Source organism: Centropristis striata, chromosome 7 (assembly GCF_030273125.1).
Source record: "Centropristis striata isolate RG_2023a ecotype Rhode Island chromosome 7, C.striata_1.0, whole genome shotgun sequence".
Lineage (NCBI taxonomy): Eukaryota > Metazoa > Chordata > Actinopteri > Perciformes > Serranidae > Centropristis > Centropristis striata.
Window position 1 is genome coordinate 27,025,307 of NC_081523.1, and position 144,179 is coordinate 27,169,485.

At 40.5% G+C, this 144,179-nt stretch overlaps 2 protein-coding genes and 1 long non-coding RNA gene across 10 annotated transcripts; 2 read left to right on the forward strand and 1 right to left on the reverse strand.

Moving 5' to 3' along the window:
- Positions 1-3,745: 3,745 nt before the first annotated feature.
- ncor2 (nuclear receptor corepressor 2) lies at positions 3,746-105,330 on the forward strand. Of its 7 annotated transcripts, none has more exons than XM_059336321.1 (46): positions 3,746-3,986; positions 23,989-24,184; positions 24,987-25,102; positions 31,215-31,392; positions 41,614-41,796; positions 46,443-46,556; positions 54,644-54,700; positions 55,440-55,492; positions 59,456-59,522; positions 60,658-60,830; positions 61,032-61,125; positions 63,824-64,002; positions 64,700-64,754; positions 64,848-64,946; positions 67,419-67,555; positions 70,660-70,820; positions 72,381-72,443; positions 78,079-78,221; positions 78,663-78,819; positions 79,496-79,925; positions 81,374-81,494; positions 82,009-82,273; positions 83,178-83,225; positions 84,333-84,497; positions 84,659-84,795; positions 85,024-85,123; positions 85,258-85,368; positions 86,332-86,435; positions 89,066-89,216; positions 89,714-89,863; positions 90,000-90,092; positions 90,944-91,501; positions 91,616-91,819; positions 92,158-92,409; positions 93,001-93,153; positions 93,251-93,535; positions 93,638-93,812; positions 93,930-94,312; positions 97,037-97,167; positions 97,304-97,482; positions 98,354-98,479; positions 98,838-98,980; positions 99,086-99,139; positions 100,597-100,794; positions 101,936-102,115; positions 102,242-105,330. In XM_059336321.1, the coding sequence occupies exons 2-46, from the start codon at positions 24,080-24,082 to the stop codon at positions 102,439-102,441; spliced, it is 7,230 nt and encodes a 2,409-aa protein (XP_059192304.1). In that variant the 5' UTR covers positions 3,746-3,986; positions 23,989-24,079; the 3' UTR covers positions 102,442-105,330. The 7 variants fall into 7 exon arrangements, with proteins under 7 accessions (XP_059192304.1, XP_059192305.1, XP_059192306.1 ...); XM_059336322.1 differs by having other exon boundaries at positions 92,161-92,409; XM_059336323.1 differs by having other exon boundaries at positions 78,684-78,819.
- A 2,186-nt stretch (positions 105,331-107,516) lies between these two features.
- On the reverse strand, positions 107,517-117,354 carry rflna (refilin A). Its single transcript, XM_059338133.1, has 4 exons — positions 117,144-117,354; positions 116,676-117,018; positions 111,039-111,148; positions 107,517-110,896 (listed from the first exon to the last, which is right to left on the reverse strand). The coding sequence occupies exons 2-4, from the start codon at positions 116,892-116,894 to the stop codon at positions 110,563-110,565; spliced, it is 663 nt and encodes a 220-aa protein (XP_059194116.1). The 5' UTR covers positions 116,895-117,018; positions 117,144-117,354; the 3' UTR covers positions 107,517-110,562.
- Positions 117,355-126,440: 9,086 nt separating this feature from the next.
- On the forward strand, positions 126,441-136,115 carry LOC131975372 (uncharacterized). 2 transcript variants are annotated; one of them, XR_009394719.1, is made up of 3 exons: positions 126,441-126,496; positions 126,937-127,039; positions 136,008-136,115. It is a non-coding gene; the product is annotated as an uncharacterized LOC131975372 (long non-coding RNA). The 2 variants fall into 2 exon arrangements; XR_009394718.1 differs by lacking the exon at positions 136,008-136,115 and adding an exon at positions 127,475-127,574.
- The last annotated feature ends 8,064 nt before the right edge of the window (positions 136,116-144,179 follow it).

The window sequence follows — 144,179 nt, forward strand, 5'->3', positions numbered from 1 at the left end:
TACTCATTAAGCAAAACATGCTGTACAAAATAAAGTTATTGTTGTTCTTCTTCCTTTTTTATTATAATGATCTGTCTCTTTATCTGTATTCAGATAGAAGACCAGAGGTAGGCGTGGCTTATACAGTAGTCACTGTAAATGGGAAAATGTTGTATTTTCTACACTAATGTTCATTAGCAATGCAATTATTGTGTTTAAAGCAAGAAATTGATTTGATATTGACCAGTGATAATTTTTTCAATGATGTGTAGTACAACTCCACAATGAAAAAACAGACTGCAATAATTTGGTAATTCTTTGTGACATTTATTCTATGGAAAACTGTACAAAGACAATATATTGTATGTTCAAATATAAACTTGATTTTTTTCTAAGTATGGACATTACATACATTTGCACAGTACCTCAGTTTCTTTGGAATCAGGGTTATAAATTTAGTGAATTCAAACTATGTTGCAAAAAAACCTGACATTTTTATCTTGTGGAATTTCACAATGATATGAATTTGTTAACATAATGGATTACACACAGACTTGTTAATTATGCTATTTTGTTTGTTTTTGTCTTCCCTAAACATATTGCTGGTGTTACTAATGTCACTGACAAAATTACTGCTAAAATATATAAAGATATAAGAAGTAACAAAAACACAGAACATAATTCAACTTTGTATAACATGTGGGTGAGGTTGGAAAATACTCATATTATGTCTCAACAGTCAAACCGAGTCTACATATGATCTTGATAAAGGGAAGGAAAGGAAAAAATGAGAGAAAAGCGTGTGCTGGCGGTCGGCCAGGTGTGGACAGACTCAGGAAGTTAAGCCGGAATTCCAACAATGCAGGCAGTCGTTAGACTCTTCAGTGAGATGCTGCCATTTCTGCTCTCAGTGCTGTCTTTGTTGTGGCGAGGAGGAGGCAGTTAGGTGAAGTCTTGCGGCTGTGAATAAATTTCAGCCCTGACTTTTGTATTGTAAAGCCGTTCTGTGAATGAAACAAGGAAAATAGTGTCACAGTTAAGGCGATAAATAAACAAGCTCCTCCCTTGCTCTCTGTCTCTCCCTCTACCCCTGATATCTACAGAGAAAAATAATTTTCCCAGGCTGTTTGACTCAAGCCCAGTCGTGACAATAATGAATGCCAGCGATGGCAGGATGAATTATGCCTCAGCTAAAAATGTACATCATAGCCAAAGGAAGAACTTGGCATGTAATTATACCAGCGTTATAAATAGCAACACGTGCCAAACGGCATCCATCACTTTCATCTAAAAAATCACATTGTAAATGGAACACATGAGTTAATTTAGAGATAATTCACATTATGATTGTATGTTTCTGATTTGATTGTGCTTGAATCTAATTAGAAAAAGTCGAACTGAGCACGCCTTAACTACTACCCCTGAAGACAATAGAAAGCTAAAAATGGCAGGGTTTAATAATGTGTTTCCAATCAGCCGCAGTTTGGGAAGATGGCACCAGCAGAAGAGTATTTGAATTTGTAATCAAAGCTGATCATCCACAAAGGGGGAGCTCCATTAATCTGGTAGACTGCGAATGGCAGCTCGTCTTTTTAGGAGTGCTGTTTTGATGAGGATTTTCCCTCCAGCCTCCTCTGTGTTTCTAAAGGATTTTCTGTTGTTCATCTTTTATTTCAGAGCCGTAATGACTGTCTGCAGCGCATCTATCAACTGACAGCCTTTGAAATCTCTGAAGTCTGCAGTCACTCTCAGTGGTGCCTTTCATGTGGGCTCTAGATCTATCGAACAATCCTCTCCAGATTAAAAATAAATAAATAACTTGTACAGGTGTGTCCCTCCAAAATTTATTTTTTTCAATCATGTAAAATGTCCCTTGTTCAGATACAATGTATTTGAGGATCTCGAGAAAATTTTACCTGGCCATTTGGGCTTTGTCTGATGCTCCATTCAACTCTACAGGGGCTCTGGCTGCAGATGAAACACAGCTGTTGACATCAAAACTGGCAAGTGAAAAACATTTGTGCTTTATCAGTGAGCTGACAAATTGGGCATTGCAGAGAGATGGGGGATAGATTATTCCGACATGCGCCTGGGTTGAGAGAGCCCAGCTGAAATAAACAGCTCTCTTTCCTGCTCTGTGATGGCTGGATGAAGAGATGGTGGTTATACTGATGGTTAGAGGGGGTCTCCCAAACCACAGAGCAGAAAGAAAAACACGGGGAAGAAAAACAATCCCATCTGACATCATCGGGAAGGCTGCCGCTGAAATTTAGGTCAAGATATAGCCTGCCTGAAGTGTGCCAGATAGTTATATAGCAAAGTGAGGTTGCCAACACCTCGTCCAAATGGAATGACATAATACAAAATCAAAAGTATACGACATAAAATAAAGTGAAACTAATACCCTTAGCCTGTCAAAACCAGGATTAAATAGCAGCAGGTTTCCACTGACTGAATTAAATATTTTTGAACAGCATCTTTTTGCTGCAGTATGGGTGGCGGTTTTAGAAGCCAGTGTAGCTGTGAAGAGGTTTCAGACCATTTAGAGGGCTTCAGCAGAGTCATCAACTATGTACACAGCATGGGATGTTGTGATCTCCCAAATACTATCCTTCAATGTTGAGTCACTGTATTCACAGCTTGTACTTCTCCACGGGCATCAAGCAGCACAGATGTAGACTCCTGGAGTGTCAACGCTTGAACTGACCCATCTTGAAACCTCTGAGTTCAGATTGGAGCGGGGAGGGAGAGGATAGAGAGGGGTTTGTCCCCCTAAATGTGGTGTGAGAGGGACAATAAAAGTTGTTGATAATAGAACAATATTGTGTGGCAAGACCAGTAAGGATGTAGTGATTGAGATAGATAGATAGATAGATAGATAGACAGATAGATAGATAGATAGATAGATAGATAGATAGATAGATAGATAGATAGATAGATAGATAGATAGATAGAGCAATGGAGAGAGATAATGGTTGCATTTCTTACATTTATCTTTTTTATTTTTAATTATTTTGCTTGATTGTGATGCAACATTGGACATAAATACAGTGATGGTAATGAAAGCAACATATTGCATATGTATCTATATCAATATATCTATGTGCCTCTATCTATCTATACACACACACACACACACACACAAACAAACATGAGCCTAAGAGAAAAAGGCAAGGTGCAAACACTTGTAGTTCTTTATGCTTTGTTGTTTTACAAGGTTCATACACTTTTTCAGTGGTCAAATTCAAGGACTTTTCAAGGACTTTCAAGGTCCATTTTCAAGCTTTTCCAGGACCTTACAACGATTGTAAGTTGCATGTTTTAGATGAGTACTTACATGCTAAAAGGGGTAATTTCACTCAATCATACCAACAGCGATAGTATTATGCTTTTAACAACCAAAAGTACGGTTTGCTAATCTCAATATTCAATTTAGTATTTTTTTTCATTGAACATGTGATTATCTATAGTCAGAATGCAAGAGAAATACAGTAAGAATTTCCAGCATTTTCAAGCACTTTATCCAAAATCCAAGCACTTTTCAAACCTTGAAAATACAACATTAAAATTTAAGCATTTTCAAGGATTTCAAGCATCCGTATGAACCCTGTGTTTTAGTGCCGTAGGATGATCACTGACTGTAACACTAGTGGATTTGTTGTGGGCATGGGAAAAGTGCAGCCCTTGAGTAAAGAGGAGGGGCGAGAGAGCATGCGGACCTATGGAGAGAGAGAGAGGCGGTTCAGCCCCGCTGTGGTCTCAGCAGCAGCGGCTTACAGACTAGTGATAGACCACTGTGTTGTGCAGGAACAGGCACGACATAGCTGAAAACCGCCAGCGGAACAAATGAAAACGAAAACTGCTCTTTCATGTGGATTAATTCAGGAACGAGACACTCAATCGAAGCGAGAAGCTTTTTAAGCGATTTTGGAGCGACTGACGAGGATTTGGATATTAGCTCCTGTACGAGGACACCGCCGAATGGTTTCTCTTGCCCCGCCGCTAAGGTTAGTTAGCCTCCATAGCTGGCTGTCCGTTGGTTTGGGGGGGTCTGTCTCTTCTGTTGTTGGTCGACGGGGTCCGGCTATTCTTTGGAGGAGAAACATACATAGCCGTATTGACCTTTTCGAGGCTATACGTTACGTTATAGCTACACGATTAGTCGGACATTTGGGAAGTGTAGTCAGATTGTAAGAACAGTTAGAGTAGCCGGTTGCTCGCCCCATCACAGTGCTCCTAGTTGACTGGCTATCGTCAGCTAGTTAATTATTTTATAAATCATGAACACGTGCTACATGGCTAAGCTAAGCTAGCTAATTGCTAACGGTGCTAGCTACCTTAGCTAGCTGTCAGAACTGCGGACTAGCTAACGTCAAATGTATTGAACTGAATTATTCCTACATTTGTGTCCCCTGTGTAACGTTAAACACATAATTCCCGCACACCACACACTATAAATTATTAGTGAATGATGGCATTTCCTTTTAGGTGTCAATAACGTTTGTTATTTTGTGGTATCAGGCTAAGTGAGTTAGCCCGCTAACTTAGCTATATACAGCAGCGCCCGGTTTACGTTTGTAAACAGTGATTTTTACACTCTAAGAAATGATTCAAGGAGCCTGTAAATGTAACACTAATATAAAGGTATGCATACTAAATAAAAATGCTGAATATCGTCATGATGAGTATTTGAGTTGACTACATAAAAATTCATTAGTAGAACCCCAACAGGAATCGTTGTGTAAAATATCCATATATAAATTAAGTTTACTTCTTCAAAATAAATTAATATTTGACTCAAAGATTACATGGTTTAAATATTTGTAATAATAAGTGTAAATTGTCAGTACATCACATTTAAATCATAAGCAAATTTGCAGTTATAACCTACAAATGTTTTCAATTATATTTACTCAGTTTGTTTAGTGATTTCTACTCATGTTTTCCATATGGTTGACAATTTCCAATGGTAATTGAGCCAAGTCAATTTATTTAGACGTACTTGAAAATATGAATTAAAGCAAGTATGCAGTATTATTTTTTTTGAGTGTACATGAAGTTGACCTAGTGCGCTCTAGCGATCTCTAATCTAATGCTGGTTGGTCATGCATTGCTTTGTTGTCAGATAACTTGGGTGATGAACTATGATGTCAAGTCATTGACAAATCAAAAGGAACGTAAAGTGAGTTAGTGTAAATGGTTGTCTCAGATAGATAAGTTTGTTTTCTGACAGTAACGGTTGCCTTGCTATTGAGTTGGACTATGATTTTGTTTATTTTTAAATTTTAAACAATTTTTTTAGGTGGGCTTCTTTTAAGAATCATTCATACTAGCTTATCGTCACCCTATTAAAATAATCGCCTAACTAATTTTTTAAAGTTTTGCAGGAAACACAAAAAACTTCACCAAAAGTGTAACATATGACATTTGTTGATCATTTCACTCAAAAAGGATGTAACAATGGATGGCTATTGGCATAGTAATAACACTGTGTGTAAATTATGTAACTTAAGAGAAATAAATGACAATTTTTTTAACATGCCTTTGTGACTAAAGCAAGATATGGTAACACTTTATTTTGAAGGTGTCTACATAAGTCACACAAGCCTGTCAGAAACATGACATGACAAATATCATGAACATTAATGTTACTTCAGAGCGTCATTAATGTTCATGACAGATCCCATGTCATGTTTATGACACGCTTATGTCGCTCTTATGTAGACACCTTCAAAATAAAGTGTCACCATATCTTACTTAAGTCACAAAGGCATGTTAAAAAAAATGCCCAAGTCACATTTTATTTAAATAATAGATCTGCTGTCACACACTTGACATAGGCCATTATCTTAAAGTGGTAAAATCACATGATCTGATCAACTGAAGATGTAGGCGATTTTACCATAGGTGGCCGGCGTCGTGAGGAGATGATTTAGGCAAAAAAAAGAATTTTGACAAAAAATGACTTGGCGATTATTTTAACAGTGTGACGTAATGATAGTTATCCACCTGTAAACAAGCTGTTAGAGGCTGACTCATTTGCAAAATGAGCATTATGTTGTCAAATGTTGTTGATGTATTTAAAGAACAATCAAACCTTGTTGTGAAATACCAAGGGATGTCACACTAAGTGAGGTGATCATTAACATAAACAAAGTCACCATGTGTTGTTGAAGAAGCGGATGTCTGTTTTTGTCAGCTGTCAGATCTCTTCAACCACATCCATGACAAACAATCAGATACATTCTACTTTTTTAGCTGTCACTTAGCAGTTTGACTACATTTCATTGGTGCCTCTGGAAATGAAGGTGAATGTATTTAATTTGTGATACAGTCAAATGTGGTTTTAAGTGCCTTTAACTAAACATAGCATTGCACCAACATCTACAGTTTTGTGAGTTACAAGTATCAATCAAGCAATGTGTTAATATTATATGATACTTAGGTGGTGTGTAGTTTGTTCAGTGCCCTGCTTGTTTGGTGTTAAAGGGTTTTTTTTGGTCTGTAAAGCAATTCTTTTGTGGAGATATTGTAAATATTTGTATGACTAGCAAACTCGGTGTGACATCCCCTGTGGGCTAAAGCTTATTTTCCTCCTCATTTTGCTCTTCGTCAGCAATCAAACAAAACATGGCATTCTCGTGAGCTTTCTTGGGACTGCTGTCAAATTTGTGTTTTATGGATTTGTTTTAACACAAAAAGCACATTTTGTCACTACTGGTCCTATCTAGGCATGCAAATAGTTTTAAGGCTTTGATTCTTCTCTGAAACTACTCTTGCCACCCCAAAACATTGAAGATGAAAATATCTTTGTTGGGTGGCGGCAACACAAGTCAAAATTGTGTTTGCATAGCTAGTTAGTTACCATTAGTGGTAAGTGATATGTTTTTTGTACCTTTGGTCAACTGTTCTCTTTGATTTTGTGACCCTGGGTTACCGCAGGAAAAAGTTTAGCTGAAGTGGTATGTCATGATCTTGATTTATCTCCCCATCTGATCCACTTACTAGCTGATGACCTATAAACGATAACCACACTCAATAAATGCATTGCATTTGGCATTTTAAATGACACCTGTGCTAATTTCTGAAAACTTAGATCCAAATTTCACAAAACCGTATCAATTTTTTTTATGTAGTGGAGTTGGTTTTTCTTTAGACCCACTCATGCTATAAGATAAAGCACTGGGAAACCTTGCAACCATAACGTTTCCTGTTGCTGCTACACAATTAAAGTCTTCCTCTGGCAGACTATAATAAGGGTTCTTATTGTGAAACGATTTCACACACATTCCTGAAGTCTTAGTCAATTACATTACCAACTGCCACTCCCTTGGTGTGTGAGATGCACAAATATGGACATTGTGTTTTTTTTCGTCAGCTGATAAATTTTACATATTGCAAGAAGGAATTTGCAGAAGAACAAGCCACAAGCAATTGTTTTGTTCCTGCATCACAGGGTCAAATCGCCATTACATATAGTTGGCTACTGCACAAATATTATTGCTTTGTGGAAATTTGGTATAAGGCGTGGGCTTGATATGAATTAAATTATTTCTCTTCCTGATAAGCTAGCTTTTACAGTTGCACTGTGCAAAGTAAATCATTGTTAAATGTGAAATAACTAACATATTTGGGCACTGCAGACCCTTTAAGTTGATATGGTGCTGGTTAATCTGGTAATCTGGTTGTTAGCAACCAGACACATCTAGCAGTTAATGATGCAACATTATCATTCATTTGGAGTAGTGTTTGGCCACAAGGTGACTACAAGTCCAATATTCACTTGTTTTTTGTTCCCACCAACTCTGGAGGAAAATATCTGGCTTTTGGCTGCTAAAATGCTTGACTATATTCCCTAGCTAGTTTCTTGCTGCCTGCTTCAGCTGAAAACCACATTATTAAAACGGTGAGAGTGAAGCAAAACAGCAAAGTTACTTGCCGGACAGTGGAACAATGAACTGAAATTTGCTATAAAGGTCTGTAAAGCCGAGGGGAGCTTCTGATTCGAGTTAAAATTCTCTGTAGATGTATTGCTATGAGCAACCCCTTTGACATTGCCATTTCATACATTGTTATGATAAAAATATCAATTATAGCTATTAATTGCCTGATGGAAGTATCTGGTAGCTCACAGAGTAGAGTGTGTACCATTAGGGTTGATTATGGCAGTGTGTTCTTAGCTACATGTCATCTCCTCTATCTTTCCTCTCTGTCTTTCTTAATATCAAATAAAGCAGAAATGCCCCCAAAAAATAATTGTTAAAAATAAAAACGATTTTACACTTGTGTTTTTTTAATGGCCAATATTTCCATTAAAATCCCAAAGTGCTGGTCATGTAGAACTACTACCGGACATATGTGTTGTATAGCCACCCTATAGTCTTAATCTAAATGACAGTATCAGACATCCAAGAGCGTGACAAATCGGCGACATGTGATGACCTGCTATACACCCTGTGTAAGGGCGTCTGTGACACAGAGTAGCTGTGTTGTGTTGTTATATCACTTTTTTATATGCCTCATTGTTTTCCCTGCTGTGCATGGCATGCTGCTGTGTTGGTGTGTCCATTTGACCTCACACAGGAAGTGACAGGATGAAGCTCTGATTCACAAAAAACCCGGCAATGCAAATTGTGGGTGTGTTTATTTGTGCCTTAGCATGCAACTGCTGTGAAACAATCGGAAAATAAAATTAGATTCCTTTGATTCATTGCTTTGTTCTCACTGACACTACTTCCTCTCTTAATTTACCATCTACCTCTCTACCAATGATGCTCTCGATCACTGGCTGTGCAGCTAAGGGGGAGGGAGCAACTTTAAATGCTGTGTGTTTGCTGACAATTGCTATACATTTATTGAATTTATTTATTTATTTAGTTGCCATATGTTGCAACTGACATTTTGGCAGTTGATCATTTTATCTGCTTGACAACTAGATGTGATACCAGTAAAAAAAAAACTGCATCAATAGCTAATATATGAAATCTGACATAGGAGGAAGTTGGAAGTTTGGGGCTCCACTGAACTGGCAATGGTTGTTCACATCAGAACACACTTTGGGGGAAAGTACAAGCATACATTTAGATGTTTTGATACCATATTCTTCTGAATGGAAACATTTTTCTGAGCATTCTTTTTCATTTATTACTGTTCCATTTGTACTGATATGGGTTCTTTTTGTCTGTGTTGGGTACACACCTTGATGCTTTTATTCAATCTGTAAAGTGCACAATCTATGGGGTGATGTTAAAACTGAAGTTAGTTTGATGAAAGCCAAACGTCTCAAATGCATCAGTATTTACTTTTGTCTTGATAGAGACAGCATACAAGAACTTGCCTTAAATACGTGACAAAAAACATATAAATGAAATAATAATGCAGATATGACATATACATAGGACCCAAGAATAAGGAAAACACAAGCAATTTGACCAAACTGTTTGCTCAAAGATTGGGCATTTGAGGGTAATTTGTGGTTTGTACACAGTTTAGTTGGCACTTCAACATAAAGTATGCAGGTGTTGTGCTCAGTCATAGTGCCGGGAGACAGTTGGTGTGTCTGACAAGGCAGCCTAGAAAGCACAAAGTCTGCCAATAATTCATAATGGTGTGACATTGCTGACTTCAGTTCAATCCACTCATAGTACAGTGTCCGCTTGGATTGTAAAGAGTTAAAAGAGAGTGAGGAGATATCTCTCCCTTATCCAAAAGGGTAATGGGGGCAAAGATAATCCCGTGCTCAGTGTGGTGCCTCAGGGAGACCGTTTCAGTGCTAGTCCAATTTCTGCTCGTATTATGAAACACAACACAGTTACGAAACTAGAAAGGGGAGAGTTCTCGCTCATTTTATTGTCTGTGAAAGATGAATCCTCACAGTGATTTCTTGTGGGAAGAAAAAGCATGTTGCATCATTAGAAATCACAAGTTATTTCCATTTCAATTCACAAAAGCGTAAATGTTATACATTTTCCCTTCCTTAGTAGGTCTGCAACAATCAATTATTATAACATTTACCTATTTCCCCAGAAATGGTTCAACTTAAATTGAGGCCCGATTTTAACTTGAGCTAGGTGAGCGAATGACCAGTTGACCACTAATGTGTCTCCATCCATTTACTACGAATTGGCACAAATACTGAAGTACTCGATTTGGACGCCAGTATTCATTTAACATATAGACAACTCAATTTCTTCTATTTCTTTTTGCTTTGTAAACGTCAACATTTTTGTATCTGATATAGCCTTTGTTTAAATCTCAACCAGAATTTTGGTTGCTGATTTGCAGGTTGGATTTAAATCAACATCCTGCTTAACTTTGTAATTTGCACAGACTAATCTGCATCTCAGTGTTGAAAGCATCTTTAATTTAGGCAGATCCATTCATGGATCTATTCAGGTGTAACTGTTGCTCCAATGAGCATTTCACACTGCATAATAAACTAAATTAGTGAAAGCACATGAAACAATGATAATACAGAAATGACACAACTTTGGTATGCGGTGGACTTTATGAACCCTTAAGTTAACACGCAGAAACCAAAGAGGGAAATATGAGGCAGTCACCATGAAACTGCCTCCCAGGCGCATTCCCTCCTCCCACCCAGCTTCCCTCTCTCTGAATGAGTAACAGCAGCTGTCTAGGACTTTTTGCTCACTAGTGCACTGCACCTGGTAGGTTTTGCGTGTGGAGAATGTTTTGCTTGACTTGGTGTGGTAGAATATTATGATCAGGCACAGCTGGTCTGTTACAGTGCCTCAAATTACTCATAATCAAAGTACCATTGAACTGGACACAGTGCCACCCCAGTTCCATTGGCCACACTGGGGCTGAGGTTGAGCAGTTGTGCTATTTTCTGGGATTGCCAAATGGAAAACTGTGGTTATGAGATGTTATTTCATTTGAGGACAGTGCCTTTCTCATATGGGCCAGTATAGATTTTGCAAGTAACAATTAGTCTTGTTTTCCCCTCACCTTTAAGCCTTCCTACTTTCTTATTAACGTTGCAGCCATAAAAGGGTGGGTGTTGGGTCTGTTGGGGAAGCTAGCCTAAGGGTTAATGGGGTCTGAAGGTCAGACGGATTCTCCGTCTGTGACTCTGTCGAGCTTAAAAGGGCCAAGATTTATCTGCCCCAATAGGAATGTATGATGCTGCTCACAATAATCAATGCCGCAATATTTTTAAGAGCTAGAAATTTTTGGCTCTGCAGTTTTTCTGCCAAACAAAGTCAAATCAGAAACAGGCTTCTTATTTTTTTTGCTAATTGCAACACGTTCCTGCTTAAGATTGTATTCAAAACCACTGCTACTAATTTACTTATAAACAGTCCTTGACCTCAACAAGCCAACATTTTTTTTTAACTGTTGTTACTATTTCAACTTTATTTCTTCATGTAGTTGCTTTTTTGCACCTGCACTCCTGGCGTTCAAAACGTTTGCATCACAAATATGTATGTGCAGCATGTTGCTGACTCCCACAACGCAACATTCACAACAATATGTTTTTCTCTTTAACTCTTTAATGATATGATGAGTTGGATAAATCCAACAAAGGAAGTAGTATGTAAAGTTAGGGGCAAGATTAGTTTCTTATTTGGGCTTTGTTTTTGGACATGTCGGGTAGTCTAGTCCAGTGACTAGGTAATTTTAAAAAGTTTGTTAAAAGAAATTGGACTGTAAATCAAACTTTAGAAAGTTTTTTTTGGCATATATTAACTTGAAAATAATGACTCTCTGACCCACTACTTGCAGAGAGCACTGGCAAAGTTTGCAGCCCACCTGAGAGCAAACTTTGTGTTGTTGCTGTTACACAGAATAGATCAAGCAGTGTTACGTAAGTACGTGGGTCTCTAACTTTAGGTGTTGATGTGACCTAACTGGAAGCTGATCTCTTAAGTCTGAAATTAATATGGGTTGATCAGAAGTTGCTATATTTATTATTATTTTAAGAAAACTGTGGCTCAGAATTGAGCTGGATGGATTTTAATTTGCACCAAAACTAACACCTGTGAAATCTATTGCCTGTATGTCTAAACAAAGCAAAAATGTGTCAAAACAAAATGTTCTGTAGTCATATTGTGGTAATGTTAGATGTTTCTTATAATCTGAATATGTGCAACAACATGTTCTTGAATCCTTTGTCATCACTTAGACTTTCATTCATGTGCTTCAGTGGAATCCAAACTACTGTCAGTTAGGTAACTTCCTTTAATCACTTGTGTTATAATTGCATAACACTGTGCCAACTAACAAGTGAGATTTATGACCCCACAGAGGTGATATACCTGGGACTCTCCAATAATCAGTTTGAACTGAAGAACACTTTTGGATGAGGGGAGAAATGTTTTCATGAATGTTCTACCATGTCCAGTTGCTCTTGAACCAACCCCATCTTGGTCTTTCTTCCTGTTGTCTTTTGAAGTGTATGAAGGAGTTTCTCAGTCAGTCAGGGTATTTGGAGATCATTTTTGACAGCACCTTTTATAAATGCAATCAAGACTTTTAAGCTGCTTTTGTTACTTTTCTTTTGGTTTTAATTAAAAACACCATCAAAATAATGGATTAATGTGATATTCTCTATTCTTAGAACACTCCACTAGACAAATGGACAACCAAAATAGTTACTTGCATCCCTTATTGTGTTGACTTGGAAGTCCAACATCATTATTTAAAAGCCTTATATAACATCACTTTGATGGTATGTTGTTGTTCTGTGAAATATTAGAAATTAATTAAAAGTTAAAGCCATGTATTATTCATAAGGCGTTTTGTTTTGATTTCCGTTGCTCTGAAATGGAGTTGCTATTAAAACCAGTCACCCATATTTAAACATACTAAAAGAGAGGCAGACAGCGGATTAGCAGAGATTAGAAATGGCTCTGCGGTAAGTGATTCACTTGACTCTGTTACGCAACGCAGATGACAGCATGTTACACGACATGACTTTTGTTTGTGTGTAGGCTACAGCTGTGGGTAGCGTTGAATTTATCTCTTTGATTAGCCTAACCTCTCTACTAGGAATGTGTGTTACAGCATAGTTTGTTTTTCACATGCTGGAGAGCATGTTAGTAAGGCCAGCCAAGGGCACACACCTCAGGGTTGATGATCTTTCCGTGAAAATACGCGTGACATGTAGCAGTGAAAGGTATGAAGGCTCAAGTTGAGTGTAATTACAGGTTCTGGTGTGCTTGTGCGGGGAAATTGACTTGACATGTCAAGACTCCTGTCTTGACATGTCAAGTCGCTGGATCCATGACAGTGCAGTTTGGAACAAATTAGTCCCCTGAGTGCATCAGAACATCAGCTGCTGGGTTTGGGTATTTTCCCAATAAATCTTTCTCTGTTCATAATTAAAAACCTTGTGTATCAAATCTAGCTGCAATGTTTTGTTTGCTATGTTGTCTTTGTAAATAACACCAGCATGTATGGTCATTAGTGTACACACATGCACACTCTTACAGTGTACACACACACTTGAACCCTCTCATGCATAAATAGAAGCTCTGTGAGGCTGCTGTCATGATGGGCAAACAGAGGCACTCGGGTTGCATGCTGCCATACAGAAGAACATTTCAAAGCTCTTGAATAATTAAGTAGCAGTGAGGGGGAAGTAGGTCAGCCCAGCAGACAAGTGCACTCCTCAGTTTTATTTCCTGCTCCTCAGCATGGAGAGCTGAATATCAGGTGGGGTTTAAGAACAGAGCCAACAGAGAATAAAGAGGGATTTGTGAGTGGAGAGACCTCATACATCACAGCGATGCTGTCACATTGTGTCCTGCTGAGCTGATGAGGAGTGTTTGGTGTATTGCCATCCAAGAGGGTGTGGAGAGAGTAATTTTGGGCATCGATGATTAACAAATAATCCGTCACAACAATTACTCAACATCAATCAATGTTTGATTGTTTATCATTCATGCCATTTCTTATAATTCTGTCATGTATCATGTGTAATTGGGGGGTGGTGTTAATAAATTGCCTTTAATTGTAAATCAATATGGGCAATGTCATATCAATCCATCAGCAAAAGATGGTATGATTCAAGTTGTCAATCAGGCGGGGCTATCAACATGCTGGTGTTGCACCAAACATGATTTGAAAAGTTTTGAAGAGTTTCCCTGACTCATTAGGAGATCATTAACTGATATTGTTATTGATATTTAATTTGATTGAATTTGATTGAATATATACACTGTGTTCCAAATTATTATCCAACTGAGTTTTTTCTCCGATTTTCCTAAATAGTCAATGCAAATGACAGTCAGCATAATTTAAGTCATCAACCATTAGTTTAATGAATTGTAATGTGATTGGACAAACCTCTTAATGATAACAGTATTTTTTTAAAAATAAAAAACTTAAAATGCACTGTTCCACATTATTACGCACGACAGAGTTTTATAACATTTTATAGGTTTTTTAAGAACTGAAAATGCTCATTTTTGGATTTTCCAGCATTCGGAGGTCATATTTACTGAAATCAAAAGCTATTTCAATCAAAATCATCTTAACAAGTCAAGTTACATTTTAACATAGGACCCCTTATTTGATAGCAGCTTCACAATTCTTGCATCCATTGACCTTGTGAGTGTTTGGAGAGTTTGTGCTTGAATTTCTTTGCAGGATGTCAGAATAGCCTCCCAGAGCTGCTGTTTGGATGTGAACTGCCTCCCACCTTCATAGATCTTTCGCTTGAGGATGCTCCAAAGGTTCTCAATAGGGTTGAGATCAGGGGAGGATGGGGGCCACACCATGAGTTTCTCTCATTTTATGCCCATAGCAGCCAATGATGCAGAGGTATTCCTTGCAGCATGAGATGGTGCATTGTCATGCAGGAAGATGATTTTGTTACGGAAAACACGGTTCTTCTTTTTGTACCATGGGAGAAAGTGGTCAGTCAGAAACTCCACATACTTTACAGAGGTCATTTTCACACCTTCAGGGACCCTAAAGGGGCCGACCTGCTCTCTCCCCATGATTCGGCCCAAAACATGCCTCGCCACCTCCTTGCTGACGTTGCAGCCTTGTTGGGACATGGTGGCCGTCCACCAACCATCCACTACTCCATCCATCTGGACCATCCAGGGTTGCACGGCACTCATCAGTGAACAAGACTGTTTGACAATTAGTCTTCATGTATTTCTGGGGCCACTGCAGCCGTTTCTGCTTGTGAGCATTGGTTAGGGGTAGCCGAATAGAATAACTGATAGAATAACGCATAACTGCAAGCCTCTGGAGGATCCTACACCTTGATGTTCGTGGGACTCCAGAGGCACCAGCAGCTTCAAATATCTGTTTGCTACTTTGTAATGGCATTTTAGCAGCTGTTCTCTTAATACGATGTTTTTGTCTGGCAGAAACCTTCCTCATTGTGCCTTTATCTGCACAAACCCGTGTGTACTCTGAATCAGCCACAAATCTCTTAACAGTACGATGATCACAATTAAGTTTTCGCGAAATATCTAAAGTTTTCATACCTTGTCCAAGGCATTGAACTATTTCACGCTTTTCGGCAGCAGAGAGATCCTTATTCTTTCTCATATTGCTTGGAAATGGTCATCTGCTTAATAATGTGGAACGCCCTTCTTAAGTAGTTTTTCCTTAATTGGGCTCACCTCGCAAACTAATTATCACAGGTGTCTGTACTTTGATTTCAGTGATCCAAAGAGCCCTGAGACACAATACCATCCATGAGTTTAATTGAAAAACAAAAAATGTAATCTTTATGGCACTTAAATACAATTTGCGTAATAATTTGGAACGCGGTGTATATATATATATTTTTTAACTGTTTAATCAGTTGCTGATAATTTATTTTTTTCCCTACACATTGACAACTTTTATCAGATATGTACTCTATCTAATCAAAAACACAACTACTCTGCTGTTCTGTGCTTTCTCATAGTGGTCTAATGTGTTTTGTATGTGGGAGAAGGAATTATTTGTTTTTAGAAATCTGTTTTTGAATTCAGGAATCAAGAACAAGTACTATGTGATGTGCAGTGTTTGAAGGCCTCATTTCTACAGTGACCAGCAGGGAGGGGGAGGGGGAGCCTTATGTAATTTCACACAGTGTCGCTGAGGCGGCTGGCAGCAGGGGAACAGGCAGGAAATCCAATAGCTGCTCTGCTGTCCAGCCTGGATACAGCTGGATGATCTACATCTGGAGGTACAGGCCAGCCAATCATTGGCCCAGTCCATCTCTCAGCCCCTCTGTCTGCGGTCTTCCCTGTCAGACACAAACGTTTACCAGACAACATTTATAATTAATACTTCATTTTATAGTGCTCATTTTGTATATATTTGCTGCTGTGGGAAAAATGCACAAATTAATTTGGTGTCACATTGTTTGTTTTTTATTCAGTGCACCTGACCTATGATTATAAGAATTTATAAGAATTACACTACAGTCCAGCGAAACTGCAGAGCAGCTGCCTGAAACTAAACTCAAAACGCCTTTGGCCATCATCTATGATGTGAAAAAAAAAATCACATTTCCACACAAAGAAATAAAGTCTTTTGTCCTGGTCACAGCTCAGTTATTAAATCCTCGTTATAAAAACACTAGCAGTCAGCAGCAGAGCTGAGAGCATCAGAGCAGCAAACGGAAACTAGTCACACATGCTCTGTGTTGTGCTGCTCTTTGTTTCACTCACCTTCTGTATTTCAATTTAAGTTAGATTTGTAAAAATGCATAGCAAGTGAGAGTGATTTGAATGCTCAAAGTTTTGGTGGGCAGCACTAAAGTAGTAGCAGTTCTGCTCTAGCAAAGGCAGCCTACTTATTGCCTTCATCTTTAATGCTGGTCCCATACAAGAGGATAATTTGGTTAATTTAGGGTCAGAATCGTCCCTTCCAACTGGGGCTGGGCAATATATCCATGTATGCCAAATATATCCTAATATTGCTAATAGTAACTATAGTGAATATAGCATGTGTTCTGATAATTCAATAAATAAATAATATAGTGTCATAATAAATAATTGTGTCTTTGAAGGCACATTTGGTCATGCAAATTCCCATGGTAGTGGCCAACCCCCATTCCAACAAACTTGGGATGTTGTGTAAAACATGAATAAAAACAAAATGCAAATATTAAATTGAATATTGGTCGAAAATAATTTTGCAAATCACTGCATTCTGGCTTTATTGCGCTTTTTTAGTGTCAAAACCTTGTTGGCATTGGGGTTGCTTACAGTTAAAATATTAATAATCTGTTAAGCCTGTTATTATGTTAGCGGTCTCCCACATTTTTAAATTCAGTTAAGATTTGAAAATCCTTTGTCCACAAAGCATAAGCTACAAGCTTAAATTGATATCTCTGCAACATAGTGTGTTGAATATATACTGTACATCTGTCACATTTGGGACAAATTAAGTGACCTACTTTTGACACTTTCCAGTTATTTGAATTTTATAGCATGAAATCTTTCTCTTAGTGTAATAGAAATCATATGGTAGGTATTATACCAAAGCTTAAATTATGTTTTTATACTCTTATACTGAATTTAATAATTTAATTATCTTTCACAGCAATGTTTCATTTATGTTTCCGAACCAGATTGTGCCAGATTGATGAAGCCAGAGCTTATATTTTATTTAACCGGTTTGGCCCACTTTTGGTGACAGTTCTATACATTTGTTATATGTCCTCTACTGATAACAGCATAGATGTTATCCTTGTCCAAATTATGGTTTTGTGTTGCATTCGAAGATTGTTTACGTTTCCACTGCTTCCATTTTCAGTTTCACAATCACTTCTATTGTTTTTCACTCCTCACTCGTGGCTGCAGGTGTTCCTCTGGTGCTAATCATACTGTCGTTAACGTGATTGGAAGTGTGCAGTCAGATTCAAAATGAAAGGCGTGAAAGGCTGCGGTTTAGATGATTGTACCTCTTTCCGTCACACAAATTACAGCCGTGTCAGAGTTGACTGTGGGTGTTCACACTTTTCTCGCTGTGTCTCTTCACTTGCTGACTGTGTGTTGTGGCCGCTGACTTCCTGTCTGAAAGTTGAGCAGAGGTAAGGCAAGATCAGCTCTGGGTGTCGGGATGTTCTTTCTCTGTTTGTTACTAATAGCATTGTGCGAGCCACCTGCCTGCCAGGAGCTGCACTATATATCAAGCTGGCACGCAGGCAATAATTGTATCACCTGCTGCCTTTTTATAGCCTCTTTGTCAGCTAACATTTGATTTTACTTCCCTGTTAGTAACTCATTCTCTTGCTTGCCTGTTTCCCCAGTACGATTAAAGGACCTTATTAGTTTGGACTTAAAAATTTTTCAGATTCCTCTGACAACATTAAAGTATTTTTGACTGGCGAAGCTAAATAAGATCTGTTACTTTGTGTTGTTAGTGTACAAATATTAGCCTTTTGTTTATCTTGAATGCTATTTTTTAGGTTAACACAGGTACTGTCAGTGCATTTCTTATATTATGGCCTCTGCACTTTGTTGTCTTCCCCTCAGGGTTTACTAGTAAAGGGGGATTCTGCCTTGTCAGCATTGTCTTTGATGTTACTGCTTGGCAATGTACAGGGCGTTGTTACTATCTTTGATGGATCTTTGTGCTTTTTTCTGCTGTTGTCCAACCATTAAATTAAAGGTGTTTGCAATAACCTTCCCATTTTTCACTGGCTGTTGTACTGCGACTTCCTCCTCTTTACTTCACTGTGTTTCGATTAGTTTTTCTCATGCTGTGCTGTCGACACATGGGGCAAGAGGAATGGACCATTTAGTGTACAAATGTTTAAAGGTGGAGGTTTTATTGCACAGAAAGCAGTCAGAAAAATATATTAAAGAAAAGAGAGAAGAATACAAATCAGTAACAGGCCTTGCACGGTAACTTAATCATTGTGTTATAAAGAATTCCGTAGATAGTTAGATAAAACAAAAAATGGGTGAGGTCAGATGAAAAAAGGCTTAAGTGTTCAAGCTGTGTCTTTCTTGAGAAACTGTTCTTACCAAACAGATTGACCTTGTTTCTGCACCCTGACCTTAAAAACCCCTTGAGACCCCAATGCTGAAGCTCAGCGGATTAATTGCAAGAGCTTTGTTCTCCATGTTAAATTAGGGTGGAGGGAGGGGAAGGGTTGGAGTAGAGCTGGGTCTCCTCCCACCCTTCTGCAGATGAGTGTTGAAGTCAATGCAGAAGTTCAAGGTCTAGTTGTAATGACTGCACGGTGTAAACCTGGGTTTCGTTATCTGGTGAAAGATAACCCTGTTTTTACCAGGAAAATCTGAAGTCAGACCTCTTTGGTCATATGAAGCGGCTGCCACATTCTACTGTTTCCCACACAGCTTCATAATGAAGCGAAGCGAATATATATATATATATATATATATATATATATATATATATATATATATATATATATATATATATATATATATTTTTTTTTTTTTTTTTTCATTGCTTAACGGGTGGTGTTCTCGCAGTCTGCCCGGGTGATCAACCGGATAGGCCAGGGGCCGCATCTCAGTGTTGAAGGATTTCCTCCATGGGGCTGCGTCTAGGGCAGCTTGGATAGGCTATTATGAATCCACATGTATTGATGATTCTTTATTTAGCCTGCCTATCAATTATTTTTCAGCTCTGTAAACAAGATAATATTTCACTGGACCTAAATCGTCAGGGACAGAGAAATCTACAGATCAACACGAACCCTGGTTCTATCTAGCTGTATGTGTGATGATGGAAAAGACCACCTTTTTATCTCTAGAAATCCAAAGTTACAGTGTTATTTCCACAGGCTGTTGGGGTCCCATACCTCTGTCACTTTACCACAATAAGAAGTGGACCACCCATGCTTCAAGTATGGATAAGGGTCATTTGAAAAACTTTCAGAAAGCAAGTGTTTGCATGCATGTATAGTGTTGAAGTTCAGTATTGAGGGTGAGTGAGTGAAAGGGTAAGCGAGCGAGAGCCTCCTTGTCCAGGGCCTTTCGGTAATGAGGCTCCAGGGAGATAAATCCTTATGAGACCTGACAGGGTGCCACATTCCTAGGCTGAGAGTCCTAGCAGCCCCCCTCCCCTGAGCTCAGCTCTCTAGGGCACTGCTTTATAGACTTCTGATGTTGTTCCCAGACCAAGCCTTATGCCCATTACAGTTCAGTCATCTGCCTTTTCACAACAGCTTATACATTCGATTGGAGCCATCGTCTCTTTTGGCTGTCATAATAATTGCAGAAGCCCTTGCTGACACGGCAACCCTATTATTTGTTTTTTTCCATCTGAAAATGCCAGCATTATACTTTACGGGCTTATGATTAACAGTACATTACTGCTGTTGTGATGGGCACTTTTTGTTCTGTCACAGTCCAAGCCATGCTATCAAGGCTCTTATCAAAAATATGTTACAAGCTGTTGGATCCCTCGTACTCTCTTTTAGAGCTTGACTGTCAAGCTACCAAGTCAGACTAGACAGTGATTTGATTAACTGTTTATGTCAGTAGAATTAAACTGTTGTTTGAAGTCAGCCTCCTGCTTTCCTTGGCAGGCTGGAAGCCGTCTGTGTGCTCTGTGCTAGTATTTCCACAGCCATTCCTAAAATGGAGAGAGAGGGTGGGGGGTAAGAGGACGAAATATTGGCTTGCACCGCTGAAGGCTGAGGCCCACTCTACTCCATGCAGAAGACGAAAGCAAAAGAGAGGGGAGAAGGAAAGCACGCTAGAGTGAGAGGGTGAGGTGACTGAGTTCATTCGCAGTGTTGGCAGCGAGCCAGAGACTTGCCTGTGGGTGTCTGTAGCAGTGCCAGTGCATGTGTTTAGCCTCTCGTCTGGAAAGGCCCCATTCGCCTCAGAGTTTATGTCAAAGCTCTCTCATTGTATTGGCCCTCTCATCTTGATTGAGGTTTTTTGTCCTCTGCGGATCTTGTGACTGCCTTCAGACTTGTTTTCGTCCTTCTCAGGGGAATCTCTCAGGACTGGACTGTCATCAAAGAGAGGCTTCCAAGGAGGATGGCTTATCTCACACCCTCTTTGTATTACTGGCCTCTTTTTCTGCCCTTTGTTGAGCATATTTGCATGCTTTGTCAATATCATGAGTTTTCCTCATCTAGTATTTCACCGGCAGTGAGGGCTACTCAAGGACTTCAGCCATTCCCTTTGTGTGGTCTCTTTATCCAGGTCTCTCTCGCCAAAAGATGAGCAAGCAGCAGTTTTCTCAAAAAATATTTCAAACCACAGTTTAGACTACTTGACACAAAGGCAAAGTCTCTAGCTGGTGTGAGAATTTCAGTCATGTTTTCCTATGTTGTGGCCTTTCTGAGCCTGTTTACAGAGCTCCTCTGTTCCTTAAAGCCAGAGTCATGTTCAGCCTCTCGTAATAGAGCCCTTTGCGTGTCTGAAATCAAGTGACACTTTGTTTTTGTGACAGTGGGGCAGGAAGGAAGGAAGGGTAGATAGTGGCCTTCTTTGTACTGCAATAAAGAGTCAGACAACAGAGACTGGCACACTGGCACTCTACTATACATTATATTATGCCAACAATGTAGGTACCTTGTGGTGTTAATGTTCATAGTGCTATAAAAACTTCTTTACTATTGGTTGCAGAAGTTGTTACCTAAACCCTGCCCAGGTTGGGACTTTCAGGGAACCACTATGGCCACCAGCGGACATACCTGGCATTAGTACTGTGAGCTAGTATTACACAGTTTATAAACCACCATTGGCTATGAGTTCGACCAGGTGTTACCATTTCTAAGTTTCAATTAAAATTGTTACATTAAAGTGCAAAATTAAGTGTATTTTCCCACCAATAACATCGTCACCCTGAATATTTTTCGCCAGTCATAACTCATGTACTAGGTGCGTGTGCTTGTGACAGCACTGACATTTATGTTTATACAACCCCAGTTTGTAGAGATAATGCATTTTACTAAAAAGCCTGCAAAACAGTGGAGTTCATGGACATTAGGTAGTACTTTCTACTGTCAGTGAACTCCACAGTTGTGCAGTTACTAGCAGATATCTTCACTGTTATCAGGTCCAAGCTGTCAACAAATCATACAAATGTGGATTTAAAGATGCTACCATTAATCCAAGACCACTAAACAAGATCTATTAAATGCCACATATCCACTGTTTATGGTTATATGAGTGAAAAACAGCTGATTAATGTCAGATAATTTAAAGACACACATCTTGGTTTGAATCAGCTGCAAGGAAGGTGTATAACATTACTGATTATTATATCATTGGTAATAATCACTGAGGGTAGAAATGGTATCGAAAAATAAAAATTTAATTTAGTTTTGGTGATTTATAAATATCAGCACAACCCTATTTCGGAATCAACTGTTGATGTTTTTCTCACTTTTAATAATTTTAACAGGGACAACCGTATACTTCAGACACAAAATGTGTTGCTTTTGACAGAACTTTGTAAATAGTTCTGTCCCCCGTGTACAGTGTTTAGTTCTCCATGTACAAAACATGATTCAGATGAACAAAAATAATTTGTGTATCCGCCCAGTGATTCGGATCCACTCCAAAATGAAATGAGTTCCTCCTTGGACCATGCCACACCCTTTCACCTCAAACAATCCGAACCAAAAACAAGCAACAAGCTTTCAGTGGATATCCTATTAATGAAATGTAATGTTAATAATGTTAGAGATACAGATTGAACGTCTTATTACATTTCCAATTTTCTCAACATTTCTTGTTATGGTTATTAACTCAATTTGGTTATTATTTTCATCTATATAGTTTTCATTTAAATAACAGAAGTAAACAACTACATTGGTGTCAGATCTTACTCACTGCCATCTATGAAATAAAATGCATGTAGACTTTTTTCTGAGGTTGTCTCAATTGAGGTGGTTTTCCATTTCAGTTCACAAAATTGGAGTGCACGCGAAGCACTTTGCTATCTTGTCAAGATTTCCATCAGTGCCATGTTGAGAGCCTACCTTTCTTCCACCATGCCTCTTGTACGGCTCGCACAGCACAGAAAAATGAACTATGAAAGAGGCATCATTAGTCAGAGGTTCATAGATATGGCAGGAGTCACAGAGACACGTCACATGTACTAGTCCACCACCACCACTACCTACTACTATTATCACAGGCTTTTAAGTGTATAAGAGTGGTGCTGTTACAAGATGACCTGAGCTGAACAATGTCTTAACGTTAAATATGTTGAACTAGACCTTAAAAGTCTTCAAATTCGACCCCATTGAGGGGTTGAAGCTATTTCCCAGGTCCACCTTGTTCCTCCTCCGCATTTTCTCCAATTTTCAGTTATGTTTTGTCAGTATGTGTGCTCTAATCTGCATGCTCACTGTAATAGGATTATAGTCCTTTCTTCTGTCTCTCTTTATTTTCACGCCTACCTTCTTTCCTATTTCAATACCTATGTGGAGGATAAACATCTCTTCTCTTAATGTTTACAGAAAAAGTATGTGGGGGTGTATTGCAGCTTACTGCATGCTTGTTTTACTTAGATCTTCACTGTATATGACACACTTCTTGCTGATGAGGCCGATCAAGTTTGCATAACGTCATCTGCAGTTAAAATCTAGTGTCTGGCTCTCAAGGCCTACATCTCTGTCTGTCATTGAGTTATTTATGTTGCCTGTAAAGCCCCATTAAACTCAGAGTATTTTTGGTTTACGGGCTAGCTGCTTGACTTGGCTGGTCTCTGTCTGTGAGTCCACAGTGTGAGGACAGTGGGCCATTCAGTAAGCAGTGAACGAGGGGTTCAGTCTAGCAGGTGCAGGGACTCTCACTCCTTTACTAGAGGCATCGGAGGGGGGAGCAGCTGTGGTAGGGAGGTGATGACATTCTGATATCCGGAGCAGACCGAGACACACACTTTCATCTCTAGCTGCTTGGGAGGTGCAAGCCAGAATACCTCAAATTGTTTTAGAGCAACAGGCATGCATATTGCATAATGTTTTACTCATTGTTCCTTGCAGGTATGAAAGTGTGTGTCAAGGGCAAATCCGCCTTGTTGCTTAACTAGAAAAAATATCTCATGAACTATGTTTCTTTTTTTTTTCTCTCCCTGCAGGTTGCTGGCTAAGAGAAACTGCCAATAATGCAAGACACCTGCTCTGCAGCCACACCCACTTCCTGCCTGTAGAGGAAGCGGCTGTGCCAGCATGTCCTCTCATCCCCAGTCCGTGCCGCCGGGCCGGAGAACTGTGGACACACGGCACCTGCCAAACCCTGCCAGTCTACCACTGCAGCTGCAGCGGGCACACACGGTAAGGAGCCTGGAGAACAATGTGCTTAATGGCACCACCTGTTGTGCCTTTTTTATTTATTTTTTTTAGGTAAAAGCCCTTTGAGAGATTTTACTGGAGTTTTAGCTCTGGTTTTGAATATTTAGTAAACAAGGCATTATTCTGAACCACAGGAAAGGACCTGACCCCAGGGGCCCCCACTGGTGTTCCTCCAGCAGAAACATTCCTAGGTTGCAATGTTGTGCACACAGAGCTGTTCCCTCATTAGATGTTTGAGTTGACAGTTCACGTTGTCATCATGGAGTTACATTAAGGCCCTCCCCCATTATTTCCACCAAAATCTCCTAATTATCAAGATTATGTTCTTCTACATATCTGGGACAAAGCTGTCTGTGAGAGGCCTTTAGCTGATGTAGAGGTTCACTCAGTGACCTCCAGTCTTTGTAAGGCCTTTTTTGTTCTCGTATGGCGGGAGAATTCAAGGCTTACCCCCCAGGATCTCCACATCTGCACCTGTACTTAATCCTCCCACTCCCTCTTGTCATCACATGCAGGATGAGATGAAGGTTGACGGGCTGTGTCCCAAAGTCCCTGACTGGCAGAGGGACACGTTTACAGTAGCACTTGTATGAGAAACAAATGGAAGGAGAGGGAGAAATGAGAGCTGGAGAGAAAAGGACTAGACATTACAGAAGAAACAAGGCAGGGAATGGGAAGAATTGTTGAATATTTTTATAATTTTAGTGTTTTTTGTATTATTCTTAAGGAAAAAGGATAAATGCAGAATATCTGGTTTCATGCTGATAATTTGCTTGTGTTCCAGGAGGTGGGACTGGTTGACTACCACTCTCATCATGCCAGGGACTACAGCTCCCACCTGGCCCAGCCCCATCGCCGTCGGCCCTCCTTACTCTCAGAGTTTCAGCCTGGGAATGAGAGGTAGGTGCACCATGCTTATATTAAAGGCATATTCTCTTACAAGTGACATTGCTATGGTTTTACATGGTAGGGTGTCAGGATTCATTGTGTTTTTAATTAATTTGTAATTTTTCCAATAACTGCTGTACTAAGTGCTCATTTTCATATTGTGCAGTATTACTTTTAGTACAAATAAAGCATCAGGGCACATAATAGAAAATATTTATAGTTGGACAAAAATAACTACATGAAAATATTTTCCAAACTAATATAATAGTTTGAACTTTATATGAACAGTTTATAATAGAAAGAAAGTGTAAAAACAGTCTTTATCAATTTTCAGAGGGTGCTTGAACAGATAATGTGTGACTCAAGTAACCAAATAGAAGCTAAAATGTATGATATTTCATCAAAAGCACTTTATTCTGCAAATGTCATTTAAAAAATTGCCAAAAGTAAACCATTATAAAATAAAAATGATTAGACCTTTTAAATTCTGCGCTCTTCAGTGCAACTGGGAACCCATGAAACAATTTGCTTAGACAGACACATGACAAATATACAGTGAAAATTGGACTTCACTACAGGCTGTTTACACTGGGTAGAGAGGAGAAGAGGAGAGAGGTTGGAAATAGAGGCTGTTAAAAAAATATAGTTCAGTATATAAAGCACGTGCAGGCCCCATTTTGGCCTAGAAATTGGTAAGACTTGTGGCCACTTGGAAAAATGTTGTGTACACAGATAATTTATGGCAGTATAAGTGTGTTTATACTAAACAAAAGACATCTTTGAGTTCTAATTGTAGCCATGATTGTGCTGTAACTGTAGAGGTGCAGGATCTATATATTGCAGTGAAAAACAAGACCACAGAAGCAGAAACTGCCCTGAAACTGCTTAAGGTTCAGAGGGTTAACTGAATAGTTGCACCATGATATTATTATCAATCTCATTCAACAGCCTCCCCTGCTGAGGATTATAGATACCATGACATTTTAAGTTTCATACATTTCCTCATATCCAAGATGCATATTGTCAGTCAGTGTAAAAACAAGCTTCATGCCATTAACATGAAAGGTAGTGTATCCCTTTAATGTATTTGTCCTTGTTGAGTCTTGGTGACTGAGGGACAAAGCATGTTCAATGTAAGCGTCATGCAGGCTACATTTTTATGCAGTATTATTTTACTAAAGCCTCTGCCTGTTAACCCTCCCCCAGTGTAATCCTTGTGTAATTGGCATCCGCAAGCCGTTCCTCTGTAATGTTGTGTTAAACGGCTCTGCGGGGCAATGGAGCTTGCAGTTTTGCCATAACCAATATACCAACAGTAAGTCAGGCAAAGCATTGTAGGCATAGTACTTTCCCTCTGGAGACTCAGGTCTTGTACCTACCAAAGTTGTTTATTATTTATATTGCCATGCTTTTTTGAGGATGAGTACTTGTGAATAATTTATGTGCTTGCCATGAATTTTGCATGATGCACAGAGGATAAGTCACAAGAATTTCTTTTCTCCTCAGTTGATTGTCATGGCATATTTCTTTTTGTGCATATGTTAAAACATGCAAGAATTTTTAAGGGGGTTGATTTTTTTCCTAGAAATCCTTTGGCAGATATTTCTTACACATACAGTACATCGGGTGTGGAACAGGGCTAGTCTTTTTAAATATGTCAAATAATTTGTGTCCCCTTGCGTCTGCAATGAATCAGAGATATAGCAGCAGACAGCAGATGGTAGAACGACTCTGTCACCGCGTGTGGCTGTTGCGTGTTGTGTCGGCGTCTTTAATTATCAATCAGATGGGATTATGGTCTTCAATGTAAAGGCCAGAGCTGTGTGTTGGTCCTGTTTAACGATTAGCATAGCCTTGTCCTACAATTTGGGAACACTGGGTCATTGGTTGACATAGAAATAAACACCACCACACTGTTCAACTGCTACCCACCAGCTCATAATTTGCAGACACCCTTCATTTAATCACTGGTGTTTTGGCAGTCAGTCTCAGTGTACATGGTGCGTCTTTCTTCAAGAGGGATGCCTGATGCAACTTCTAAAGTGGAAAAGCGTGGCTGTTTTTCAGTAAATAAAAAATAACCATCGTATCAAAAAGAGGAGACTAGTACTTAGCCCACCTTACTTTGTGGAGACGGTAAAATAAACTGCTGGCCTTGCTGGCGGTGTGTGAGTGGTAAGGCTTTCAGTTGAATATATCAGGCCTTCAGCATTCCTTAGTGCTTAGGGCTTAGTATCCAGTCTGAAGCCCTCATTCTACATTCTCATTCAGAGTCTGAATAGTGTAATTCTAGCCTTGGCAATCTTTCAATCTATTCTCCAGTCAGATGTGTGCTTGTCTTTTTATAAGTCTCAGTAATTCTGCACACCATGTCTCCATTTGTAGCAAGCTGAAGGTTGTTCACATTCAGACAGAGAATTTAAGCACTAATGTGGCCTTGGAAGCTGCACTTTCTTTGAAGGATGGCATTAATCTTTCTCAGTATGACAGATCTATGTATCCTTCATGTCCTCCTTAATTGTCTTGGACTAAAGACAAGGTGCAAATGTGCTATTTAGTTAATGCTCCAAATGCACCCTAATTACAGGTCAGAAAACCACAACAGTATAATCATTGGTGAGCAACTGTGCTAGTTGTTTGTTTCATCCTGCTCTCTACTCCAGGCAATATCGCAGTCACTCCGCCTCTTCCCATCTGTCTGAGATCACTGAGACTACTTGAGAAAGGGAGTGAATACATTTTGTAGCAAGCATAACAAGACAGAGAAACCACTTAACAGGGTTTCTTTTCTGCCCAGATTACTGAGGAGAGTGCAAACAAATCTGGTGCAATAATGCAAAATGAGTTTTTCCCATAGCTGTGATTATTAACAAATATCTGTGAACTTTGATTAATGTAGTTAATGGATATTAAAGCAGTATTCTGAGGGCTTCCGTACAGAACTCATTACATGAATGTGTGCATAGTTACATCGTGTATTTTCCAATATTTGCACAAATGCTCCTAAATAGCTTTCTATATTATGTAATGTAGAGGCAGACTGATGAGGGATTTCTGAGACAGATGCCAATTTTAGAGGGGAACAATTCACAGATTACTCATTTGGTGGCCGATAGAATGAATTTTGTAGCTAGAATGAAAATAGACTTTTTCTGTGTGTTTGTACATTTATTTTACACCAGGATTATTACAGAAAGGGATAGAGGGAGAACAGGGCGAAAAGATTTTTCTGTGTTTTCTAAAACTACTACTTACTGGATAACCTGATGTGATTGCAAACTGAAAACCAAAAAATATATGAATAAACAAAATATTACAATGTAAAAGTACTTATAAGACTACTCTCTTTTAAGCAAACAACTTACTAAGGATTTTAATATCGTTATACATTATACATACAATGTCAACAAGTTCTAGAAATTAAAATTAGTTATAAATAAAAATAAAATAAAGCACTTACAGCTTTACTTAATTACTCCATGCATAAATGTATCCATTTTATGTTCTGTAAAAAAAAGTTTTTCATATCAGTGTATATCACACAACATATGTGTTGATACCTGACAATATCAGATGACAGATATATCAGTCGAGCTCTAATGTCATATTACTATGACTGCTTTGGATTTTAGTAACCCTTTTCTGTATTTACTGACATAGCCATGTATGTTTGGTTGTTTATATAATATTTACACCTGTTTTTTTCTTTTATTTGTAATGGACACTATTAGGAGTGTAGTGCCTCATTGCTGAATGCTCAAAATAAACTTATCCATCAAGGGAATTGATTGTTTTTTCCTACCCCTACCCGTTTTTGGAAAACAGCTTAGATTTATTCCACAATCCAGAATTTAGCGGTTGTAAATATCCCTGTCTTTCCCTGTTTGGGCCATTGAGTAATGTGGTTTTTGTTCAGCAATATGAGGAGAAAAGTTGAGGGCTTAAGGTTTTTGGACTCCACCCATTGTCCCTCCTCTTGTGTTCACTCACTCAGTTTCATTCATCCCAGCTGTGGTGCAGTTAGCCTGGCTTCTCTCTCTGTTAGCCATCTCTGCGCCGTGCACAGCTGTGGAGCCGCTCCTCTGGAGAGCAACGAAGAGATTGGCAGCAGCACAAACGCCATAGTGCTTTCACAATAACGGCCTACTATCAGCACACATGATCTCTTGTTCGTGTCGTAATGAGGCCCAAACCAGTAAGAAAGTAATGGAGCAGTTGCGGGGGTGCTGTGTTGTGTTGTTTTGTGTTGTGTTGCCTCTGTCCCACTCTGCCCACCACCCCCCTCACCTCTACACACATCTCTTTCTCTCATCCTCCAGACAAATCCTCCCCAGGGATCAGATTATTCTGCACGCTCACAAGAGGGAGAGGGAGAAAGAAAGAGAGGGAGGGAGGAAGGGGAAGAGAGTGGGGGTGGGCTAGAGCTTGATGATGTGATTATGTAAGTGCCAACCCTCTATGGAGATGAGGAAGTGTGCGACTGAATGAGCGAGAAAAACGTGTTCGGGGGGAGTATTCACACACCATCTGGGTATTAATTTTGTCCCCCTATTTTTTTCAGGTACTATTTAGGCAATCACTCATACATAAACATCCACAATCCATTTCCTTCCCTAGCACCACATGACATCTTTTTAACATGCAGATTTAGCCCCGCATATTACATAAGTGACATGACATATCTCTCTTATATAAATCTCCGGTATAGTCTGGGGATGGTCTCGGCCATTACACCAACCCACCAGCACCCCACTAGCAGGCAGAGACAGGCTCCATGCTCTTTGGCACATAAAGAAACCACACACTAGGCCATTGTGGGCCTGGACCAGCAATTATGGTTGTGTTTTCCCTCTTTTCTTCAGAAGCCACTTCCATTTTGACACTGGCAGCAAAGTCACTGACTTTCTGGCATCTGCCTCCAGGGCAGACTTGAGAAAACCGTTCCCTCAGAAAAGAACAGAGAGCCATTTACAAGTGGGCTAATAAAATTTCCTAAATCTAAGTAGCCAGTGCTGTTAACATGCAGAGGCTGTCATTTGACGACACACCAAGGGTCCATTTTACTGGTGCACTGTAGAATGTAGCTATCCACCCTCTCCAGTGATGAACACATGCAGAATGTGGTTTATACTAGCACCACACATGCAGCACATCATGACCAGATCACATTACAGTATAGTGCGTCCCCCTCCTCCGGTGGCTGTTAGTGTAATTGTTAGCATTCCATCCAGATCAGTTTTGGGGGTACAGTATAGTGAGTGCCATAGCTCCTGCTTCAAATCTAAACAAAGCACTTTCTTTGCTCTTACTGTGTAGCCATTGACTGCCTTGCAATGCGTGCAAAAACCCCACACAAGAGCCGCTCTAGCATATGATGCTAAATTTAAAACCATTAGATGGTAGTGTTACAGTGAGTCACCATTTCCAATTTCCTTGCTTCCCTTTCTTTCCACTTTCCACTACCGAGTGACCCATTGCATGTTCCCATTTTGCAGAAGAAAGGGTTTTCAGTGATTACTTTATGATGATTCTGTTTGAACCGAATCGAGCCAGCTGGCATTTGTGTGTGTGCTTTGAATACAACAGGAAAGATTTAGCCTGCTCTCTGGCTGTAACTGTCATCATTTGCTTTTGTACAAATGTGTCTTTGTGTGGTTAAATGGCACCTGTATTAATGGGGTTTGATTAGGCCATTGTGTTTAAACAAAACCTGTGCCAAGCCTTGTCTATTGCTCAGAATTTAAATATTGTCTTAATGTAATGGATGTCTTCACATATCAGATGAATTAACCTGAGATATCAATTTGATGTAACACTTGTAATTGTTTTTTTTGTTTTTTTTTTAAATGTGTGTTTGTTTTGTCTTTTTCCCATTGATTTTATTGTCCCAGTCCACTAGTATTTGACTTTACTTTAGAATTGTATTTTATAATAGTTCTTATAATTTTCTAATTCTGGTCTGTTATCAAATAGTTAAACTTCACACAAATCCCTCGCTCCTGCATGAGCAAATCTGGATCATCTTTCATCTGTTTAAGTTTTAACTCCATGCCTACACTGTTCATCTAATATTGTCAGTCGTTTTCTATACCTTTCTCTAATCTGCTACTTTTGCATTTTGCAGAGGACAGGAGCAGCATATCCGCTATGAGCACATGTACCTGCCAGAGCCCAGCGGCCAGTCAGAGGTGGAGTATGCGGAGATCAAAAGGCCTCGTTTAGAGATGGGACCAGAGTCTCTGATGAGGCCTTCATCCCACCGGCAACAACTGCCTCTGGGAGGGGGTGACGATATGGCAAAGGTCAGTAGTCATTGTAAAATTCAGTGCATAAAATATTGACTTGTTGGACAGCTGGATCAACAGGCAAATGACAAATAATCCGTACTTGACGAGGCTACGAATAACAACCAGTAGAATGTAAATTGTATACTTATGATGATAACAGAGGCTGGGTGTATCACAATATTTGTGATGCTTTTTTTGAGTTATGTTTCCATATAACATACAAAAACATACACTTCAAATTTTGCATAAAAGGCACACCTAAACAAAACACAAAAAAATTGAAGATTGAAGAGGAGAGGCACATTCTGCTGCCATGCTTGTTGTTGATGTACTAAAATCACATCTTGGTGGTTATAAAGATATAATCAGACACGTACAAATAAAAATAAATGGTAAAAAATCAGGGGTTCACCTAAGTAGGTGAAAAGATAAGTATCTTCATAAATCAGCTTATTGAAGGTGTTGTATTTCCCCTGTACTATATATGTAAGTTTCTCCATAGCCACACAATGCAATAATTAATCAACCCATCTTTGCTCGCTTGGTCTATTCTCTTATTCCCATACCAGCAATTATATGTTGAGTGTTAAGTAGGCACGATATGGAATTAATGCTTTAGTGTCGGTTATGTTTGAGTGTCTTGGGAAATCGGTGATGGTGCCTTCAGGAATTGGACATTTGTCAGGAGATTGTGAGAAATTATGATTCATAATGTATAGGTGTCGTCCTTTTTATTTCTTGAAAGTATTACGACCTTATTCTTTAAATCTTTTGTGTTGTGATTTATCCTGCCGGCTTCCTTCACAGCCACAAAGGATTTTATTAGACATATCACACCAGAAGTCATATAAGGGGATTCTGCATTGTAGGAGCTGGAGCTCTGTGAGCAGCAGTGGGAAGACTGAGGGAGTTGTGAAACAGCAATTAATAAATAATAGAGCTGACCTAGATTTCAAAAGACTGAGGATGAAACTGTGCGAATTGCACATCAAAACGACTTGGTTGCAGTGTAGAGGTACTGATGGGGAGGTGTTCCTGACATTACACAGAGAGCTTCAATCTGCCAGGGGAGGCAGACAGCCAAGGAATGGTAAATAGATACACCAATAACGGAGGGTACAGGAAAAAAAAACATTGACTCTTAAGCTAGCAGGGAAATATTCAGGAATGCCAGTAATTCCCCTCAGAGCACAGAAGGCCGTAAACCCATGATATAAGTTATGTCAGTAACAATCACTGCACGAAACAAGTGCACCAAATGGTAGTAAGGATGGAGGGAAAGATGCAACTGAAAATCAGGCAAAGGGCAAATGGAGAGAGGCAGAATAGAGATAGAAAGGGAAGGGAGGAGTAAGAGACAAAGACCAACAAGAGAAGAGGGAGTAGGCTAGTAGTATCATACAAAGCTGCTGCTTGTATCATGACTCACATGGACAGTGAGTCAGAGAAGGACAAAATCAATGTTTTGTTCCTGTACACTATTGTGCAGTTGACCCCAATATTGTATTCAAATAGGGGATAAGATCATATCAGAATGAGAGACTTGGAGTTAGGGGTGTGCTATATCCTATCATTCAAGATTATACCGGTATATATATAACATTCCTAGTTCCTGACGAATTGGCGTAAGGGTTTTCCATTAATTACCTAGACAACAATGCAGCTTTCAAAATAAGAGCACTGTGTATTAACAGAATCCACCACAGAATTTACAAGAAGACTGTCAAAATAAGATGCCTTAAAAAAACATACAAGAACCTTTATTCTCCTTTACACTATTTAATTAAAATATGCAATCATTAACATCAGTTAGATGATGGAATAGAATGTGTGAGAGGCACCAAATTTGGGCTTTTATGGAAAAAAAATCTCCAGGGGGGCATGCCCCCAGATCCCTCTAGCCAGCTATTTTTCAACAATGTCTGGCTACTCCATGTCCTTGTCCATGCCCTGTTGACTGTGAAAAATGTTATGTGAGGTGTTTGCTCACATTTAGCTCTCAAAGTGGATGAGATTGATGCATTTTACTTTAAAAAAAGTACAAAAGTTTCTCCCAGGGGGCATGCCCCCGGACCCCCTAGATGGTTATTTATATTATTTGCCAAGAGTCGAGAGTAAATTTTTTGTTTTTGAGATTTATTTTAGATCTATTTTTTAAAATAATTTTAGATGTATTATTGATTTTTATTTTGTTGTACTTTTTAAAAATGATTTATACAGACAAAAATAAAATCATATTTCTATATATTTTTCAGTATGTTGTAATATCGTAAGAATATTGTTGTCGCAAATATACCCTAAAATATCATGATATTCTTTTAGGGCCATATCGCCCACCCCTACTTGGAGTGTTCTTTTATAAATGAGTGCTCTCAATAGGGTTGTCACGATACTAAAATTTTCAACTCGATATCGATACTCCAGGAAATATTCGATACTCGATACCATTTTCGATACCACAAGGATAAAAACAAAGACCCCAAAATTTAACAGAAATATTTTTATTAACAAGAAAAATGCAACATGTAAAAATTAAGAGAACCACAGCTTAAATATTTATAATGAAAAACTGTTGTGCAAAAAGAAACTGCAACTATGATAACAAGCTTCAGATACTCGATACTTTTGAAAATGAGTATTGTATCCGGATACAACCTTTTTAGTATCGATACTTTTGACAACCCTAGCTCTCAAACATCTTCCATGCATGTCACACTTGATAGATGGCTCAGAGAGGAACAGCGCTATTGGTGATAGCTGGGGTTGAACAAGTCGGCCACCAGTGGAGGAAAAAAAATCAAATTTTGACACAAAGAAACAATGGCACCAGCTGCTCCAGCCATTACATTTATCTATATTTTGATGTAATAAAAATCATGCTGCGTTAATCACAGTATGCCCAACTTATTAGTACTATTGACCAGTGGTGCTGGCCTAACCTCTGTTGGCCACATATCTGAATGGAGCTATGCATGTTAGTTTGCTCTTCATTGTGATTAGAGCCAGACTAATACATAGGATGGGCAGACATAGTCAGTGTTAGCTTATCAGAGATTGGTATTGACGTATAGGGCTTCTAGCTAAAAGTGAGTGATTTGAGTCATTGCAAATTGACTCAAGGTTTTCTCAGACAATCATTATTTGAATCCCTGCACTTTTTTGTGTGGGTAATGCAGGAACAACAGCAGCAGGGAACAGGCTCTGGTCATTACAAAGTGTTGACCCAAAATGACCAAAGTTAACTGTGTTTGAAGTGGAGGAGGGTAATGAAAAATGCAGGGGAAGGCACAACTCTTGTATCTCAGCTTGGATGCTGACTGCCAATGAATTTACTTAAACTACTTATGAACCAGATGCAGATTCATCCTCCTCTACTGCCATCCAGTGTGACTTTCTGCTGAAAATGTTGTCAGCAGCCCAGCAGGACGGATGCTCTGTGGTGCAGGATTTTGTAAGTGATCTAGGACCTGGGTGCAGATTTTTACTTTGTCTGGCTGTCTGATATTTTCACTTCACAGATGATGAACAAAGGCATAAAAACATAGGTATGGGAAAGCATGGGAAAATAAATGAGCAATATCTCTTAACCCATTTAAGCCGGGAAAGCATTACCGCATTTCTACCATTAAAACCGGGAGCGCTGTTGCGTTATTCTACCATTAAGGCCGGGAAAGCAGATGCGTTGTTTTGTAGTATTTGTAGTTTTTTTCCCACCTATTTTCGGTTAGCTCAGAAGTAAGTGACGGAAGCGATCTTGATGAAAATAGCACCGACGATGTTATTGCTGATCTGGACTTTGAACCCTCGGAACCAATCGACCGGGATTTATGGATGAGGAATATGTTTTTAGACAACATATTTTCACCGAAGAACAGACAAATTTGTGGCCATCTGGAGATAATAACAATAATAATACTAATTGATTGTGATGATGATATAAGAAATCATGACTGTTTATGTCTTATATTACTTTATGCGTCGTTGAGGACCCTGAAAAGTGCAATATAGATAAAATGTATTATTATTATTTTTTATTACAGTAGGCTAATGAGAACTATGTCTATTTCTTCCAATGGTCATATCATGTTTGCATCTTGCTAATGGGCATGTATTAGTATTATGCATAGGATTTTTATTCAGTCAAATGTAACATTTGAGTTTGTTGATTTAAAAAAAAAAACTTTATTGAAGGTTTGGACAAATAAACTCAACTTCTCATGAAAGCCACGGGTATAAGCTCTCAAATACTTTTTGAATTTCATTTCTATTTGCTACAGAGGCTGACAAATCTTCTGTTGAATTTCCAGAAAAACTTCAGGTTTTAGGGGGTTATTTCAAAATCGCCCATAGGTTTTTCAAGGCATTTTATCCAGACGTTTTAGGCCTAAATGGGTTAAGGAACGACTCTGCAGACTAAAATATTTGCTCCCATTGACAACCAGAGATTAACCTGTGACAGCTGTCTTAAATGAACTGATTATTGTTTGTATTTTATAAATATTTTGACTGCTGTAGATAGTGTACCTTGCAGAATGTCACACGGCTCTACATGCCCATACACTCACAATCTCCTGAACGCCTCCCAACTTATGTTCTTTCAATACTTCTAGTCATAATAAAGGCAGCTCTGTATCTGGACTGACGACCTTATTGACACAAGATGTTCAGCGATCGGGGACAATGTATGCCAGCAGTCAATACACATCAGCTTCAAAGTGACTTTAAATCAGTGTTCATCAGAGAGTAGAAGAGAACAGCAGTGACATGTCATATGTCACCAAAACAACACTGTATTCTATACTGATACTGTGGATTACAGCAGTTTAAAAGCGTTTGAGCCACATATTTGTGTTTGTAACCTACTTGTTGCAAATATAAATAAACTGTTCATTTATTTTTTTAAATATACTTAAGTATAAGTTGTACATGGGAACCAATCATTATTTAAAAGACACTTTTAAAGTGTAATTTTCTTTTTTATCTGATTACTTGAATTTTTTTTATAATAATGGTTGCAAATTTATGAAAAATAATGAATAGTTAGAGCCCAGCTTTTAAAACAAAATCCACTGAACATTAATCCCCCTTTCGTAACTTGACACAGAATTTATTATTATTATTAATATTTTCATTGTTGATTATTTTCTTGATTAATCGACTAGTTGTTTGGTCTATAGATGTCAGAAAATGGTGAAAAATACGGAGTGTGTCCCACATTCTATTTACTGTCATAGAGGAGTAGAGGTACTAGAGAATATAAACATTTAAAAGCTGAAATCAGATAGTTTTGCCTTTTTTTCCCCCCTTTAAAACTACTCAGAACATTAAATCAATTATTAAAATAGTTAATTAAATTGACAACTAATCGATTAATTTTTGCTGCTTTGGATTTGATGTATGTGTTCACAATCAATTTTGGCTCAAGGAACTAAAGATAAGAAAGGCAGCAGCAACAAAAGTCTGCAAAAGTTGTTGATGACATTTCAAGTTCCCAGCAGGGCCACCCACACATCTTACACCATCTTCATGCATTTGAAAGTTTCATTTAGCTTAAAAACTCAAAACTTGTGGGAACCTTATTTACACCACAGAGCTCCATTGAGACCATTTTCACTTCAAATTGCAGTTCTATTTTCTTCAGTTGAAATGATTTCCCTTTTATGATGAGATTCGGCTTTGAAATGTTAGCAAATCGTCGCTCAGTTACTTGAGTTTCATCAACTTTGTGCACCTGCTGTTGTTTACTCTGCATAAGAGTGGGCCTGCTGTCTGGATGAGAGGGACTATTGTGCCCTTACACGCACATTGTAGCATGAAAACAGGATGTCGACAGCTTTATTCAACTGTTGCCTGGAATGCATACACTTAAGACTATGTGACTCAGTGGCCCAGGCTGGTGCTTACTAAACAGAACACATTTACACAGACACGCTACAACACCCAGAGGTAATTTAAAACAAAACCCTGATGCATGCACAGCCCGAGACCTCATGCAGTGGAATGTTCTAAAAGTGACCGGGGTCGTCGAGGGCATATAAGATGTAAGCTGCGCGGGGCCAAGGGCTTAGCTATCGGCCTGTGACCTTTCTACACTATGTCACAGGTGTAGTAGCTGCTGATGTGCTGCTGTACTGTTGACAGGAACAGAGGACGGTGTAGGGCACAGGACCGGAGGGCAGACTGCTCATAGTTTTGTCATACCATCAAATCCCTCATGGTTAAGTGCACACTCTCAACATTTGCACACACTTGACTGTCCTTGAGTTGTCAGCAGAACAAAGTGACGACAGTATAAAAAAAATAATCACAAATGCCATTACCAATAGACAACTGCAGCAACAAAGGCTAGAATGAAAGTAATTCAAGTTTCACATAAAGAAACGGCACACTATTCAATGATGGCATTTTTCTTTTTTCCAGATTATGTTCTGAATGTTTTAAATCCTTGGGATTGTGAAGCAAACAGATTGTGTAATGTTATCTGCTTTTTCATCACCATGATTCTGTCCCCTGACAGAAATCTCTGGCATACTGAGCTGGAACACATGTCAGGAGGCTGGTGGTGTTATTTGCATTCAGTGACCCTGTTCTAGACTGAAGTCGAGCCATCCTAGGAGCTTTTTTTTTCTTTTTTCATATTAATGTATGGTGACTTTTTGTGACTAACTGGCTTTGGCAAACTTTGGGCTTCTTGATCTAGCACAGCCCCTCAACATCCTCTGGCACTGACATTTTCAATCACAGTAGGTCTACGGGGCTATAATGCAGCCTGCCTAGTCCAGATTAGCTCACTTACATAACCTTTCATTTCAGACGTTTAAAAATAACGCAGAACAAAACCCAAGCTGGAACACACACGCCATCATTTATGGAGACTATAACTCGAGAATGCTCACATACATGCAGAACGTAGGAACAGGCATACACTCACTAATCAGCAAAAGGTAGATCCTGCCCCTCTTTTGTCATTTGCATGTGTTACGGCTGTTAGATAAACAGGTGCATGTAACAACAACTCCATTTACACTCTTGCTTTGCATGTGAACGGGTTCCTTATTGCCTTAAGCAGATCTGATCTTTTTTTGGTGTGCTGTTCTTTTTGAAGGCAGCAGAACTCAAAGTGTCAACAGTAAACCATTGAACATTTTCACTTCAGAAACAACTGGACTCTTCATTTTTGATTAATCTGACAAATATTTTCTCAATTTAATTATTTGGACTATAAGATTTCAGATAATGGTGAGAAACATCCATCCCACTTTCTCAAAGTCTAAGGTGATGCATTTAAATCTCTTTTTTTTGTCACTTCAAAGCCTGTAGTTCAATTTAATATGATATAAAACACAGAAAAGCAGAAAATCTCCCTATTTGAGAGGCTGAAAACGGCATTGTCTGACATTTTTACATGAAAATTTGCTTGAATGTATGATGTATTATCATATAGTTAGCGATTGTTTTTCTGTTGATCAACCTTTTTTACCCTCCACTGTGTCTGGTAGGTTGACGGTGCGCTTTAAATTGGAGAGCAATTATTGGCTGATATTGACCTATCAAAGGCCTATCGATAACGCTCTATATGCCGTCCAATATGAATTGTTTTACACAATATATAATGCGAAAACGTTGCTTGCCATGATTTAGAAATAGTGTTCACTATTAATTTTTTGAAATGTTTTTTTAAATAGTCAGAAATTGACTGAAACCGAACAATAATGATGTTTATTTCGTTATTTATTTTATTCCTACTCATTCTTTATTTAGTTAAAGTTGTCATTTATAAAATTGACTCTATAATAATGTTAAATATTATTTAAAGTTTTCATGGTTGAGAAAGTAGCTTGCTGGGTACGTTTGTAGAGTGGTGAAAAATCAATGCACAATCCACGTTAAAAAGGTTTGTTTTCATTCCAGCTCAAAAAATTTACTACATCAGCCATCATATCGGTTTTTCCATGAATTTCCTAAAATAAGTGTTGGCAATGGTCTAAAAAAACCCATATAGGTCAGGCTCTACTTTGAATTACAGCATCTAGTTGCCCTCTTATCCTCTGCAATGGCACATGACTGAATCTAGAGTTTGCCCATGAACATGGATTCATTCTCATTTTCTATTGGCTGGACGATACAGACAGTTTGAATGTCAACTTGGGCTTTGGAAAATTGTGCTTGACATTTTTACTGTTTTCAGACATTTTATTGACCAAATGAATAAGTGATTAGTGAAGGGAAGGTTTATCTGTAGATGAATTAATCGGTAATAAAAAACAATTGTTTGCAGGCCTTACCTCAATCCCCTGGTACCAATCAGCTTCCACTGAGCAGTTTTGAGATGAACTAAAGCACAGCATCCATTAAAAAGCTATTATGAATTATTCTGTTATTTAGATGAGGGATGATCCAGCACTGTACTGAAGAGGGCTTTATATCATAAGTGTGTACTCACAGAATGCATATTTTGACTTAGGAGCAGTGCACTATGCTTTGAAGATCAATGGTTTGATGTATTGCTTCTCTCTGTCATCAGGACAGCTGCTCAGTTGATGAACAGCAGTGTGTATAGTGTGACTGACAGACACACACCATTTCCATTTTTTGCCAGAAGACATCACTAATAAGTACCTCCTGAATTTGATCTGCACACAATGTACTACCCTTCAGATTTCCCCCCTACATCCTCAGTATTTCACATTTCAAACAAAGTCTTTTAAACCGAGCCAGCTGCCAGTGCTCTTGTGCATAATCCTGGCAAGGGAGGCTGTGACCTCATATTCATTAGTGTGGTCTAGTGACACTGAGCCACTACACTGGCTTTCATTACCCAGAAGACTTAATTACTGGCGTGTGTTACCTCCCCAAAGGATACACAGACTGTGTTTGGATGATTTCTTGTGGAGTAACCTTCAGGTCTTGCAATCAGTGGAAGGCAGGGATGTTTTTAGCAGGAGAAGTGCAGTGTGCAAGTTCATTACTTTGAGCTTGTCAAGGCATATCAAAATATGCTCCATTGTGTATTAGATACCGTCTATAATCAGTTGTATCCAAACATGGTGTAAACTTCTCTTACTACATTAAATAACTTTTTGAAATACCGGTATTCCTTTTTGTCCTCATTTGTCCAGCTCCCTTCAGATTATAGTAGATTTCATTTATTGTATTGCTGGTGTGTACAATTGATCAGAATCGCATACATTTCTTTTACATCAAACAGGGCCATACAGTATGAGTATTTCACTTGCATATGCCCCTTAAAATAGTTTTATGAGGACTGCTGGCCAAAATCTTCTATCCCTACATAGGTCATTTCATTGATAATAACCAAAGTCATTATTAAGAAAAACATGGAAAATGGCTAGATATCTATATATATTATATAATTTAAGAGCTATCTATATCTATATCTATATCTATATCTATATCTATATATATGTATATATATATATATATATATATATATATATATATATATATATATATATTATATAGATAGCTCTTAATTTAAACTCTTATGAGCTATTTTTGTTGTCATCATTATATTCGTCCAAACAAATTTATCTTTAGTTGTACCAGGCATTAGAACAAATGCAATGAAAAAAATCAAGGGTGGTCTAATAATTTTTCATTGACTGTATATATTTCAAAAGAGCATGATTTCTGGTAATTTCAATAAAGGAAAAGTAACCAATTCTCCATGTTAGCAAAAAAAACAGCTCTATGGTTTACTCCAACTTCGCTCCCATGTGCAATGTTCATTGCCCAAATGAAGTAAATATTGTTGTACAGCAATTTCGTCCACTGTTTTTTTTTTTTTTTTTGACACAACATTTGAAGGGATTTAAAAAAATATATTCCACAGACATGTTTTTATATTGTTTAAATGATTTGTTATATCATCCAGCCCTATGTGCTTGTAAAGATTACACCCTACCATAATCCTCCCAAGCGCCCCCAGTGGTCCCAGCCTCTAAATAAATACAATTTAAGAACCTAATGCGTCATTCACACACCTAGTTGTGGCTGTGGGCTCACCTGAAGTAGGTTGGGAAAACAATGGACGTAAGGAGGACACACAGCATTCATCTGTGCAGCATAAATATGAAATATGAAATTAGCCTATACTGTTTAATAAATTGTCACTTGAACAATAATCACTTTACTACTTTTTTCCGTGGAGAAAAGAAAAGTTATTTCAGAGCCCTGTCTAAGCATGTCACTTTTCTCTCTTTGATGCTTCTGTAGGATCGAGCAAGCTCCATGGGGAAGCTGGAGCCAATCTCCCCTGTGAGCCCAGTCCATATGGACCCTGACTTGGATCTGGTGCCGGCTCGCTTCTCCAAGGAGGAACTGATCCAGAACATGGACCGCGTGGACCGGGAGATCACCATGGTGGAGCAGCAGATCTGCAAGCTTCGCAAAAAACAGGTCTGCACACCTATGGATCCGGTCGTAACTTTGACAATTATGTTGGCACGCTCTGTGTTCAGAGATTGTGGATTGATGCTATCTCAAGTTTCCTGCTTAGCTCCCTGATTTTAAAGTGGATTAATGTTTCCCCAGTGGTTCTGCTGCAGGTGCCTCCGGCTTTGGAATTGATTTATATTTCTGCCTAAGATTAAATACTTTGATTGTTAAAGCACTAGATGGATGTGTTGGTGGGAGTGTATGTACCAGAAAGGACTTTGCAACCTAGATTATGCAATTAAAGTTAGTTTTTCAACAACTTTGGTGGTAATCTCAACAAGGATGATTGCAAAATGTACATTTATAGAGTGCAAATATATACATTTTGCAATCTAGGAAGACAAGTATGGCTTGGCATAGAGCTGTGAGCGCTAAACCACCAAACGATACGGATATGTTGCTCTTTCACCACGGCAAGAAAAAAATCCATACCATCACAGCCTTCACTTGGAATGAAGCATAATATGACACAGCCTTTTAGAAGTATTTGGTCTGGTGATGTAGGTACTTTAAGGCTCTTTTTTCATGAGGTGTTATTTTGAGATGATGTGTGACAGTTAGGAACGTTGAGTAGACGCCACTTTCTGGTGTCATTCAAGTGCATGCTGCACATATTTTGACCAGGCAGGCTTGAAAAGCTTCAAAGCACTATGAGGTACCTTTCATCCGTCATGCTTGTAGATGTCTTAAGTCTTTGCCAGAGCTGGCACCGTTATTGAATTTTCTTAGTGGCAGTCTTTGGCTTGTTTGAAATGTTCATGTGTGGTTTTCCAATGTGACTTTTCCTGCCAGGCTCCAGTTGGCATCAGTGCAATGAAGTCTTAAACAAGACTTTGCTGTGTTGTAATCGCTGCATTCAAGTTCTGTAGCTGTTTCTTGCTCAATATGCCATAAATTCTGTACACGCACTCCTCCAGGCAGCTGCATTCCCCTTTTTCTCTTTTTCTTCAGCTTTTTATTTAGGAGAAAAGTAGGTTAAAAATATATACGGCTATAAATAACAGCTTCCCCAGGGGAGGAGGAGGATTATGGCGGAGGTTTTGTGACTGCTAAACCACTCATATCCCTGCCGCACTGTCTCCCTTTTGGCCGCCTGCCATGTTTATTAGAGAAACTGTATGGTCTTCACTTTTTTTCACCCAAATCCCGCCCACACCATGCATGCTGTTATATTCGCATTCTATTCATGATACTCAATATTTAAAAAGTATCATAAGGTTAATGTATTGATGGCAGCTACACGTGTTGTTCTCAGTCCCATCTGACAGTATTTAAGTGAACGCTTGACCACAAAATTATACAATTGACATTTTGCCATATCTTTACAGCTTAGAATCTTGAGACTTCTTTTATAGAGATATTGTTTTTAAAGGCTTAAAATATTGATTATTATAAACTTAATCCTGTTGAACTTTAGAAAGACACCCTCAAGTGTGTATTTTTTACTTAAAGTACCCTGCAATTTGGTTACACAATGTGTGTTTCTTGGGCCTTTTTTTGCTCAAAGTTTAGATAAACTTGAACCACTTATTGAGGTAAATAAAAACATTCTGCTTAAAACTGGAAGCCAGCTCAATATTTTGTGCATTATCTTTGTTAATCAAAAAGACTTCTTGTATAATAAATCTGGGTACTTTACCAAAATAAAAGCGGGCTATGAGATTCCTACCTTAGGGTTTAAACTTGTGAATGATTGAGAGGCTAAGCTCTGCTGCTTACAAGCATAAATCAACCCTTTCCACTCACTCTCCCTCAATACACACACTGTGTTTTTATGGATATTTTTTTTTTACAGTCGGGCTCTCTTCAAGCATTAAAACATCTGGACTAATTAAGTGGCACGGTAAAACTTTATTTAAAGGGTTGTGGCAGAGTTAGTGGATGGGCGGGGGTTAGGGCTTAGGTTACCGTCAGCATGTGTCATGTCAGCCAGTCTCAGGATGGCTAGTTTATTTTATTTTACTCTGTGGTGGGTTTGGAAAGAGAAGGGGGGTCTCTATGAGAATGTCTGTGTTCCCCTCACCAGATTCTTATCCTGGCCTTTCATGGCACACGATGATCCATCTTGCTCCACTCTCATGTGGATCCTCTGGAGGCCGCCTTTCCCCCTCCTGAAGCCCCTGACAGGAGATGAGAAGGAAGGGGGTTGACTTAACTGTAGATCAGCTATATGCACGTCACTCGGCGACACTTGGCCTTGGCCTCCAGGCAGCTAGTTACAGCTGAATACACTCCTGTCTCTAGCACACACAACCACACACCCATATATATAGCCTGCACAACATAGAGACTGGATCCAAACATTTCCATCCAAATGTAAATGTCAGTTTCATTTTTTCCACATTACGTGGTTTATATGTTTACTTGAGCAGAAAATATATTTTTAAGCTTGTTTAGGGGATAATTGTTAAAGTTATGTAACACATAGTGTTAATATTGACAGATGTAGATGTAGAACATCTCTTTATTGTCTTTAAAGGAGGATATGAAATGTAAAGTTTGTGACAGTAACAACAACAAGTCAAGATGTAGAAAGTTTTCTGTTCTGGTACTAAAGGTAGAGTAAATTGTTAAAAATCAGGAAAAACTGCCTGCTGAATTATATTATTTTTGTCACATTTCTACTCAAACCTTCTGACCTTTGGACTTCTTACAACAATTGACTGCAGGCATGACAAAAAAACTAATTGTCTGGGGAATATGGCTGAAATCTTTTATCCTGATGTAGATAATATCATATCTTGACAATGATGCATATCATAATATAGCATGTTTTCTGGCTGTTCAATAAAAAGCTAGTCTATATTAGGGCTGGGCGATATGGACAAAAAGTCATATCCCGATATATTTAGGCTGAATATCAATATAAGATATATATCTTGATATTTTTTATCACAAAGTGAGAGCAAATGTTCAGTCAAAGCCAAATATGACATGTCACAAGTCGTTTTATTGAAACAGTTTATTTAAGTGAACATAAATACTGTATAACAGGAGTACCTTTTTCTTTTAAAAAAAATCAAAGCTCCATAAAGTGCACATTTAAATAAGAAATTATCTTAGATAAAACTAGTCTATGAAATAAAATATAATATTATTTCTGAAATAAATATATTTATATGAGAGTAAAATAACGAACATTACAAAATAACTAAATATGACAAACACTAGTAAGGACAGCATTTATATATAAAAGAAAAAAATTGAACTATATCGATAAATGCAATATGGTATAATTCCACATCACATTTAAAAATATACAGATCTATTTTTATATCGATATATCGCCCAGCCCTAGTCAATATGAAATAAGCCTATCTTCTTTTTTATGGCAATTATAAATTACTTACTTACAAAGCCCTATTTTCCATTTATATGTCTTACATCACAATTAAATCCAGATATGATTTAAAACATATTCGTATTCTTATTTTTGTACTAAAAGGCTGGGTAGGCCCTAACCTACTGTAGTTTGGAAGAATAAGAAGATTAACTGTAGAAATCAACTGAAGAATGCTAAAAACAAAGAAAAAAGGTTTTGCTTCGTGATAAATGCTACATGCAGCAGCACCTGTTCTTCCTTACTCGATGTGTTGAAACTGCTTTTTTCTGTGTCACATTAGAAAATTCATTGTCTAAATAATTTAATAGTTAAAATGCTTATCACAGGCAGAAGGAAGTGGCTACTTCCACATGCTGCATTTTGAAGTACAGGAGTATGGGAGGATTAATGACCCTGAACTGTCCATTAACACCTTTTCAACATCTGGATAGACTGCACAGTTGGATAGCAGCTCCTCTCGGATGCTGTTGGTTGTTTTTACACTTTTATTTCTAAAAGCTACCTAGTCTGCCAAAAATGCAAAAAGGGTCTAAATGTAAATGGGCCATGGAAGCCAAACACACTTTTCTATATGCTGAATATCAGAACAGGCTTCTCCTCTTTTATGTCTTTTCTCCTTCAAGGGAAGATTAATAGACAAAGAAGCCATGACTGAACTCTACATGACTGGCAGTGAAACATGAAGGTTGATGCACCTCGAACCTGCCAAATTCTTTCTTTTAGTTCCTCACTGTTTTCTCCACCGCCCCACAAATAATTTATTGCTGTCTGTCTCTCTTTTGTTGTTGTAGAACGTACTTTCTTTTTCTAATTAACTGTTTCTGGAGTAAAATATTCAAATAATGTTTGGTTACATGCCAGGGTGACTAGTAAATTAGAGGAACTGTGCTGTTTTCCAGTATTTGCCTGGTGATAATTTCCCACATATAGCTCTCTTACTTTTTCTTTTGTCTTCATCTCTCTCTCTCTTAATTTTCTCTCTCTCATTGGATGTTCCAGCCACACAGCAGGCATTGGCTTTGTTTACAGGCTGTTGTAGTAACTCTTTGATTAACTAGGCCCTGGGGAGTTAATAGCTATTACAGCTAATAGGACAGTTAGTCTCGTCCCTGCTGGAGTGCTGGGGGAGGGATGGGAGATCTAGCACACACTCTTTAACCTCGCAACAGGAACTGGTGAGCCACAGGTCTTCCTGGAAGATCAGGGCCCTTTCTGGATTTGTTAAGTGTTAACCGTCATCTTTGTTTGTGCATGTGTGTTACAGCAACAGCTGGAGGAGGAGGCTGCGAAGCCACACGAGCCAGAGCGGCCCATCTCACCGCCACCCAGCGAGGCCAAGCACCGCAGCCTGGTGCAGATCATCTACGATGAGAACAGGGTCAGTAGAATACACACACACCAGATACTCAATCTGCAGCCCACCGCTCAAGCCAGAATGAACTTTCATTTGAATGCGGTTTCACTTGATCACATATGCAGTGTATTACCACAAGAGAGCTGGATGTTTCCCCCATGGTTCAGTGTTTCACTGGGCTGGTGCAACATAATAAACTGTGTGGGTACTTCTTTCCCATTGCCATGGCTTCCTCTGGCGATGGACAATGCTTCAGGTACCACTCTAATATGTTGCTGTATTTTAGTGATTGGCCAATTCATGGTTTGGCTCGTTAATTGGGATGATTTGTCTTTTTGAGATAATTGGCTGATGCCTGTGCTGATGAGGCTGTTTAGATACATACATGGAGGCAGCCTTGTGGCTGCTGCAGAAAGAAGTTAGCCAGTACTAGGGAAGGACAGTACATTAGCATTGTTGATTTTATTTTATATTCATGTAAGAAAAACATTCTTTTTCAGAAACAAGGAAATGCTGCTATTTTTTTGAAAAATGCTCTTGTTAAGTACACTAAAACTCTTTAACTTTATTTTTTTACTTGTCAGTTGTAGTTTTTACCTGTGAAAATGTATGTAAAACTTTAAAACGTTAAAATAAATGCATTGCAGACAGTACAGCTCTACTGAAGCAAATAGATACAATGTAGACAATAGCAGTGTTAAAGAAACACTAATTTAAGTTCAGCAATTTTGTTAAATATATTATATCAGATGTTAAATTTCATTACATGCAATGAAAACTGAATGACTCCCAATCCATGTTTTTTTGCTGCCTTATAATAAAAGGTTCCACCTCGCCAAGTCCAAGCAGAGAAATCTCCGGTCTCTCTTTTCCTTGTTGTTGTTCTCCCTTCATAGTTTTTTTTATTACCGCAAGCCGGTAATGTTAGATAATGTGCTTTCTGTTGAACCGCCACATGTATGCCCAGTGTACATGAATGGTCATGTGATGCATGTTAATATGGATGGGGATTATTTCTGATGCAGTGCTAAAATGCCTGTATGGAGGGAGATCATTTTCATATAAAATGCCTTTGTGTGAATGTAGCTTAAGCCTGGCTGTTACATCTGCTGACTATTCTCTGTTGCTTGCTGTGTTAATGTGGTTCTGCTGTCAGGGATAGGGCAGGTAGTCTGTGTTGGAGATGGAGACAGTGCAGTTAAGGTGAACTAGATTACCCAGCAGGTGCAGCTTTGAGCGAACCACACAGACATTTTACTGTGAGCGAAGCCCCACAGTGTGTGCTACCGCCATTATGTTTTTCATTGAATTTCATCAACCAAACAGTGGATTACTCTTGTAGTGTTCATAATACTGAGTAAAATATGGAGGTTCTGAAGAGATTGATGTCTGTCTGCAGAGACCTTTTTTTTACTTGGAGAGCTGTCATTTTCATTTACCTTGTTTGATGTAATCCTCAGAAAACCCTTGTCAACAAAAGCAGAGAGTGCCACAAAGTATTCATCTCCTACCTGAGCCTCCCACTCTTTACTGTCAGGCGAGGCAGAACTCTTGCCTAACAGAATAAGCTACTAAAGGTCAACACAGCAGGCACGATGAATCACACGCATAGAGGCACACACGCACACATGCACCAGCACACCCTATAAGGTGACACAGACACACTGAAACAAATTGGTGTCTTTTGTTGCCTGCAAGGAAAACAACCTACTCATTCAAGAAAAGAAAAACAGAAGCAGGGAGGTCATATAAAGCTATTTTTAAGCATTAAGTTAGTCCAATTCACAGCAATCATTACATGCAACAGTGCTCTGTGCAGATTACCTTTTATAATGGAGTAATTCTCAGTGCTCTCAGTCCCCCTAGTGGTCAAATGCACAAGTCTCCTTTTTATTGGAGTTGGCATTTAAAGCAGGGAACTCCTCTCACCCCAGAGTCAGCTTCTTTGAATTAGCCTCCTATGGGAAACTAGGAGTAAGAAAAATAGCTCTTGAATATTTTTGAACAGTTTCTCTGACACATTTAAGGCATTCAGTTATTTTTCACAAAATGGCAAAGCAGTGTTGACGTGTGTAGAGAAAATATGCTGCAAATGACAAACATAGTTTAAAATCAATGTGTTGGAAAGCAAACCCAACAAGAAATCCTTAACAGCTGCACAGATCTCCTAGGCTGACCACCAAAATACCTGAGACCTTTTTTTTAAAGGGGATACCACAGTACAGGGAGAGTCCCTCGTGACTTTCAGGCTCACTGTCATCAAGCTCAGCTAAACCACAGCACTTCTATGTAACAGCAGGACGTTGTAGATTGCTCAAGACTCATCTGAAAGGCTGGAAGTTTAAGAATGACTCATGGCTAACTCCACAATGTAGCTTGACCTCTGTAACACTTTCCACTTCCCTCTGGCTTGCAGGATGTACTCTGGCCTACTGCCTGCCCTCCCTAACCTCGCTATCTCTTTGTCTCTAGATCTAACCAGCTTCTTCAGCTTTTTTCTTGTTTCACTCACGTAAAGCCCAATGCTGCAGTGACATTACATAGCTTTTACTCATCCAGTCTTATTCATATTCATTCTTCTATTCACTGCATTTGTTCTTATTCATTAATTCCTGATTAATTAACCTGGCTTTTTAAGTGCCTCATATCCTGATGAAATCCAAACGAGATTTAACACCTTTTTCTTACACTCAGCCACATACATGCATCTCCATTAGCCAGACCACAAATTTAATTGCATCCAATTTGTTTTTTCCATCTTCACACATGGTGGTACTTTGGCAGTCATTGATCTTATGAAAGCTTATGATGGTCTGTTACCTGTCTGTATGATTTTTTTTGTTGAGAAAATTGCTGTAGCAGTTTCTTTCTGATGCTCTAAATGAGACAGAACAATAGCTGAGGTTACTGTCTCTTTAACTGACATGATCAAAGGAGGCAACCCCTGTAAGTGACTGGTTTTATTGGTCACTGTTTTTTTTTACATAATTACACTTTGAAGCACTAAATATTGTGTATGCATTCTGGAGAGATAGATGCTTTTACACCTTTTAAATATCAGCATTTAACACTTCTTGACTTGATATCGGACTGTCCAAGGCACGTAAAGTGACTATGGGCCAACATGATGTCGACCATTGGTATGTGATCATTTTGAGTTTATCATTTTGGCCTGCATCATCTTGTTTCTTTTTTTTTAGTTGAAAGTGACCATATTTGGACAAAAAGGTGGAGCTGGGGAGGAGTGGGTGGGTGTTCTGATTGAGAACCCTCTAAGGCAGGGATGGGCAACTGGAGGCCCGGGGGCCGCATACGGCCCGCACCCTCACTTGAAGTGGTCCTCAGCACAACTGCATGCATTTGAGCATGAAATCTTAAAAGTGCAGTGTAAAAATGCACAAAATTACTTCTTGCAATGAATGTTGGTCTGCTGTTCCTGCACTGAAACAAAAAGAAATCACAATAAGTGGTTATTTTTTATTTGCTTCAAACCTTTTGTATTCCTATTTATACTGTTATACATGCATTTGAGCATGAAATATGATAAGTTACTTCACTGTAAACATATTTAAAATTGCAGTTTCATCATCTGGTTAAGTGCACGGTCCTATATGTGGCCCTGTGGTAGTGTCGATGAAAAATTGTGGCCCCCTCCAGCATTTAATTTGCCCATCCTGGCTCTAAGGTATCAGCTCATGATAGCGCTAGCTAGTTAGCCATTTTATGAAGGTGCATCCATAATTCACTTCAACTATGATATTAATTTGGATGCTAATTCTTGCTAGCAAAAACCAGGCTTACAAGAAATGTACTTAATGGACCGACAACCGACTCCTTAGATTGTTTTTTAGTACAATCAAACGCTGAACAAGCCATTTTTAGGCGACCAAAATGTTAAAATTAACTTTCATGAAGTTAGAAGAAGGGTAATTTTCTCATAGCCTTCTATATCACCACACTTCTTTTTGTAAATTGTGGAGTCTCCCCCTGCTGGCCAATTGACAGAATGCAGGTTTGAGGCACTTCCTCATTGGTTTCACTTTTGAATCCTTTCATACAGTTAAGTAAAAGCTTAATGAGTCAGCCCTGTTTTATTTGTGCACATATCGCTGTATGTGCATAAAGCACCTAGCTATAATTACTCCAACCCCAGCATGCCATTTTCAACTGGTGTCACAGTGGTGTCATCTGTCCCCTCTGGGCTCAGTGTCACCAGCTCTCCCAGACAGGGTTACAGCCGCATTTCTACTGACAGCCCATTGTCAAACCCCAGGGATGGCTCAACTAGAGTTCACTCTTCTCATATTCGGGACATAGCTGTCATGGACATAAGCTCAAGGGAAGACAGCCCCTCTGAGACTGCATCATCATAATTCTATTGAGCTATGTAAATCCTCATGTCCATGCAGAATTAAGATGGCCCTGTGGTGCTTTCTGTTTTTTTTTTTGTTGTTTTGTTTGCTTCTCTCCTGCATTCCCTTCATGGGAGGTATAAAGGATTTGTAATTCTGTGAGGTTAGTTTCATAAGTACCACAGTTTTTTGTTGTTGGTTTCAATGGTTTGTCCCGAGTTTCCTCATGGTCAATGTTTCATGGGTTCATGTGATCTGCTCAGGAGAATTTCTTGTTGACTGCAGGCAGCATGTACAACAGTACAGTTGCTAAGCTTCACAGTTTACAGTACTACTGCCAGAGTAGCAGTCCTCTGTGTTGCCACGGGGGGGCATAATTGTAATGAAGCCATCTTCTCTCTGCTTGGGTCTTGTGATGAGGTGTGTGTATGTGGGTGGTTGACGTGAAAAGTGAAAAACAGAATAATTTAAAAAAAATATCCCTTACATGTGAATAATTCAAAACTGAATGTGTCCATTTCTAATTCTTCATATATTTAGCATATTATTAACTTTTTGGTGTGGTAGTCCTAAAATGTGTCCACCGGTGCAACAAAATAAATAATGTCATCATTTAATTCAAAGAATGTTGGACAGATAAGATGGATAAACCCAAGGCATATTAGTTATGAATATTTTTATCAATTTACATTATTTTCAATGACCAATCAATGTAAATTGATAAAAATATTCGGATCAATACTTAAACTGCGTTGTACCAAAGGACTACCTTAAGACGACCAGTTCCAACACTGCACGGAAATAGTAATATTATGAAAATATTTGACACAGAACTGATCTTGTGTGCAGTCCACCTGCTCCAGAGATGTCTTCTGTCCTTCCTGATTCTGGAAGGACCCCTCTCAGTAATGGGGTGGTCACATTAATGCCTGTTTTATATCTACATAATGGCGTTGCTCCAGGAGGACACCAGTTTTGCGGACAAAATGTAATGTGTCACAATAACTCTACATAGGGACCTTAACACTTGTATCCTCTAGATTCATTAAGTAAACACTTGTATGACATGCATTCAAGTATTTTAATGTATTTAGATTAATTTTTCATTAAATTACAGTTGTTTTAAGATAAGTAAACATAAAAATTGAGTGTCACGTCAACCACCCACGTGTGTGTGTGTGTGTGGTGGAGATGGATCAAGAAGGCAGTTACAAGACCAGCAGCTCTTTTCTTGTAATAAATTACACTTTTAGAGAAAAGGAAATTCTCTGTACTTCCTCTGCATCTCATCCACCCCCTCTCTTTATTGCTTAATATGTCATTTCTAGTAAGTGAAGGGGACATATTCATATTATTTCCTGGTTCAATCATTTTTTGGGTTTCTGCTAGAACATGTTTACAAGCATTAATGTTCAAAAACACTTGCATTTTTCCCCCAAATTCTTGGTTTTCCGTTTATTTTTTATTTAGGATTTTAGCACATTTTTTCATCAGAAAAAAATTCTAATGTGCTAGATGAATAAAATTTCAACAATTCAATAAAAAATATTTAAAGTGTCATAATTATCAATTAACTTAATTCAACACACCATTCTCCCGACTCATGGTAGTGTTCTGCTCTAAATTAAGCTGTTGGTCTAAAAAATCTAAAATGACTTGACATTTGATGACTAACCCCACATCTCACTCTGTGTCCGCTATCTCGTTATCTTGGTCTGCTTGTGTGTTCATGTGTCTGTTAATCTGTTTAGCACTCTGTTTATGCTGTATTAGTGTGTCATTTTAAGAACCCTATAACAAACAACAGAAATATATGGTTATTTGCTCCGTTCATTTGACTTAGGCACTGCGAAAAACTAGTGAGGAAATCATTGATTCTTATAAATTAAATGTAACTTAAGATTTAGTTTTTTCTTTTTTAAATTTTACAATTTACAGATGATTCCATTTTTATTATCAAATTCTGTGATTCCACCTGTGCTCTCAGCGCCTCTGCACTGTCATTGCACCCAGTGAGTAACTGTAACGGCACTTTAGCTTCACTTTTACCTTCATGTCGTACAGTTGTGACATCATAACCATATGGAATTCTGACTTTATTTTACTTTTTATTTAAAGGCACAGTTTCTGAATTTGGGCTGTGTGAATTTCTCTGTGGGCTGAGTGTTTTGATACTTTCACAGTATTCATTTGACACCAGGACCTGCTGTATAATACAAAAATACAAGGACGTCTCCCTTTTCACAATATTGCGCCTTTATTGTGAAGCAGTATTCTTGAAATTTTAATGTTTTCAGATATGCTTTTAAAAAATCAGTGCTAGCAAATAAAGAGAAATCCTTGAGCCTGCGTACTCCCCAAGGATGAAAGGCTGGTTTTAATAATTGCTGTTCATTAAGTGCCTCTGTAGTGAGTAATCTCTCTGAGGCAATACTCTGCAGCCTGTTACACCTACTCACTAGTGAGGAAGCAACACGAATGAGGAAATCCATGCAAAACGAGTTCATGCAGAGTAATGGCATCATGTTACTGTATTTGCATTTGAATAATAAGTATAGTATTAGAAAATGTGAATCATCAGTGCTTCCGTATGAGTTAGAGGAAATGTAGAGGGCACTTTTACAACAGAAGCCATGTCATTTGGCTTCTCTCACAGGCGACCCAGTTGGAAGCCAGTGTTGAGTCCAAGTTAAGCTGTGTGCGTGAGCTCCTCTGGGGTCTTACATCCAAGTCTGTTAGCGTGAGTCTTGTATAAACTTCTGAGAAGATCCCAAACACCTCCTGTGCTACCTCTACAGTGAAGACAGAGTGAAAGGGACAAGGAAGCAGCATGACATGGTGGGTGGTGAAGTATAAAGGTTGACGTGCACATACACACCTGCAGGTTCTGTGTCTCTTCTCACCTCTGAACCCTCCATCCGAGCCTCCTTCCCTCGCTCACTGTACTTCCATCCTGTCTGTGAATGTGTCAGTCCTGTTAGTGTCACTGCGTGGTCACCGAAGGAAATGAAGCGAGATGGAAAAGCAACTGAGCATGTTGTGTGTCACCAAGGAGGGTCTGTCTGATCGATGAAGCGAAGAGAGTGGAATGAGGGGAAGAGTGGTAGCGAACGTCGAGAGGGGTAGTCTGGGACACTGCTCACACATTTGTCTGCTGGAGCTAAATATAAATGTATGGAGGAGCAGAGCTGCAGAGAGGTCATCCTGAGACACAGATGGAAGTTTTTTTCGTGCCCCGACACTTCTCCTCGTTTGCTTTATGGTCTCTGCCAGGAGTTTTTGTTTTAAGAGGCTGATTGTTGTAGGTAGTGAGCTGGAGGTGAGATCTTTCTCTGTCTTTCATCAGATGTCTCTTATGAGATAAGCACCAAAGCCCTTTAGCCCCCCCTCCTCTCCCTGTTTTTTTTTCTCTATCTCTCCCACTCACTTTCTCTTCCACTCCCACTTGCTTTCCTGCCTGCCTGCTCTTTCTTTCTCCCTTCCTCTCTCTGCTCAGGGGAGGTGAGTAATCTTTTTTTTTTTCTTTCTGGGAGAGGAAAGAGAGTAGAGGCAAGGAGCTGTGGCCCAGCTTGAGGTAAAAGCTCTAATAATAGCTGCTGCATCCATCTCCATCCATCCATACATCCAGCTCTCCGTCCATCCACTGAGCAGTGGTGTAGCCTCAGTGATCAAGTGAGCGTGCTCGCTGCGTTGCTGTGGTGATGGCAGAGGTGCAGGCGCCCCGCTAATGTGCTACTTCTGTTTGTTTTCCCTGACCAGAAAAAGGCAGAAGAGGCTCACAGGATACTGGAGGGACTGGGACCCAGGGTGGAACTGGTGAGTGGAAGCTTTGATTTTTATGCCATACGAATTTGACTCTTTCTCATGTTTTTGCATTATCGAAATATGGGAACACTTAATTGAAGGTCAGGTTAGAGGGTTAAAGGATGCTTTAGGGAGACCAGGAACAAGTTCTTGGTGCCAGGTTAATGAGATGTCAAAAATATTTGATTACTGTACTCAAAGCTCCATTAAGCTTTACTGAACACATTAAATATGATGACTCACATCAGGGTGTGGTGTTAAAGGTTCGCCTGTACCCAAACTCCCCGAGAACAGAAGTGGAACCCTGCAGATCACATTTTACTTAACTATATTTCCAAAATAGGAACTAAACGCAGATATATTTTCCAGACTACCAATGTTTAATGTTTGTTTTAATCATAAATTTACTTGCAGGCACTATATTTGCCCACGCATCTATTCATCTATCCTACTCTCAAACTCGACCCCAGTCAGTGGATTTGTTCACTTAGTACTGTTGAACAAATTACACATGCAAGATGCTACACAAAAAAACACATTCTCTTCTGTTTATTTTGAGTGAGTTCTTTTGATTGTGTTTGCCTGATGGATATTACTGCAAACATTGAATCTTACATTTATTTAGGGCAAGGTCAGAATCATATTGAGGAGATGTTGGAGTGATCTCTGTCATTTTGCAATCTTTATTTACAATCTGTTGCACAACTGAATACACAGCTGATTGTTTGATGTGTTTTTTCTTATGTTTCAGCCTCTGTACAATCAGCCTTCTGATACCAAGCAGTACCATGAGAACATCAAAATGTGAGTCTGTCACTAAATATGCCTGCACACTTCCACCTGAAGAATTGTTTTATATCTAGACAGTGAAATACAACTTGCAAACTGCTGAAGAGAGTTAAACCATGGATACAGAGCACAGGCAGGAGTGTTCAATGTGATGTGTGATATGATATGCACGAACCTCTAAGATGGATTTTTATTTATGATAGTTCAATTTAATTAAATATGATCATTGTAAACACTGCATTCCACAGTTAAAATAAACACTGTTAATAAACATTCATTACTGTAGATTTAGATTTGATGAAAGCATTTTTTTGGCATCTTGAAAGTGCTTGAAAAGTGCTTGAATTTCACTCTTGAAAAGTGAACAAACCCTGCTTTAATTGTAAGGTTGTTGAGAGTTAGAAGCCTTTTACTAAATCTTAACCTGTTATTGATTGTATTAACAGGGATTATTTCTTTGCTTACAATTCAATAACTCAGAAGTTCCATTAGATAATATGATGGTGCGTATGCTCACTTGCTCCTCAGGTCCTTGTATTTTTTAAATAATCTGTTAACGTGAAACTACCACCAGTAGAAACTAAAATTATTCATTCCTACAGTGGTTGTGTATTCCCTCCCACGAGAGAGGGACTCTGCACTTGTCTCCGCCCCCACACCGCAGCTCCCCTTCCCCCTTGGCAGACTGTAAGGAATGGCATTTCAGAGGGGGATGTGAAATTGTCATTATGTAAACTTAGTAATGAAACTTACTGGAATAAACACGTGTAACCAGGGCAGCTACAGAGGGTAAAAGGATCATGCAGGATCATGCACCTTTTGAAAAACCTGCACTGTTAGTAAAACAGTGCTCGGTTTGAGTGTGACACTGCAGTAATGATGGCAATGAAATCAGCTGGCAGATCAGTCTATAGTCCAAGACATTAATGACATAAATTATGTATAAAATAATCTAGCTTTGATTGCAGCTTTCAGAGACTCACTGTTATTTTGTTGTGAGGACCCTGAATGTGTCATTTAAGGCTCCACTGACCTAGAGATTGTTTTCTATGCTTGAGAATATAACTACCAGCTGCTGTCTGTTTTCTTCCACCACTGTCGATCTAACAAGATGGAAGAAGTTTTGTATTTCATATTTAGATTCTTACCACATCAAATAAGCAACCAGAATTCAAATATGACTTGTAGTTAAACCATTATGTTTTTGATGCTTCCAGAGCTTTGGATCATCTCTGCTCAAACATAGCTATTGCCTCTGATAATGTCCATCGATTCCGTGTTTTTGCCACTCATATTATTACATGAAATATTAACAAGAGGATGTCTTTCTTAGCATCCATGATTGTGTTGAATGAATGTTTAAGGGATCATGTCAGTTTCATATGTTAATGGATATGTGCAGTTAGTGGAGCAGAGAGTACACAACTTTGCGTGGTCCTGCTGTGTCCATCAATAAGGCTCTGTAATCTTTTAAGGACCGTAATTCACTGAGGCACATCAAAGAGTTCTAATAGCTCGTCTCCACCGCTGGCACTGCAGTTTGGGCACAGTGGCATACCACAAGATGTGTCTGACCTCTTAGCCACACACTGCTCTGTCTTCACTCCTTTTGATCCCTGCACCGTTTGATCAGTATTATTGCCTCAAAGCAATTAACTGAAAACTCTGCTCTTTCCTTTCGTGTGTGTGTGTGTGTTATTAAATACCACTGTGTCGCTTTGAGCCAGCACAATTGACCTCTTTGTTTTGCTAACCGGTTTGATAACCTTGGCACTGATCCCTGCTGGGATAGATGAGTACCAATATCTCTGTGGAGCTCTCAGCATCTGAGTCCCCATCTCAGTTGATCTCCTGCACAATGTGCCTCCACCACTCAGGTGAGGATACATTTGCAAATATCCTCTTTGCATATTCAGACTACTATGAAAACAAAATCCAATTTTGAAGTCTGAGAATATTTTGCTCAGTCGGCTGGTACCACTGGGGAACATCTGTCACAAGCGTGCGTATAACGAATCTCTCAGCCATCATGTTTTGGAGGTATTATGCCACATTACAGAGTTCTCTGATATCTCAGAAGTGGCACAGGCTTAGAGCAGGACAAAGGAGACCTTTGGTACGGGTTCAGGGTTACTAATCTTTCCCCTTGCCATCTGGTGTCCAGAGGACAATGCCACCCCTGTCTTTAAAGGCCTTAATCTGTCACTCCTGTTTTTACCAAGTTAGTTCTCACTACGGATGTTACCATACACTCAACTCACGATTCGATACAATTCACAATACTGGCTGCACAATATGATTTTCTCACTCTCAATAATATATATATATATATATATATATATATATATATATTTTAACAATGAAACTGAGGATAAATTGAGTGAAAAAGATTTCCTTTGTACTCCTACAGAAATTCTTCTTTTTTCTGAGATAGGATATAATCCTAGCAAAACAATGCATATTTCCTGGAGTGAAACTGAAAGTATCTTCTGTCTCAAAATTAATTGAAATGATAAAAAACCCAAATAAATTACAAATTGATATTACAAATACAGAGAATCTCCTCAAATAGACAAACTAAGGCGTTTATCGCAAATTAAAGCAGCTACAACAAACTTTCATTTTGCGTTGAGTTTGGCGGGGCTCTTGACAAAAGCGCGAGTGTTTTCAGAAGCACCACACTGCTGTTACTGCAGCAGGGTCTGACAGAAGGGCTAGAATCAGCTGTGCCGCCAGTGTAGATGTGCTACCCATCGATGTGTATCAAAATATGCTCCCCGTATTCTTAGTGAATAGGTATGTAATATTAAAAGATTATGTAGTGCAGAGCATTATTGGATAGGGGATATTATCAAGATATTAAAATATAGTATGAAAATAGGCTCCACAACTTCTTTAGTGTACTCACTCGTGTATGTAATCAAAAGCATATATAAAGATGTCATAATCCTGACAGAAGAGAGGCTAGAGAGGTTCTGAAGAACCTGTCTGATTTTGTTGGAAACATGGCCTGGTTGCTTATATAGGTCATATAGAGGCATCAGCATTACATTGAGACTGTTTAATAACCAGTTCAAAGTTATTTGTAGTTTCTTGTCTCGTGAAGTCCAGTTACATTCCTCGTTCTCACCCATTGTATGCCACAGTGAGTGTGGATATCAACGCTATCTAGCTGGATTTGGCAGTATTTCTCTTTCCTGCTGCAATGGCTTGGCTCAATATGTGTCTGTTTGTGTAGGAGTGTTTATGTGGGTTGGGGGTTAAGGCTGTTTAGATTTAACTTGGGTTTGTTATTGCAGATAACATGTTTGGGAAATGGAGAATGGGTCATCCTGTGTGTTTATCCCTCTAGACCCTAAATGTTATCATGCTGTCTTCCAATTTTCACAAAGCTCAAACAGCACCAGTAGCCCGACCTCCTCGTCTCCTGTCCTTGCCTGTGACCTGAAGGACCCCGCGGCTCAGCCAAAGTGACTAATGTAGAATAAGATTACATTAATCAGTGGGGAACGTGACCTTACAACTGACAGATTAAGTGTCAGGAATAAAATTCTGTCTTGCAGCAAAGAAAGAGACAAACTGAGTGGCTGCCTAAGGAGATTACTGGCCCTGACCTTTATTTGAAGCACTGTGGCTGGCTGTTCCCAGCCCAGACAAGTTTTATAAGTTTGGCTCACCTCGCTGTCCTTTCCACCCAGAAGCAAGTTTGAGTTTATCGAGCGGTGGCATACAAGGACAGGCATTGTTTGTGTTTGTGCGAGTGTGTGTGAGTGTGGTTTATTGGTTAAAGAAATGGAGTGCAGAGGGTAGAAATTGTGTGCTCGAGGATCTGGAGAACATCATATACTTTAGATTTATTATGTGACAAACGTGATGAAAGCCATAGCACTGTCTGAATTGTGTGTTTTTATGAATGTCCTCACCTTATCCCTCCTCCCCTCTCTTTTCTCCATGCCCCTCTTTCTTCAACTCTCTTAGAAACCAGGCGATGAGGAAGAAGCTCATCCTATACTTCAAGAGGAGAAATCATGCTCGTAAGCAGTGGGTAAGTAGAGGACTCAACATTTTTGACTCTCTGCTGGGACTCTGCCCATGACGGATGACTGGTGTGAAACTGGGCCAGCTGCTCCTTGAAATGAGTGGCCATTTTAGGCAGATACGACTTTGGGCATGATCCTGTTTTCAGGACTCCTGTGCCCCGGTGAAGCGAAACACAGAAAATAAAAAATTCTCTCACACACTTGTTTGGAATAAAAAAAATCTAGATTTGTTGAAAATTCATTGTCAGCCAAGCACTTATAATGAGCATTGTTCAGGGTTAGTCTGTGCTCTTGCCTGCCAGTGATTGAGGGAGACTGAGCCAAAGAGCATGACTATAAATAAAGCAGGGATCAATGGGGCGAGCTCTCATGCTAGAGAAAGGCGGACATCTTAAAATCAACTGGCTTGACAGAAAATCGTTACTGCAAATCAAGTTTTACTATAAAATTTGCATCTATTTACAAAGTTAGCTAATATGATGGGAGAATAGTTTTTCATTTAAACTGCTTCCAACCTGCCAGCAGCAACGCTTTCACAGTTCTCTTTATTATGAGTTTACGTGAGGCCAGAAAGAACCGCTGAGATGCAGCACCTGTATCAAAGCGAGTTGTGGGCGAGTGTCCAGTCTTCTCTCGCGTTGTGTCTAAGTGGGGGAGGTAGCTCCTCGTGGGCAGAGTGTGGGGAGACATCACCTTGTGCTTTATGAGCCCACTGAGGGTCGTGTCTCCACCAGGTTTAATGGTCTGCTTTACAGCCTGCCTGCGAGGAAGCTGGGAAAACGGCGGGCTGTCGTCTGCCAGAGGAGTCGTGGCTCAAGGCCAGACTCCCCATAGAATACCAGCATACCACTGTGCGCGCTCTGAACATGTAGAGGTGCATGGTGGGTCAGAAACGCAGAGAGCTTAGGAAGATTACTGAATATAATTATTGAAAGAAAAAAATCAATCTTAGGGAAAACTGAAATATCACTGCACTTTGGGGGTGTTTTGCTTTATCAGTAAGTGTTAAATATTGGGTAATTGTACGCAGTGGTCCATTCGTTTCAGGCTTGAGTTCAAAGAGGACACAGAAAAATATACTGTTGATATTGAAGTGTATCTGCAGTGGACTGACATCTTCATCTTTCTACGCTGCTTCAGGAACAGAAGTTTTGTCAGCGCTATGACCAGCTGATGGAGGCTTGGGAGAAGAAGGTGGAGCGCATCGAAAGTAACCCACGGCGCCGAGCCAAGGAGAGCAAGGTGCGGGAGTACTACGAGAAACAGTTCCCGGAGATCCGTAAGCAAAGAGAGCTGCAGGAGCGCATGCAGAGGTGAGGTCCCTTTCACAACATGCAGTCTTGTTTAACGGAGTCATTTCTGCAACTGGCCTAATCACCTTGATTTGTCGCCTAGTTACTGCTCTCATTGTGGAAAATCAAGGTGGATTTGTTTCATTGTTTGGTTTCGGTGGCTTAGTTGCAGTCATACGGGCAGTTTTGAGTGACAGGTCTTGTGTATTTTTCCTTTTGTAGCCGTGTTGGGCAGAGAGGAGGGGGGCTGACCTCGTCTGCAGCTCGCAGCGAACATGAGGTCTCCGAGATCATTGATGGAATATCAGAGCATGAGGTAAGCTTCTCTGTTAAATATGGCTTGCCCCTCCACTTCCTCTTCTGCACATTTAGGGTGTATTCACACCATCACACTCTTAAAGTTCAGGCTGTTATGGTGGCCAGACATCTGGTTGTCAGATTGTGTTGAGTGTCTTTCACACATGAAACCAGCTACCAGGAATGAACCCCAAAGCCTCTGAGGTGGTGGGTGAGAACTTTATATAGAAAAAAAATGCTCACTCAATTTGTGTGACATGCAAAGATAAATGTACTTTAGTAAATAGAGCAATAAAAGGGAATTTTTACTTAATTATTTAATGATTAATCAACTAATTATATTAAAGTGCTGTAAAGCGTGTACAAAAAAAGTTGAGAAGCTGTAAAATGTAAATAAAACAAATTATAAGGCATTAAATTAAGTATATATTTACAAAAAAACAGTTTGAGCCTTAAATATCTTTTCTTTGTACTGTATTCAATTGATTATAGGTCACAAAGGATTTCTAAGGGGTGCGTTGGAGCCGGGTTCGAATCCGGCCTGAGCTCCCTTTACCGCATGTCCTCCCCTCTGTCACCCCCTTTCTATCTGTCTCTCGCTTTCAATAAAGCATGTAAAATGCCCAAAAAAACCCCAAAGGATTTCTAAGTCATAGCCTTCTGTTTTTATGTTTTTCACAGTATCAACTTTTTTGCAATAAGTTTCTGTATCCAAGCAAAATTAAATAGACCAGGTCTCTATAAAATTAGCAATTTTTGGCTTTCTCATACAAAAACATGTGTATATATATATATACGATAATATTATCATGAATATTATTTAATTGCAGTACATAGTAATAAAGATAACAGGAACATAATAACAACACGATAAGCTTGTAGGAATGTGACTGAAGCCTCGTTAAATCACTGCGACATAGTTTTGTTTCGGAGGCATATGCCACTGGGTATTGGCATGTAATCCAGCTGTTGTACAGATGCTATGGTATGCCTCTGGAATATTTGTGGTAGCAAAGACAGCAGGGATAGCCAAAGCTAAATACTAGCCCTTTAAGGCTACCACAGCCCAGCAGCAAGCACAGCGGCACAGCTGCTTTCAATTGAAAGGCTCCCAGAACTTTGATAGTTTCTGGTGGTTTTTATGGCCTGTCTCTTTTTTTACAGTCTCAACTCATTTCTTTTTCCTCCATTTATAACATGCGCAGTCGACAAGTAGCGTCAGCTGTTGGAACAACAGTAATTGTTGTCTGTGTACTTGTTCACTGCTTAATAGTTCTATGTTGAAGCTAATCTTCAAGGCAGAGAATGGGAAACGTCAGCATGGGATGCAAAATCACAACCATGTAATAAGCTCTCAGATTTATCTACTTTTGGAAAAGTTACTGTATCAAACGTGTCAGTCTTGTTGGGGAAATCGTTTTTATCAATTGTTTTAGCCCACTGAAACAAATTAGATTACAAACAATATTGGCTTGACTTGACTTTAAACATACCAGCCACATTCATGCTGTTTGGGCTGACACAGTTGCAGGAGTTACATTCCAAAAATTCAAAAACTCATAGATCACACATTTTATGTCCAGGTGAAACCAAATATGGGTGCCTGACCCAGCTTACATGCTTAAAATATTTTCAATTAAAACAGTTTATCCAATTGTACTCTCAAAAGGATTACAAAGATGGATGTCTTGCAGATCATGGATATAAAAAGTCTATACAGTAGATTTGATAGGTGTCTCATAACCCTTTTCGACCAAAGCAGTTCCAGAGCTGGTTCGGAGCCGGTGCTGGTACCGGTTCGCAGATGGTTCAACTTGGTACCAGCTCAGAACCAGTTTGCTTTTCCACAGGCTCTAGAGCCTCGTTATTACGTCACTATTAACGTTTGTATACGGCAGAGTCCATCAGCGATTTACTAAGTTACTCCTGGCTTTGTAAGCCTACATTGGCAACCAAACACAACATGTACACCACATTTGATCTACTCACTTTGATCGCTATGGATGGCGATTACACTCGTATTAATACTGAACGTAAGATGTTAATGTTGGGCTTTGTTGTAAGCTAGCGCTAGCCTGTATCAATCACATTGCAGTTGAACAAATCAAATGAATGACTGATGCACTTTTTAGTTGGTCTCTCTTAACGGCACCAAGTTGGTCTTGTTGTCATGATAATCCTGCTCCCAGCCCCTGATGTAATCAGTTCGCAGTTCAAGACCAGCAAAGAGTTGGTGGAATAAGCAAAGAACCGGTTTGCTATAGGCTTGGTCGAAAAGGGGTATCAGTGTTAAGGATAAGTGGTGGAGGACCATAATCTGAGAAGACATTGTCTAATAACATCCACTCACACATCAGACCTGTTCCTCTCACGTCAACCTCGACCCACCAAACTGAGCAGTGTGTCCAAAAAGGTTGTCTTGTCTCATCTTACGATACCACCTTTCCTCTACTCCCCTCCCCCTCATGACATCAGACATTATCTAATTAAGATTTTGTAATTCAAGAGTGTCTTAGTCTGTTGATTTAAAAAAAGAAAACATCCTAAACTTCCTCTCTTGTCTTCTAAAATCTTGAAGATAGGGCAGGTTTCATAAAGAGCATGTCAATATAAGCACCATGTTGTCAGGTAGTTTCCCTCTTGAGACCAACCCACTCACTCCAGCATGTTGGTTTCTGTGTGTATGTCTGTGCGTGTGTGGCATTTGTGTACTTTAGAACACGGAGAAGCAAATGCGGCAGCTTGCGGTAATCCCTCCCATGCTGTTTGACGCTGAACAGCAACGCATCAAGTTCATCAACATGAATGGACTGATGGATGACCCCATGAAGGTGTACAAGGACCGGCAGGTTATGAACATGTGGAGCGAGCAGGAGAAGGACACTTTCAGAGAGAAGTAAGCACAACACTTCAGTGAAGTCATTTCTTTCTTTGAACGGAAAAAGATCTATCTCTTTCTTTATTTCCTAGCAGTTAGATTTGGTTTTTATTGGTCAAATATGCACCTAAAAATGTTTTTGGCCTGTAACAATTTGGTATTGCGCACCCATATTTCAATTTAAAAGAACAGAGAAAACAGTATTTCAAGTGTAAACAAAAGTGCTCAAAAGCTTCTTTTTAAGCAACATCATTTAGTATGTGTTGTACACCCCGTGAAATATATGTGACTGATAAAGGGTCAGTAAGTTGTTGGAAAGGAAGTGAATCTTCCTCTTTCGTGAGAAATGAGAGGAGGCGTTTCAAGCTGCCAAATCGAATCAAACCCACACAGTAAAATCGGTGACTTTGAAGCTCTTCCTTCTGCATGTGGGTAGACTTTTGTTTATTTTTCTAATAACTTTGATCTAAAATATAAGATGTTAGTGATAGTGATTGTCTAGTGTAATTTCTTAGATGCCAAAAAAATTAATTTAATTTAGGGTTAATGCAATAGATGTACTGTACCTCAGATCTGAGTACCTCTGTGTCAGCGCTGACGTCACCTCCTCCTTGTGTTTTTCCGTTTTTATTTCTCTTGGAGTTGTTCAGAAAATGCCAGTGATTTTGGCTCATTTAGTAAGCAGGTCGTTCAAGTTTTTTTCCTGCTCCCACAGGTTCATCCAGCACCCCAAAAATTTTGGTCTGATTGCGTCTTTCCTGGAGAGAAAGGTATTATTTTTTTGTGTGTTTTTCTGGCTGATTCAGTCTTCTCAGGAAATGACTGTTGGAAAAATTAAAAAAAATGTTCCTTTCATGTTTCAGACGGTCGCGGAGTGTGTGCTCTTTTACTACCTGACCAAAAAGAATGAAAACTATAAGAACATAGTGCGGAGGAACTACAGACGCCGAGGAAGGAGCCAGGTATTCTGACTTTTCAAGCTAATAGTTCAAAAAGATACTTTACATCAAGGCCCAATCAACACAATAAGCTTTAAAGGCTGGAAAGTCTGAGGAGCATCACTACATCTTTTTAAAGAAGTTTCCTTTTGCTATTGCTAGGCAACCAAGAAGTCAGCTGCAGTGACTTAGCTAACTAATACCATTTGCTAGTTGGTGAAAAACTTGTTTTCCATTTCAGTCATTACCCTCTAGGCCTGATGGCATTTTCTGTTGTCAAACAAGTTTGCCAGGAACAACCACCACTAACTTTCCCCTATTTATCTTTCGTACAGTGAATTTAAGACTTGCCTCAGATTTTAGCCAGTTGGACAGCAGAGACATTTTTTTAATGTGGAAAATGTGAATATATTTTTACTTTGTGCGTGCAGGACACCCATTCTCACTCTGCTATGCTAAGTTATTTTAAGATGGGCAAGTCTTTATTTTGAGATACTACATTATTTGAAGTTCTATGCCATTATTTTGAGATACTAAGTCATTTTTAAGATGATATGTCATTATGTTGTGATATTAAGTTGTAATTTTGCAATAATTAGTCATTATAGTGACACAGTAAGTTTTTCTTTTTTCACATTGGTTCAAAAGGATTTAAACTCTTTGAAAACTACTGAAGATGGAGCATTGTATTGCTTCAAATGTGTCCTCTGTGCTTTGCCTTAATCTCACTACGAGCACTAGAGTTATGGTGATGATTTTACAGAACAGTGGGGTTGTCCACACCACAGAGCTCCTGTGATGAAGAGTTCAGAAAATCTCTAAAGGTCACACAGTTGTGCTGATCAAGTGCCACAATTTGCTCAACCCCATCTTGTCAGCACTATTTCCATACTGCCACTCTTTTTTAAACACAGGTAATTTCTATTGCTAATGAGCTCCCCGTTATTACTTAGTCTCAGATCAGGTGTTAGCTGTTAAACTTCATGGTGGCAGGTGCTAAGGAAATGGCACATTAATTTACTGGCGACCTTTTCCTGCGGGTACGACGATGGTGTCTCCTCATCTCTCCTGGAGAAACCTCCGCTCATTACCCGGCGGTTTGCTCCACATCTCTTGAGTAGCAGCTAGAGCTAATAGCTTGCAGTCACAGAGGGAGGTAGCTAAGGAGGAGGAACAAAAAGTGCAGAGCTATATGTCAGAATGACTGCAAACACTAGTAGAGATTATATGTTTGGGTAGTGGAGAGATGGAGGGGATAAGTAATGGCTTAATGTAAATGTTAATGTGTTTCCGGCCTTACTGAGGCTTTTTTCCCCCATAGTGGTGTAGTGGAGTGGCTGCTCTGTCATCTTCTTAAGCTACACCTTCTGTAGGCCTGGCTCTGGATCAGCTTGGGGCACATTTGGACACTGCTAACAGATCTCTATAATTCAGGTGGATAGAGATTATTAGGCTGATGATGTGTCTGAGGGAAGGAAAAAAAAAAGTCTGAGCAGAACATTACGCTCAGTTGCCATTAAGTCGTATTGAATTATAGATCTTATTTGTTTTCTGCCTATGTTCATTTCAAAGGGAGGGAGAGGACATTTGTGATACTGTGCAAATGCGGATAAAGGTAGCTGCTGAGAAAGAGAGGAGCATTTTGATCTTGCTCTTCTCCCTGCCATCGTGCTCCCTCTTTTTCATGGATTCTCTCCCTCCTTTCATTTTCTGGCCCTCTCTCTACTTTTCTGTCTCAATTTGTGTCCTTTTTATGTTTCCTTGCCAGGAGCCACAAGCAGTGTGCCTTTTTATAAAGCAGATATGTAATAAAAAGATCCACAGTTTATATTCTTTGGATGAGGATTAGCCCAAAAGCTGAAATACATCAAATAAACCAGAAGTTCTGATTAGTTTAAACACGCTTGCTTGGTTAGTATTAAGCTGTGTTTTGGTCTGACTGCATGTCTTTACTAATCTGAACTCTAACCCTAAAAGCCCAGACAGACAGGAAATTGGTAAGGAAGTGGTTCTGGGTGCTCAAAGAGCATATTTGGGAACTTTCGAATCCTGTTTTGTTTTGTCTATGCAGAAAATGAACTGATTTTTTAAGGTTAGTAACTATTCTGTACTTCAAGTGAAATAAAGTCTTCTGAAAGGTCAAAGACGGATATTATTTTATGTTTGATGGTGCGGTATGTTGTTATCTCATCAAAGAACCTGCCAGACATCATACTGTCTGCAGCTGTGTGCCAAATGTGTCTGTCTGAATAATGTTTGAGATATCAGATCTGTCACAGGAAGTGCCTCCTCACTCACTGTTTGCAAACAAGCAGAAAACGGTTGTGGTACTGACTTGTATTTATAGACGAGTATTGGCTCGGATCTGCTGAAGTGAAACCATCACTTGTTGGTTACAGGATAGGTGAGGGTGTCTGTTGGAAAGTTTGTGTGTCAAAATATCTGAGATAACCTTTGTTACAGAGTGCTTTGTTGTTTCCGTCTTTGCTGTTGCAGCACGGCCAGCAGCAGCAGCAACAGCAGCAACAAGTGCAACGCGGCAGCCAGGAAGAGAAGGAGAAGGAGGAAAAAGAGAAGGAAGGAGAGAGGGATGAAGAAAAAAATGAAGCCGAAGACAAGGAAGATGGAATGAAGTGAGTTGCTTTTTATAACTGGCCACACCTTCCTGCTGGATTCATCTCATTGGCATAAAACACTTTGTATTTTTAAGTCTAAACACCGTGCTGCAAAGATGACTTAACTCACTGATTCACTTGAAAAGCATGCTGACAGGACAGAGTGAGAGGGAAAGATGCAGCTGAGTGAAAACATTTCCGCCACATTGTATGGGCTTGACCTCTACAGCTGCAACAATCTCACTTTCCCCCCATTCTCCAACACATAATTTTAGAATTGTTCCAGGCCGGCTTCAGCAAATGGAGTAGGAGTAAGTTTTGGCTAAAGGGAATGGATCTGGCAATCCAATCATTCTGTAACCCTTGAGCTCTCACTCACTCACCTCCAGCCAGACTTTCCACCTACAGCAAATTCAACCGTCCATTTGTTCTCACTATTAAAACAGCTGTTTTTTCTGTTTATGCGTCTCACCTTCCCGATAGGATGCCAAGTGTCATTTTTAACAATTCTGTGGTTATTTTGTTAGTCTGGGTTTTATTTTGGTGGGGAAAATCAGCAGTATGATCAACCTAGCTGTAAATTTGTAATGTCTGTATGTGAGGAGCAGTGTGTATATGTATGTGTGTTGGTGGGTGGGCGGGTGGATGAAGCAGGAGGAGAGGGCGTTTTCAGGCTCAGTGCCAGCAAAGGATGCAAAACAACAGATGGAATATTACTGCTTTCTGGCGTCTGAAAATTAATCAATGAATACAACAGCCTAAGTCTGCATCATGCCTTAAATTGGATAAGAAGTCGATGTAGCTAGTGACACGTCACACATTGGTTTGTGGGCTACTGTTTTGCAGTATGGATGTATGAAGAACTGGATACAGCACTGCTGCTTTTTTCCCAGTGCCCACCCCTCGGCATTGCAATGGAAAATCCCCCTGCACCCCGAAAAGCATTTGCCCATAGAGCACCATTGTAAGAGAGATGTCTGTGAAACTGTAACTGCAAACAAATTAATTGATTACTCTTTATAATATAATTCTCTATGAAGTTCCACAAATATTTGGTTTAATATCTGTAAAATATCACCATGTAAATGGAACTCCTGGGTGGAGCCAGCAGGAGAAACACTTTGCCCATATTCAGTGGACCAAATTACTTAGAAGTGAACCCGAAAGATAAAAAACTATTTTGTATTTGTCCTATGCGCGATGCAAGTAATTCTTGGTTCGGTAACCAGATCATATAATACATGTATTTTGTAGCCTTGAGGTTGGGATATTGGCCGCCAGCATGTTGGTTCCAGATCAGTCATAAGGGAGTCACACCCTTAAGCTTATCCTGCTTTATCGTCTTTTTTTTAAGGCAATTTATTAAGTGAGAAATGTGGTAATTTTCTCATAGACTGCAATTCAATTATGTAGTTGCCCCTTGCTGGTCATTAGAAATAATGTAGTTTTAAGGCAGTCCGGCCTTAAACCTGCATCAGTCTCACTTTTCAGGATAAAGTGGCTTGCATGCACTATATCATGATGCCAGCTAAGGCTGCACACTACAGTAATCTCAAGTAATAGCAGGTCATATTTATTAGCAGTTGTGTCGGACCAGAAGATGATGATGAGGCATTGCCTACTGCCTGCCTGCTCTGAGATGAGGCCAGGGGACTCCATGACTCCCAGCACACCCTGCTGCCTGCCTGTCCCTGGCACAGCTGGCTCGCCTATATTTAGAGCGCCACCGGCTCCCCTCAACAAGATTAATGGTGCTGGGGGAAGATGAATGGAGGTGCAGTGGGTTCAAACTCAGTGGCTGTCTCCTGGCATGCCACTGTGCTGACACTCGATAAATTATCTTGGAGAAAAAGAACGAACGAATGAAAAAGCAGTGTCTGTGTACACATTTTGTCTTTCAAGTTTGTGTTTTGGTCTGCAGCATTATGTGGTCACCTGCCCTCATGCAGACAAACATGTCTGTGCCCAGGTTTGTGGCACTAAAGCCAGTACCCCACAAGGGACATGATGGTGATGGACATAGGTTTGTATTAAATCTTTTGGACTGACTGAATTGCAGCGTGTCCCATATTTGTGTCTCAGAACAGATTGTATTAATAGTATTCCAAAAATTGAGACCCTCCTAAAGTTTTTTTTCTGACAATGAATGAGAACAGTACTATATATGTTTTAGGATTTTTCATGATATCCAACAATCTACTTTGCTAGCCTGAAAGTATAATAGCCATGGCATATGTTGTGTTGCTAACTCTAGCTGCTAGTTGCTAGCTCTTTTCTTCAGCACATTGAGCCTCATTCACAAACCGTTCTTAAGAACAAATTTGTTCTTAAGTCCTGCTTACGAAGATTTTACGAAGGTTGTGGCATTCATGAATTTTTTTCTTATCCTCCGAACACTCAGGAGTACTCTTAAGCACATTTCAGTGCTGACATGTTGGCATGGTTTTGTTGTCTTCTTTTGTTAAGTTCAATAAAATACATTACAGTGGCATTTCCGTCATATTTATGTATTTATTTATTTGTTTTTTTTTTCATTTTTCATTTTAATTAAATTAAATGTGCCCATGCTTTAACATGAATCAAGTAAATTGGAAATCATGCCATCAATTAGTGATACCACACATTCAAGGACAGTTTGATTTCACAGAAGTGTGATTAACTGTACATTGTGTTGTTTAAGTGTTCCCTTTATTTTTTTGAGCAGTGTATATACAGTCATGGAAAAAATTATTAGAACATCGTTTTCTTCTATTTCTTGTTCATTTTAATGCATCCACTGCACGCGTAACTGCCTCCCAGGCAGAATACATGCATGTTGTTCACAGTTTGTGCGCACACCTTTATATTCAACATATGAGCAAAGACGGTATACATTCTATCATAATGTATTATTGTTTTATTATTATGATTGAAAGATTTACATCCCTTGCCCCAGGTTTGTTGGTTTTGTCAGTTTTCAACCAAGGCAGTGACAAATAATACAAAGGCAGCCCTTAGAGTTAATAGACAGGGAAACCCTGTGTATATAGGGCTTTGACTCCTTTATCACTGACCCATCTTGTGCACACCTTCAAACAGCCTGTGAATCTCTTGCTGACTGGATTGACATTTCTCAAACACAGGGACGACACCTCTGGAGAAGATGCAGAGGACAAAGAGCCCACTGTGGCTTTCAAGGGTCGACGCACAGCCAACAGCCAGGGGCGCCGCAAGGGTCGCGTCACTCGCTCAATGACCAGTGAAGCTGAGGAGACCACCACGCCGCCACTCAACAATGAGCTCGGTCAGTCTCAGCTCCAATGCTGCTCCTCTGTTCAGTGTTATTTTAACATTTTAAAGAACCAGTAAAATGAAAAATACATTTTCTCAGTTTTAATCCTGTGTCACTGTGTTTATTGTTGATTCCTGTCTCTTGATATATGTCAAAAGATCTGTATCAAAGTATTTTTACATCATCATCTCGGCCGTTTCCTGTAAAATAGTGTTAGATTACTCATCCTTCACACAGCTTTCAAAATTCTTCCAAAACAAATGGCGGCCAACAGGTGAGGGACCCTCTTGTTACTGTTACATCTCTTAAATATTCAGTTTTACTAGAAAATGTCACAGTACTAAAGATGCTCCAACTTCTGTTGACTTGGACTTTAAATAAAGTGAGTATTTGTAATTGGAAATGGCAGTGTAGGTCAACATTATGGATACAATTGTTATTAAACCATTGTAATAATACTGATGAACTAACACACATAACAAAAAAACTTTATTTCATATTCATCATAATATTCATCATGTGATTGCTAACCTTACATACACTGTGATAATAAAATGGATCAAATAAATTATCCAGGACAATTCCAAATCCAGGAATTTTACACCCGACAGGAGCAATTTAACAACAGTTGGGAGTTTTTAGATAAGTATTTCACTACCATCATGCAGGATTTACTTTGTCACCTTTGATCTAGTTGTGGTCTCCTGTCCCACACCACAAGAGTGCACTGTTGATCCTTTTGTCTACATTCACTTCTTCACATTCAGTCTTGCACTCACTTTTTGCCTTACTGACACTCATAAACGGCATAATAAGAAATCAAAATCCTGAAGAATTGTGCCTGCATGAGATATGTAGTTTAAAACCCATCTGTTCGCAAAAGACAAGTAGTATTTAAGGACAAAATATTCAGTGTGTCAGCAGTGTCCCCCCGCTTAGCTCTTTGTTTCTTCGCAGATGGTAAGTCAGCCGTGCACACACTAACACTCTCGCTGCAGGCTATCAGGGATTTTTGATGTTTCAGCAGTTGTGTGTATATGCTGCAGTCACTCCTGCAGCACAGGTTTAGTCACAGGGAATCCCCAGGTGACTTGGGCTGAAGGGGCTCTCATCAGCAGCCCCCCCCCCCTCCTCTGCCACTGTTTATTCCCCTGCTGGCAGCAGTGTGAGCTGGCCCCACAGTGCCCTTCACAGGTCCATATAGAGGACACAGAGGCACAGGCTCCCACTCCGTTGTCTGCCAGGCAGGGCCAGGGTCGGCCTGGCTTATGGGCTGTTCAGGGAAAGAAGCCAGTTGTTATGTCTATAATCATTAACTGACTTCTCTCCTTGGATTTCCTGCTTCCTCCATCTAAAACAAACAGTCCCTAGCGACCCACGCTGCAGTGCCTCACTGGCAAGCAGCACAAGCTACCCTGCCCCCCACCCTCTTATTCTTTTTTTCTTCTCTAATTTCTCTCTCTCCTTCCTTTCCTCTTGTCAGTCACTCCCTAACTGACTTTGTGACAACTGCCCACTCCCCCCCTCCTCCCGCCTTCTCTAACTTGGTGGTTCTCTATTTTTTTTTAACAGCGAATCTGGAAATGAATGAGAGCTCTCGCTGGACTGAAGAAGAGATGGAAACTGCCAAAAAAGGTAATACAGAGTAAACCTTTTCGTCTCCCTGTGAAGTGTAACTTATTTCCAGTTGCTGTGCATTTTAATAGAGTTGCCAGAGGTAAGAACACTAGCAGCAGTTCAAGCACTTTTTTTTCGAAAGCACAGACAAGTGATGCGGCTGTGACTTCCTGTTAGTGAGGCAGCAACTGCCACGTGCTGCGAGGCTGTGTCTATGCGTGTATGTGTCAGTCTGCCTGGACTGGGTCTGTTGCTCTTTGGAGCCGTTTCCCTCGTCTCTCTGGGTCAAGGCAGCCTCTCTTTTTATCAAGCAGGCTGTAAAGTCTGCATCTTATCAGCAAGCCCCTGCAAATGCAGCAGTCATTAACTGACCTGTTTATTGTCTCTGACTGAAGATTATCCAGAGGCCAATGGCTGATTCACAGAGGTCGCTGACATTGTGCCCATTTTCCTTTTGACAGTTTGACAGTGTTTGTTGCATGCAGCCAATGAGTCTCAGTTGCTGATAGAATGAGCTCCTCACTTTCAGTGTTTTTTTTAAATGCGTACTACTCTTTGGATAGGGATTCCCCACTGATCTTTTACACTAGATTGACGGTCTGATGTGTTTGGGTATTTTTAAAAAAAAAGGTGATGGCTGTTGAAAACAGTAATGTAAATATTTATAACTATCTCAACGTTCGACTCCTTACATTGCTAAAAGTCAGCCTCAGCTGTGTATTTAAATGCATTTTTTTATAGATGATTTTTTTTTTTTTTTTTGGTCTTAAGTGACTTTGTACTAGAGCCCGACCAATATATTGGTCTGATGATTTTTAGCATATGTTGTCCTACCATAGATATATCATTACCTATCAAGACGTGTGATTTCTGATGCGTGTCAATATGAAAACTCTTTTCACAGAACAGGTAATGCAGAAAATGATACTGGGATATTTAGAAATGATTTATAAGTTACTTAAAAGGTCACCAATGAACTGAAAATCTGTATTTTATTTATACATTTTCTCAGTTTTCATCTCTAGAATTAGTTATCATATGCATGTATAATGTTAAAATTCTTCAATCTAAATCATTTATTTAAGAAATAAACAGCCTTCTGAGTAGCTTTGCATAGTCCTATCGGTGCAAAGTGAGTGCACAATCATCATAGAAAAATTCTGTTTTCATTTCTGCTCAAACGGCTGCCATATCAGTAGTCTTTGAGTTTTTCCCCTTAAAATTAGTATCAGTCTTAAAATTCTCATATCGGCCGAGCTCTACTTAGTACCATCTTTGAAATGTCAAGTCCTACTTTCTGCACTTGACTCAACACAATTTCATTGCAAAGCGGCTGCTTTGTGGTACATTATGCGTCATCGCGATTTGTGTGACTCTCAGTTCTGCTTATGACTAACTTAACCTGGACTTCCTTGTAATCAACATTAGATGAAGTGCTTCTTGCAAGCAGCTAGCAGCCGCCTGAGTATGATAATGAAACCACATTTGGTCATCACTTATCGCATTTGTCTCATGCTGTGTGTCGTCTCCTGCAATTTGTTGGTTTGCTTATGCCTGCGAGTTTGTGGGTTAAGGGGTTATTTTGCGATAACTGGCACTGGCCTGGCTTGAACACAGTCCTGTGTAGTAATCCTGGTTAATGTCTTCAGTTCCATTCTCCTGCAGTGGGATTAGTGGGGCTCTCCATCCCAGAGGATTAGCCTGGCAGCTTGGTGGGAGCAGGGCTTCTATGAAGGGCTTATGTAACCACAACCACAGAGCCCTAGCTACAGTCCTGAGGGCCGAAGAGGAGGAGCTGCTTTTGCCGTTCTTCATCAGTTCTAACAACCACCCCCACACCTGCCAAAAGGGATTCCCCTTCCAAGAACACAGGCACTCCAAGATCATAACCTCCACCCCCCTCGTTTCCTCATAGTATTGAATAATCTTGTCAAGGTGCTCTCCCTTGCAGGTGCTTGACATGTATATGCTTTAAAGAGGCCTAGGTGTCCTGATGCTAATGTGTTTATCCCCTTGAGCTAAACAGATCTGAATAATGACATTTATAGTGCCTGGCAGGACACTCGGCTCGGCATTCCAGCATGGCAGCACCAGCCAGTGCTGCCTTCGAGGATGCCACACTTGGAGATAGATCACTCTTGTCTTCGCTGCTCATAAAGGCTGTACCTCATACAGGGGACACCCAGTGTTTGTAAAGCCTCTCTCTTAAACCCACCAATTCTGCCCGCCTGTGTGTGTGTGTGTGTGTGTGTGTGTGTGTGCGCGCGCGCAAGATATGTGTAGAGAAAAGGTTGTGTCTGTGTGCACTCGGTCCAAGCTGTGTGTGTTTGCATGTGCACCCTTCTTGGCTGCCGTTTATGTAAGTGCACTAATCTGGCAGGCTTTGCTTGGGTGCAGGCAGGCAGGCAGCTGGATAATGGCCCCTGCTCTGCGTGCTGGAAGAACGCATTTAAAGGAGCAGCAGGTACAGAATGGCATATTATTTTTTCTTGTCTTTCTCCTCCGCTGTTGCTCTATCTCCGTCTCTCGTTCTGTCCGTCTACCTCGGTCGGGAGATGGCAGCGGCCCAGATTGGCAAGAGCTGTGGAAGATTTGGCAAGCGCCTCTTTCCCCCACTCACTTTGTCTCTCCCCTCACTCTGTGTTGTTATAGACTGGAGAGAGGTCACATTCAAGATGAAAAGCAGGTCAGTCAGGAAAAATGTGAAAGCCTTTATGCTTTCTCATGGTATCAACATCAACTCCCCCTCCTCTTCTCGCTTTGCTTCTCTCCACTTCTGTATCCTTTCCTTTTCTCCATTGTCTCTCTAGCTCAGTAGCTCAGCTCTCTCTCTATATCTTTCCTCTCTCTCTGGGCTGCTCTCTGTTTACTCTTGGACTGCCTGAGTGTGTGTTTGCGTCTGTGTGCTAGAGTATTAACAAGAGAGACAGAGGGAGAGAGAGAGAGAGAGAGAGAGAGAGAGAGAGAGAGAGAGAGAGAGAGAGAGAGAGAGAGAGAGAGAGAGAGAGAGAGAGAGGGTTCGAGTGAGTGTGTACTCACTCATGCGATTGTGTGTGTGTGTGTGTGTGTGTGTGTGCGTGCCGTGGTGCCTGCTGGCAGACTGAGGTAGGGGGAGGGACGGACCGACTGAGAGAGGGAGGGAGGGAAAAAAGAGAGATAGAGGAGAGATCAGATGAGGGGAGAGAGAGGCTGAGCACATAGCACCGCCCCACAGTCCCACTTTCCTGTGGAAGTCTTCCCAGACGACCGCCATTGGGGAGAGAGACACGGCAGAGAAGAACAGACCAGCAACTTACCGAAGCACAGGGAGGACAGAGTGAGAGGAAAAAAAGGAGGGGAGAGGCCAGGAGCATGTGCTGTTTTGGAGCATGTCAACCTGACACCGGCTCAAGTATCAAGCCAGCTGGCAGGAAGAGCGCAGAGTCTGAGCTGTTTTCATCTCCTCTGCTCTGGATCGGAAGGCCCAGCCCTGAAGAGCTTCCCGGCTGGCCCTCTGGAGATCAGACCGTCTGATACTGTTATCCACTGCGGGGCCACGGGACGGCGGCTGGAGTGACAGGCATGTGACAGACAGGAACAACCACTTTCTGGCTGCACCAGGTGTTGATTGGACTTTTTCTGGGAGGAGCTTATGGGAATACAGTGTCCTGATTGGCTGTGAGCTCACCACCTGCTTCAGTATCGCTGCTTCTGATTGGATGTTTGTTCCATGTGTGTTGCTCCAGCAACTTAGGCCCAGAGCTGCTTAGGATTGTGCTTTGTGTGCTTGCATATTACGGAATAAACTGGATGTAGCTCGAGGTCATAACAAAGTGACCTTTGACTTTCAGTAAATGAATGGTTATTGCCTAAGGTTCTTTGGGTGCAGCAAAGTGTTTACTGCTCGTGTGACATTGTGCCACTGTTTGTGTCTTTGTTTGACTGAGCACGTGTGTGTTTGTGTGTGTGTACTCTGGGAGGGTGTCTGACTTGTATGGCAGTCTGACCCCCCTGCCCCCCTCTCGTGAGACGGCTGTAAAAGGTTAATAGGTGTCAGCCATGTGTCTTAGTCCTCTTGGAGCGAGTCAGGCGGGTCGGTCTTCTTTGATTCCTCAGAGTAGCTTTCCTAGCAATGCCTTTTAGTGGCAGCGATGAATATTTCAGCTGAAAAACCTCTTCCACTTTAACACTTGACAGGTTGTAGGTGCGCAGCAGCTTTTAGACGCCAGCAGCTCAGACTTGAAGATCACCTTTGCTTGTTATGGTCGTTCTTTTTATACTGGCATTAATAAATTCTCAGCATGACAGTGAAGATTATACATCTCTTCACATCTCTTACAGCTTTTCCTGCCCTTTCCTGCAAGTGTTTTCTTTAATCAGTAGATATGTGTGACAGAGGTAGTGTTTTCTGGATGCTTAATCTTATTTTGGATGACTTGTTTGTATCTTCATATCTATATACAGTCTTGTGAATAATACCCTGGAAGTTAAACTTGTAAACAACTATTAGACCAGTTTTTATTGTAGTTACTATGTATTAATAGCATTATTCAATAGAGTGTTGATATCAGAGTCAGTCTGATATGAGAGTTGAAATGACAGGGCTGTAAACAGCTGTCCTTTCCTCTCCTTTGGCTCTGACTTGTGCTTGTTGTCCTACTGCCTCCATTAAAGCGATGAGATGCAGAGACCTCTGAACCCATGTCCAAGGTTATTCCAGGAGGTGTTGGCTCTGTGCCTGTTAATAACACCCCACCACCCCCACCCCCACCCCCACCCCCACCCCCCTCCTCACAACCCTTTGAGAGGCTGTCCTGTTGCCAGGACCTGTCAGGCTGGCACAGGAAACAAGTGGGTGGTGTAAGCTAAGCCTCTTACAACACACACTGTTAATGAGCTGCCTTTAGCTAACAGCAGACTCTTAGGGGTGGGGGGGTGGGGGGGGCACGGAGCAAATTCTACGCTATGTCTTTCTCACTCACTTGCACTTACACACTGACTGCTCTCTACGTCTCTTCTTTTAGCACACACGCACTGAACGGTTGTGTGTGCGTGTGTGTTTCATGACAGGTTGATCTATCACAGCTCTCGCCCAGCGGGTGCCTGTAGACTCTTGTGTAAGGCACAAATCGTGTGGTTGACTGAGTAAAGGACCAGGGTTTCTTGGAACTGGGTCACATCAAAGTCAGTCAGAATATGACACAGAGTGACCCCAGTTGGGAGAGCTGGTGATGTAATTTGTATGACTGTTCAGCCACCACACCACCTCCCTCTTACTCCTTCACTCAGTATCTCTCTCTCCTTAGGAAGCATCAATCCACTATGCTGCATTGTGAACTAAACTCTCAGGCTGTGCTACAGTTTTGACAGCTGAATAGAGATGGATGTTAATGACTATTGACTTACCATAGAGAGACTTCCATATTGTGCACTTGTGGTTGGATATATTGATTATGGCATATAAACCAAAATAACCGTTACATTTACAATCTTTACAACAAGTGCACTTTGCGCAGCAGCTTGCAACATTTTTTTTTTACAACTGCATTGAGAATATCATTTGATATGGAGTAGAGGCATACGGTAGTCATGCAAGGCTACATATCCATCATGTCTGGCTGTCTTTGTTCCTGTCCTATCCTAATCCCTCTGCTTGTCCATCTGTTAATTCCAGGCCTTCTCCAGTATGGTAGGAATTGGTCAGCCATCGCCAAGATGGTGGGGTCCAAAACTGTGTCACAGTGCAAGAACTTCTACTTCAACTACAAGAAAAGGCAGAAACTGGATGAGATTCTGCAGCAGCATAAAATGAAATCGGTAGGGACAGTTTTGTGGGTCATATTTGCTCCATTCATGCTTTTTGTGCACAACCAAGATAAAATGACCCGTTTTCACTGCATGGTACAGCTCTGTGCAATACTTGCTGAATCCTTTTATTGGCAACAATTAAATTGCACAGCATAGCTTTGCTGGCTGCAAAAGATTTTTTCAAATCTGGGTTGAGCAAAAAGTTAAATTGTGATCACTATTAACAGTAGTTTGCATATTTAGAAATTATCTGGATAATCAGTGGTCTGCAATGCTTAAAATCCAACTCAGAACTTCAAACCGAGGTGATATTAAAACAAGTACAAGGTCTTAAAACAAAAAAAAGAGCAAGCAGAGTTGACTGGGGCCACGCCGTACCATACAGTGGAAATGCAGCATAAGATTTGTTCCTGGTACAGATTTTTCTTCCCCTTGGCTGTTTTTATTTAGTGTGGGTTTGTTTTGACCCAGGAGAAGGAGCGAAAGGCCCGCCGTAAGGGCAAAGCCCTGCAGAATGAGACCAGTGCCCAGTATACTGCAGAGGAGGAGGAGATGGAGGGATCGGGAGCTAGTGGAAATGAAGAAGAGGCCCCTGAAGATGGAGAAGGTACACCACTTCCACACCAATTATATGCTAATTTCCAGCGGAAAACAATAGTTCTATTTAATCTCCATTTATCAGCTGAGGATATTATCCTTTTAAAAAACAGATTACTATTTTCTTTCAGTAAAAATAAGTTTTACGAAAAAGTTCTGCAGCAGCTTTAGATGATGTAAGATAATTAGAATCTTGCCTTTTTGCTGTGAATCTTTTTTTTTTTTTTTTGGTTAAATGTAGAGCAAAGTTAAGCAATATGAATGTCTTTTCAGATAGACACACATATACAATTCAATGCAATCCAGTACTGGCTATATTGTATATGGCCAGTATTACTGTACTCTTATTGCTAATAAGATATGGGTGTATATATTGTAATGTTACAATGTGTCAATGTTCATGTAAATGCATCCTGAAAATCCTGCTGTAGTTTGTTGATGGAAGTAGACTACACTACCATGTGCCGATGCCCCAAGGGGATTTCGTCCATCAACCCAATTGGTTTTGTGTTCCTCCTTATTGTATAGTGAAACATGATTAGGTAGGAGACTGGCACTGTGAAGAATCTGGTTTAGCAGGAAAAGATGGGGAAAATATGAAAGAAAAAAGGACAAAGGGATATAACATGATTTACAAAAGTCTTGTCTTCTGATCTGTGTTTCCTTTTGTCCTCTGTCCCTGCCAGGTGGAGCCAACAACAGCTCTGACACAGAGAGCTTGCCCTCGCCACACTCATCGGAGGACAGCAAGGCTAAGGAGGAAGGCTCAAACAGGTCAAAGGCCAGCTCCACCGCCGGGGACAAGGAGGCGGGTGGGTCAGACTCGGGCCAGGCCGGGGAAGAAAAACCTCCGGTAAAGGAAGATGCAGAGTCAGCAATTAAGCAGGAGATAAAGACTGAGACAGGGGAGCCCAACAAAGAGCAGCTGCAGCCAACAGCATCCAGCGATGCCATAGATAAAAAACCTCCCACTGCAGAGATGGAGGAAGTCAAAAGCTCCACAAAGAGCTCCAAGAAGGACCATGGGCCCAAAACAGGTTCCCATGGGGACAGCGACTCTAGTGCCACTTGCAGCGCTGATGAAGTGGAGGAGACAGACAACACAGACAAGAACAGGTAAGAGATATAGTATATTAAAAGGGACATGAATCACCATCTTTTTAAGTTTCAATATAACATACTTTCTCTTTCCTGTTTTGTTTTATCAATGACATCATTGGGCCTGCTTGAGATTATTAGTGTCAAAGGGCTTCTGGTTTTTGAGCTGTGGTTTACTAGGTGTCCTATTTCGCTGGTCTACCACAGCAGACATCAGAAAAAATAAAGCAGCGAGGGTTTTGAAGTGTTATTAGTTGCCTAGCTACACTGTACAGCAGGGAAGTCTTATTTGGCAAGCCACTTGTGTGTACACCACAGGTTGCTCTTTTCTACTAACCAGATATTTAATTGGTACTTTGTATGAATGAGAATATATATTTACCTTATATATATTTATATATGTGTGTCTCTGAATGAGGCCACAAGAAATGGGTGTCAAAGTGCGTGGGAGGAGTGATTAGTCTTGTTTGCTCGGTATTTGTTCAATTTTTTCCATGACAGCAGACTGCATGTACTGGCAGAGCCGGAGGAAAAGCTGCCCTCTCTGCCAAAGCAAACAATGGGAGTGAGTGTATGAGAGTGTGAGTGTGTGTGCATGCGTGCGTGTGTGTGTACACAGTTTTGTGTTGTTGTGCATCAAAGTGTGTGTCCGTCTGTGATTCAGAGTATATTGTGTGCTTTCGACAGATGTGTGAGCCATGGATATGGATTTTTACTTGCAGTTTGTTTCCACAATCTCAGGCTCTGTCAACACACATAATAATCTGTTCTCTATTTTCCTTCACTTTACTGTAACTGTAACACTTAAACCAGCCAAAATGACACAGGGTCAGTTTAAAGGAAATTCCAGACATTTACTATGTCTGCTGTTCTGTTGCAGAAGAGATATCTGTCTCACAGTATGGGGGATGAGAGCAGGCAATGCCCAGAGAAGACATACACAGGACGACTTGTTTACTTCATGAAAACAGTACAAACAACATACCGATTTAAAGAGCAAAATAATATACATCGCCTCATGGATAAAAACTTGCAGTGCATGGCGCACAGCTGACTTGTGTGCTTGCAACTCTTATTGATCTTCTCATAGTGTCTAAAAAAACCCAAAATGTGTCTCTGTGTGCAGCTGCTTCTGCTCCATCAAATGAGCCCTGTAGCTGTTCAGGAACTGGGAAGCAGCAATCATTTCGTAATAATTCCTTTAGAATTTGACTTTTGTAACTGGTTCTCGATGCCTAACCCTAGGTTAGCATTCCTGCTTTTGCAACCGTTTGAATACTTAAATGTGTTGTGTAGCTGGCGAGGATTTGTGAACATGCCTGTGTTGCCTGTAGGAATGGGTAGGCAGGCATGTAGGATGGAAGCACAATCGGAACCTCTGCCCTCTTTTGAGGGTTTTTTTTTTCCTGTATTAAAACAAAAAATCTCATCCAAACTAACTTCTTTCTGTCTCTGTTTGCATGTAGAATGACTTCTCCACGGCCAAGTCTACTGAACTACACACACGACGGGGTCATATCCTCCCCACTGCCGAAGCCCATGGACCTGAAACAGCTCAAACAGAGAGCTGCTGCTATACCACCTATTGTGAGTGACTAGTTGTGTGTCTCATTATGTGTATTTTTCATTTGTTCCCTCATACATCACACAGCAGTTAGGTTGAGAGCATATCAGTTTTTCCAGTGTTGGAAAGTGTCTTTAACCCAGGTAGTTTTTTGTAACAGAAAACTGATTTGCCCAGCTCTCTCTCTTACATACACACACACAGTCTTCCATCACAGTGGTATCAATGCTACCCATGTCTCTCTGCTTACATAGATAGAGATAACAGTATAGCAGGTGGAATTGTTAAGTCATATTTGTATAAAATAAGCCAGCCAGATGGAAGATGATGGAATAGATTGCTTTGTGGAGAAGAAATTAGGCCCCAGGCATCAGGGAAACTTTAGCTTCCCTAGAAATAAGAGATGTTTATTAGCTATCATGTTTATCAGATACTGAATTTGGCTAGCCATATGTCAAATGCCAAGTAGGTGTGGGCTTTGTGTTATGCATGTGGTGTGATTGTAACTTTTTTCTTCTTGTCCCATCCTGTGTGTAGATGCCAGAAGCTTCCATGCAAGGCAGTCAGCGAAGCGGAGGTGGCAAGGCAGTTCTTCCCCCACATGCCCTGGCATTGTACCAGCAACAGATCACAATGGCTCACGGGGAGTCCTCTCAGGAGGTCAAAATGCAGCAGCAGCAGCTTTCAGGCCAGCCAGGCAAACAGCAGCCTTACAGCTTGCAGGCAGACCGAGAAAGGGAGACTCATCGCAGCAGCAGTCCTCGTATGCGCCCGCGCAGCCCCTCCGCTGGTGACAAGGATGGTACGCACAACTCCATCATGACAAAGAAAGCTACCTTTTGTTTCTTATACACTCAAGTAGCTGATAAATCTGTTAAGTCACATCAGAGCTTCACCAGTCAGTTCGTTTTTAAAGAAGTACAGGATGTAAGATGCTAAAGTTACAAATATAGGAACCCCTCTCTCAATATCCAGCATTTTCTTTTTCCCATGCCTTATTTTTCTTTTGTATGATCCCTAATATCACTCTGCTGTGGCTGTATGCATGTGTGTAGCATTGCTAAAGTTGTCAGTTTTAAAATGAAGAATATATGGAATCATGAAGAAAATCTGCGCAATGAGTTAATAATGAATCATGAAATGTTAAAAAGGAGGTTAATGACAGTGTCGCATATTATGCAGTTTTAGTAGCATTTGATCTAGTTTTACTTAGTTGGTCCTTGCTACGTGCTCTAACCTTGAGTGTGTGTTCTCTGGTGTTTAGGGTATTCAAGTGTTTCTGGGACACTCATGGAGAGAGAACTGATAAATGATCTGGTATTGCTATTGACCCAGAAGGGAATATAGTCTAGTTCAGTGCACTTACTGTGAGCTTGTGGAATGTGAATCTGTGAGAGCACAGTGTAAGATTTTTAGCAACAGTCCAGACAAAGACAGGTCTTTTATAACCAACTGGGCACAGCAGCTGTGAACTCTAACTCACAGCAACCACTTTTTCATGCATTTTTAGGAAAGAAAAAGGCTTAAAAAGCTCATTATACCGTGCCTGACACAGAAGCAGGTGTAGAAATATTTACAAGCTACATAAAAAAAGGTCACGCCATGTCGTAATAGTGCTAAAGTGTTTATGTAGTTAGTGCATGTTTTTGTGTGAGAGAGAAATCTGTGAGGATGCGATGATCTGTGGTGTGTTTGTGTCCCTTCAGAGCTGGAAGGAAACGAGAGGTGGTTACTGACCCTCCTGCAGGGATTAAGTAGGTTTAACCCTTGCCACACCATTCCCTCTTTAATTACACCTTAACCACACTGCAGGGTGATCACCTCCTCTGTTGGATTTTACTGTGTGTACTAGGGCTGGGCGATATGGCTCATAAATAATCTCTTTTGGGCTATGCCGTCATATACGAAATATTTGGATATTTACTATAACATAACTGTTTGATTTAACCCTTTGATGGGCGTGATCATGCAGTATGACTGTTCTAGTGGACTTCAGACCTGATTGTGTCTGAATGACACTTTGATGTGGTGTATTGTGTTTTTGAAGTCCGATTAGTCTTCAGAAATGTATTCGTTATTTTTAAATTTGGCTAATTAGTCACACAATCACTACAGTTTGTAGGCCATAGGTTTTAAAATTATTCCATACATCGTATTATGTAATATCTGTTGATTGATTTTTGATTTATTATTGACAGACTGACTTATTGAATGAATGTGAATCCTGTTTACTGGAAAGTTGCTTTTATTTTCTAATCAGTTCTAACACTTTCTTACCATAATGCCTATCGATACACGTACCGCAAAACAATGTGGGGGCTAGTCTGACCGTCTTTTTCGTAGTGGAGGTTGGCTTGATGGCACCGGGTGGTGTTTTAAGTGATAGGACCAATTTGTGGTACTGCTCTTCTGAAACTGAACCACAAGATAGACCCAATGTTATTTTTTTCAGGATTCAATTCAGGAATTGCACATTTAACTGCTGGTATGATTGATCTATTTTGAGAAAAGGAAAGCAAATATCCTGGCCGAGTTTTAATGTAAAATTTCGATAGAACTTTGTGGTCTTCAGCCTAATCCCTAATGATAGTTGAGTATATCGGACCTATTTAAATGATCGCCCACCCCTAGTGTGTACTTTACAGTAAATATTAGCAGAGGCTTGTGTATTTTGGCGTATTAATTCAGTGGTGATATCACCCTGGCTGGGAGGTGGCGTGAGGGGTTTTATGTTTTCAAAGACAACAATGACATTGGTGTTGATGTTGTTGACAGCAGTGAGCTGCGGCTGAAGGTCAGGATTAGTGGAGGTCTAGCTGAGTGCTGTGCTTCGGTCCTCACTCTCTGTGTTTTGCTTGCAGAAAAGTCCCGGTCTTTCTCTCCGCACGGTGAAGCCAAGAAGCAGACACTGGGCCCTGATGACTTGAGATCATCAAACTTGGGTCGACCAGTTCTCTCCCCCTACCCCATGTCCCCACGAGACATGGCCAAGATCAGTCACGACCAACACCTTCTCCACTTCAACTGTGAGTCCTCTTCTCTGTCCTGCCCGGCATGTATATACTTAACAAGCCTTGGTTGTTATATGTATTGTATCTTGTATTAACTATAAACCAAATCTCCACTTCCCCCTCTGCCAAAACTCAAATAGTCAAATCTCAATCTCATAATCTCTCCTGTTTTCCAGCGTTCCAGCAAACAGGCCACCCCTCCCTCCCTAATCTGCCACAGGACAGTGGGAGGCTGGCAGCAGTGAGGCCCCTCACAATGCCAGAGCCTCCACCGCTCATTTCCTCCACCAAGCCAGGAGGCTCCATCACACAGGTATAACCTGGAGCTTTTACTTAGTCATAGTTGGCTCACAGAAACCACAGAATTGAAAATTATTATTATTTTTGTATGATTTTGGTAGCACAGTTGCTGCATAAAATGTGGTTATAATGGATAAAAAAAATAAATCTGAAAAGCGTATTTCTACGCTACAGCAATGGCACTGTGTATAAATATATATATTATATTATCACCATTATGACCAAATACTTGTTTGATCAGGGCACCCCAGTGCAGTTGCACAGCCCAGCTCATGGGTTGGACCACGGGAAGATGACCCCCACACAGATGGGGTTGTCATGGATGGATCAGAGGAAAGTGGGTGAGTAAAATTGTGTGCAGGGACTGGTGCACTTATATTTTCTTTCCTGTAAGTTGCCATCTACTTGTGATGCATCACCATAGACATGTTGTCCTAATTACTGCCTCTCACCCAAACCCTTGTTTATGATACAGGAGGTCCTTTCCCCGTGATAAAGCAGGAGCAGTTGTCCCCTCGGAGCTCGTCCTCTCAGGCAGACAACATGTCAACCCAAGGCTCCCCTCATGATGGTTCTGCTGGACGTGGTAAGTGGCTCACCTTGTCTTCTCTTTTAATTGATTTCCAAGAACAGTAAACTGGTATTGGTGCTTTGTTTCTTTATCTTTCCCTGTCCTGTGTAGTGCATATCATTGCATCTCAGAAACACAAATTTTCTCCAGGTTTTATTGCATCACATATTTATTTTAAACTGATTACATTTTTGCCATCAATAAAGATGCCATACACCCTGGAATAACAAAGTCAAATCATGAGTTTTCCCACATGTTTCCTTCAGCACTGTCATGCTGAAAAGATTAACCTCCTCAGCATGACAGTGACCTGAGGCACACAGCAAGGACCACACTGGAGTGACTTTGGGACAAGTCTCCAAATGCGCTTGAGTGGCCTGGGCTAAACATAAATCTCAATTAAAAAATCGGTCGGGAGTTGAATTCACTGAAGCACATCTAATCTGACAAAGCTCAAGAGGATGTGAAGAAGGGGACAAACTGCCCAGATCCCCGAGTACCAAGCTAATAGATACAATGTCATCATGATTCAAAGCTGTAATTACTGCCAGTGGTGCCTCAAGACAGTTTTCCCAACAGTATACAATGCAGCATTTGCTGCTTGTAAACTGAAGAGTAAATTTCAATGTTGATTACTAACAGTAAGTGAGGATTCCTGCATAGTATGCCTTTAATAAAGCCATGCATTCACTCTTCAGTTCAATGTTGATTACTAACAGTAAGTGAGGATTCCTGCATAGTATGCCTTTAATAAAGCCATGCATTCACTCTTCAGTTGAAACAGGGTTATGACTGTAAATTAGAATTGTAAATAATACTGTGTAAATATATTTAACATATAACAACCTGAAGCCATGCTCAAATACTTCTTGGTCGACCTTGTATAACTATAAAAAAAACTAATAATTTTTGCAATCTCAATTCCTAATAAACTTCAACTACTCTTAATACTGTTTTTCTTTCTTACCATCTTCACAGGTTCTATTCCAGCTGTTCAGGGGGGTAGCATCACTAAGGGCATCCCAGGGACCAGAATGCACCCAGATTCCTCAGTCTCCTACCGAGGGGGCTCCATTACTCAGGTGAGCTCAGACCAGCAAAGTACTGTGAGTCTAGATCATCATCGTTTCTGATGGAAAACTGACATAATATGAAGATAAGCCCCTACCACTATGTTTTTACTCTCGCTGTAAAAGAATGTCCCCTATGTGCAGTTTGTTATCGCTGTGTCGGGTGTGGCAATCCTGATGTAAGCACGTTATGAGTATTCTGCTGACAGCGTTCAAATTCTAGTAGTGCATTACGACAGATAACTGGCAAACAGCTCTCTTCCTCTTTATTTGAAGAACCTCTGAACAACCTCTGGAATTGATTTAATAAGTCAATTTAAAAATGATCCACTATAAATGAGCCTTTATCTAGGAGAAACTCAATATATAAGTAATAATATACATAATATATAATAAGATATTTGGCTCAGTGTTTCCCCTCAGATCCCCGTGCAGGAGTGGCAGGTTTATGTATTTTGTTTTGAGGCTGACGGATGTAATAGTGAACTGAAACTGGTTCTGTGTAAAGGTTCATGATAGTGGCAGCTAATATGGCTTCCACACAGTTGATCCACATTTGGAATTTTTCATTACCCCTTTCCTTTTTTTAATGAACAACACTACTAGTGGACCAAATCGATTCTGTCATTTGGCCCATTTAAAGCCATCAAACTGGCAGCCTTGTGTAACTGGGCTTTGATTTGTGTACTTATGATGAAAGAGAGAGCAGCAGATCTGTTTAGACGTCATGAGGCAGACCAAATGCTGTGGCTGCTGGATTTCCCTGCTGCTGTGACATAACCGCAGCTCTGAGTGGCCCTGTCACCGTAGCAACAGGTACACACTGTACCGCGTCTGTTCCCTCTTTTATTTATCTATTTACTCTATACTCGGGCTAAACCCAGTCATTGATATGCTCACTATAATATCGCATCCAACTGGCGTACAAGAGAAAACGAGCGCTGACGGGGCTCTTATCCGCCATGATGGATTAGTAGGGAGACAGCAATGAAGGATAATCAGTGCTGTTGTAGTGGGACAGCTCATTTGTTTGTTTAGCTTGAAGCTAGATCAGCACCCAGATATGGAAATGTTACACTCTCTAATGACGAAGACGAGGGCTACTTCAGTCAATGCCATGTGATCCTGTTAACATAATCCCCCCCCTTACACAGAACCCGACTAATCTGGCCTCCAACCTATAGCAGTCTCTTCTTGGAAAACCTGCAACCAATAGACATGAAATGTGATCTCAGGCACTACTGCGTCTCCTACTCAACCACCCACCCCCGCTCTGAAACAGTGTCGAAATATGACTCATTCTCGGGGTACGAGTGATGTGACTCAAGGTTTTATCAAAGCCTGCTGTCATCTATTGTTGCACCTCCGCTTCTTCAGAGAGTACTACTTTGTATTTCACAGCTGTGTTTGTTTTGTTTGTTTATTTTTATATTTATTTGGATCGCTGTTATCTGCCATTAGTGGAACAAGCTCTCTTTCTGGGGCACAAACAATTCAAGAAACAGAATACAAGTTTTGAATCACAAGATGCATTACAGTTTGCTCCAGTTACATCCAAGTCAACAATCCTGGAAAGAAAAACAAAGATTTGCACTGTGGCTCATTAAAGGGGACATGTTGTGCTTATTATCAGGATCATGTTTGAGTTTCTATAAGAACATGTTCACATGCTTTAATGTAAAAAAAGAAAAAAAAAAAAAAAAAAAAAAGAGTTTTTCCTCACACTTGCCATGGCTGCTGCACCTCTATTCCCAGTCTGTCTGACACGGGCTGTTGTAGCGCCTGTCTCTTTAAGCACTACCTCCGTGAAAAAGCCCAGTCTGCTCTGATTGGTCAGCATTTCAGTGTCCTCTGCATCTGTGCTCTTCTGTCATGCAGTTGGGACATGACTATAAAGGCACTGTAGCAGCACCACCTGCCGTTAAAAGTCACAAAATAAAGCTTCTAGACCAAAAACGATGTTCCTGTAGGAGTGTGATCCAAAATTAGGGAGAAATTAACAACATTGGCAACCAAGATTACAGATTTCCCTGGCGTTAGCATGTAGCTACTGTAGTGACGTGCCTGGAGCATGCAGTAGAAATAAATGTTGGAAAGGAGTGTTCAGAAAGTCTGAGGTTTCTACTCAGCGATAACTTTAACATACATTATTTAACACTTTGGCATTATATTATATTATATATATGACAGAAAATAAGGAAAAGCTTAATAGGTTCAGTTTAAAAGCCCTCCAAAGGTGTTTTCTGAACTAATTTTATGTCTTTATAACAAACATTAATTAATAGCTACTATATAGCATTCGTTGTGGGCTTTGTAATGTCTATTCATTACATGATAGTGCTTAACCCTAATAAAGGCTATACAACAGAATTGACCATTTAGTGTAATCTCTTTGATATTGTTGTTTGTTGCTGTCACTGAATTTTATAGTTTCCCTCCTAGAGTTCAATTTCCTGAGGCTGACTTGTTTGAGTGCATTGTACAAACCTGTTAGAAGTGCTACATTACCCTGTTTTTGCTGAGAATGAGATTTGATTTCATGGGACTTTGTAAATGGCCTGTAAATGTTGTCTACTGATTGTCAAGGCCATCTCCTATACGCTACAATTTGTCATATAAACTTTGGCATCTCTTTGCCACAGGGGACACCGGCTGATGTGCTGTATAAGGGAACCATAACCCGTCTGATCACAGAGGACAGCGCCAGCCGAGCTGAGAGGGAACGTGATGAGGCACTGTCTAAAGGCCATGTGCTCTACGAGGGCATCAGTGGGCACATTCTCACATACGACCGTAAGTACATCAACAGCGCTGCGGTGTATTTTATGCCAAGGACAACAATTACTTTGATTTTAAGTCAGATTAGGCACAAGCTCAACAAATTCTATGGCTTCCATTGGGTTAGAACTGCGAATTAAATACTGCATCTGAAGTCTTAATGCAAATTTTTACGTCTCATTAACCATTTGTCCTTTCACTTTTTACTGCATTTTGAAGTAAAAGTCTCAAGAAAAAGTTGATGAATTATGAAGTAGCAAATATTTAACTCCCAAGACTGCCGTATCCGCTGTTGGCCTCTCCTTTGATAATAAACCTCTCTCCCATTAGTTTTCACTTTGGTTAGATGGTCAAGGTGACTTGTTTTGTTTCTTCTGCCATGCATAGCCTAAACCACCAACTTCTGATAAAACTCAGCTGTAGCTTTGTCACGCCCAACCAGTTGATCGAAACGGGCCTGAATTCGGATTTCTTATTGTTTACCTATATATTGTGACATCCGTCATTTGCAGGCCCACCTTCACAGACCCCTAAAGATGAGGGCCGAGGCCCCGGGCAGTCTGGGGAAATCATGGGCCTCAAGCGTCCTTATGACATAATGGAGGGAGGCATCTCTAGAGGACTGCCTATGAGGGATTCACTGTCTGCTGCCAACTGTGAAGGTAAGCGAACCTGTCACTTCCATAAAAGGCTACTGCATAAAATCATGTCTCACCCTCGTTTAATTACATGCAGCTCTCTCATTTTTGATGAAATCATTTAGTCTTACATGTCACTACTCCTCTCTTCATACCTCAGGTCTGATTGTTCGAGCCATGCCTCATGATAGGGACAGTCCCCACCACACACCTTACAAGGATGCTCATCACATCCGTGGCTCCATCTCTCAAGGTAGGATGACGCCTCAATACAAAACACAAGCACATGATTTTCTGTTCTTTTTCTAATTGTATTCATCGCAAATCTAATTCCCATTCCCTTCTACTGGGGCACAGGTTTTTTCCAACTGTGCTGTGTTTCTATTAAAAACCTTAACATCATCATTTATGTCTAAATCTAATCTCCTCTGGCTAAATGTACATTAAAGAAGAGTCTAAATGCACTGTGTTTTTTGATGACGGGAGAAAAGAAACAGACTGACTCTATTTTACCAACCACAGTTTAGGGGGTGAAGTATGCATGGTTATATTCATAGCAGATCAAAGCGACACAATAGGACTGAGAGAGGTCTTAAAGATGTTACAGCAGATTAATTCTTTGAGCTGAAAGTGCTTGCAAGATAATGCTTTTTAATGTCGTCTGTAGTCTCTGGTTGCATTATGTGTTTTTCCTGAAGGTACTTGCTAGATGTGCTCTCACTTCATCAGACTGTACTCTCAGTGCTCACTCAGCAGAGCTGCAGCGAAAGATAGCTTTCCTTTTTTTTCTTTCAAGAAACAGATTGTGCCAGCTTACCCGCTGGCAGGAGTACTTTCATGTTGATATTCGTATTTATCAATCCGATAGCCGTAAAGTCAGATAACCATCTTGTCTCATCTTGCCCAGAGATGGTATTGGATGAAGCTTCTCTCAGGACCCCTGCTGGTTCGGCTGAGCTGATATAATGCGATCAGGACTTTTCTTTCTGCTGCCTGTCTTTATTTCTCAGTTCCCTTCTTTCTAAATTATGAAGAAAATTGAAACATGCTGCCCACTTTTGCTTGAAGAAACATAAGGTCGACAAGATTCTAATGTGATTTTAGGTATACCTCGTCATCTGGACCCTCAGGATGGCTACCTGAGGAGGGAGGCTAAGCAGATGAAGAGAGAGGGCTCCCCACCCCGCGGTCCCAGTTCACTTTCAGACCCAATGAAGGGCAGAGAGGCCATGGTGCCTACGGTAAAGGAGGGTGGTCGCTCCATCCACCTCATTCCCAGGGAGGAGCTCAGACAGACAGCCAAGGAGGGCATTCAGGGAACACCCATGAAGCAGGAGGCAGCTGGTTCAGGGAAACGTCACGATGTCCTCTCAATCATAGCCAGCGCACCACGTTCCTACCACAATGCACCCTCCCACATGGACATGCGTGCTGAGAGGGGCCGATACGAAGAGGCACCGAAAGGGCGCCCCAGCGCAGTGGTCAGTACGGCAAGCCCTATCGCTCGCTCTTCTCCCCTTACACTGGGGCCAGAGCAGGGAGGCAAGGCCCATCATAGTCCAGTTGGCTACGAGGACAAAAGCGCCTTAAGGAACCCTTACCCTGGGCCTTCGCACCGTGGCTCCCCTCTGTCCAGGGAGGCAAGCCAAAGGCAGCATGATGGTGGGTAAATCTAAGACAATCAAGACAGCTAAGATACGTTAAAAGAAGATCATTTAACCGTAACCCTACCAATGTATTTGAACCCCTTTTGTTTCCTTGTTGTTTTTACTCCAGGTTCCAGTAAGAATCCGCCTCAGGAGCGCAAAGCCACACCGACCCCCAGGGAAATGAGTGCCACCAAATCACCACTCCCAGGTGTTCCAGATCAGCAGACCTATGAGCGTCTGCTGCAGGGTCTCGGGGCTGCAGACGTGTATCGTCAAATCCCCATAGCCTTCGATCCTGCGGCGCTGCCCCGTGGCATCCCCATTGACCCAGGTATAGCCACGGTCGAGTTCAATTACCAAAAGAATTATCAGAACACGTTCCCTCTCAGGCGATTCCAGTTGTTTTGACCTGTTCAGACCTCTGTGAAATTGAGGTTAGCTTAAGCTATGCTGGGATTTATGTGAATTTGCTCTTATATTTATCATAAAGGCATTGAGACCGGTTTTGTTGGGGCAGTTAAAGTGCAGTTGTCCCTATCCCTAACCCTATCAAAAAAGAGGAGGGGGACTGGAAACATCTGTGTGGCCTGCCATCATTTTGATTTGTGATGTAGCCTGATATCAATGACAGGCATTTCCTGACAGAAGTTTCTTCCTCTTCATACAAAGCAGCCTACTACTTGCCTCGCCACCTAGCGCCCAACCCGGCGTACCCTCATCCCTACCCCTACCTCATCCGTGGCTTTCCTGATACTGCGGCCCTGGAAAACCGCCAGACGCTGCTCAACGACTACATCACCTCCCAGCAGATGCACCAGTGGCCTGCAGCTGCTGCCATGGCCGCCCAGCGCTCGGACCTGCTGAGGGGCCTTACTCCACGTGACCAACCCCTGCCTCTGCCCTACTCTGCAGCCCCACGTGGTAAGGCAAAGGCTATTTTCGACAGAACAACCGTAAGCTCTGAGCGATACCTACAGATGGAGCTTGTTGAGAGCTCCTTCAATTACTAAACAACAGCTAGGTTATGTTTTCTGAATCATTCAGTAATAGAATAAACTCTAAACTGAAACATTCATGGCCTACTTAACCTTGTAGCTCGCACTGCAAGCTAAAGATAAAGAATCCACAAGGATTTCTGTATTGCATTTTCATTTTTGATCTGATTTTTTTAAATCTTAAGCTCCATGTTGCATGCCAAGCTTTGGAGATATTTGTCTGGCAAACACAAGTTGTAAGCAATCAACTGGTGTGTTGCATCAAGCAGCAGTAAGTTAAAGGTAATTAGAAGCTGCTGGAGGAGGAAACATTATGAATAATGTCATGGTTGGTTGTCATCACTGTCATTTTCCTTTTTATATTGGCAAAACATCAAATACATCAACAGCAGTTATTGATGTAGATCAGTATGAGAACTCAGTGTTAAACTTTATTTACCTGTTATCCTTTAAACCAAAACACATCTGGACTAGCGATCGGGGTTTTCTTCACCCTTCCCTCGTTTCTTTCCCCTAGGGATCATCGATCTTTCTCAGGTGCCACACTTACCTGTCCTGGTCCCTCCCTCTGCAGGGGCAGCTGGCTCCCCAATGGATCGCATCACCTACATCCCCGGGGGAAGCACCACCTTCCCTGGCAGGCCTTACAACACCTCCCCCATCTCACCTGGTACAATTTAGTTCACACAAGCAAAGTCACATACAGATGAAATATGTATGTATGTCTTATTGTTTTTATAATCTTTTCTTTTTTACTTTCTGCACAGTTGGGTCCTCGCACATGAACAAGATGCAAGGTGCATCCTCAGAGCGCGAGCGTGAAAGAGACCGCGAACGTGACAGAGAGAGGGAGAGGGACCGGGAAAGAGACAGAGAGCGGGAGAGAGAGAGGGAGCGTGAACGTGACAGAGAGAGAGATCGGGAAAGGGAGCGGGAGAGGGATCGGGAGAGAGAAAGGGACCGGGACAGGGAGAGAGACAGAGATAGAGAGCGTGACAGAGAGAAGGGTGGCTCTCTTGGAAACGTGGAGCACGCCCCCATCTGGCGACCAGGTACAGAGAAATTCTTAAAAGTAGCATACTGACAGCACAAATGTAGTTTGAGGAAAGAGTAATGCTCTTGTGAAATTAACTGGATGCGTTTGTGCCTCTCAGGTACAGAACACAGCTTGGCGAGCAGTAGCAGCAGCAGTGTGCGACCTTCCTCCCAGCCATATAGCCACCAGCACTCCCCAGTGTCCCCTCGCACCCAGGAGAACGTGCAGCAGAGGCCAAGTGTCCTGCACAACACTGGAGGCAAGAGTCTTTCTGTCAGCGACTCTGTGTTTCGGTAAGCTGCATTTTAGTCCCGTTTTTTGCACAACAGGTATATTTCCCTGAGCTCATTTCTCACAGGAGAACATTTGGATTGTCTTGTTTACTAAGCATGTTTTATTTGGCCTGCCAGGTCCATGTCCTCAGGGTCGTCCCGCTACCAAGGTTACCCTGGCCACCTCCAGAGGACAGGTGTGCCCCCTGAGGCCTACCCACCTGCCATGGACTCAAGTGTAGCCAAAGAGCAGAGTCGCGACGGAGGCAAAAACAGGAGCGGTCTACCCAAACACGTGCAGGATCAGCACGGGCCCTCCAGTAAATCTGACCCCAAGCTGTCCTGCCCCAGCCCAGGAGTAATGTACCCAGGTTCCTATCCCTCGGTCTCAGGCCGGCCCCAGCACCTGCTGCCTCCCCAGTCGGATAACCAGCCTGGCCGTGGAGAAAGCGGTACACCTAGTAGGGAAAAGACTCAAAACAAACCGATGTCCATTCAGGAACAAGAGCTCCGAGCACTCGGTAAGACCACCATGACTGCGGCCAACTTCATAAACGCGATTATTATGCGTCAAATTTCTTGTGAAACGGGGATGGCAGAGACGGGCTCGATTGTTGCCAGCAGCGCCACTGATGGTAAGACGCTCTGGATCCCAGGGTCCCCCTCATCACCCAGACCCTCCCCCGTCAGTCTGTGGCCTATTGCACGCTGTGGTGGTTGGCATTATCAAATCAGCCCAATTCATTTACATTTTTTTCCTTCAGTGCTATACTTTTTGCTTTATTTTCCGGTTTTATAATTAGTTTTTCTTTACAGACTTAAAGACCACCAAGGGTGCCCTCTGGAAAACTAAACCTCTAGCCAGTCCTGATTGGGCCTGACTGGCTGAGAATAAATGAAGGGCAGTTTACAACCCTGATGGAGCATTGATAAAATCTTAATGGTCAACACATTTAATTTTCCATGAAGAAGATCCTAGGTGTCCTTTAAGGTGTCATTTTAAGACGGCTAAAGATGGTGGGACATTAAGGCAGAACATCCTTTGCTGCTTATTTTCATTTTCTTTTCGTAGAGGATGTGACTTGAATTTAACATGTGGCACCCCTCCTCCCTCCCATTCGGCTGCTTACTTTAAACAGAATATTTTACCACATGAAAGTGGGCATGACGAGAATATTTTAGACACTTGAAAAGGCATTTCACTGCAGGAGGCTTTTTTATCCCATGTTAAATTAGACTGCCTTTAATTCAAACACTTTATTCACTTTATACATGCAGTGGCTGTACTTCACTACTGCATGTCTTTACTGTAAAATACCCATAGAGCTATTTGAAACACATTGTGCTGGGCACTACTTTGGACAATGACTTCATAGAACCCAGATGACTAGAGGAGAACAGAGAATTGGTGTGACAGTCCCTTTCATTAAATGTCATTGAAAGCCTTACCAACCACCAAACTGACTCCCTGGGGTCCCAGAGAGCACCGGTGTTGCACGTGGACGTGGAAAAGACTTTCAGCCATCCAGGGGGAGGGGGGTACTGCAGCTTCTGCCCCCCCAAAATCTCTGCATGTTCCTATTTATGGCTCACTGTAATTTATGCTGATTTTTTTGGTTTATTTTTTTTCCACACATGCCAAACACTCAACACATCTCTCTCAATCAAGCCTCTGGGAGTTTGTCCGTCATTTGGAATGTGATTTCTGTTTTGTTGTTTTCTGCTGTAGAGCAATGTGTCACGTGTGTATATATTACAAGCCTGTAGGGCAAGTGACAACTGCATGCTGAGTTCAAATGAGTGTTGTGGGTTTAAAAAAAACCTCTTGTGTGTACAGAAGTCAACAGGAAGCATGCCTCTTAAACTGACAAAGCTGCCAGAGAGACTTATTGACAGGACAGCATCACCTTGATGTTGTTTTCAGCAGACAGGACCATGAGGGAAAGGCAGGCTATTGTAGGCTTTTGTTGTAATTGCACCAGAGTCTTTTCTGTCGTTGCTAGCTAACAACAATAACCACAACATCCTGTCCCTCTGGGGGACTCGTCCTCCCTGGGAGTGCGTACTGTCATTCCCGCTCCCCGCACTCAACTTACATCATCCACTCTTGAGATACTCTAGTGCAAGAGTTGTGTAAGAAAACACATAGTGAGACATGGAGCAGGAGGGGGAAAAAGTCTCCCACAATGCTTCAACAATAGTTTTATATATTCATGGCTAAGCATGAATAGGTCCATCTGGAGTTAAAGGGACAGTTCATCCCAAAATAAAAACTAGATATTTTATTTATCCATCTTGATAGTTTTGGTGTGAGTTGTTGACTGTCAAAACTAATTAAAGATGCTTGTGATGCTCAAAGCCTCAAAAAATACAAGCCTTATTCTGAAAAAAAAAAAAAAAAAAAAACCCATTACAAAGAATTCATACACTTTTATATACATAGCAAAGGGGTGCCCCCTGTGTGTACCATTTACACAGCTTCCGAATTTCTTTGGAATCAGGGTTGTACATTAGAAAAATGTTTTTTAAAAATGTCTCTTTCCAAAAATCAAGATAATCTTTGTTATGAGCGGTTTCATGTAGGAACTATTTTCTTTCTAGTACAGTTCCCACATGAAACTGTTCATTACAAGGTATGTGCATTATTCTGATTTTTGGAAAAAGACATTGCTGTTGATTTTTTCAGTTGTATTTTTGGGCATTTTGAGCACCACAAGCTGAGTGCCATCTAGTCCCATTGTGTTACCAGACAGTAAATGCATTTGTATTGTTCTTGTCTCTAAGACATTACCTTTTCTTTCTGTTCAGTGCGGAAACATCAGTTCATCAGTTCAAAAGTGGCTTTCTGTGACTTCTTCATTTTTGAGTCACTGATGCAAAACCAGTCAATTTTAGCATCATTTCTGGTCAGAGCTAGGCTTGATTGGCCTGTATGCAAAGAGTTCATTATAAAAAATTAAGACATCTGAAGTAGCTTGTCACACACACTGTCATGTAGCTTTTTTTGTTGGAAAGCTTTGAGCTTTCATGTACAGATGCTACATGAAATGTTTAAATTGCACATCCACCATAAGTCCTGATGGATGGACAGACATTTCTGAATTATGCACGTCCTCATTAGCACATTTTAGGGATCTTAAACTGTGTCTCCATGGACTAAAAAACTGACTTTTGCCAATGTGTGGATGTGATTTTTGTTTCTCTGTATGTGTGCGTGCATGGGTGTATGTGTGTCTTTTCAACAGCTCAACAGAAGATGGAGCCACTCGGTCTGTACCGTCCTCCGTCTCAGGAGAGACTGTCTCCAGGCCAACAGCCCCCGTCCCCCTGCGTTAAAGGCAGCCAGAGGGTGGTCACCCTGGCACAGCACATCAGTGTAAGTTCACTCAACCACTGCATTACAACAATAACAAACAATATTCATATTTTGATATTTTTCTGAGACCTAAGTGGTGAACTTATAGGTGTTTTAATGTTGCCTTACTGACGGGAATGTGTCTTTACATATATAGGAGGTGATAACTAAAGACTACACCAGGCAGAGCCAGCAGCAGCAGCAGGGCTACCACGGCTCTCCTGTCCTGGACTTGACCCGTCCACCTAGTGCCTCCCAGCCCCCACCCACTTCACAGGAGTCTGCCCAAGGGTCCCGATATCCAGAGGGCCTTGGCGGAGAACGTAACAGAGACCGGTAGGAATCACTGGTCAATCTGGAACAACAGATATATCTGTTAACACTGTTATAATGCCATAAATCATAAAAAAAAAAAGTTATTTATTTTTTTGGAAAAAAATTGGATTACATCTGTATATACAACATTTTTCAAACCCCAACAAATGTTACTAATATTAAATGAATGGCCTATAATAAAAATAGAGGCTTCACATGCTCCTCTATTTGCAACCGCTCCTGTCCTCTCCTCTCTGCTCTGTGTAGAAAGCCTGCAGTTCGGGCATAGTTTCACCAAACTTTTATCACATGACTGTTTTTACATTACATTACATTACATTACATTACATGTCATTTAGCAGACGCTTTTGTCCAAAGCGACTTACAATAAGTGCATTCAACCTGATGGTACTAGACATAGACCATAGGAATCAAGTAAGTACATAACTTTAAGAGCTAACTGTCATCGCTAAAGGAGTGCTATATGTTAAGGAAGAAAAGAAGAGAAAAGAATAAGAGCTTTTTTTTTTTTTTTGCCTCCACTTAGTCATTTATGGCTTCCAAGTGGCTTTGAGGAGCATAAAATCTAATGTTTTTTACAGGATCTCGTTAGTGCTCACAGTTTATTTCTGGCGAAAATGTAGTAAAAAAAGTAATTTTGATAATCACTATTTTATGCTTAGATTTGTTTTGTTTTTTCTAATGGAAGCATTGGTCATACATTATCTGTTCAAGGACTGTCACAAATATGAAAACCTGAAGATAAATAAATATTTTTTGTTTTGTTTATTTTTCTGGCGATTTAAAAAAAGAAAGAAAAAGAAAATTTTCAAACGGGCTGCGTTGTGGGTAATTCATGCTGTAAAAGTGTCTGTCTTTGTATTTTCTGCAGGTCTCCTCCTCAGTCCAAGACATCACCCGTTTCAAATGATGGCATAGAACCAGTGTCTCCTGCTGGAGCCGGCTCTGAACCTGAGGTCCAGGGAGGAATCTCCTACTCCGATCAGGGAGAGTCAGGGTAAGCTAAGAAACTATGTTTTATACTGGTATTTTGTTTATGATGGTCATTGTGTGTACGGTATATTATTTTTGCATAAGCAGGGCTGCAATTAATGATTTGTAACATTTGTTTTATCATTGTTGCAGCCCTGCAAATACTTTCAGCACATTTGCTGATAATAACCTGCAAATGCTGCTTGGATGTCTGTTACTGAATTTAAATGCATTCAAAAGCAGTGCAGACCTTTACATATCAATATATTGTATGTAAACATCCATACTACACTTCGTATGTTATACTAATGGAGTATATTACTGGAACATCACAGGGCTTGGTAAGTGTGTTTGTTAACCCGGCTCTCCTTCCCCTCCTGCAGAATGGGCTCCCGTTCTCCTCCCAATGCCTCCCAGCCTCCGGCTTTCTTCAGCAAGATGACCGAGAACAACTCTGAAATCATGAAGTTAAAGAAACAGGAGATGATCAAGAAGATGGCGGTGGTGGGAAATGAGGGTGATTTCAGTAAGTGTGACCTCACATTTCAAAATAGTTTTCAAAAGAAAACTTTTGGTGTGATTATATAAAGAGAATGGACTTTTTAAAAAGGAGCTCTGTTTACACTTTCAGACGCTGGTCAGCCAGGAACAGAGATCTTCAATATGCCAGCGTCTACAACTGCAGGTACCCTTTCTAAACCTCATCAATTATTAAATTGATTTAACATAAGAAGACAGCGTGTCTCATGACACAGCAGTGGATGTATGTTGAGGGTCAAAACAAGCATACATATGGTGGTAATGGAGCAGAATTGTGTTAGTGGCTTTACTTGGAGGTTAAGTCTGCATCATCCTCCAAACAAAAAATAATTTTGACGTGTTTGCAGTGTTGCTGTTAACACTGTGAAATATAGAAATAAAAACACAATGCAACTGTAGGATGACAAAATCGAAACACACCAGTCAAATGACAGTTTACTAGCAATATCCTGTTGACCAATCGCAGGCAGCAATGTTCAGAGTGAAAGCACAATGACAGTGAAAAAATGTTCAAACCAGATTCAATTCAGGTTTGTTTTCATGGCGTGAACAGGAATATTTTTAATTTTAAATTAAAGTATAATCCTGGACTTTACAAGATGGATTGTTAGTGGCAGAGCATTACCTACCAGAAAGAAGAGTGCCTTGGCTGACAGTTTTTGGAGCTCCCCAACTAGTGATCAGAGGCAAATCAGCGTTGGCTCGGTGCTCGCTCCCGTGAGCAAGATCACCATGTGTTAACTGTTAAAAGACGCTCGCCAAGGGGCTGACCGATGCAGCGCCAACTCATTGCAGATGTCTAGCATGCTACATGTCTCGATCTGCCGGAGAGTTTGTCGGGGAGCCACAGTCAATGAGACACTCGTTGAGAGAAGAAATATTGAGCGTCATGGTGGTGTGTCAGAGAGAAAGAGAGGGAGAAAGATGGACGATTGTACACAACGTTTCTGCTGTAGGCCTAATTAATCGGGTCCACCCCATCCTGCTCACCACTATATATACTCATTAGCGATTTAAGATCCTGTTGTGTGCCGCCGGTCAGTCATGTAGTGTTAAAACCACAATGACTTTAAGATTCCTGATCATTAGACAGCAAGCGATCGGACGACTTTGAAAGCTGCGAGGAGTGAACTTCTCATAAACTACTGTCCTTTTGCCTTCTTTACTAAACTGCTTGTGTTTACACTAGAGCTGTTGTGAAAGATGTACAGAAATCTTACAAGGTCCTGTGTGGCTGTGAAAGGTGTTTACACAGGAAATGAACTTGACCTGCGTTCCCAGACGAGCAAAACTGCTGGTGTACTTATCACATAGGATGCTTTGGAGAGGCCTTAAGGGAAATTCATCCTCTTATCAACCCTGTGCAGCCTCTGGGCACTACTAACATACACTATGTAGTTCCCACAAATACCACTTCTTTCTAGTGTTTTTGCTCTTTTTTTTGTCTCTCCTGATATAAATGACTGCTGTGTTTCTGTCAGTACTCTCTCTCTTCATCTTGACGCTGTATCAGCAGCTTCATGCCCTTTCTTCCTGTCTGATTCCACTGTCTGTACAGTCCCTTTCTCCCTCTAACTTGTTAAACACTCCTGCCTTTCACAGGACCTGTGAGTGTCCGCAGCCATCCGCCTCCAGAGACACCTGGAAACTCGATAGGCCTGGAGGCCATTATAAGAAAGGCCTTGATGGGCAACTACAACGAGTCTGAGGAGCGCTCTCCATCCAACGCAGCTAACCCGATGGGTTCAGGTGTGTCTGCTGGAATGGCTGACGGACGCCCTGAAGACTTTTTCTCACAAGGTGCGACATCCTCAGACACTTTCGCATTTTATCTGTTTTCTTCACACTAATATACAGTGAGGTGCAGTTTCAGGCTTTGAGTTTAACCTTCAAGGCACTGTCTGGGTTTGTATCAAGTCTTTTATTGTCCTATAACTGATCTGACATCATCAGACAGGGATCTCTTTGCTTTTCAGAATGCAAACATAACGTTACATTTTTCTTGAAGCACCATAATCTGCCTGAGGAAATCCTTTTTTTTTACTTTAAGACCACATTTTAGAATCTGGCTTGGCTATTATTTAAGCTTCCCCTCATAAACATTACCGGTTAATTCTTTAAATCTTCTGTGTCAGACAATAATTTATTAGAATTGTTCAATAAAGTATATCATAATATGCAATGGGAGAAGATCACTCAGCTCTCTACTTAAGTCAGAGTAGTAATACCACACGAAGAAATACTCAAGAAAAAAACCTGCATTTAAAATGTTATTTAAAAGTAGCATCAAAATATATTTATAAGTAAAATAGTGCAGGATGTGACATACGGATATCAGTTGTTTTATTGTAGTCTGTTTGATGTTGAGTGGTAGAAAATGATAAATTGCACATTTAAATGACCAAAAGTAGTCATTATGCCTTATTGATATAATAGTAATTATCTTTTCATTATATTGGAATATTAAATGGTAAATAGACTGCACTTATATAGTGCTTTTCTCGTCTTTGCGGCCACTGGTGGGACTTACTCACCTATTCAGACACACCACAGACCTTCAGATCAGTGGGTGATCGATCTACCAACTGAGCTGCCCCATTTTTTTTATTACTCTGATCTGACTCAAGCTGTCTGATAATTGTAGTTAAATCAGAAGTACAATAGTTGCCTCTTACATGTAGTTGAGTAGATTTATAAAGTAGCATTAAATATAGATTACTATATACACAAGTAAAGTTGTACTTAAGTACTATAGTTTAGTACTTTCCACAACTGATTTTATGCACATAGCAGAAAACAGTACTACCTGGGGATGAAAGCCCACCACTGTACACTACGGGCAAAACAAATGCAGTTAGTAGTTGTCTGAGAGGACAGACAGGGTCCAATCAGCAGCTCAGAGTTGTTCCACTGTAGGTTTAAGCTTGGTCTCTGTTTGCAGGTGGGGGAAAGTCCTCAAAGGGCAGTGGGCGCTCTAATGGGCGGAAAGCCAAATCTCCAGGACCAGGCATGTCAGGGGGGGAGAGACCATCCTCTGTGTCCTCAGTTCACTCTGAGGGAGACTGCAACAGACGAACTCCTCTTACCAACCGAGTGTGGGAGGATCGGCCTTCATCCACAGGTAGAAAGAAAGAAAATTGATTAACTATAAGCTGACTCGATGAAGTTGTCTTCTGTAGTGGTTGTCTGGAAAAATGTCAAATTAATAAAACGTTTTATAACAATTCTGTCCCTCTGCTTATTGCAGGTTCGACTCCAACTCCCTTCCCATGTAACCCGCTGATAATGCGTTTCCCAAGCGGGACGGTGTCCGCTCCCTCTCCCTCCTCCGGCCAACTTGGGGGCCAGCAGGGCCCGGGGCCAGGACCCGGACAGGGCCGGTCCTGGGAGGAGGAGCCCAAGCCTCTGCTCATGTCCCAGTACGAGACCCTGTCTGACAGCGAGTGACCCCCAAGCCTATCGTACCACAAGACCCGCTAACATTCAACCAACTCTGTGCTGCTGAAGCCACACACACACACACACACACACACACACACACACACACACACACACACACACACACACCTCTGCTGGGGCATCTGCAAACCTACCCGCACCATTCCACTCTGCATTTCCTCCGTCAAGCAAGGATCGTGTCCTTTCACACACCTGAAACGCCAAGCAGCGGCGAGCTGAGACACTGCTGCTCCGTGTGTGCGTGTGTGTATGTTTGCACTTACGTGTTATGCATTCACTCCAGGACTACTCAAAAGGACAAATCACTTTTTTTTTTTTTTTTTTTTTTTACTTTACTACTTTTCCTCACTGGCCTTATCAATATAGACACATTGACCTGCACCTTTTGGGTGCACCGCTCTAATGTGCTAACACTTGTGTGGAAGGGACTCCGAGGTCGTGTCTTTGTTGTCGGTCAGGTCAGGGAGCCTGATGACGGCTGCTATTGTGACAGATTTTGGAGCGCAGATCTGACCTGAGAGCAGCCGCGGCCCCTCACAGCGAGGACCCTCTCACGTTTCTCACGGTGAACTCCAGGTGCAGGCGGCCTGTGCACTGCTACCACTACAAGAACACGTGCGAAGGAGGGGGCGAGGAGAATCAACATGTTTTTTTCTTTTTACTTTTCTTGGTTCAGTTCTTTCTTTTTCTCCTTTTAAATTCAGTCCAGTCCTGTGTTTGGAACGTGAGCTGAGACCTTTAGTACATTTTGATGGTGAACTTTTGATGGTGTCATTTGTTGTCTATTATCTGCAATGATGTATCTTTTTTGGGGGCGGGGGGCAAAGATTGTTATGCGGGGAGGGTCATATCATTGGTTTACAGGGTAAACATGCTGTTGCTGATGTCGTCATATATTAAGGGGGTGGGAGGTGGGGGGGGTTCTGAGGAACGGCGAAGGCCTGTTGACTTCAGGCATCCATGTGGGGAGATGATTTGCCAGATGGATGGCACTGAAACAAGTGACACTTTCTCACTGTTTTTATATTAATCATGTCTGTGTTTGTTGAAACAGTTTTTGGATATTAAGCACTTAGTTGTCAGTCTGTTCACAATGGCATTTTTAAGGATCTGTGTTTCCTGGGGCAGGTGAAAAAATGGACTCAAGAACAGCATAGAAATCCCACTGTGGAGGTATCCTTTAACACCTATCTGTTTATTTTGGTCCCACCACCGATTTAGTCTTTCTCGCTCCCACACTCAAAGCGACAATCACATTTTAGTGAACGACGATGAAGCCGCTTCGAGCAGGTGCAGACCAACCTTAAAGCTGCTTAAAGGCAAACTCCTCAGCATCACTTGGGAGTTTGCTCGCATTAATGAGGTGACAAATAAAGCCATCTTTCTATGACACTTGGTCCATGGCGGTGTCAGTTTCAGCTTGCCCGCTAGAATCCCGTCTAGGAGCTGTTGTGACGGTCCGACCTCTGACCTTTTACTGCCTAGAGGAGGAGCTGTGACGCCAACTCCTCATCCAGGCAGATTTTGTACAGTTATGAGATATTCCTAGTGTTAAGTGCCATTTATTTTACATATACAGTACTGAAGTTACCAAGTGACGCACAATTTTTCTTTTTGACCCCCATGACAGGGTTTATACTGTCCACGCAGGGAAATCTGAAAACAAAATGAAACGTCCTCTTTAAAAAAAACAACTAAAAAAAACTTTAAAAAAACCAAACATTTCGTGTGCATTTTTTTCTTTGCTTCCAAATCCATCACAGCCTTAGATTTTAACTGGTTCATTAGACGACAGCTTACCTGGGCCTGCATCAAGTTTTCTCCACCATGAGACCTATGACATACTTCAAGTGTACTTCATTTCACCTCATGTTTGTACCGTTCAGAGGAAGTCGAGGGGGAAGGCATTCAAAAGCATTCTGGTAGTTTTATATAAGTTGACATGTCACAGTTTTCTGCAGTATTTTAAAGGTCACCCTCTGTGTAAATGATGTGAAATGTTCCCAGCTTGTGACTTTGTGCACCCAGGGACAAATGCTGTCCTCTGACCGAAAGCTCTGAGGCGATGGCTGAGACCTTGTTTGGTGGTTTAGAAAGACTTACCTCTCTATATCTAGTTCATTTTGTCACGGTGGATTATCACAAACATGACTGTTATAGGACTACCTCCTCTCCCTCCTTCACCCTACCTGTCAATGGTGACCACACCTCCTCAGCCATGTTTTAGGTCTGATTTTTTTAATTTTTTTTTTATTATCAAGACTGATTGAGGGTTTGTAATTTTCATCAGGCAAGGTAAATATACAGCCAGGCTCTCTGTGTGTATTTCATTTATCCATTGATGAAATTTAAGAATGTGATGGTAAACAGACAAAGCCATATCCAGCTGTTCCCTAAACCGATGACGGACTAATACGTTGTTTTTAAAAAGTATACTGAAATGAATTTTAACGTGCATTCATTTTGTTATTGTTCTCACAAGTTTGTTTTGATTTTTCAATCATGTCCCAAATCTTAAAGTAATCATTCAAAACGTGAAAAGACAAAGTTGATTTCTGATGTGTTCCCTGGACTCTCTAAGTGGGGGTGGGGGGGGATTGACATATACAGTACATTGTTCAACCATTTTGTGCATAATGATTTTTTTTTTTTTATTATAACCCACTGTATAATAGCAAGGATTGTATATAAAACTGAAGAGATGTAAATATTTATGTGGCTTGCTTCAAGGTTGGTATTACAAAAAATAAAAAATAAAAGAAATATTCACATGGTTAAATTCTACATGCCCACCAGCAAGCTTTGTGGATAGCAGTGTAAAAATGAAAAACAAAAAAGACACTGCCTTAATGTTTAAATAAAAAGCTTATTGCCATTCATGGTCTCAGAGTCATGTTATGTATTGCTCTGTGTTTGTATTGGATTTCGGTGTTTGTTGCTCACCTTAATTGGTTCATTTTGCCCTGCGGGGATGTTTGACAGGCCTAAAGTAATGACGGTAAAATTCCACCAGGGGGCAGTAGACGCATATTATATGACATACACTATATAGAGTTATATATTGAATGTGTTTGACACAGAAATGTAGAGGATATACTTCATCACTTATAATTTTGCATAGATTGAATAAAATAAAATGATAACATACAGCCCTGACCCTTGTTAATGCTGCACTTACTCATGGCTACGTGCAGAGCTGTTGGTAGTGGTTGTGTGACTGCTGCTCAGCTGCTCCTGATCTGGTCTCCTGTGATCTTCTGTACTGTCACTCAGCTTGTATGAAGGTCAAACTGCATGTCTGTTATGATCCCCTCCTTACATAACTCCCATGTGCTCTACAAGGTGACAATTTTATGAAATTAAAACTGAAATCAGCCATCCTTTCTCAGTTTACCACCAAAGTATACCCCAAACCACAGAAGTATATAGTTCTGTTTCCTCCAAAAGTCTCTTTCCTCACTGTCTTTGGATAGGATGTTACAGTGCTGAATAGGGACAAAAGCTTTAGTCCACAAAGCATACTTTTTCTTTTTACTTGTACTGCAGCTGCCCTTACAAAGTACACATTGTTGCAGGCAATATGTATACAATTGGGACATACTACTTCATCATGACATGGTGCCTTGAACTTTGACCCTCTGGCTCATGTTGCACAGAGGACTGTAGGTCAGAATGCATGTTACCATGTTATAAAATGTGACTGAAGACACCCCAGTATTTTTTGGCACATTACATTTTATACTATAGACTAGGACTATACAGTAGTGTTCAAAATAACAGCAGTGCAATGTGACTAAACAGATTAATCCAGGTTTTTAGTATATCATGGATCAGTTCAAGTCCATGGACCCTTTCAACTAATTGCCCAATTGCACAGCCTTAAGAGCATGCATATAATGAATGCTGGGTCTTGTTGGTTTTCTGAGAATCTGCTGCACCTACTGGTACCTTGTTTGCCATGTAGCAATAAAAAATATATACTGAAAACCTGAATTAATCTGGTTAGTCACATTGGACTGCTATTATTTTCAACACTACTGTATATTTTTCTTCAATACTAAATATTATGGTAGCATGGCTATTGTAACATACAAATGGATGTATTAAACTTCTACAAAAAAAATACAAGCCATATTATATATGTAACTATAGGTATTATTATTATTATTATTATTATTATTTTGGGGGGAATTTTCTGTGCATCTCACCTAATGTCAGCTGGGATTGGCTTCAGTCCCCTCCCCAAGCTGGGACAAGTGGTTAAGGATAATAAAAGAATGAATTAATGAATTTTCCATGTGTCCCTTATGCTGTTTTGTTGTTTCTCACCTTTCTAAAAGAAAAGACTACAATTCCATTAAGACCATTTTCAAGAAGTGGCAATTGTTTTGGAGGTAACTCAAAGGAAGGTGTGGAGAACATAAACTTCCACTCCTCTGTTTTCCACGTTGCATGATGTTAATCTATTTGTCGCACTCAGAAAGTTCCACCCCAGGCTTAAATTTAAAGAAAGTTACTCCAATCAAAAAACAAATTTGATATGAAAGTTCTGTTCATATGTACAAGGTTTCCTCTGTAAATCTGGATCACTTTCAGGCTATGTTTTCTTAAATTACCTGTCCATCCATTGATTATTATTTGAGGGCCTGAGATTGGCCAATATGTTTTCCTAACAGTTAATACATTTCACTATTCTTATATGATATAAAAAGTTTTGATGCTGAAATGTTTGCAACAGACGTGTCAGACCCATCTGATCCATCTCTGATGACATAAGAATCATTATTTATGTTAAAGTAATGAATTATTTACTGCTGAGAAACTTCCCGAGAGTCAATATTCACTCCTGCATTTTCATTTGTATTTAAAAAACAATATGCACACTGATTTTCCCACACTTTTGCTTGGTTAAAGGGGGTGGGCCCAAGTGTGTGACCCATCACCTCTGTGTCTGGAGAACTTCCTCTTTCTTTCAGACCAACAACATTAAACCTCTGCACAATGTTCTGTAAACCAAATCAAGCAACAAATGTACTCAACACAACAGTATTAGGATTTTGGGAATTGCTTTTTTATTCATTTAGGATATACATCTTTTTAAATTATTTTCTTTGATCAGAACAAGAACGATGATTGACGTACAAAAATATAAAGAGAATTATGAAGTGCCTCGATGCCACATATACAACAGGAAATATTTTACAGTAACAAAATCAAGTGTTAGGAAAACACAAAAGTATCTCACATGAAACCAACGTATTAAACCTGACACCCACCAACTTTCTCTCATCAATCTCTTCACAGACCATCATCACATAGCATAACTCTACCTCATCTTTCAGGAACTTTACTGTTTACTATTTAAAAAAAATCCCATCTTTAAAACAATATCCTCGTCTCACCTATAAAGTTTCTTTTGAAAGAGCAGATCCGACTTTTCTCCTCTTGTCTTGCTCTCTGTATTGCTACTTACTGTTCCCCTCGTGAAAGCCCAGCCAATACCCATCTTACAGTTCTGAGCACCACCTCAGCTCCTACCCTTGCACTTTCCTGGAGGGCATTTCAAACTATAACAAGACCCAAGTTCAAAACCTCAACTGAAGTCAGGAAAACAAATTTGAAATGAAGTAAATCTGATACCTATGAAAATTTGAGGTAAAGTCTGAAGTTCTAATATTTGCCATGTTCAACAATCTATATATATATATATATATATATATATATATATATATATGACACAAAAGAAGTCATGAAAACGCTCAATAAAAAACATCTATTTTACATCTTCAACAGGAAAATCTGATGTGGTTTTAGTATGACACTTGTTGATATCTGAAACAGCATGAAACACTGCAGTTGCACCAGCTATTCGTAAGTTCAAGCTTTGTTATTATGTAAATGTTAAACTACATTTGCAAAAAACTAGAACTAAAAGATAAACTAAAAGAGGTTGCATCACACAAGGTAGTTTTTATTTAGAGACTGACTGATATTAAATATGTACACCCAGGTATAGCTATTATCTACTTGTTAGCTAACGGAACCAACTGGCAAAGCTAACGTTAGCTTGCTAATATATATGATGCATTGTAGATGATATGTTATATGGTTTAAACATTTCACCGAAACAATGGAAAGAATTTAAATCTAATTTCACTTAAATTACATGATTAAAAATAACTTAACGTACTGCATAATGTTTGACTTAATGGTTGCATAAAGTTAGTCATAATTGAATAATGCTAAATAGTAACACTGAAAAGCAGATTTCTCCATGTATGCACTGATAAACAATACAAAGTAATGCCTACATTTACAAAATTATTATTAGTTAAGTTGAATTAATCTTTTGCACCCTAAAACTTGTATTTTGTGGCGTTATTATATGTTCACACTGCTATTTCTTTTAAGACAGAGCTGAAGATGCTTCCCAACAAGTCTTTACTAGCTAAGACATTCCTTATAGGTACTACGTGAAGCTTTTTATGTGTATTAACATGTGTTAATGTATCAACGGATTGTATTGAACGTAACTTAGCTACATTCATTGGAAAAAAAGTTGGAAAAACTGGTACACACACAGTGCAACATTAGCTAATGTTAGTTTAGAAATTGAGTCTGTTAACGTTGACAATTGACCACAACACCGTGGGGGGCGTAGATGCTATGCTAAGGATTTCCTGAACATTACATATAGTACCTCTACCTTAATCGTGTAACGTGATTTAGCACATCACTAGTTTGAAACAAACGACTTGTTTTACCTCATGCACAACTTTAGTGATGGATTCACGAATAGCTGGTGCCACCACGACAGTATTTTTAGGACAGTTGAAAAATCAATTCCTTGTACCACTAAACCATTCACATAACTGCAGTTAGAAATAGTTCATGTTTTTGTGCTTGACTCTCACAGAGATGTAGACGAGTAATTTCCACAGCATCGGAACACTTTGTACCAAGAGTTGTGACAGAGAAGTGCTTCAAAGTGTCAAGCACTTCCAACTGATTGTCTAATTTTTTTGGCACTTGTTACAAGCTCTACCATCTGACACCAATGCAGGTTCCAAACTAACAGTTACATTGATTGAGAAAAAAGCAAACCTACAATGCCACCATTCTTAAAAGCCCTGGAAACATACAGTATGTTCTCAATCTTTTCGAAACTATAGATGGTGTGTGGTCCTCATGAAGTGGAGCTTTTAAGTGTTCAACTCTTAATAAATAATAACTAAGGATGTTTTTATTCCCCCCAAGAACTTAATTGAGTGTTGCTCTGCAGCCAAAAAATACATTATCTTCACCAAAGTATTCAAATTAAGTTAGCAGACAGTAGATTTAACAGGTGGTTAATCTTTAACTGCAGTGATCCAGCGTGGCTAAATATTTAATGCAACAGAGAACATAAAATATCTCCCCTTTTCAAACATTCTCAAAGCAATCAGTTGTTATTGTGGTCTGGTGAATAAATAGGACTTCCAATGTGCAGTTTAATGAAACTGTAAAACAAAAGTGAGTGTTCTGTCTCAGAATGTGTAGTATTACACATGAGATCAACTGTTCAAACTATCTTTGGTCCAATTTTTCATATGCAGTACTGATACCCCCCCCCCACACACACACACACACCTGCAATGCTAAGTCCGCTGGGAGGACTGTGACATATAGAAAACAAGTGCAATAAAGCTGTATTAGAAAGCTTTGCATTGGTGTGACTGGGTTTGCGCATGCTCGGCTGAAATCCACCACAAGTCATCTTGACTTTTCTCTACATACACAGACGTCTACAGTCTGTTACTGTCACTGAGGTTACAATCAAACCTGAAAGAGAGCAAAGGCCACCAATTTGTCAGCTTTTGTATTAAATAAGACATTAACTATTGACGTGCAGCTTTAAACTGCCAGAGGACAGACTCCCTTTTTTTTAAAGACTGCATCAGTAGAAAGTCTAAATACACTCAGGGGAAATGTCACTAAAGGGTTCCCAGAGTTTCCTCCATGGCAAGTAAAAACGAAGAGGTTTTTTTAGGGGCTCCGGGTTGAAGTATTTCCCTTCCCAAGTTCCTCGTCCTCCAAAACAAACAAGATGATCACCAGGTAGCCCACTCCCTACAGGTCCTCGGTGTAGATGATGCAGGGACTAGTATCCTCACTTGACTCCAGCTGCACCGTGGACACAAACCAGCGGCGGGAGCCTGTGGCGTTGTAGTTGAGCGTGGTGCGGTAAGTGTTCTTGGCGTGTTTCGGGTAGATGATGGTGGTGCTCTGGTAGCTGATGGGTTTCTGCCGTGGCTCCAGGTACACCTGGGACTTGTAGCTCCTCCAAGTGCAGTTCCGCACCGCCACCACTGTCTCGCTGAAGGAGGTGGCCGTGGGAACGGGGGCGCAGAACACCCGGTCCCGGTAGTGCTTGTCGGAATCGTACTTGACCTCGGAGTTGCACCTGGAAAGGAGAAGGTGACAACTGTTTAGAAACACTTCTAGAATGAATCACCAGGTGGCAGTGTTGACAAGAGAATATTGATCAAAAAATGTGAATGAAGCTCCCTATTTCAACAAAACTTCATGTGTCAAAGTTCCCTTACTTGATTTCCTGCTCTGGTTTAGGGTTGACCTCGATGCTTTCTCCGAAGAACACAGGGTGCATGCGAGTTTTTGGGTCCGTGCCCGTGGAGTTCAGCAGCAGGTAGGGCAGCTGTGCAGAGGAAACAGAGTCACAATCTCAGAATAAAACCCACCCATGAACTGTTTGTTACCAGCCTGCCAACGTGTCCATTCAAGGAATTCTAGTAAAAAATCCCAGCATGGTTGGGGGTTTCAGCAGAGCCAGCAACCCAAATTAAAAACACTGCAGTCCCCACCCTCTCCAGGAAAACACGCTCCTTGATCCGCCCTCGTGAGAGCTCGCCTCGTCCGTGGCACGACTGTTACTACAACGGCAGTTAGACATGAAGCTCAGCAGTCGGGGCGACACTTCCATTTTAATACAGATAATTACACTGTTTGGGTCCAGCCAAATTAAGTGTTGGTGGTAAATCTCTTTCTGGCTGGCCAGAGACGTGTGACCTGACACAGCCTCAGTGTGTGTGTGCGTGTGTGTGTGTGTGGACTGAAAATAGGCTAACAGATGTTGTGTCTACAGTAGTTACAGAAATGCAAAACTAATATTAATATGAGCAGCTGGTAGCCAGACTAATGGGAGATGATGCTGTTCAAATGTTATTGAGATATTAAAAGTTTCTCTGGGAGGTCTTTACTTTTAAAACCAAACCAAATCCTTTAACTGACTTCTGATATCACAGAACAAACACATGACAATTTCTCCTTGGGCCAAAACTGGGGCCACCAACGCATGGGGAAGTTATTGTTGACTGACCAACCAACAGAGTGAGCAATACAGCTGCTGGTTGCAGCTAAAATGTAGATAGAATAGTCCATCGAGAAGTTGAAACTAGGTCATGTTTGGCATTTTGTTTAAAAAAATGTAATTGCAGATTAATTTTCTTTCCAATACATCAATTATGCATTAATCAACTATTTGTCTAAGCTTTAATAGGTTTCTTTATCAGTAGTCTAAGTCCTGTGATAGTCTGCCAACCTGTCCAGGGTTTACTACGCCTCTTGCCCAGTGTCAGCTGGGATCGGCTCCAGCCGCCCGCCACCCAAATCTGGATAAGCAGTTAAAGATATTGAATGAATGAATGAATAATCGAATGAACAACACAACTGTATTCAGATCATACAGCTAAAACAATTAATGGACTCATCGATTTGTCAGGGAAATAAAATGATAGTCAACTATACTGATGATCGTTAAATTAACTTTTCATGCATAAAATACTCTTATCATTCTCTCAATTATGGAGATTTCTTGCTTTTATCTGAACGCTGAATACCTTTGCGTTTTGGGCTGACAAAACAAGACATATAAAGACATCACCTGGGACCCTGAGACATTTTTCACCATTTTCTGACATTTTATAGACCAAATGTTTAATTGAGAAAATCCTCGTCAGATGAACCAATAATGAAAAATATTGTTACTTGCAGCACTATTCTGTGCTGCAACTAACTGTTCCTATTCTGATTTTTCATGAGATTAATTTAGAGCATCTGTTAGAAACAATGTACAAAACAGATACAGATAATAGCTAAATAACTGTATGTATGTAGGTCTGTTTTAGTACTGACCCTTGACCTCTGAGTGTCCCCTCTGCAGCCATAAGGGGACAAACAGAGCTGCAACAATCAGAATCACAGATACTGTCACACATTGTGAAGCACGGTTCTTATTGACCCGTTTCTTTGCATGTGTGTCTCTGTCTAATCTGAATCAAATGGCACCCCAACCACTACTTGGACACCTCTCACATTACACAGGAGAGGCTGTCACATGCTGCGGTTTGGCCGCAGTTAGCCGCACATGCCACTACAGGGGACGAGCAAGAACAGGCCAAGGGCACGGCAGATCGTTGTGAGGAGCTCGTCTTACCTACAGCCTGCAATCATCACCACACGATCTGGAGCTGAACTCGCACAGCTGCTAGTTCTGCCACACCGGACGGACTGGAAAAAAAGTTAATCTGCAGCAGGACGTTCATTTTCTGGTTGCTGCTAAACTTCATGACCTAAAAAAAACGGTATGTGATGTCTTTACCTCCGCTGCTCCGGCATGGAGAGCATCCCAGGTATTTCTCCACAGTGTGTTCTGGCAACTTCTGCAAAGCAAACACTCGTGAATGGAGGGTAGGTCGCCTCCAGGCGGCGGATCCCCCAGTATGCTCACAAAGCATAAACCCCACTGGAAGCACATTTTCTGCCCAGAAAAAATAGTCTGCAGCTGAGCAACCCACACAATGTACAATGCACAATGCAGAGCTGCTGAGAGAAACGCCAACTCAAACACACTCTCCCAAATGCTGGCTGTTTGGTGAAGTGAAGCGCCTCTACAAGCTGTGTTTGCACGGACGTTTAATGTATGAGCATCAGTATCACACGGTGAGGCAGATTTAGAAAAAGTCACAAGATCTGCCTCCTGTCTAATCCACCGACACTTGACCGGCATCCTTACCCAGGACATGCACACAACCTTATATAGCGCTAAAACACCCAAGATTACATTAATGCATTCTGCAAGTATAAGAATAATTCTCCCACATCTGCATAAATTTGACCCATGTTTGAAAACAGACATGCTGTCTGAGGGTTACTTCACTCCAACGTTTAATTTAGAAGTGACAGGACATCAAGCACTTATGCAATGGCCTGCCGCCGCTCTAACAAGCCCCCTGCGCCCCAGAATAGAACCTGAGGATTGTTCTTAGGTGGCATACAAAAACAACACATAAATAGATTTGGAAAGAGAAAATCAAGCACATGTATGCCCTCCTCTCGTCCTGCTAACAGACATGTAACTCATATCTGATGCAGAGCTCTGGTTCTTCCCATACACACTCAGGCCCACAGACGGGATTAGAAACACAAGCAGGAGCAGCCCCTATCAGGACCGATCTTTAAAAGAGAAACCACAAAGCAGAGGAGTCCTACTAATCTGAACCTCCAGAGGATTAGAGGATCACTCTTTTCTCTGTTTCAGGCTTCAGCAAACCAATGTCACGCAACTCACAGGATGCAGCACTGCATTTCTGAGGCCTCTTTTTTTTCTTTTCTTTTTTAAAAAGCCACCCCGGCCTGCGCAGACATGTTCTTAAGAAACTGGGAGTGACCTGGAAATGATTTTCAACAAAATCAGCCTCGTCACGTGTGACACAAATCACTGCAGTGTGTGTCATTGAAACACATTTCAATTATCATTAATTTTAGTTTCCATGGAATATAATCTTTTATGTATAGTATCATGTCTGCTCTCGTCTGAATGAGTACTAATATTGCCTAAGGGTACACCGACTGTTTGACTGGTAATTTGCACACATTGCTGGAAATATTATGTCATTTTACTTTTTAGATGTTACTATCATTGGCAAGTTATACATTTCTACTTTATGTTCAAGAAATATTTGGATTATTTCAGGAAACAATTTCAGAAATAAAAAAGACTGACTATTTGGCCATATGTTCTTCCAATTATTCCAGTTTTATGTAGACTTACTGGTGTCCAAGGTTGGGTTTGAGCTGAGACTGACGCAGATATGTAATAGTTTTATACACTTAAACACTTTTCATTAATGATAGTCGACATCAAACAGGTCCTGTTTCTACTTTGTTTGTACTGCTACCATCACAGACATGGTGAACTAAGCATGAAAAATGTTCTGGTTTCCAGATGCTGCTTCCTTTAAAACCTTTTTTGAGAAAAATGATAAAATCAAGCTGTCTTTTTTGCATCGAGCACTTTGATTGGCTTAAAGCAATAGGTCATTTTGAGATTAATCCCCCCCCCCCCCCACTTTTTCTGCAACTTTAACTCCTATTTTCTGCTTTTCAATTACTGACTGTGGTGTCAATGTTTCCAGACTGAGTGAGACACTTTGGGGGTCATCAGGCAAATTAGTGGTTGATCGATAAGGGTTTTTTCAAGAGCCAATACTGATACTAAGAGAGCAGTGAGGTTGATAGCCAACATTACTGAACCTAAAAGAACCTTATTTAACACTGTCATTGTCTGCATTGTCTTTGTTTGCTCAAGTAGATCTACACTCTTTCTGTTGTGCACTTATTTGAAATTTAAAACATTTAGAAAAATTAAATTAAATTAAAATTAAAAATTAAATTAAAATTAAAAATTAAACTAAATTAATGTCCAGGCAATTTTTTTTAAAGTTTTTTTTATGGCACTTAACAGCATCACTTTATTTCTGAGAGAGAATTAAAATGTGTACATAAAATAGAAAATACATTAACAGAGGCCTTCCCAGGTGTTTGCTCAGTGTAAAACTATAATGAATAAATAATCAGCCAATGCCAGTTATCTTTAAATGGCATTAATTGGCTCAAATAATCACTGATTCATAGCTCTCCCACCAGCTCAAACAACTAATAAACATTACCACAAACTAGACACTACATAGCTTAACGTCTGTACTCCACTTCATACTGGGGGATCACAGTCACAATTATGAAATGCAAATGCTGAAGGTCCCGTACAGTATATGCTTTTCTGAGAAAGGTTCACAACTTGGGGGTTGGGTCACCCTTAAGGGGTTATCAATCAACCAGACAGGACTTAAATAAGAAATAATTATGCCACAAACCACTTTAAAACGACTCAAATGAACCCATCTGAGAATAAAATATCAGTCTTTCGTTAAATATCCCGGCAGTCCAAAACAAATGCAACGTCTGAAGAAGGGCTGTGAGTGGACACTGCTTTATTTTAAAGGGTCACAAGTCAAACAGGCGGGAAAGTACTGATCTATAAACAACCTTTCTGTTCATTTAAAGTGGTTTGAACAGACGACACAGACTTGCTGCCGGTGACTTATTTTAAAATTTTATAGATCTAAAACTCTGTCTCACTATGTGCCTCATTAAGATTCTTCAGCCCTCTAATAAACATTGCTGACATGACAGACCTTAAAGAAGAAGTCTGACCCAAATGTTTTCATGACGGCCTCCAATGAAAACCTGACACAGAGCGTTCCCATTAGGAATTTTACTGTCCATCGTGTAGGTGTAGAGGCAGAAACCTTATAGTGTCCACACCTTCATCAGACACATGCCACTGATGGTGAAGTGTTATAAATCGTTCTGTCAGCTTGGGAGCCCCTGGAATCCTGGCAAGGACCCCTGGGAGTCCCTGGACCCCAGTTTGGAAACCCAAGTGGATCTAATCAACTCAGTGACCCTTATGACATCTTGTAGTTAGGGAGAGACAGATCCACCTAACATTTTATTGGCTTTTGGTGGGGACAGTGACATCTTCAGCACAAGTGCAACATCAGAAGGTTGCAACTTCAAGGAATGTCTGACAGAGAGAGAGAGAGAGAGAGAGAGAGAGAGAGAGAGAGAGAGAGCTTCCAGATGTGTGAGTGGGACTGAAGTGAAATCTGTTTCTGGCTAAACACTAAAATGCTCTCAGATTTTCAGTTTGCCTCACAGCAGCGTCATTATTTACCCATTAAGTCTTTTTTATTTTATTTTTTAATTCAAAGCAGTTTAATTGTGTGTCAATGAAGTGACTGGCTGCAAAATGAGTCGGGACACAAAACATACCCAGCTTTCACCTTACAAAATAAAATGAACGACAGCAATACGTTTCTTACCAGTTTGCCTTCTCTGCTTTCCTTTTTATAATATCCATGATGGCTTTCCACGGGCGTCGTGCAGCTGCCGGAGCGTGACTCGATCAGACCCGGAGAGAGTGAGCAGAAAGGCGGACTGGGACTGGGGGGCAACCCCGAATCCGGACTATCGAGCAGCCCTTCCCGGTTCTTTCCTTTCAGGCTATCATCCATCGCTTGTAAATGGAGGTGCCCCACCATTTCTGGGACGACTCGAGTCAAAACGAAGTCGCACTGACAAGTTTTTTTCTTGAAGCGCTCCGAGCTGCTGCGCGCTCCTGCTTTGAAAAGTAACAATCCTGGGCGAAGTTTTCCAAGATGACTTCTGCAAAGAGAGAAGAGCAGGGAAATTATATGGAATGTGTATTTTTATAATTGCCGGACATTGTGGACAAACACCACAGTGATATAAATAAATGTAGCCTCATTTCTCCTAAAGCTTTACCGTACCTGCGCGTCGTGAAGTATCCACCTTTAATCCCAAAATATATTCCAAATAGGTGTGAAAAGTCGAACCAAACTTTAAAAAAGTTACACTTGACACCAATGTAATAAAGGATTAGCTATAATTAATTAACACAACTTAACAAAAAGTTGTAAAACTCGCGCAAAAACAAAAAGTCGACCGTGCGTCTGGCACCGATCAGGAGGAGAGCTTCTCTGCTCTGCTCTGCTCTGCTCTGCTCTGACTGTGTTTCAGTGTGTGAGTGTGTGTGCGCTCTCCAGTGGAGAGCTCCTTCTTAATGATCCTGCCAGGCTTTTTTTTGCACCTGGATCCAGTCCAGCCCTCATGATCTGGATAATTTCCATGTACAACCGACAGGGGCGAGCACGTCCTCTCCGCGCGCTCCTGCTGTACAGTGCACTTTGGCTCAGCGTGTTTATGATCTGCTGAAGTGACCCAAAGCCCTACCTGCTGCTCGTTTGGTTATAGTCAGTTTCTAGTTAGTTAGTCATTGGCAATTAGTAAAATACCACTATTCATAATAGTAAGTTATTACATAAATGTCTAGTAGTAAAAACATATATGTTCATAATTAACAGGTTTTAATTAGTCCAGTGGCACTCATTCAATTTGGCACTGTTCATAATTATGGTTTATTAAGGTTATTAATTGTATATTAACGAATGATAAGCAGTTACTAGTATTAAAAATAGTTAATAATATGTAGTTTCATCAGATCAATCAGTTAATAATTACATATTTGTTAATAAATATCAGTTAGTAATCACCGTTTCTATGACTTGGTTCGTTAATAATTACATCACTATTAAAAATGTGTTAATGACTTAGTGACTACTATTATTAGTATTAATAATTAGCAGTTATTTTGTAAATTTGTGGTGATTTTTGACCATTTTTATAAATTCTTGAGAAAAATGTTTTAGTGCCAAATCTGTGTAACAAATGGTATCCATCAAAACATTGCTACAGCATTTTAAGACCTAATTGAGCATGAGAATGGCCTCCATATACTCATATCATAATGCTCTGAACCCTTAAACATTTTAATAATTTTAAAATACCCACAATTCTCTAAAAAAAATGGGGTGGAATTTGAAGGGGTTAAAACACTGCAATCGTGGCTTCAAACAGGAGCCTTTAGAAGGAGAAGTGCAGATCAGGAGGACAATATTTTGACCAACTCTGTTTAAACCAAATTGGCCAACAGTCAATTGAGTGCAGTGCTAGTGGCTACTTAACCAGCACCAGTGAAATCTGCACACCATCTGATGAGAGGCTGGCCCTTGTGGTGCATGAGAGGTGTGATGAAGAATTGAAGTGCCAGTTGTAGTGCTACTGTTTTGTACTGCCTGGCTGTGGCTGACACAATCAACAACAAAAGAATCTTCTGATTAAAGACAACTGGGCCTCTTGCACAAGCCATCCATAGCTGTACAGGGCTATAAAATAGACAGAAACTCCACACATATAAAAAACTGTATCATCTGCATAGCATTTAATATTAATTCCACATGCATGATGATGTTTAAAAAAATGGAGCACATCTCATGGATACAAAAAGTATTACAAATTATCCGGTGACTGCCCTGAGTAACACCCAAAACATCTTCTACTATCGAAAGTTATCCAGATTTATCCAAAGTTATTTAATGTTATTCGCATGTAATCCTGCTGTGTGAGAAAACCCCCTGATGTCAATCCTTGTTTAGTTTCAGTCATTTGGGAAATCATCAGTCAGCTCTTTTTGTGTCAGTTTGTTTTGGTTCAGAAAGTATTCCGTCCCTAAAAGGATTATTAAAAGATTACTACAGTTACTTTTCATAAAGCCTGTGTGTATATGTGTCTTTGTGTGTCTGTAACCATTCTGCCTGGTGTATTTCAGGACTGGGTGGAGATGGGTGTGAACGCTGTGCATCCACCAGTTACTATATGAGTGTATGGTTCTGCACGCGCGGCGCACACACGCGCGCGCGCACACACACACACACACACACACACACACACACACACACACTTTCTCACACTCAGAGCAAACCTAAGTGAACAAATGAGCAGACAGCAGTCATCACAGCATGTAGAGGAGAAAGAATTCAACCCTTGTTGATGGTTCCATCTACATAATGTCTGTGCTCTCGGTTCATACGGTTACTCTTACCAACAGCAGCCCTGCCAAAAGGGAAATCAGAGCATAAATAGGAGCAGCACAGAGCTGACTGTGTGTCTTAAGTGGTTGATTGTATCTTTGATGGTCCACCAGCTCTCCATGGTGATTAGCACAGATTGCCAGGAAATCATGCATGATGTTTTCTGTTTTTTTCAGTTCTCATAAAAACTAAGATAACTCTGTGTTTGCCTTTGTTGTCTGGAAGATATACTTAATTGCATGCCTGTTAAGCTTGTGCAGCTGTAATCTTGTTTGCTGAGAATTGTTTTCCCTCCTCTGTGTTATTGTTTTGAAGCCGCAGCAGGAAGCTGTGGAGCGGCGCTGCGAGTTTTACTGGCGTTCCCCATGTCAGGTGTGTTTTTGTGTCATCATGTCCGTCTTAAAGAGCCCATCACGTTGATCCCCAGGCATTCAAGGGATTAGTGTTGAGTTCTGGTACAGATTACCCATAAAATACTGGGACACAGATGATGAGCGTGTTTGTGGGTGTAGGCATGTCTGTGAGCATGCCGACGATAAGAGTTACTCCATTGCATCCTCACTAAGGGAGCACCCAGAGAAACCTGAAAATGACCGAGGTGACCATGCATAAATTTATATTTGGTATTTTACAAATAGGTTGGTGTGGTCACATATCTACTTTGCTGTAAATACACACACAGGGTCTGTTCACTCAAAATCAGAAAAGAAATTCTCACTTGCCTAGTGCTATACCACTGCAGAGTTGGCTTTATAGTCATCCTAAGCCAAAATTTCTATAATTTAAAATACTTGAGTTGTATGAAGATATGTTACCGTTGAAGTTTTTAGATAGGATTTTAAGTCTCACTAGCAGTTGTGTTCATGTTTCCCAGAGATGCATTGTAATAACTTTGATAATGGTGAAACCCTGACTTTGATTTTTTGATGTTTTATTTCATCTTATACAAAAGGAAGGAAAAAAATGTTTTCCTATCAAGCTAATTACAAAATATTAGCATGCTATACTAAGACGACAATGACGACTATATGAGCTATGAGCTTAACATCAGCATGTTAGCATTGTCATAGTAAGCATTAAACAAAGCACTTCTGTGGTTAGTGTTCATTTCTATGCCAAAAGACACTAAGGAGTAAGCTGTTCATTTTTCAAAGTAAGTAAATTTGGTTTTTAGTCTGTTTTTAGCCAAAATTAGCATTTTTCACGTGAATTACAGATGCACCTTGCAAGCTAGCTAGCTTGCGCTGGTGTTAGCTGGTGACTTAGCATTTTCTTTGCGGTAACTGTATACTGCGTTTCAGACACAGTAAAATATCTCACTTACTGTTTCAGCATACTAAATGGCATGTTAGTATGGCATTTCAGATGATTGATGCTGTTTATCAATGGAAGAAAACAGCATACCTTTTCAAAAGAAGTCACATTATAACACCCATGTTTATTCATTCAAGCTTTTTTATAAGGTTTTTTTTTTAATACATATAAAAGTATTTTTCACATGATCACATTTCCACACGTGACAACTTATGACAATTTGACACCTAGATAGACAACTTAAGGAAGATTCAACTAGGAAATTTTATTATGTCGGTTGTTTAGTTTCACTGCATGTGTCAGCATGCATCACCTTGGTTTCACTTAATTACCAATAGCTATGAGCTGGTCATACTTCTGACAAACATATGAAGAAGTCATATTTTGACTAGACTCACTTAATGTTTTCTCCATGCACTCTCATCCATCACTGGTTCCGACAGATTCATTTGTCTTGTAATATCTGCATACCTGTTTTATCCTTCTCATTCATTCAGTAAAGCTGCTTTGACACTGTATATCAAAACTATGACCTTTGGATTATGGATGTTAGATCTGGGACATTATGGAACAGACACCTTTACCATTTGGCCTTGCGGCCGTCCCCATTATGTGGGAGTTGATTGAAGAGTTCTGCAATCAGGATTCTGTCTGTTCCTGAGAGCTTTGAGATCTCAGGAGGCTTTGAGGCAGACACAGAGGGAGGAGAGCCAAGCCGTCTGCTGATGATTCATTTTTTAGTGCTCCATCATCCTTCCCCCTCATAGGGCAATCACTCACATCCTGCTACACACACACATACACACACACACGGAAAAAAAACATGAGGACACAAACATGTTTGTGTCCATAGATGCAGAAATTCACACACATACAAAAAGACATGCAGACATTCACACACACATTCCTGATCTGCAGAACCCTCTGGCTCACTACACTACAGGTCTCACTACACGTAACGTTGCCAAGCCAGCTGTGCGAACTGGGTCTGGAAGAGAAGGGGGATAATACAGGTGTGTGTGTGTGTGTGTGTGTGTGTGTGTGTGTTTATTTGCATGCAAGTGATCGAGCGAGACAAACAGACGGACAGAAAGAACTACTCTTATTTCAGCCCCATGACCGATTTTTTAATTCTGTGTTTTCAGTGTGAGGTACACATATTTTCTTGAGGTGTGCAGTGTGCCGTGCAGTGTGCCGTGCACGGTGGCGTGTGCACGTGCTGTCTGGAATAGCTCTCAATGTAAACAAACCACAGAGAGGCCAACCCTGGCGGGGAGGTTGTTTTGAGCCGGCGGGGACGTCACTGTGGTTTCCACACACAACGCTCTTCTTCAGACTCCCAGCCATGAATCGTCTCCATCTCGCAGATAGGTGACCATTCTCCAGTTTGCTTTTCACACAATGTACACATAAACACTAGCTGCTTGTTGGCGTGCTCATGTGAGCCCCACACCTCTGCTCTGTTCTTCTGGCCTGTTTTTAAAAAGAGTTTTGAACATGCTTTGACTTGATGATGGATGAGCCCGGCAGATTCTAAATATGTCATCCAGACTTTGGACTTCAATCCATAATACACTTCATTTCTCTGGATCCTGGCTGCATCTGGTTTTAATGTGTGGAGACCCCTGCCTGGATGAAGAAGACAGTCTTCATCCTGCAGCTCCCTCTCTATCACCACAGAGCCTTTTCCCCTCCCTTTCTCTTTCTCTATGGAGATAGATGGTATAATGCTGCCACCAATCACAACCTCACCAGACCGTGCTAAATCTGAAAACAACTCTTAATGGCAGCCTATAAAATGGCCCACTGGGTTATAAAGATGATATACTCTTCTCTTGTCTGCAAAGCACATATATTGAGTCTACATTGAGTCACCTGTGACTATGCTCTGGATACTTACCTATTTACTTGCCTCCCGGGAAGCCCCCCCAGGAAGAGTGGTGCGCCGTTTTCGTTCCTTAACCTTGAAATTGCAACTCTCAAGTCCATCATGTGATACCATTTGCCCAAAAAGATTTTTTCCTCTGGACAAACATTCGGAAGGATACATAAATCAGCACACTTTTTTTTTTAAGCATAACAGCCCGTAAAAGGACTTCACTATCAGAATTTGATTCATCATCAATCATTTTATTCCCATTCAAGTTAGCGGAGCACTGTAGTGGAAGTAGGAGGTTCTGCTGGCAGAATTCTCGGGTGCATATAAATGCAGACAATCTGTGTCGTTTTATACTTGGAAGTTGGCTTCATGTGCCCCTAAATAACTTTCATAGGAATAAATGGGGTTCAGCCTCCAGTGCTGCATTCAGTTCTCTTAAGAATTCCATGGGGTCAAGCTTAACATTTCTTTAAGTGTGACATGGATGAACTTAGCTGGCAACAAACAGATGGTTATTTGAAGACTGTTTACAATGCAGTAACTAAATGTAAAAGTAAAAGTAAAAGTAAAGAAACGTAACTCTAACCCAAACCCTGCCTTTAAACCTAACACTAACCATAACCCTTCTTAGCTTGCTAGCTGCTAATTTATGTTGAGCATTGCAGTCTGCCAGTTATGGTATTTTTATGCACGGCTTCATGCTCCACTGAGTTACTTTTATTGGAATGAATGGCTCTGCCTCCAACGCTTAATACATTATCTTAATATATTCACGGTTTAGTTTCACATTTCATGGAATACTTTGAAGAAAATTTTGGTGTTAACATTAACAAGAAAAGCACACATGGCTGGACAGTCAAAGGAAATGTCTTAGGTTTCAAAAATTAATCATTAATATCTTAAAACCAAGGCATTAAACTTCTGAGAAGAACAGAGAAAATACGTATTTTCCAGTTTATTGGTGCCAGTTTAAATCTCCTGCATTTTTGTAAGCTGCACATGAAAAAGCGTGATTATCTTGGTGACAAGTTGTTTTTCAAATGTTTTTCCACAGTGTCAACAGTTACAAATCATTGCCACTGATCAGTCGCTGTGTAGCTCGGTGCAGTCTGCACACTCAGTGACCTCCTTACTGAGACCTCCCCGAGGCTCCACAGCTGTTGGCCTCGCATGCTAGCAGCTCATCCAGTCTCAGCTGTAATCAGTGATTCACCTGCACACCGCTTCCTCTGACATTTTCGCTTCCTCACAGCTTTGTGTGAACAGTCAATAGGTAAACATGAGAATGGGCTTTGTGTAATGTGTAACAGCCAGATATGTGACAAACTGTTTTACGATTAAGTGTATGGATCAAGATACAGTAAATGTTGTTATATATTCTTGTATGTAAATAGGAATTGTATTTATTTCTATTTATTTAATTTATCATTTTTTTTTATTTTTACCAGTAGATTCCCTGAAATGGAACCTCATAAAAACAAAACAAACAATATATTTTATCTATAATTTATTGTATTATTGCCATTATTATCACAGTTTGCTGCTAGTGGCTGGATGTTTTGCTTCCTTCCAGTCCTACAGTTATTATTCTCCTGCCAATCAATAATAGTATTGCAAAAATCCTTTAAATGCATGCAACGTCATCAAAAAATCGACTTTGTGCACAGACAGTCAATAGTCAGCCACTGGTTTAGGTACGGTTGGTGCACATGAGTCATAGATCTGTCAGACAAATAACAGGGAGTGGGAGTGTCAACAGTATTCACCCTGAGAAAAATGAAATGTGGACAGAGATAGGATCTGTGCTTTGTGTCAGTTTGTCGATTCTCTGTGTTATTTATTTACTAAAAAAGGTGTACAGTGGTCACAGGGAGAGCCAGGCTCAGCAGGGGAGCAAACACAGCCATGTGAGCGAGTCGGGGAAGACGAAAAAAGGTCACGGCAGGGGTAAAGGACGAAGAGATAAGAGTTGTTTATGTTTCTTGTCCCATTCATCTCCATTGAGACACATTCATCTCTACACTTAGAGAGAAAAGGCCCTGCCCTTTGCCCCGCTCTCTGTGCCTTTAAAACATAAACAAATCCCACTCTCAGGTCCTGACAACTGCCCTGCCTGTTTGCTCAGTGTGTTTGCTCAGGACTGTGGTTTGGGTTTCAGTGTTAGCAGTGCACAGGTAGTTCAAGACACAAAATCAAATGCAACAATTTGAAATCAATGTCAACCTGACAGCAGCTCACCACAGTAACATAATATTTATTACCCTACAATTAGAGCAGTGATTTAGTCCACGTAGTAGGAAGAACAAACATGCTGCGACTTCCTCTTCAGTGTCAGAGGGATTTATTCTTCACAATATTTATTTACATCATGGAGCTTCCTCTCTATTAAATCGCCTCTGCCCTGGGGGGTAGTTTAATCTTTGGCTTGATGCACCAAACTGCTATCTCCAAGTGATTTGTGCTTCACCTAGAGTTCATGAATTCTGCCAAACTGAGAGCAGCTCCAGAACTCCGCCATCAGAGACTTTGGTTGTGTTTCCCATGGTGCTTTGTGTTTGCCTTCTTGCCTGCAGGGATATAATGACAAGCATGGACCACCCATGTCTGCTTTGGCCTCGATGTTATTTAAGGAATTCCCCAAGCTTCAGTGTGTGTGTGTGTGTGTGTGTGTGTGTGTTTGAAAAGACATAAACTCTAGTTTATGTTTGCATGCTTAAGCCAATGTGCTGAACCTTTCTTTTGAAAGGTTGACATAAAGCCTTAAAGTGATAACACTACAATAACTGATGAATGATCATTTTCTTTTTTTAGTTGAACGAAACAAACATTTATTGAAGTTTCTGAGAATATTCTTGTTGCTACCCAGTGACTCGGAGTGGTTGTAGGACTTTTTATTTTATTTTATTTTTTTAACTTTATGGAGTTCACTGTTCCACTAAATCCTACACACTTCTCCATTATTGTGAAATGAAAGATATAAATATGATTGCCTAATACAATTTTGTCAGTATATGAAATAATTTATAAGGCTACACAGGATTTATCGAAATCTTTGGGTACGAAACTACGAAAAAAAGCGGATACAGCAGCTACAATTACAGTGAGGGGAAAAACCAACTGGGCAAAGCAATTCTAATATTATTTATAATGCCCCAAAATATAGCACAGTCCATTGTTAAAAAATGTATTAACAGTATATACATTTATAATGTACAATTTATTAATGGGCTGATTTACACTGATATAAATGGATTTTAAACTAGCCATATTATCTATGACTAGTATCTTAAGGTTAGCTTATATTAGTAAATGTAAATACAACATTACTGATACAGATTGCTGAATTTATACACAAGTCTCAAAATGTGCTGCTGTAACATTTTAATCTTAAATATTAGTTAAGCACTTTTCATTATCTCATAATTGCTTAAAGCTGCAGCAAAAGCTACATAGTCTCGCTTTAACTGTTTATATACTAGTAATGAATACTCAATTTACAAGAAGACTTACAGATAAAATGCCCTTTAATCTACTTACTAATACATTATAGTGTTTTATAAGCCATTTATTAATTGTTTATATACCAATGATAAATGCTAAATAAAGGGATTTCAAATAAAACCGTACCTGGTTGGATGTTTTCTCTTGTTTTAAAGAAGCCCACTGTTGACTTGAAGTGCAATAACTGAAACAGTATGATCTGAGTCTTGCCAAATTCTTCTCACTCACTGGGTACAATGTTACATGCGGTATTGAGGATCTATAATCACTCTCAGTGCCTCTGTCACAAGCAATCAACATGATCATGCCCCCTTGTTCCATTTCTCTCTCTTTTTACACAGTACTGAAAGACAAAACTGATCCCCAGTCAGAGGAGTTGCTGGGTGAACAAAGGCCAGTTTCCAGGAGCTCGCCATTCCCCAGAGGTCAGGAGCTCCACTGTGGAGGATGATCTGTAGAATGGCGACCAAGCACTTCCTGGCTCGGCTGGTTTCCAAGGGTACAAACTGCCATCCATGTGTTTCTTTCTGCAGTGTCAACGCCGAACATGTGTTTCCAACTTGTTGAGCATCCTGGGTGAGACGTTCAGGAAGCCTTTTGTGTGGGGAGGTTCACTCTTGGTCTTGTGTAGAAACTCAGGAAGTTGGATTTATGGGAAATGTGGTGTAAATTTAGGAAAACACTGGCATGCATTGACACTGCAACCAGAGGAAAACATGAACATTAGCACCATTAGGACTTTTGTCCTGAAATGTATTTCCTTAACACGAAAAGTGAAAAGAATTCAGCTTTCAGTTAATATTTATTTTGAGTTGTTAAACAAAACAGTGTCCTACTTTAACTCTCTTCTGACTCAGATAGTTTCACACAGCTACTCGCTTACTCACTCACTTTCTTTCTGTGCCGGTTCACGTGCCTACATCTTTTTTCCATCTTCAGTCTGACATTACCTCTTCAATGAAGTGCTGACCTTTGACCTCTTGGAGATGCACCTCTTTCCACTGATTGATGCTTCCTTCCTGGCTCGGTCACATCATGTGAGGTGGGTGACCATATTAGGAGACTGCTTTCCGTCTGTGTTTCCAGCGCACATCAAACTTCATACCCCTTGCTCGTCATATGACAGTTGAAGGGTGCACAGCCCTGCTTTACAGTTGCATTTAGCACCATATGTGTCAGAATAGCTCCATCAAGTAACAACATGAAAAGAAAGAAAATTCCTCACATTTTTCCCATGACATCCAAAGTAAAAATCTCTTCACTATGCTGGAGCTAAAGGTCATATTACCATGCTATCCAGAACCAGTTTTTATCTTATAATATTTAATAAAATATTTTTAAAAGTCATAGACAGTCCATAAAATGATTAGGGAATTGATCAATGCTGAAAGTGCCTTTAGGCTGTTGTTGATGGTAGACTTGTGAATCACACCTGTCTGATGTGACACACGCTGACAGAGGTTCTTGTTCTCTGCAGCCGCTGTCTGGCCTCGAGCCTCTGGGATGATACTCTCTGCAACACACTAACTCACGCACACACACAAGCTGTTGCTCAACACAGCTGTGGGTAAACAGGCTGTGTTTAGATGCCCGTGTCTCAACTTGTATACACACACACACACACACACACACACACACACACACTAACACTGAGGCACGTACATAGAAAGGCAACAAACCAAGGCATACTGAGTGGGCGTACTTGCAGTGCCACACCAAACGCTCTTGCCACAACTTGTCAAGACTGAATAAAATTGCACAATTGCAAATTGTATGCTCTCGAACATATACAACATTATAACATGCACCTCTTTACCTCTGAGCTCAGAGATGTACAGTAAAGGGTGTGCAGAAAGCAATTTGCTGCTTGCCATGAATACAGCCTGATCAAAAGGACAGATTTAGTTTTTTTTTCTTTTTTAATAAACCCTCACTTGCTGCTGAGAGATTTTTTACTTGATTTCACTTGATTATAGTGCACAGTCAGGCAGCGCCCCAAAAATAGAAGTACATCTCTCATTACTCATATCCGTGTCTCATATCATGTTCTTTGAAGAAGGAACTAGAAGCAATCATTAAATACTTACTGCAAACATAAGGTTAAAAAATGAATGTGAGGAAATGAAATGCAACAGCAGCCAGCAGGCATCGACTGTGTAAAAGAAGTGTGGACGGTAGCCACCGTGACCTCACCTATTGGTTTGCGGATGTGGGTTTGGCTTGACTTTTGCATTTTGGCCGTCGTCATCTTGGTTTTTTGGAGCCAGAAGATATCATATTTGTACGGAGAAAGAAACTGGACTAAACTATCAGCTAACGGTAGCGAGAGCTTGGTAGGCAAGGTGCACCTGTAATTTAAAATATGCATTTTTTATGTTAAAAAAACATGATATGTGTAAAGCGGGGAAATAAATGTAGTGGAATAGAAGTATAAAGTAGTGTAAAAAAAACTTAAGTACTTGAGTAAATATACTTGATGTATTGATAATATATCATTGATATCTATAAATAAAACAGATATGGATAAAGTATTACAATTTATTGTCATGTTTGTCATTTATTGCCATGATTACTTGTCCCACTAATCAACATCACTTGAACCATCACAAAAACGCCTTTACTACTGAATGATTCCCCACATAAGTGAATGTTTATTTACAGTGCTCTCCATTACACATATACTCAAATACAAAATAAATAAGCCTTAATATTAACACAAAACAAATGAAACAAAGAGCAGCATGTTTTTGGTAGTACAGCCTCCCCTCTGCTCTCCAATGGATCAGCAATTCAGCTTGCTATTTATAAGGTGTTCACTTCACCCCTTGTCAACTTCAGCCTGTAGCAAAATACAGGTTGAGCTGCTCAAAAGCCTTTCTTACAAGTAAATCCACAAACATTCCTGCACTCATTTTAAAGCTAATTTAGAAACTAAAACACTCTCTAACAGATGATTGATCCAAACTCATTCTTTTAGAAATACAGCAAACTATAAAAGGAACATTTCAACAGAAAAAAAACCCTCCCCTTGGTTTGACCCAGTGATGTCAGCTATGACATCACCAATAACATAAATCCCAGGAAAATGGTGTGTGGGCCTCTCCCAAACAACAGTCCAGCATGGTAATACTGAACAAAGACACAAACAATTGAACAATATTTAAACCTGCAAACGAATAGCTGTTACATCATGTATTTTGATGTAACATAATGCTAACCCAGGCCTACATGGTGGTGTAGTGGTTAGCACTCTTGTAGGATCGAAGGTTTGAATCTGGCTTGGGGCTTTTCTGTGTGGAGTTTGGATGTTCTCCCCGTGTCAGGTTGGGTTCTCTCTGGGTCCTCTGACTTCCTCCCACAGTCTAAAAACATGGTGACTCTAAATTGCCCATTGGAGTGAATGAGAGCATGAATGGTTGTCTGCCCAGCGATAGTCTGTTTAACCCGCCTCTCTCAGCTGGGATTTGCTGCAGCACCCCGAGACCCTAGTTTGGATAATTGGTTAAGGGTAATGAATGGATAAATAATGCTATCACAAACAAGCCTGGAATAGTAAGTGATGCAATGTTGCAAAAGCAATGGTAATTAATAGCAAGCTGAACACATGTTGAAGATAAATACTGTGTAAGGTGTAGGATGAATGCGTAGGGGACAAGTGGTGAGCAACGGAGACTTCTCACCCACTTTGTCACAGTGACTAAACATGGAGGTGTTATATCACATGAAAAAGATATCTTAGTGGTTAAAAGTGGCTGAACTGTGTTAGACAGGAAAGACTGTGATCTGGTGAAATGTATACAGCAGTTTGTCAGTGACATTCCATGATGTTATTTCTTAACAGCAGGTCAGTCACATGCTGCTGGTCACACCTGATTTGGGCTCGGAAGTATGTGTATTGTGACTCATAGGGGAAACAACATGTGTGTTATCTTTAATCAGCTGGTGATACCAGGTAGTTGGAGTTGCCTCAATAACTACCAGCCACAGAAACATGTGAGTCATTGACAAGTAAAACTGGCCCCTTTCTGGCACTTAATCCACTATACACAAACAGTAGCAAAACATCTGGTACACCAACTTTAAAAAAGCCAAGAATATTCTGGAGTTATTATTCAACTTGGTTGGAACTTGATCCTCTGGTGTCCCGTCTAGACAAACCACTGCAATTTAGTGTCCTAGAATTTCTCCTGCAGTGATTAAGAAAGAAGTAGATGTTACTGTGGCCCTTTTTTTTTTACACAGGATATATGAGGGTTCAAACTTAAGCTTCATCCTGGTTTTGGCAGCTAGTCTGTTCAGCTGTGTGGGGCTGGACTGAGGTCACGTCCCAACCACCGTCCCACCAGTCCACGCTGACCCCGACTGCCCCGTGGGCGGCTTTAACAGGCAGCAGCAGCAGAACACACAGCTGCTGTACACTGACCGACCAGTCCGGGTACGGCAGATCAGACTAAAATGAGAAAGCTGTTTCCTCGGGTCGTTTCCCTCCACGGTGGTAATATTCTCACATTGACTGCATCCACTAGCCCCTGAGCATCCAAAGAGGAAAATCATAATGATATTTGTGCATATGTAAGCCATAAAAAGCCTTAAATGTTGTGGCAAGTGCAACTTTGCTGTTAATCGGGGGCCCTATTTGAGCCAGAGAGGAGGAATTTGGAACGATGTGTTTCTATTCAAGCCAACTGGTCCACCCCCCGATCCATTTTCACAGGCCGCTTTTGTCCCTCACAAAGCCCAAAAATACCGCAAAGAAAATGGGACGGAGTGGAGTTCAAACAACAGCTCGAGTTTTATGTTTAATGGAATTAGGAATGACTTTTTAAATGCCACTCTGCCCTACTGTAAGAACTCGGTTAGTGTAGTTGTTGGCATGGGATGTTCATTTTTCTTTTTTGACTGATTAAAAAGTTGAAGTGATATATTGCTGCAGTGGGAGTCTGGGTTGTTTTGTCATGTGAGCGTCTTTTTACGATTTTAGTTCCCCTCATCCGTGTCATCACTGTATCGAACTGTATTTACCATCTTGTTGAATGTATTGTGCTGCTGGTGAAATATTGCATTTCACTTGAGACACTTAAACCCCAGCGCTCCAGGCCGCTGACTGACAGATTGAGAGTTATCATGGCACTTGAGGTTTGAGATGAGAGGTTTATGTAGTCAGCACATTCCCTCCTTCATTTTCATGTGACTATCCAGCATTTTTCTCTGAAAGAAATGTTCTTTTTGTTAAAAAAAAAAAAAAAAAAAAGATCTTGAAGGCATTTCTGTGCACTATGGGGATTTTCATGAAGACATCGGCCAGATTCAGACACAATTTCTCAAACGTGGGTCTGAGCTTTACTTCTTGTCCCTGTAAATCAACTCTCAAATTCTCAAACTGCCTGCTGCATGTAATCAAGCTATAGCAGGCAGCTGTGTAATTCGCCTTGACAGCTATATTAGAGCATATTGCACAGAATTTAGGCTGCCTGGTGTTTGTACATAAGACTTTTGGAGCACTTAATTTGCATCCGCTATGTAATTTGAAGTCCTTATGAACATTTTTGTGGACAGGAGAAAGGAAAGTGGTGGCACTTATCTCCAGCGGTGGTCTCACCTCAGCCCTCATGTGTTGCAAGGTTTTGAACAACTGTCCCACTCACACTCACCCATGTTCTACAATTATAATTCTAAATAATAAGGAATTTGCAATGCTAAACAATGTGACAACTCATTTTTAAGGCTTTTTAATTCATAGTCATGGCAATGAGTCAGTACAACAGTCTATAAAACTCTGACACAGTATTTTTGTTATTTTTGTAGTACAGAAAATTAAGTGTAAAAACGGCACGTTGTGGTTTTATGGGGTGTTATGTGCTGGGCTATTTCTTGGCTCAGAGCAGTGATTTCCTGGAGCCTCCTTTGGAAAGAGCCAGGCTAACGGTTTCCCTCTGTTTCCAGTCTTGATGCTAAGCTAACTGTCTCCTGGATCCAGCTTCACATTAAATAGACAGATAAAAGAGAGCTATCAATCTTTTTTATCTAAGTCTTGGCAAGAAAGTGAAAATGTTGCACTACTCTTTTGGCTAGTGTATTTTTTTTTTTACAACTGCAGAAACTGGCAAATGGTATTTCCAAAGAAATGAAATCACTCATGCACAGCACTGATGTGGAGATGCATGTTGGTCAAACCTGTTTATTGGAGGGAAAGGAACACATTTAGCCAAATGCTACATCGCTATATCCCCCTGCATTCTTGACATTGTACTCCTCAAAGAGTTCACAGATGTTTGCATTTCAATTTGTTGGTATTTGCATTCGCAGGATGGACTGAGGGAGACTTTACAAGAGACTTTTGCATTTTAGGCGGAACCCCCACAATAAAAGAGCCATGGCAGGAAACTGCTGAGTCAAGGGATTTTTGAAGGACACATTCTTGCCCCTCTGCTCTCTCAGCACTGGCAGCCCATAAACATGATGAAGATTTACTACTGTTACTGCTGATGGATGTATTTAAAGCCATCACTCTTCCGCTGCCAAGTCACTGAAATCTCCTCCTTAGGGTGCAGATGAGTGAGGTGTATCTTGTCCGCAGTGATTTATCTTAACTGAGTTGACAATGTGATAATTGATAAGGAGCCTAGCAGAGAGCATAGCAGTCATCCTTTCGAGATTTTTCCTACTGTACTGTACTGTTCTGCAGTTCACATCTTTACATCAAATTACTGAATATTAATCTGGCACTCAGAAGTATATGACTAGCTGCAGTGCATAAAGAATTAGGATGTAAGTAGTTTTTGTTCACGTCATGGACAGTCCAAAAGCCTCAACAAAGGGACACGTTTATTTCCAAAGAGAGAGAGGTATCATTTAAAAAATTTTGTTAGACTTTTTCCTCCTTTTCCAGTTCTTTCAGTGAAGCTAGGATAATAATGTCTCTCCTATCCCTTTACTAGATTTAACTGATTGCACAGGCAAACCAACTGATAATGATACTCTGACTCCTGTTCAGACAGGAAACAACAATATTTCTCAATGTTTATCTGTTACTTTAAAGGAATAGTTTGACATCACATTTCTTATTTGCCTTCTCGCTAAGAATTGGACAGGAATGCTGGGAACTAATTTTTCTGATTATTCTGACAACACATTAATACAGCTCAAATGCCTTTATACTAAGCTAAACTAACTGACTGCATCCTTAGCTTAATAATTAGCATACAACCATGAAAGTGGTGTCAATCTTCTCATTTAACTCTCGTCATGAAAGCAAATATACTTGTTTCCCAAAAAATATTCCTTCAAGCCAAGTATCATGGATTAGTTCAAAACCAAAGTTTTGCACACAGGGAATACAGTTACTGTTAAACACACAAATGCCAATTATTTAATACATCTTTGAGGAGCATGTCATTTCTTTTGCACTGACAAGAATGTTGCATCATATGTAATACAAAGCAGGTCATCTACATGCAGTTGGATCGTTGCTCACCGCTACGCACACATTGGATGGCGTGTGTGAGTGTGTGCACTTAGACATGCTAGCACAGGCATACAGGGAGTGTGGTGGCTGAGCAGGTCTAATGTTTTTGATGGGTGCTCACTACACACACCCCTGAGCTGCTGGGTTAGGGTGGCTTTGGCAAAACATGCAGACTGTGACTCACACAACGAACGTGACACCTGGGCCATCCAGACCGTCACATGTCACTGAACCACACCCCGCTTGCGCAAAAACTCTGCTACTTACGTAAATAAGGCAAATGAATCCTGCCTGTCCACCCTGGAGGCACAGAAAGACCTTTTAGGATCAACAGGTTTTTAGGAGCATTTAATGGCTAAAATTCCAATGATTCATTTATTGATTTCCCCAGTAATGTGTTGAAATGGGGCTTGCGTTTCTTTAAGGCTGAATATTTCCTCAACATGTGTAGAAGTGCCATTGATAACATGTGGTTCCATTTAATATAGACACATAAAACAACAAGCAGGAAGCATTAAAACCATATGAGGCTGGCTGTGCAGCTCTGAAAGGGACCCACTTCTCAATTCAGCCTGTGTACTCACAGACCAAGACAGGGACACAAACACACCCCCCACACACACACACACACACACACACACACACACACACACACACACACATACCTGTTGAAGCAATTAGACATGCCTGGTCTCCATATTGAAATAATAAATACAGACTGACGGGTACTGCAGTATTATACCAAGTTAATGCTTCTCTTTCAGCCCTCAGTGCCTCATCAGAATAAACAGACGTGGTTTGCATGTATGGGAAAGTTGACGAGTGGCAAACAGACCTATGAGTTCAAGCTCATATATTTCTTCTGGTTTATTTAGGCTTACAGCAGCTACAGTTTGTATGTTCCCATACAGAGCAGTGTAATATATATATATATATATATATATATATATATATATATATATACACACACACATATATATGTGTGTGTGTGTGTGTGTGTGTGTGTTTAACTTGTTATTATCATTATTATTATTATTATTATTATTATTATTATTATTAAGTAAATGTTGATTGCAATAGCTATAGAATAACATCATCAGTATTCAGTTTGATTCCCTAATTTCCACTATACAATTCTGTTTGCCATCTGGTCGGGAAAATGAGGGTTCGATATATGGCACAAAACAGGAGAAGATATCACTTGAGTTATATGAAGGCAATAAAATATTAACATTGAGGCTCCGTAGTTGGAACCAAGACAGCACGTTGTCAACAGCAGCTCATTACAGCTCAACTACTTTTCCGTTGTTTCACAATAAAAACCTACCAGAATGTTTCCCTCAGAAGCAACCAAGCAGCCAGTCTGGAAGTGCCTTAAACCTGCATTCTGTCTAATGACCAGCAGGGGTCGACTCTTCTGGTTGCAAAAAGAAGTCAGTTTGTATCACAAGTTAATAAAGAAATGATCCTACTTCTCACTTGATTTATCACTTCAGTAAACATTTTCCTAATGAGTGTATGGTCTCAGTGGCTAATTTCAAGTCTTTCAAGCATAAGTTGATTAAGTAACGTCATAGCTCTTGATCCGTTCTGCAAGGGCACTGGTTGCAAAAAAACAATATGGCCATGACTGAAATGCTGAACCAGAGGTTGTCCATTTACACTTTAATGTGGTGTGCTCTCCTAGGATTGACCAGATTATATTTTTAAATGTGCTGATATAATAAACCCCACTCATGTGGTTCCCTGAGAAGGTGAAAACAAATGCTTATTTTAACTACTGTTTGACCCAGCTTCTCCAGTGGATATCATTTATTTATGACACCCAATAGTGCAGCGCGCTCTTAGCGAGATTCCCTCCATGGTAAACAGTCATAAAAAGCCCAGGATTCAGTTGCACAAACATAAATAGCTGACTATTCATAGCACTAATGAGAGCTGCCAGGGACACCAGCAGGCCTTCAAATGCACTGTCTCCACTCGCAGCGTTATGGCACAGCTTGGGGTGGAGGGCTGGAGGTGTAAAGAATTCCTCTATAACTTCCTCTTTCCCATATATTTTATTTTTTTGTCCCCTCCTCTCATTCATCTTTTTTCTTCAAAGACGGTCACTCTTTCTCTCTTCCTGTTTATTCTCTTGAATTTGTCTCCGTCCCTCAAACAAACCTTTACTCTGTCCAGCTGTGCTGCAAAAACTTTTTACAGCAACACATTTGTATATGACATTAATTCAGCTTGTGCCTGTTATACATATAGGGATCTGCCCTCACATAACCTTGTCACGTGAACCATGCTACAGATTGGATTATGAAAGTGTCAAGTCTCTACCTTATGGTCAAAAGCTATTTTCTAAGTGAGACATTAACTTGCCATTACCCCCCACAAACCACAATGGGGGGGTGGGGTGTGTGTGTGTGTGTGTGTGTGTGTGTGTGTGTGTGTGTGTGTGTGTGTGTAATTTAGCAGCGCACTGATTGATTGGTCTGTTTATTTTTTCGTTTGGCCTGACAGGAATTTCAGACTTCAACTTTCAAATTCCTTGCAGATGGACAGCCAGCCCTTTGAAGCCCCACTGTAATTAACCTTTGGAGGAGAATAACAAACCAGTACACAGGGGCACTGTGGCCCAGCTCAGCTGCTTTGATGTGGTTCCTGTGTTTGCTCTACCATGCACTGGATGGGAGGTGAACTCTGCTGACATGTCCGGGGCTGCTGAGGGGCACGTCACACCCAGGGGGTCTGTCTCCTCCCGTCACACCACCGGCAGCATGGAAAGAACTGTTATCGCCTTTCTGAAACATTGGCTACATTTACTTAAACAGAGGGGCTTGGCCATCAGCCATAGCACATATCATACCCTACAGTTGACAATCCCTGTTGCCTCAACTGAACCAGTGAACATAATATTCCTGGTGAGCTTACATGACCTGACTACTGATTGACTGAAAAAATAAAAACAGCTGCCAGCTTCTCCCTTTACGTATAATTAGTTAGACATATTCAGATCCTTTACTCAAGCAAACATTAGCAGTACCACAATGCAAAAATACTCCATTATTATTATCAAGCAGGCACCCTCCGGGTCTGAAAAGTGATTCATTCAACCTGCATTCTTTTTTAACAGCCGGGACTCCACTAATTGTAACAGGTAGTCTGCTTGTATTGATGTCTATGAGAAATTAACCTACTTCTCACTTTATTTATTACCTCATTAAACATTTTCAGAATGAGTTCATGGCCTCAATCAGTAGTTTCAAGTCTTCTTCAAGACATCATGTTTTATGATGTTAATTTGGGTTGTATTATGAGTTGTATTTACTCTTTTTAGTATTATTATTATCACCTGTGTATTCATATATAGCCAGGATTTTAATGTTCCAAGAGCTCAAGTGGAGCTAATTTTAATCATCTTTAAGACTGTTGGGAAGTTAAGTCCATGTGTCAATTTATAATAATTTACAAGACGAGATATGCTTTACACTGTCAGAGAGCACTAGAATAAAGAAAAACAAAGCTGTAGATGACCTGTCCACTCACTCGCAGTACTTTCCCTTGGGTTTCATTCATGCTACTACTGAGAGACAATAGTTTTCCTTCTTCCTTGCTTAGCTCTCAATGTTTCTAAATACTTGACTGAAAACTTCGGAGGCCAGCCATGTTTGACTCCATCAAACTCCATCAGTTGGGTCTGGAGGCTATTTTGGCTCCATCTTGCAACACTGTGGTGGCTTTTAATTAGCTGGGGCCTTAGTGGGAGCTCCATCATCAACAGAGCGTGACGAACGCATCGCTGTTTCTCTGCTCATTAGACCTGCAGTGCAGCTTTCCCCTCGGCAGGCCCGATGGTGTAGCATTGCTGACACCTTATACGAGATCTTCATCATTCATAAAGAGTGCCATTGACTGAGTGCTGTGGCATGAGACCAGTCAGTCATCTCTGTTCCCCCTGAAAATATGTTACAAATTTGTAAGGAGTTAATGCTAAACAGACCATTGATATCTGGCTTTGCATTCTTTCCCCTGCACTGTTTTGCTTCTTGCACAACTCTGTGTGTTAAGTTGAGTAATATGTCAATGTCTTTGAGCTGCTCACATTGTGCTTAAGTATTTACATTTCTTGTTGAATTAGCTCCTACTGCTTTGTTGCTTTGTCACTTACACTTATGGTTCAAGTCTTGACTTTGTGATTAGCAATGTGATCCAAATATTTAATTTGCTTATTTTTCTAAAAAGCACAATGCCACTGTGCTATGTATTTCACATCAATATCATAGCTCATAAATAATAAGGGGAAATCTTTGTTCACCCACTTCTAAAGGTTCTCGCACTGTGCTACACCCACAGTGCTACAGTAGGGGTTTTTCCTTCAACAACGTCTCCATGTGCCTTTTAACAGGCCCGAGGAACAATGTTGGCCTTGTGAAGGCTTTCCATGCGTTTTCTGTTAAGCACGTGGCATTTCAGAGAAACAGATTCCTTTGAATTCATCACAATGGCAGTGAATTTTGTGTGTCAAAATGTGGGCAAAATAGACGGGTTCATTTTCAGCCAAAAAACAAACTCACTTATATTAGAGTTTACTTGTAGACTGACATGTATGCACTTGGCTGCTTCTTTCTCACAAAAGTGTTAAAGCAGATGTACGCATTGTGTGTGTGCAGTGGGATGGTTTCCACTAGCCCTGAAGTGTCAGAAGTGGGTGGGAGGCGGTGGGGAGCAGTGCGGCGGCTGTAAGTTGTGGACAGATTGGTGCTCCGTCCTATCTGCTGTGTATAGCTGACATTCTGGCTCAATGGGCCATTTCAACACCTCGACACTCTATCCACATGGGACAGCAGACAGAGCTGCAGACCTCTCTCTTCATCCCATCTCTCTCTCTTTTTTTCTGTCTAGACAGACAAATGGGCTTTTTTTCTTTCATACAAGTACAGCTTATTTATTTTTGACCCTACTGGGTAAATTCCCAGTCAGGGAATTGTTCTTGGCTCAACAAGAGTGATGTCAAATCGACTATGTACAGTCAATATCTATATCAACTGTTAAAAAAAAGTTCTGCAAAAACATGCCAGAGCTCAATATGCAACAGGTTCATGAGCCGATCATTTGCTAGTCTTAAAGATGATAAAGTGAGTGTTCAACAATCAATAAGGAAAGCAACCAACAAGTCCTCCAAACCATATGACCACATACGTATGTTGTTTGTCCCGACCCTTATATATATGACCCACAAGAGCATATCCTAAATGAGTGCCCTTACTGGTTGCAGGAGATTTACACGTTCTCATATGTAAATGTTAGCGGTGACTGTATGAGGACATGTAAACATGTCACTAACAATACAGTTTTGTTAGGTGTCAGCAACAAAACTACTTCCCTAAGGTTAGAGCAAAAAAGTACATGGTTGGGAATTATAAAAGATAGTTAAAAAAGTAAAATAAATGCACATAAAAATGAAGCTGAAATTAATTTTCTTCAAATAAATAACAATGTTTGCTTGTGTTTTCACCCGGGACACAGTTTTAAACATGTGACCATTTGCAGTTTTAAATTTGTGGTTAATGTTGTGAAATGGACCTACTTGGTTAGGTTTATAAAAAAAGATCATGGTTTGGGTTAAAATATCTACTTCTGTACATAACCACATGAGAAAATTACGTAGATGATGTAAAACGTGACATAGTTGCATAATTTACAAGTTAAATAACAATGTTGAGTTTTTGTTTCACAGGGGACATGAACTGCAGTCTATCGAGTAAGAGTTATAATTTTTTCCTAATTTTGCAGACTTTCTTGCTCTTTATACAACGTCACCTCACGCCCCCCTTTATTACCGTCATAATTACTACGGCCACTAGAGGTAATGTCTAACAAACAAACGTCAATATGAGACACCGGAAGCAGTATCTTCAACCATGTTCAGAAAAAGCCCAGAGGGAGAAAAATAATTAGGCATGCTTCAGTGGTGGAATGTAACTAATTACAATTTTGAGGTACTTGTACTTTATATGAGTACTTCCATTTTATGTAACTTTATACTTGTACTCCATTACATTTTGAGGCAAATATTGTACTTCTTCTTCTCTAGTTGCTTTTTCAGGTCGAGATTTAACATAAAAAACATGATGAGTTCAAAGTGATTAGAAATTTTGAAAGTTGTACTTTTACTTCTAGTGAAATAATTTCAGAGTGTGGTATTAGTACTTTTACTGAACAAGGATCTGACTACCTTTTCTACCACTGCTTACATAAATTATTTATCTACAGTATATACAGCACAGTATATGAATTGGAGTGTTCCGAGAAAGCAGCCTGGTCTATCATTTTTCGTTCTAGATTAAAAATAAGCATTAACTCAGTCTCATTGTCATTTTTTAATTTCTTAGCTATGTGCTGAACACATGGCCTTAAAGAAAGGAAGTCACAGCTGTCAATCAAATTTCCCCAATACTGCTTGCTTTATTCTGGATGAATACCACATTGGGATAATGTCAAAGATAGGACAATGCAATAAGTACCAAGCATAAAAATATCTTATAAATGTAACTTAGCCGATACATATGACGTGTGCTAACCAAATGATGCCATATTCAGAATGTAATAAAGCAAATTCCAAGTATTATTAGTTATTTCTTTTAGACCTGAACAAAAGGTGCATGTGAGTAAGAGCTGGTGGGGGCCAGGAGAGACACAGGGGCAAAGAAACAGAGAGGGAGTGCCCTTTTGCTTGAACTCAGCTCTTTTTATAACTCCCCGCGGGTTCACGGAGGCTGGCTCCTGCGTGGCTGTCCACGGCGTTTGGTTACCAAGAAGAATTTAATGTGTGCAGGCTTACATCAGTGGCCACTGGCTGCAAGTATATGAGTGAGTGCAACCTGATGTTGTGACAGCGAGTGTCACCTTTACTGGCAGCAGGCTCACAGAGGGGGCAGTTTTGGGGAGCATACATAAAAGCAGTTATGTAGGCTACTGAAATGAGGATTGAATGACAGTCTGTTTGTAGTTTGTCTTGGTTGCTTGTGTATGATGGGATGTTAAATTAGTAAATAGCGCAGGTACTAGGCTGTATGGTTGGATACAGAAACTACGAGTCAAAAGTGTTTCTTAAACCTGCATTAACTGGTGATTTTTCCCCACTTGATGAATATAAGTCTAATATTAACTCTTCTTTTAGCTCTGTTTTGGTCTCCGTCAAGTTTTTAAATGCTCAACTATGTTCACCCAACCCATGCTCCATCCAAACTCAGAGACTGTCAGCATCAGATACTGATGTACAAGGTCCGTATCATTAACTTCCGAGATAAATACGTCATGTTCTTTGTCATGTTCAACTTCATAACTGAAGGAATTATTTCAACCCAAAGCCTGTTCTTTTTTCCTAATCTCAACCAAGTGTTGTTGCCTAAACCAAACTGTACCTTGTCTGTGAACACAGACGTTTTTAAAAATCCACTATGCATGTAATGAACAGAAACTGACTGAAACTGAAACTAGGAGACCGGGCTGTATTATTATCACACTTTTGGCCAAGTAATAATCACATTGTACTGTTGGATACTCACAAAGTTAATTTGGGACAGGTTTGAACTGTAAAATTAGTACCTAAACTGTCTATTGTGAGCATCCAATACAATATACAGAATGACTTACTGTGTTAAACTTTGACCTACTGTACCTGTTGTAGTTGTGTGGGCCCACAGTTTTCCTGCATATGCAATGAGGAATTATTATTGATATTTCAGATGCACGCTTCGTCTGTGTTTTGCCTCTAAATAATTAGTTGTTTCAATAATCTGATGGTTGTAAGCTTGTTGGAAAACTCTCTGGTTGTCTGACTTCTCATGTTTCTCACCTGGTCAGACTTAGTTGTAGCCATGTCTCAGTTTTGTAGGTTCTTGAGTACAGCGATATCATAAATAATAGAAATGTTGCCCCAATCTATGACAATAATACCTAAGTGGAAATAAAAAGTTTGAGGGTAGGACAAGCCGATGGAGGAGGAGGCTGGAGCCGTCCTGTGTGACCATCTGTGGCAGTATGACTCTGTTAAAGGCCGCCATTCTGACGGGCTAAGGCAGTGTAGGTGGTCTGAGCATGGCTCAGGTTCTGTACTGCTAATGTCCTCTTGCAAAGTCAGCAAACACCCTCTGCCCACACTCATACAAACACCACTTGACCTACACCCACCCACAATGACCATCAATCTTCCCATCCGAAGCACCGACAACCAGAAAAAGCACCAACCAATTTGCCTGTGCGCTGTTTCCCTGCCACCTCATCTCTCTATTTACGCCTTTTTACCTCTTCTTTTCCAGACTTCATTGCAGCCATTCCTTTTCTCTCACTCACTGCTTCTCTAATTTGCCCCTGTGTGTATAACGGGAATCTACTGCATGGTTCCAGTGAAACCGTATCCTCAGAACGGGAGTGGGAGAGCGAGCAGAGTGCTCAGGGGAGGTCACAGGTTTATGGAGGGTCACGGTGGAGCCCACCTAGCAATCCAGCCCCAACACTGATCAAACAGATGGAGGTGTGCTTTGATCATGTGCCCTGAGGCGCTGCCCCATCCAATGTCCTCCAACAAGTTCTGAAGGTCCACCTTCTGGCCTCATGCAACAGCTCCGCCTTCAAACCAGACCTCCTGTCCCACCTCAGTCTTGTGACTTCGGGGCACGGGGATGGTGGTGGGCATTTGAGCCATGCCTGGAAGGTGACTCCTGGTGCCAGTGTTGGGTTTCAAACCCAACCTACAAAGTGAGAAGCAGAGGCCATGAACTGCTGCTGTCAGAGCAGCGAGAGAGATGTAGGGGAAAAAAGAGAGAGAAAGAGACAGTAAATGAGAGTGACAGAGAGAGATTGGAAAGAGAAGAGAGAAAGACTGAAAAACGCCAGCTTCATAAACACCCCGCCGCTTGCTTTGCATGCTGGGCATGAATGTGTTTCACCAGAGAGCTTGAGTCCTCACCACTACTGACAGCCCACAAACCCAAACACATTCATTTTTGGGACCATGATGGTTACTGGCACTAAAACTTGAGATTTTATTTATTTCATTTTGGTACATAACTTGTTATTAAATATTGGCTTAGAGCAAACATTTTTACCACACACGCTTGGGTTGGGCTGCTGTAGGCGTAAAGTCTTAATGATTTGCACTTGGTTGTACAACTGGCACCTTTATCACCAGCAACTACACCATGCTGCTTATAAGGAATAAAGTTATTTCACACTTTCAATACAAAACACTGGATAGAGGATAGACTCTGCTGTAATCGGCAGAACACTGATGAAAATCTATTTTTTCAATCATGCAAGAGTTATTGTCTACTTTACTGCAAAGCTGCCAGATCTGCTTTGTATCATACTGCAAGAGATAATAGAGATAATAGATTTGAGTCCCAACAGGTTGATTCAAACACTTGAGGTGAATCCACTCCTAGCTGCCAGGCAGGAATGATAGGAATGAACTTCTCACCCACATTCTCTATTGTCATCCTGGGAAGTTGGCGGGGGAGAAAGGAAAACTTGGGAGTGCAAATGTTATGCACTTAAATCTTTCTGTGTTGTACGACGTGTGCAGTGTTTTGTTAGGTATATCTATTTGATTCTATATTTCTGGGTCCAATGTAGTGTGAACACTAATCAGAATAAGGTGGTAGTGAAAACAAGACTAAGAGTCTACAGTCACTACCAGCTCTGTGAGGCTGCATTTACAGAAGGCTGCATTCACACCAAATCCGGCCATTCCACATGGTTGTTTGGCAATACTGTAATGTCACTTACATGGCCCATTTTTGTGATGTCATGTTGTGAAGTTTAACCCCCCAGTGTAGCACAAGTAGACTTTTATATTTCACAAGTATTCCTTCCCATCAGAGCCCTTTAATGAACTTGACATTTCCAACAGCACTTGAAGGCAGCAAAGCAGCGAGACAAGAAAAGGCGGAGAACCTGTGCCTTGTTCTGGAGCTTGTTGTAGAAAACATGCAATCAAACTCCCAACAGGATTGCTCCAATGAACATTCATGTATTTAACTGTTACACAAACTCCTGAGCAGTTGGGGGTAAGTGCTTGTATTTCGTTTTTACCCTCGTAGTTCTTAAAATGTTCTTGTACCATGGGAACATGGCGATGATAGAGATGTTTACTGTATCCTCTCACCGATTTGCTGGTTACGTGATTTGATAATTTGACCTGATAATGGCACAAGATAAAAGTCAGGGGATCAACAAAGTTATGACAGTTCATCCTGATGGAGACATGAACTATGTACTGTATGTGCTCATGTATGCATGTAGCATCTAAACCATCATTCACATGCTGCACGCTCTGCTGAACAGAATGTGTATACCATTTGAATTGTGTTTGTGCTTAACAGAAATTAACCACAGCTTTGGTGTCCACTTGCAGACACAGAACATTCTGCTCTAATGTGTCTAGACAGTGGAAAGCAGTAGATGTATTAGTCACATGTACCATTTATAAACAGTGGAGAGACAGAGACTTGATAGCGTGATACAGCACTGTTGCACTGTTGATGACAGGTTATATGACAAGTCTATGTCTCTGTGTCTCACACAGGGGCATTCCTGGATCGCCCTATCACACTCCTCCCTTCAATCCCCCTCTATATGTTTGTTGCTGGGGCTCCCCGGTAGCTGCCAGCTCAAGTAGGCTAAACTTAACCCAACCTACCATGAATTTTGGACATTTGGACAT

Coding starts and splice junctions, on each gene's coding strand:
- ncor2 (XM_059336321.1), top strand. CDS start 24,080: ATGTCCTCTCATCCCCAGTCCGTGCCGCCGGGCCGGAGAACTGTGGAC. Junction 72,444..78,078: donor GATGGAAACTGCCAAAAAAG/GTAATACAGAGT, acceptor TGTTAATTCCAG/GCCTTCTCCAGTATGGTAGG. Junction 91,820..92,157: donor TGGCATCCCCATTGACCCAG/GTATAGCCACGG, acceptor CTTCATACAAAG/CAGCCTACTACTTGCCTCGC.
- rflna (XM_059338133.1), bottom strand. CDS start 116,894: ATGGTGGGGCACCTCCATTTACAAGCGATGGATGATAGCCTGAAAGGA. Junction 111,149..116,675: donor AAAGCAGAGAAGGCAAACTG/GTAAGAAACGTA, acceptor TCCTCTGCACAG/CTGCCCTACCTGCTGCTGAA. Junction 110,897..111,038: donor AAACCAGAGCAGGAAATCAA/GTAAGGGAACTT, acceptor TCTCCTTTCCAG/GTGCAACTCCGAGGTCAAGT.